General features: G+C 42.3%; 11 protein-coding genes across 30 annotated transcripts in view; 5 read left to right on the forward strand and 6 right to left on the reverse strand.

The window, feature by feature from the left end:
• Positions 1-1338: 1338 nt before the first annotated feature.
• On the reverse strand, positions 1339-72385 carry LOC131671909 (rap guanine nucleotide exchange factor-like). 3 transcript variants are annotated; one of them, XM_058948702.1, is made up of 6 exons: positions 72184-72385; positions 49061-49229; positions 46287-46414; positions 43755-43838; positions 12070-12145; positions 1339-1438 (listed from the first exon to the last, which is right to left on the reverse strand). In XM_058948702.1, exons 2-6 carry the CDS (start codon positions 49127-49129, stop codon positions 1346-1348), a joined length of 450 nt encoding a protein of 149 aa, XP_058804685.1. In that variant the 5' UTR covers positions 49130-49229; positions 72184-72385; the 3' UTR covers positions 1339-1345. The 3 variants fall into 3 exon arrangements, with proteins under 3 accessions (XP_058804685.1, XP_058804683.1, XP_058804684.1); XM_058948700.1 differs by lacking the exons at positions 43755-43838; positions 46287-46414; positions 49061-49229; positions 72184-72385 and adding exons at positions 12773-13150; positions 19436-19607; XM_058948701.1 differs by lacking the exons at positions 43755-43838; positions 46287-46414; positions 49061-49229; positions 72184-72385 and adding exons at positions 12773-13167; positions 19436-19607.
• LOC131671910 (uncharacterized) lies at positions 26269-27050 on the forward strand. Its single transcript, XM_058948703.1, has 2 exons — positions 26269-26511; positions 26632-27050. Exons 1-2 carry the CDS (start codon positions 26362-26364, stop codon positions 26872-26874), a joined length of 393 nt encoding a protein of 130 aa, XP_058804686.1. The 5' UTR covers positions 26269-26361; the 3' UTR covers positions 26875-27050.
• Positions 27076-28176, forward strand: LOC131671908 (kynurenine aminotransferase-like). Its single transcript, XM_058948699.1, has 4 exons — positions 27076-27195; positions 27414-27580; positions 27669-28019; positions 28087-28176. Exons 1-4 carry the CDS (start codon positions 27138-27140, stop codon positions 28144-28146), a joined length of 636 nt encoding a protein of 211 aa, XP_058804682.1. The 5' UTR covers positions 27076-27137; the 3' UTR covers positions 28147-28176.
• Positions 72386-72890: 505 nt separating the features above from the next.
• Positions 72891-75448, reverse strand: LOC131671915 (U4/U6.U5 tri-snRNP-associated protein 2). The gene is made up of 9 exons (XM_058948716.1): positions 75348-75448; positions 74934-75206; positions 74674-74849; positions 74378-74603; positions 73744-74030; positions 73534-73662; positions 73394-73455; positions 73106-73328; positions 72891-73020 (listed from the first exon to the last, which is right to left on the reverse strand). Exons 1-9 carry the CDS (start codon positions 75427-75429, stop codon positions 72964-72966), a joined length of 1515 nt encoding a protein of 504 aa, XP_058804699.1. The 5' UTR covers positions 75430-75448; the 3' UTR covers positions 72891-72963.
• A 505-nt stretch (positions 75449-75953) lies between these two features.
• On the forward strand, positions 75954-80223 carry LOC131671903 (zinc finger protein 260-like). Of its 7 annotated transcripts, none has more exons than XM_058948691.1 (8): positions 75954-76208; positions 76413-76477; positions 76536-76817; positions 76883-77281; positions 77536-77897; positions 77970-78276; positions 78347-78817; positions 78897-80223. In XM_058948691.1, exons 3-8 carry the CDS (start codon positions 76677-76679, stop codon positions 79305-79307), a joined length of 2091 nt encoding a protein of 696 aa, XP_058804674.1. In that variant the 5' UTR covers positions 75954-76208; positions 76413-76477; positions 76536-76676; the 3' UTR covers positions 79308-80223. The 7 variants fall into 7 exon arrangements, with proteins under 7 accessions (XP_058804674.1, XP_058804670.1, XP_058804675.1 ...); XM_058948687.1 differs by having other exon boundaries at positions 76548-76817; XM_058948692.1 differs by having other exon boundaries at positions 76557-76817.
• Positions 80224-80398: 175 nt separating this feature from the next.
• Positions 80399-83900, reverse strand: LOC131671904 (kynurenine aminotransferase-like). Of its 2 annotated transcripts, XR_009302585.1 has the most exons (9): positions 83764-83900; positions 83612-83691; positions 83386-83536; positions 82908-83144; positions 82594-82837; positions 82372-82538; positions 82137-82309; positions 80823-81082; positions 80399-80562 (listed from the first exon to the last, which is right to left on the reverse strand). XR_009302585.1 is itself a non-coding variant. In XM_058948695.1 (8 exons), exons 1-8 carry the CDS (start codon positions 83794-83796, stop codon positions 81803-81805), a joined length of 1338 nt encoding a protein of 445 aa, XP_058804678.1. In that variant the 5' UTR covers positions 83797-83900; the 3' UTR covers positions 81730-81802. The 2 variants fall into 2 exon arrangements, 1 of the variants encoding a protein (XP_058804678.1); XM_058948695.1 differs by lacking the exons at positions 80399-80562; positions 80823-81082 and adding an exon at positions 81730-81874 and having other exon boundaries at positions 81956-82309.
• Positions 83901-84478: 578 nt separating this feature from the next.
• On the reverse strand, positions 84479-96751 carry LOC131671911 (transmembrane and coiled-coil domains protein 2). Of its 6 annotated transcripts, none has more exons than XM_058948705.1 (10): positions 96669-96751; positions 95057-95258; positions 93292-93526; positions 92442-92613; positions 91954-92182; positions 91536-91580; positions 91217-91299; positions 89971-90353; positions 89500-89900; positions 84479-89085 (listed from the first exon to the last, which is right to left on the reverse strand). In XM_058948705.1, exons 2-10 carry the CDS (start codon positions 95194-95196, stop codon positions 88929-88931), a joined length of 1845 nt encoding a protein of 614 aa, XP_058804688.1. In that variant the 5' UTR covers positions 95197-95258; positions 96669-96751; the 3' UTR covers positions 84479-88928. The 6 variants fall into 6 exon arrangements, with proteins under 6 accessions (XP_058804688.1, XP_058804690.1, XP_058804689.1 ...); XM_058948707.1 differs by having other exon boundaries at positions 89971-90311; positions 96641-96748; XM_058948706.1 differs by having other exon boundaries at positions 84479-89055; positions 96641-96748.
• A 2643-nt stretch (positions 96752-99394) lies between these two features.
• LOC131671919 (GSK3-beta interaction protein) lies at positions 99395-122349 on the reverse strand. The gene is made up of 2 exons (XM_058948725.1): positions 122323-122349; positions 99395-99953 (listed from the first exon to the last, which is right to left on the reverse strand). Exons 1-2 carry the CDS (start codon positions 122332-122334, stop codon positions 99579-99581), a joined length of 387 nt encoding a protein of 128 aa, XP_058804708.1. The 5' UTR covers positions 122335-122349; the 3' UTR covers positions 99395-99578.
• Positions 107512-119779, forward strand: LOC131671917 (angiotensin-converting enzyme-like). 3 transcript variants are annotated; one of them, XM_058948723.1, is made up of 13 exons: positions 107512-107602; positions 108613-108666; positions 116002-116264; positions 116325-116480; positions 116551-116632; positions 116729-116869; positions 116934-117122; positions 117202-117296; positions 117372-117657; positions 117730-117976; positions 118041-118130; positions 118212-118319; positions 118387-119779. In XM_058948723.1, the coding sequence occupies exons 3-13, from the start codon at positions 116025-116027 to the stop codon at positions 118928-118930; spliced, it is 2178 nt and encodes a 725-aa protein (XP_058804706.1). In that variant the 5' UTR covers positions 107512-107602; positions 108613-108666; positions 116002-116024; the 3' UTR covers positions 118931-119779. The 3 variants fall into 3 exon arrangements, with proteins under 3 accessions (XP_058804706.1, XP_058804705.1, XP_058804707.1); XM_058948722.1 differs by having other exon boundaries at positions 107534-107670; XM_058948724.1 differs by having other exon boundaries at positions 107558-107670; positions 108616-108666.
• Positions 122350-122482: 133 nt separating the features above from the next.
• LOC131671916 (uncharacterized) lies at positions 122483-140357 on the forward strand. 4 transcript variants are annotated; one of them, XM_058948717.1, is made up of 15 exons: positions 122483-122829; positions 125149-125194; positions 131333-131477; positions 131615-131822; positions 132076-132171; positions 133252-133489; positions 133882-134210; positions 134636-135709; positions 135986-136361; positions 136534-136805; positions 136900-136984; positions 137065-137407; positions 137492-137964; positions 138041-138557; positions 139024-140357. In XM_058948717.1, exons 3-15 carry the CDS (start codon positions 131353-131355, stop codon positions 139193-139195), a joined length of 4308 nt encoding a protein of 1435 aa, XP_058804700.1. In that variant the 5' UTR covers positions 122483-122829; positions 125149-125194; positions 131333-131352; the 3' UTR covers positions 139196-140357. The 4 variants fall into 4 exon arrangements, with proteins under 4 accessions (XP_058804700.1, XP_058804702.1, XP_058804703.1 ...); XM_058948719.1 differs by having other exon boundaries at positions 133903-134210; XM_058948720.1 differs by lacking the exon at positions 132076-132171.
• Positions 140358-140701: 344 nt separating this feature from the next.
• The window catches only part of LOC131671905 (activin receptor type-2A), a 7943-nt gene continuing 6927 nt past the window's right edge, over positions 140702-141717 (reverse strand). Inside the window, exon 8 of the mRNA XM_058948696.1 lies at positions 140702-141717. This exon is cut by the window's right edge and continues 3225 nt beyond it. The gene's annotated coding sequence lies outside the window, so the exon portion shown is untranslated.

Raw genomic sequence — 141717 nt, forward strand, 5'->3', positions numbered from 1 at the left:
TTCGACACTTCACCTAATTGTAATTTTACAATTAAAGTCTTTGTTCACTGCTATACCGATCATAACGTTTTTATTTTGCGTGCGATTTTCACTGTAGTAAAAATAATGAAACAATGATGACATAGCTAATTTAAAAGTCGAACTGTTTATAACCCATAGCACATGTAAATATCTAAATCGTTCATTCGACAGTCGCAAATAAAAAAGGAGAATATACTCATAAACATTCAATATTCATTTACGTGCGAGTTTACGACAATATACGCACACGGGGACGGGCACACAGAAATACTTGGCTCTTTTTTACGATCCTTAAAAGAAATTTGATGGTTTCATTCTCGGTAAACGCGAGAAATGCAGCTGAGCATAAAAAGTAGCGACGAGTTGCACTTCAGTACACTTCGATTGCAAATCTTGCTTAGCTCTGGCAGAAATAATAGCGCGGACAAATCATGCGCAAGCTTTCTTCGTTTGACATTTACGCCGCGTGGAGTTGCGTCGTAAACTAAAGCGGAGGGGGAAATTGAGAGGAATGAAGACAAGAAGAGGGCGTACAAGGAAGTGCAATGTTGCCAACAGAGAGAGAGCAAGAGAGAGAGAGAGAGAGAGGAGAGAGAGAGAGAGAGAGCGAGAGACGAAGACTGGAATAGGTATAACTGGCAGGTCTGTGGTAAACAGTCGTTAAATTCCCTCGTAAAGAAGCACCTTTCGTTCAGGTAGCGTTTTCTTCTCCTTTCGTCTTTTCTTTTTTGTCCGAGCCTGTCTCCCCCGAAAATGGCGCAACCCTTTAAAGTGCAATCCTGACCTAAATTTGCCAGCATGTGTACTCGCGATGGCACGCGACCGTAGCACCTGTAGCCTCCGCAAGATTTTGTATCGGACGGTCATTCGATACAGACACCCCAAGTGTTATAAGATGGATATCGAATTCTTACCACAGGACAAGTAAGCACGCGACAAAAACAACAACCGTGCAATATTGATTGAATCATTGTGAAAACGGACGGTGACAATTCGTTCTGCCTTTTTGAATGAACTTTCAAAAAAGAACAAGTCCACGAAAAGAAAAGTTAACGAACTGCGTGATTTTGCGGAATAAAAAAAAAATACAATTTCCTCGCTTCTCGCTTTTCAACTCCTTCGATCGACCATTTGAACGCTTTTTCTCTAGCGCCACGATTCCTCGCTCTAATAAGCTTGTGGCTTGTATTTTGACTCGGTGAGAAGAGCAATAAGTTGAAAATTAAAAGGTTTTTGTATACAATAATTGACGACAGGTAGACCCTCTTGAAAATGCACAAAGTTCGAAAAGAGAAAGCTATGCTAATGTAAACTTACCGAGTCTTCAAACACCAGGTTGACCTGTCGATGGTCGCTGATCGGGATTAGGCTGCGGGGGTCGATGCATCCTGCCGCTGTGCACCTCGGGATAGTCGATCTGAAAGAACAAAAGAACGGCTTTTCGAAAAGACTATTCGTAACGGTTTACCTTTGCTGTTTAACGTCATCGACCTACTTATTATTTCATTGAAATGTGTTACACCCTCGCCGCGGGAAAATCAACGCTCTCGACTCGAGTGATTTTTCAATTTCCCATGCACAGCGACGCCTCTGTATAATTCCATCGGCACGCGAGTGACCAAACAATCATACTCATAAAACAATCATAAGTCTCTCTCACACAGGGGTCCTCCCTACGTCGAAATAAAAAGTCAATCATGCGCCATCCGGTCGCACGAGCCAATTTCGATGTAACGCGTGACAAAACATTTCGAGGGCCTGATTCACAAAGTGCACGCGTCTAATATGTAGGATTTATTTAGAAAAAAATAAAAAATGCTAGCAGTCGTTCGCAAGAGCAGAGGAGAGAGAGAGAGAGAATGAGAGAGAGAGAGAGACAGACAGATAGACAGAGAGAGAGGAAACTGTTATCGTCTCGTAATTTTTGATAACAATGGTAAGAATGATAACAGTTTTATCAAACACTTGCAGCTGTCGCACAAAGGAACAATAGAGAATCATGATTTTGTCTTTATTTGCGCTTTCCCGAGAAGACAAATTGTCTTATCCCGCTGGTACTCGAAGCCGACTCTCCCATTAATTTACGTAGAAAAAGTGCGGCTTCAGCTGTAGTGGAGATAACGCGTGGAGAGGAAAAGACGAGTGTGACGAGCTCCGGAACTCGTGGGCCGGACTTCCGGCTGATACACTGATTCAGAGGCACACGCACAGAGCTGGAAATTCGGAGAGAATGAGAACGGCAGAGCGTGTATGCCTTTTATTTAATGCTCTTTTTTTCCTGTTCATGGACATTGTGTACCAGCGCTTCATGGAAGAGAGGGAGTGAGGGAGAGAGAGAGAGAGAGAGAGAGAGAGAGAGAGAGAGAGAGAGAGGAGAGAGAGAGAGACGGATGAGAGAGAGAGTAGAGAGAGAGAGAGAGGAGAAGAGAGAGAGAGGAGAGGAGAGAGAGAGAGAGAGAATCGTTGGCCTACATCGATCGATTTGATCGAAGTTTCACTGTGTACTTGATTAGCTATCAATGTGAATGCTCTGTATGGATGACTTTTTTTATTGGAAATCGGATGGCGTTTCTGTTCGAATTTTATGAATAATCACTGACTTTACGACATTAGATTTTGTAAATACGAATAAAAAAAATCATCGTTTTTAAAGCGTAATTTTTTTTTCAAATCGAAAAGGAAACGCGAGCGACACGAAATGGATTGCAAAATGAGAGAAAAAAAACAAAAAGTTTAACGTATAGCGAGAGATAGTTTTTTTTTCAAACTGCAGTCATACTTCTTTTCAGCAGAAATTTTTTGATAGCGATTTTACATACAAAGCGCACGAGGTGCGACAAAACGTGACGATATTAAATTACGTTAGTAAGGACGCATATAGCAGTCAAGAGTGTTGTAACACCCAATATTATTTTCGTGGAGACTAAACACGAACATTACGGAAGTGATGAAAATTCTAACGAGTATCTTCATCAAATAGACGTCTGCAAAGTAACTTCTAGTCGAAAACGTAAATTGACGAAGTTCGAAGGAAAGTATTGTTTTTTTTTGTTCGTTGAAATTAGTTGACGAAGCGAAATGGAGTGCAAAATTTCGAGTGCGCGTACATACATGTAAACACATGTGGAATGACGCAACGTATAAATAAGCGCCGGCGAGACGACGACGACGACGACGACGAACGATGGCAACCAATCCGATTGTGCAACGTCTGAAATGTGATGCGAAAGATTGTTATTGTCGTCCTTGCCGCATGAATTTTTTTCGCGTGCGCACTATGTTTTTTTTTTTCCTTGCTACGAACTTTCTGTAATGATTCATGGGATGCTTTTCGTGAATTGTAACAATGCATTGCTTACTTTCGCACTTTCATTATTTTTCTGACAGGTAGAGAAAAATTGATGATTCTTTTTTAATTTCAAAATTGCGCAGAATTTGGCTGATACTTTATGCTTTTTTTTTATATGCCAATATTCAAAAGGAATAATAATCGATATTTCATACTTTGAATAAGAATATGTGCGAATATAAGGTTTGAATACAACGGACGGATTACCTTGAACTTCAAGACGCCATACGAAAAAAGAAAAAGGACAACTGTACGTCGATTTCTTATTTTTTTGCGAATTATACAAAAACCGAGTGTAAAAGTATTCACCGTTTCAATATTCTCCAGAGATAATGTTCTCCCAAGAGAGCCAAAAAAATGAACATTGGACCCTGGTCAGTACACTCTTTTTACATCCCCCTGAATCTTACCAATCAAGAAAGATTCTCGCGTATTTTTCTAATATCCTTTTGTCTTATAAAGATATAATCACTGGTCGATTGGGTTTATACAAATTCATACGCTAATTTCGTTTAATTCTCTTCAAATATTGCGCGCACCTTTAACGGTTTAGAAAAAATTTTTTACTAACATCTAGACTTCGATTCTTTAATTTTTTTTTATTGTTCTATATCGATTAAAAGAAAAATTTATATAACATCGATTTTACATGTAATCAAAATTCATAATCCTTGGACATTTTTCCCCGTTCCTTTCTCAATATAAACATTTCACTCAAGATAGAAATCTTCGACCATCCCTCCAATCACTGAAAAGGCTAACGATAACATCTAACGGCCAAGAGGAAGATCAGCATAATGTCCTTCTCCAACATACACATGCTCCACACATGGACAATAATATCAGCTTAAGTGAGATTCAGTGCCGTAATATATATTAATTACTTGATACGTTTACCTGATTTTTGTTTATTTTTTTTATATAGGATTGATTTAATTTGGATGTGAGCGTTTCAATTTGATCAGACACGAGAAATTGTCGTTGAGCTTTAGCGGACGTCGATTATGCTGAAGTATCATTGTCGCCGAATTAAGTTTGTGCAAATGGAAGATGTTTTCCTTTTTACGCGAGTTTCGAAACAACTGCATTTTTCGCTGTCTCTCTCTCTCTCTCTCTCTTGCGTCCAAGTGATCGAAAAATGTGTCATCATCGTACCGACAACAAAACTACTAGAAATTATTTGGTTTTGTTCAAAGACGCAACGAATGAACAGCAATGAATGCCCGAGCTATTAACTAATGTACGTCTATTCAGTATAATTACTCATAAAGGTTCTTAGAACCATTACAAAATTAAGAAAGTGTCTCTCTCGTGAACCCTGCTGAGTGCGTACGTGTGTGTGAAAATCGATGCCTCGTTAAAGTGTTATTACCCCCCTCCCCCCTCCTCACGCGCTCGCAAGGTTTTTTGTTAATGAGGCCAGCGATGCAAAAACTCAATGGTCTTTTGCAACGCTCCGCTTTGATTTCAGCGTTGGACTTGTTTTGTAAATCGCCGACTGCGATCATTTTTTCACGGAAAACTGTTATCGGACTATTTCATCGTGAACGGAATTTTCGGTGACGAGAAAACGTCGGACGCAACTCGCGCACAGCTGACGCCACGATAAAGTTAGACGAGCGATAAAAGCGCATTCTCGACGAACTAACGCGAGAAAAACGCACATGCAATCTAATCTTATCTGTTGAACTCTGACGAATATTGGTGTGGTCGACTTCGTCGACAAACCCGCAAAGCTATGTTGTTCCATAAAACTGTCTTCGATCTGAAGTTAAACATGCCGGGATGAGAACGACTATGAAGTTATTAAAAGAAAAAAATTTTGATATTTACACGCGCCTCGAGCGGGTTTTCCGACGACGATGATGCGCCACTTTTGAATAGTTTTTCCGCGAGAGCTGACAGTGCGAAACCGGTTGCTTTGCATAGCTTCTCCTCGCTTTCGATTCTACAAATGTTCGACATTCGAGGCGCCTTTCGACGATTTCGCCGGCGACAAGCGACCGAAAATCACATTACGTAAGATGCCCAGACTTCGATCGCGTCGTTCGCGTTAGACAATAAAGTGTACCTCGGAAGACGTGGTCGACACGACCGACAAAGTGCTCGGTGTGCAGGGCCAACTTCTCGAGACGGACCTGCCGCGTTTTTTCCTCCACGGCACATCTGGCAGCGGCGGCTGCGCGACAGCAGCGCGAGTTCGTCCCCTGCTGCTAGGGCCGACAGCCGCGGCCGTTCTTCGCGCATGCTTCAGCATCTTGTCGCCGCACCGCTCCTCATTGCCGCCTTGCTCTCACGGGCGCGCGCGCGCGCACACACACGGCCACACGCAACAACACCGAGAGAAGAGAGCGAGAGAGGTCACTCGCTGACGAACGACTCGTCGCGACTGCCGTCGCGATGCTCCGGCGACGCTGCATCGACGAGCCCTGAGCCGCGAAAGAGAGAGAGAGAGAAAACAAAGAGGGCCGCGCTGGTTCGCTCACGTGACATCCCCGACGGGAGCTCGACGAGCGCACGTGTTTTGTTCGATGACGAGACGGACAATTCGCTGCTGCGCGCTCCTCCTGGCTGCTCGTCTCGCCGCTGGCACGCGGGAGCTCCGGCCGAAATTGCGCTTCTCTCGTTGCCTTGCGAGCTTTCGCGCGCATCGCCAGACGAACGAGGCGGAGCCGGAGCCCGCGCGAGAGGAGAGTTTAGAGTGAGACAGCACAGCGACTGTCGTGAACGCGCGCAGCTCCCTCCAAAATTAAAACACATGTCCCGACGATGCGAAATATCCCACAAAGACTCAAACAACTCCAAGTTCACCGCCTCCCGCCGGAAAAAAAAAACAATCTCTCGGCCTCTCCCTATTTTCGTCGACTGCTTAGCGTGGCGCAGAGAAAAAGGAGTAAGCGGAATTTTCAAGGAAAAACTCGAGTAACGACGTGGAATAGGCGAACAAACAAAGCTCCATATTTTTCATACGTGTATTTTCGGGCTGCAGATGTGGAGGAGAAGACTATTGCCAGTCAATTTCAAGCTTCACGAATAATTGCATTGGCCTGAGTTCGAAGGGTGGGAGGCTTGTATGATTGAGTTTTTGAAGTTGACGCGTGCTACTAGAGGGGCGTTGATGCACGCGCGTGTACTTTTTCGGGCGAGGGGAAATTGTTTTTTAATTGTCTGAATAATCGATGAAGCTGTTATCGCGAGTTTTTTTTTTCTTTTTCACAAAATTCCGGAAAACGAATAGGGCAGCTTTATTTCACTCCGCGGCAGCGCTAGAGCAGTCCAGTCGAATGAGCCTTTTTTTTTGACTTTTTTTAATATCGGTGTCGCCCTGCTGCGCACACGCTATATCGGTTGATCGACGCACACACGTACACGTTGCATTTATGATTGTCACTTGAGAAGCTTCGCAACGTCTCTCTCGCGCATGCGCACGGTAGGCGAACAGTCGCGTTTGCTCGATGACATAAATACCGTGTGTGTGACCGCACGGCTGGTTTTCCGGATTTCGCTTGTCTTGGCACGCGTAGCCGATTCGTCACGGAGAGTGAGACGGCAGGTAGGATTGCACACGGAGTGAGAAAAGACAAAAGAGGTTGAACCTTTATCCCTAGCTCTCTACGGAAGAGGATTTACAAACAGACTTTGCTCATCTGCGTCGTTTATTTCCGCGTATCTGCCTTTTCAAGTCGCGATTTATTATGGTGTTTTTTTTTTTCGATGAAAATTTGTGGTTTTATTTGTCTGGAAAAAATGCGAACCTAGGTCATCTTTAAAGACGGGGACTCACCGGGCCTATACCTAGGGCCTTCACGCCCTAGGTATAAGTCTTGACAAATAACTATACATATATTTAATATTTTAAAAATGCAATTGGTTTTCAAAAATTAAATTACTTCTTGCACAGCTCGACCCTAACTATAACGTACTCTGATAATGGATAAGTAATATATAATAATTTTAATAATTTTATTAATATATTCAGATCTGTATGTTCTTCTTGGATACTTTTATGGCAGTTATTAATGCGCTCTAAAATATATCAAACAATAGTTAAAAAAATACTTTCAAATTTTTGCATATGCATGGCAAGGAAGTTTGCTTCATAACAAGTTGCATTTGCTTGCGTAGTATTAGTTTCTATACCAATGAGAGCATCGCGTATTTTAGGATAAAGCTTTATTCAAAGCAGACGACCCATCGCTTCGAGTATACTACTGAAAGATCTTTCAAATCCTTACGATCACATCCAACTGATGTAATTAATTTCCGCCACTTAAAAGTCAATGCTCTGAAGAATGTATATTTTATAATTTTTGTACATGAAAACAGCTATGACCAATGCAATGTCTTTAACAGTATTTGTGCCTACTAAATTAATCGTGGAGCGCGAAGATATAACTAGAAAGATTGTTTTTTTTAAAATCCAAATCCGTTCAATAGGCCTCCACACAGGCGGTCCAGGGCCTTTGAAAAGTTTTAGAGTCAGCCTAGCACAAACGATGTAACAACGAAGGGTTAGACGAATCACCGGGAACAACGGGATGCGTTAGTTTCGTAACGTATACATTACGTATTGATGTATCAGCTATCGAATGACAAGCAACCGCAGGTCGAGTAAAATGAGGTTTTTCGATTGAACGACGCAGAAAGAAAATAAGTAGAAAGACCTTGTTTTCATTATCGTGCCTACGTGGGGAGGGAGGGAGAGGAGAGAGAGAGAGAGAGAGAGAGAGAGAGAGAGAGAGAGAGAGAGAGAGAGAGAGAGAGAGAGAGAGAGAGAGAGAGAGAGAGAGAGACGGTCGTCCGGTGACCTGATAAATGCTCATAGGAAGCTGTTCATTCATGAAACTTAAACGAGCTAGGTTTTTTTAGAGTTTCAAAATACAAAGGGGAAGAGGATGTTCGTTGATGAATTTTTCCTCCAGGTTTGTGTGAATGAAACGTTGTTCGCGTCGACAAGTAGTGTCGCGACGAGAGAATAAATTTTAATGAAGCTTTACGATAAAATAATTTCACGATTGATATATTTCATGCATTGGGCGATAGTTAACAGATGTACAAGCGATAATTTTTTCCTTGAAAAATGCTTTAAAGGAGAGGATGCATCGTTCGTAAGTGAGGAAGTAGCTTTCGTCGATAAGGCAGAGCTCCGTTGTTGCTTATAAAAGATGCCTTTGCCTCTTTGCTCGAAACTTTGCCTACTTTATCGACCACAAGCAGTTACTCAGAATGTAAAATGTAAAATAGTACACGTAACCGATGCAAGCGAATTATTAAGAGATCATGATAGTATTAAAGATTTCTCGAGGTATTGAAAACGAATCAGATGCGACGCTATAATAACGGTTTATCAAACGAAATGTCTTATGTAAATTCCGTCCGAAAGCTCACTATACAAGAAAAATCCATGCATCAACCATGATGCAGGTCACAAAATTGTAATATGCCAAATTAGCACTATTGACGAAGATTTATTTACACGGACGATTATCATCGTGACCCCGAAAAGAGAGACGCCAGCGATGACAAGACCTGCCCTTATCTGGCTGCGGCGGCTTGACTTCTCATAGATGATTCACATGTATTCCCAATTTGCCTTTGCTCGCTCGTTTGCGGAGGGAATTAATGCTGCGTTACGTTTTTATGAATGAGTAGGTTGATATTTATAGAATCTACTGCGTGGGGGTTATGAAGAAAGCTGCTGCACGGGATTGTTTTGTCAATGACTGACCCAGACTCAGAGCTACCGAGATTTTTGTTTGGTGATCTGATGGATTTGTTTTTAGTGGATTCGAACGGTCGATAAATTTTGACAAATTATGGAAAGAAGTGGCAGAGTATGTTTATTATTATTGAATAAGGAAATCGATGTTGATTGCGAAAGTTACATAAGATCAATTACGCTCGTTGAAATGATAAAAAAAATGATTTTTTTTTTACGGACTCAATGAAAGTGTCTCCAGGGCAATCGTCTTAAAAAAATGTCACAATGACTTATATAAATGAAATCCGCGTAATAAAGCGTGGAAAGAAAAACAACTAAAACCAGCAATATGCCTTCTTCAAAATTAACAAACAAAAAATAGCATGTAGGGTATCCGCGAGCAAAATATTAGTACAAAAGAAAAGAGAACAAAGATCCCTGAAGGCATCGCAAAGAACACGTGAGTCGATCTCAAGAGACGAATATTTTACACCGAATGAAAAAAAAGATCGTCGAGTAGGCGTCGTCGTCACCTAAACTTTATTTCGGGGACTGAAATTTCCATTTTTACGTTATATTCTTTTTCGAGTAGCAGATTGAGAAGTGAGTCGCTGAAAGGGGCGGGGATCGAGAGGTTGGCGGTTCGAGACGCGCGATGTGTATCTTTTTCATCGGAATCGCAAACTGCACTGCGTTATTTCGAAATCGCGGATATATACGTCGCGCGGAGTCAAAGCGATTCATCCGCGGTGAATTGAAAAACGCACGCACCGAGGCCTGGCCAGTTAATCCTCGCGCGGCCGCTCGTACGAACTAGAGATAGGCTCTCTCGCGAGCGAGAGTGCATTTGTAACGGTTAGACACTTTTCTAGGTCACGGCGCGCGGCGCGAAACGTTCTCTCTCTTTCTCTCGTCGAGCTGTAACGACGAAAAATGTAATTTCCGAAAGGTAGCAAATTTATATTTCGCTTACTTTTGTGTGGCAACGCGACGAGCGAGCGCGAGCGATTCTAATTGCGTTTCCGCGAAATAGGATTGGCATTTGGGCAATACAACCGCTTGACGCGTGCCTGCACAGTTTCTTTTTTCGCGATTGTGCGCACGGCAATAAAGGAGTTACTTTTTCTCGTTGTCTTTTTATCGCTTTGTCCTGCATTTTGTCACCGCTCGGGGTGTACGCGCTTCCGACGACCGTTTGCAAAGTCAAGGCGCAATGTTTCTATTTTGCGTCGGCCGTCGTCGTAGCGGTGCCCTTCCGTAGGAAGCAAACGCAAGCTTCGCTTTGAATTCGGCACAGAGGGCAGTTGACTGCAAGGGAAAAGGAGAATCTTCTACGAAACGTCGCGCACGTGCGCGTTATATCAACATCGAGCGCATAATCGTGCTCATTAGCGGACAATGTGACGCGCGCGCCTTTGTTAATTCGCACTTAACAAGCGAGGCTCACGTGAACGCGTGCGTAATCGCGTTACACGCATTTTCAAGGGTCTACTTCGTTGTTTCTTCACGCCATTCACGTGTCGCGCACGCTAGAGGAGAAACAGATGGATTTGACGGTCGCGTGAACATTGCCGATTGAACCAGCCGGCAGGTTCGGATTGAGTTGTTTACCTTTTTCTCTTTGCTCGATTTCAAAATCCCTTTCTCTCTCTCTCTCTCTCTCTCTCTCTCTCTCTCTCTCTCTCTCTCTCTCTCTCTCTTTCGCTGTCGTAGAACTATGGAACAAATCAGTTATGAGATTTGGCAATTTTTTCCAAAGCAAATACGTACGAAGGAAATGTCCAACCAATTGGAAAGAGTTCGAAAGTTTACGCTGTTCCTTCGAACCGACACAATCTCCCAAAAAAAAACATCCAATCTCATCTTTTCAAGCACAGCTCGATTCTCTCATGAAGAAGAAAGCGAAAACAGGAGTAGAAGCCTAGCAAACTCATCACAATAGTAGCGAAGGAGCTACTTCCTGCTCTTCAGGGGAAAATCAGGACGGAGCGAAATCGATGCAGCACGCCAGCTACTACGCCGTCGGGGATTCGATCTAAAACGGAAAAGAAAGCCAGGAGACGCACTCGAATCCGGTGGCCGCGCGGTCAACTGTGCGACAAGACACACACACACACACACACACACACACACACACACACACACACACACACACACACACACACACACACACACACACACACACACACACACAGAGAGAGAGAGAGAGAGAGAGAGAGAGAGAGAGAGAGAGAGAGAGAGAGAGAGACTTTCGCGAAAAAGCGGGGCGCGCTCGCGTGGATAGCTCTCGCGTCCTATCGGAAATCCGAAGAGTCATTTCCAAACTGGATCACAGGCGGAATTAGATTTCCGCCAAACGAAAAGAAAAAGAGATTATTCGTCCGCGCGAAGAAAGCGCGGACACGCGGGGCGCGCAGTTCGGTGTAAGCGTATGTACGTAGCGAGGATAGACGCTCGGGCGCGCAGTGTGCACGTGAAACTTTCGCACTCCTCTCTTTCGCTCTCTCTCTATCTGGCTCGTACTGGCCACCTGAGGTTGCGCCCGCCAGAGGCCAGCAGCTACCAAACTCGGCGAAAATGTCCTTTCGCTGCCTGGAAGAGAACGAAAGGCGATCGATCGTCGAGTGCGCGCACGCACGCACAATGTCTCGCGTAGACGCATACGCGCGGCCGTTCTCTCTCTCTCTCTCTCTCTCTCTCTCGCGCGCGCGCGCGAGGGAAGCGGAAGGCGAGAAATATCGCACGGACGAGTACGGCGGCAGGAGGCGCGCACACACACACACACAGCGGGGATCGGGCTATCGATTAACCGTCACGCAGGTCACACGGGCGAAGGGACGAGGAGGAGGGACGGGGGGCAGTGTGCAGGAGCCGGTCTATGCGGGTTAATTGACGGGGGATTCCTTCCCCGCACCCGCCCCCGCGCGCAGGATGCGAGGGCGCCTCCTCGGCGAGCAATCGAGGCTTGCGGAAAAGCTTGCACCATATATATACTTACGGCTATCATCTCCGAGGGCTCCAGCACGAAGCACTCGTTCGGCCTCCTCGCGCTCCCGCCGGTCCTCTTGCCGAAGCTGCGGACAGTAAACAAACGTCGTCAGTGCCTGCCACACGACAGCGCCAACAGACGCAACATTTGAAATTCGTGTTACACGTATACATATGTATTACTCTTATTATCATTAAAAAGACGGGCGTTGCGTCGAGCGGTTTCTCGTCTTTCGCAATGTCTCGGGGAACTTTCAATCAGATATACACGCGGCGACAAGTGTGCGGACAGGAACCGTTTACTTTTCTTTTTTTCCCTTTCTTTCGCAGCGAGATCGCTGCTCTTTCCCTCGGCTTATTGCCCGAGAGAGCAGTTTCTGGCGCACAGCGCTGAGTGGCACGTTTAGATTAGAGAAAAAAAAGCTGCGGATAAGGGGGCAGGGCGGTAGGGTCGTGTTCTGCTCACTTCCCCTTTTCTCCAGTTTCATTATTTTTCCGACTATCCAGGTGGCACGCGCGTGCACGTCCGGAAGGATGCCACGCTTGCACGCGTGACGCACGCGAGTGGGATTCTCATCCACTTAGGAGCGCGTGTCCTTTTCATTATTGGCTCGGCAATGCAAAAGCAAGGGGTAGCCGTATATGCAAGAAAGAATAAGAAAATAGCTGTGGGCGAACTACGGCCAAGTATCTCTTGGAAACGGCAAGCTTACCAAACGGAAAATCGCCTGCGAGGGAAGGCGGGTGGCGGTGGAGGTTGCACTCTCGGCGGATGCGACCTGTCCACGCTCTCGCTCCTCAGCGCTTGCACGGCGCGTGGCAGTCGCGGCGCTCTCGACCCCAGGTAAGCCTCCTGGTACACGAGACCGGGCAACGACGATTGCACCACGTAATTACCGGCGCCACCGTGGAAACTGTTCCAACGGCGCACCGGTGCTCTTTGCTGCTGCTGCTGCTGCTGCTGTCGCATTTGGCCTGCTTGTGTATGCTTTTGCATTTTCGTTCGTCGCAGTGATTGACGATGGTGGGCATTGTATTCGGTCTGTTCTGGTTTAGACGAGCTTCATCACTCCCGGGCGCCGAGCTCGATACTGTTGGTAATTCTTAGCTTAAAAAGGAGGACTATTCACTTTCTGTGTACGTGCACTCGCGAGTTTATTGATTTCGTCCCTCCCCCCTTCCCAGACGTCGCCCGTTTTGACTTTTTTCCGTTCGTTCGGATTGACCTGGTTGCCACCACTGTGTTTGAATCGACGATTAAAATATTCACATTTTTCCTACTCCTCGATTCCGGCATAAAAGCTCTTCTCTATATATAAAATTAAAGAGTACACAAACGAAAAAAGCAAATTACATCTCGAGTTGTCTCTTCTCTTTCTTATCTCAAGTCTCGGCTCGCGGGCTTTAAGCTCGGAGCTAAAAAAATTCCTCTCATCCCTTTTTTCTTAGTCTCTTTTTTTCTACTATTCTTATCTTAGAAAAGAAAAAATGCACCTCGCGCCGCAAGACAATTTTATTGTTTTGCCGCCTCCCCGACATGTTTTCGCGAGCGAGGGGGGAAACAAAGGAGAAGCTGTATCTACGAAATTTTCGAGCGATTGACAGTTCAACCTTGCGTGCGATAATAACGGCAGAGCGCCGCGGCGGGCACGCGTGCGCGACAAAGGCCTGCCTAGAGAGACGCGCGTTACTCGAACTTCGGCTTTTATTACAACGCGAGCGTAGCGGCTTTATTATTCCGATCGCGATTGCCAGGCGGCTGTTGTCGCTCGCGTAGTTCTCGCATTTTCATTGATTGGTTGAGTTCGCGCGCGCACATTTCTGTCCCTGAAATCACGTACGGGTTTGTCAATGGCATAAAGACTTCGAGGAATGCACGGTGGAGCGACCGTGCGAACAGCCAAGTCGGCGTGAAGCGCGAGAAAAAGCTCTCTCGGTTGTCATTCGCGGCGTCCATTGGACTGTTAACGACGTCAGACGTCGGTAGGCGTAACAAAAGCTCTGGCGCGGAAGATATGAAAAGCGCACAGCTCTCTCTCTCTCTCTCTCTCTCTCTCGGCCAATTTTCCGCTGGCGCGCGGCGCAGGCGAAGGATAAAAGGCGCGACGAGTAACGAGGAAGGTGGAGTAGCTGCGCGGGGCCGAAGTTAAACGAGCGGAGAGACAACTCGAATGATCCTCGGGATTACGCGCTTTATTTATTATACACTCCGCTCCCCGTCGCCAATTTATTTCGCCAGCGGGATTATTTCGCTATCGCTCCGCGACCGATAAGATTTTTTTCCCCCCGAGTGTCGGGTCTCGGCTGACGCCCGAAAGTTCCTTTAATCTCGCGCGACTCTTTGTTTTCTTCCTTCCAGCGAACGCGCCACGCGTAAGCGACCACGCGACGACGAAAACGAAAGAAGAGGGAAAAATTCAATGTAACTTTTCTTATATGCTGGTCCCCTCTCCGCGCGCACGTATGTAAAAGCCCCCTTCCGCTCGTCTACGATTTCCATTTCAATTCGAGGAAAATCACGCGTGACAAAAGCTCGCGCATCACACGAGAGATTCGGCGACGATGCGCGCACGCGTGTGCGCTGATCCGAAGCTCTTTTTCAGCGCAACCGTTTGCCAGGATGATCGGGGAAGATTCGAACGCGACCGTTAAAAGTTAGAGGAAAAACGCACGCGATGTTTGCGAGTTTGCAGAGGAAAGAAAATCGATAGGAATGCGCGCCGCGCCCTAATTGAGGCACGTTCGCGCGCGAGATTTCTCTTCGTAAGCGAAAAATCACCGACCGACAGCTGTTGGCTGCTCATTCCGTGAAACGAGATGGGAGATTAAGCGACACGGCATACACGACGCGCGCTCTTATCTAACAGCAAGGGTCGCTTTTACTTTTCAATTAAACGAGAAGAATAATCAATTCGTTCGTTTCGGTCGTGGCATTTGTTGACTCTCCGAGTGAGCGACGCGAGATTATCCACATCCACGCTCGGCAGATTCCAAACAGAAGGCAATCATCTCTCGCGAGAAAGAGAACAATGCGGGGTGGGGATATTTTCAATTTGCCGAGCGAAGGAATCCGCTCTCTTGCGGTCTGCTGCTCGCAAGGAAGGCGAACGACAACGAGACGGCTATGGTAATGAGCGGTCATCGACGAGCGAGCTTCAATGTAGGCCGTCGGCTCATCTATTTTTCAATGCGCGACGCTTGTACATTTGGGGGATGAAAGTGGGCGCACATCGATACTCGCTTCTCGTTTGGACGCGCGGGAGCCGACGGTGTCCGACGACAATGGATTCTTATTGTGCGGTAAACGCTCGAACCGGAAACTTGTTTTGCGGACCCTCGGGGATTATTTATTTCGTCGTATCAATTTCTTTTTTCCGTTTTATAGCTCGTGGATCGGGATTGAACGATGCTTATTTGTTTATTTTTGCCACCCTCGTTTGCAAAATCCAACGTCATAACTTGGCTAAAATCGATCGGAATTTCACGTTAAAACGAAGCACTTGATCCTCCGCTCGTGAAAAATTATCACCGCGTCGCATTTGTCCTACGTTGCATCATCATCGGCCATTTGATCAACGATATCAAACCGATTAATCTTCCAAGTGAGACCTTTCGGATACTCGGAAATTGCGTTGGACGCCGCAACGAGACGTAAACGATGATACAGCTCGCGCGACGTAATTCTAAAAAGGAAAAAAATAGGCTAGCCTGCAACCCACTTGACCCCTTTTTTACCTTTTACCCCGTCTGCGGATTTTCCTCGCCTCGTGCGCCGCGAAAATTCATATCACGAGCACTCGACAAACTTGCCACTTAAGAGAAACCACCATACTCCGCGAGCTTCTCTTGCTTAGTTGACACTATATATATATATACACACACACACGTCTTCTCTCATCGAAAAAGCAATTTTCAAACTTTCCACGCGCGCGCAACTTTCAGAGAGAGAGAGAGAGAGAGTTGACCGAAACGACGAAGCATCAAAGAGAGAGATTCCGTTCGATATTTCGTACATTCATGAAAAAAAGAAAAAGGCGTACGTACGCGTCTCACCTACACTCTCTCACAAGGGAGCACAACTTTTTTAATAAAAATGTTGTCTGGCGCGCGAGTGTGACGTAACTCGCCGGCTAACCCGATTCGCGAAAAATTTTTTTTATATATCAATCGCGGTCGTGGGTTAACGGCGTGCACGGTCCGCGAATTTATCGCGCGAAGATGCGCGCGTAGCGTTCCGAGAAAGACGGTAACGAGCGCCGCTGGCGCGCTATTATGCGCAACTTTATTAAAGCCACGGTAAGAGTAACTTTTTTTTTTGTCGCTCGCTCTGCTTCGCGCAGTGTGCTATCGGCTTTCAAAAGTGGCGCTGTGATTCTCGCACCAAGGAGAATAAATGACGTTAGCCGCTCGCCTTTTTCCGCGCTGTAATTGCGCTCGGTTGGACGGGCCGAGGATTCAAAAGAGGCCGACTTTTCCTGAAATTCCAAGGCGAAGGGGGCAGGAAAAGAAGCGTCGTACCTGCCTCGTTACGTCGCGGACTGTCTGTCGAGCTCGAAAGAAAGAAAAGGGCTTTTTAGCCGCGGATTCGAAAGGCGGAGGCGAATGATCGGCCAGCTGGAAAATAGCGAGCCACTCGGAAAGCGATGATGCAGCTCGTTCGACATGTATGCGCGTAGACGATCTCGCTGGGTCGCCCCAACGACCAGTCGGTGCGCGAGATAAAAGGCGAGTGTCCAACGTCAGCGCGCGGCGGGACAGAGCGACGGGGCCTCGTCGCGCGAGAGGCGCGTGAAATATTCGCGACGATTGTCGATCGAGTCTCTCTCTCTCTCTCTCTCTCTCCTTGCCGTCGGCGGGCGAGCGCGACGCAACGGTCGATCCTCTTCTTGCTTGCGTCCCATCGTATCTCGCTTCCTCGTTTCGAAGCGTCGCCCCGCGGTTGTTAAACCGCCGCCGAGACACGGACTGTTTTTTCCACTTGCTCGCGGCCGCTCGATTGATTTTCTACGTGATTGCCCGGCGACTTGGCCGAGAGCGCAATTAGCTACTTCGCCTCTCCGATCGAAGCCAATTGCCCGTGGATTTTTTTATTTTTCAGAATGGAAGCTCGAGCGCGCGAACGCGAAAACGAGCGGCAAGTGAAAGTTCGGACGACAGAGAAAAGCTTTCGGACGAAAGGACTGCAGTCGAACACGTGAAAGCAGAAAAAAAAGAGAGCAGTCTTTTGTGTACGCGTGCTGTCAAAGCCTCGAGATAGCAATTAGACTTGATTGCAAGGGTGGCTTGCGCTTAAGGGGCGTTGCATCGCTCCCGCTGTGTGTCACGTATGCGATTATTGCCGCTTGGCAGATTATTCGGAATTATAGTAGCGTCGTCCGAGCGGTAAAAAAAAAATAAGTAGGTTGAGATCCGCAGCTGTACCGTAATAGAGCAAGGCAGAGATATAAAGGTGTACGCGTGTGGGAAACGAGCTAATTTATTTATTTCAATGATGTTTGCGTCACACACCGGCTCAACCGCGATCGCGTGCGGATGCAATCGAAGAGAAGCAGCGCAGCAAAAATTAAAAGGAAGCGCTCACGTATGAAAATCGATAATGTATTATTACACGTTCTCCCGCCCGCAGCAGCATCGCCAACGGTAATCGGAGATGATGGGCCGCGCAGTGCGGGCGGGCGCGCGGGAGGAGGGGGCGGAGGGCAAAAAAGACCGCGAGACGTTGCTCAAGAGGACGGGGGCGCGAGCGCGCAGGAATCGCTCGGCGTCGTTGCCTACTATAGACACCGACGAGACGGAATATTCCTCGGAGCTTCATTGGAAATGTTCGCTCTTTCTCGCCGCTCGCGCGACAGATCGGACGTGCGCGACCGCTTGAATTTCGGAGCGCGCGCGCAGCTCGCCACCTTTGCGCGATGGGCCTCTCTCTCTTTTCCATCGTTGTCTCGCACCCACGTACGACAAACCGTGTACAGCGAGGCGAAACGAAGTTACGATATGCACGAACGGTAAGGAAGCAAACTATGATTAACGCCCGCGCGTGCAACTCGCCGCAGGCTAAGTTTACCCAAAGTTCAACTTTGAAATCTCGCTGCTCTCTCCCTCTCTCGCATTAATCTCCATTTGCTCTCCGCGCACGGGCATCATAATGAATTTCAATTCTTTTGCGCGCTCGTGGATTTCTACTGTTTCCGGTTTTTCCTTTTTTTCTTTTTCTTTTCGTTTTTCTATGGTTGGCTCGCGAGCGATTAATCGGGCAATCAATTTCGACGGCATCGGAACAGACTGGAAAGTTGGACGAGGGAAGCGAGAGTTAATCAACGGATGACGTCGAGGGGGACACGGCGATAGTCAAGGTCTACCTACCATTTATGTATCCCCCTAACCAACCAAGGGGCTGCCCGACTTTTGTTTGCTCGCCGAATTATTTTTGCGAGTTTGCGGTTAGGGATGATGCTGCTGAAAACCCCTTGCGTTGCCCGTAATACGTTTTAATTAAATTGCCAGAGAGAAAGTGAAAGAGAATTTCGCTATTTCGTTAAGAAAAAGAGGTTCAATAACCACAGCACGCAAATTACTGATATATATATATATATATATATATATATATATATATATATATATATTATATATATATATACATAGTTGATCTTACCCCTGCACAGATCGATACGAGAAACTAGCATAACAAATTCGTTCGCAACGAGTGGGAGGAAAGAAAGAACCACAAGTCAGGTGGAAGTCGTAGGCGTATTATTGACACATACCATTGAGCTTCATTCTTGTATACTTCTTTTCGGTAAAAACGCACGCGAGAGCAAATGGCTCGGACACGATAATCTCAAGCTCACGCGGAAAACTCGCTCGTCTCTCAAAAATCGATGTCGCAAGGTCGTCCTGAAATCTTAAGGCTGCGCGTACTTTTTCGTTAATTAATTAAAATCGCTTCTCCTCCTTTTCCTTTTTTTCCCGTCGCTTCAGACAAAGTTGCCGCGCGGAGTCTCTCGCTTGCCCGTCTTCGATGTATCTCAAGCGCGCACGGGCTTATTATGTCATGTTTCTGCTTTTCTTTTCCTTCGACGTGGGTAATAACGAGGTTCTCCCCTCCTCTCCCCCTTGCGCTTATTTATTTATTTTTTTTTTCGTAACGGTGCTCTTTTTTTGCTTTTACGATACAAGGTGAATGGATGCATTGTTGCTTTCGGAAAGGCTAGCGAGTCGGTGAGATGCAAATTTTCAGAAAAATAACAACGAAAATCCTATCGGAGGATATCGCGGCATAAGAGACGCGCCCCCTTTCAAGTATATCAACCAGTCGAGAGACTACACGCGGGTTGATCGCATGGGGATCGTCGTCGCCGTCGTCGTCGAGCACTCACACGTGCAGCAGCTGCTTCCTTCGTCCGCCTCTCTTCCGCGAGCGAGAGAATGAAAAACTCACTCACACACGCGCACACGCGTGTAAAAAAAGAAGCAGCTTCGTCGACGCGATGCGGAAGACGAGGAAGAAACTCGGACGCGACACGAGGGCACTGTGGCGGCTGATCGCGACGCCGGCCGAGGGCGCACTGAAGTTTCTCTCGCCTCCTCTTTCGGCTGCGTTCCAAAGCGCGATCTGGCGGACGCTACGCGCAGGGAGCAAGAGAGAGAGAGAGAGAGAGAGGATTGAATTGAACTCTCTCTCTCCTCTCTCCATTCCTTGCACGTGTTGCTCCACTGCGCTTTTCGTCATTTCGTGCACAGTTTTTCGCAGCCACGCGAGCTTTCTCGCGCGCACCTATGACTTTTCGCAGAGAGCTCGGCGTCGGCTGACATAGGTGATCCAAAGCGGAACAAAGCTTCTTGTCGATGAACATCGCACGCGCGTGCACATCTTTTGTGAGAAGAGAGACCCGCAGCAGTAGCAGTAGCAGCAGCAGCAGCAGCAGCAGCAGCAGCAACAGCAGCGGCCGAGTGTAAATAAACTTTCGAAGGCTGTGTGTGTGCTTCATTACCGTCCGTCATGGCCGTCTGCCGACGCTGCTTTGTATATAACTGCGCCGTGAAAAAGCGCAGGAGCGGAGAGGGGAACGAGCGTGGAATTTAAAACGCTGCGCCTGGATTGTTTTTCTTATAATGAGGGTTGCTGAATGTCATCGAAGACGTTCGTTGATCTCCTTGGCGAGTCTATACGTGCGACACGAATTTCAAACTTACGTATCTCCTGGTGGTGCATCGGCGTGCGTCGCGGGCATCGTGTGTACGTACCTGCAACAGAAACAGAGACAAGGGATCGATCAGTTGAGCGATTTGCCTGATAGGCTTTGTGGCGTCGACGACAACGGCGCGCCCTTTTGCCTCGCGACGATAACGGCGCAATCGTCGTCGGGTCGACATAAGCTTCGCGCCGCTGGTCATCGACGCCGCGAGGAAACGGGGGGCTGGCGCACGGCAGCGCACGGCGAAAATGCCGCATCCTCGCCGCGCGAAAGGACGAGCAAGTCGGTTGGGCGCGCACAGCGACCAAGGCGCTGCAGATACGTATCCCGAGCGAGCGCGTATACACAAGCAGGCCGCGCTCGCTGCCAGCCTTGCTTCCGTTTCCGCTTCCTGCAGCTATCCGCGTGCGCGCGTATACGTACACCGCGCTTGGCTGCGCTTCTCGTTACGTCGCTAATTTTCACTTCTTCGCGTGCATCCTTCGGCGGAGAGCCGCGCACGAGAAGAGGAGAAAAAAAAAAGAACGAGGTGTGCCGTTAACAGTCGAAGCTCGTGAATATTCATGACCCACTTGGCGCTCTTCTGAGCACGGATGACCGCGGACGTGCAGCGAGTGCGCGCGCCGCCGTCGACGGTGACTGATTACCCATTAGCTAATAAAGCTCAATCGTATGCTCCTTTGCTTTTTTGCAGCTCGTGCATGTAACTGCTGCTACGCGAACCGCGGGATTATTTTTCTTTTGATTTAATTTTTTTGAACTACTTTCCCGTTATCCGTTCGAATGGTTCATACGCATAAGATGTAATTTTTGAATTGCCCTCCCCCCGCTCCCTGTATATTGGTATGGTTCTCTGGTTGATTCCTGAATACGTTACCCTTCTATAAATGCCTCATAAATGTTTGCTCAAGGGGGTGGTTTGCTGACTTACGCCAGCAGGCATTCGATACATGTTGCAATAATTCATCGGAAATACAGAGTTCAAGTTGAAGTAGCTTCATTCGCGTAGCTGCTGTACATACGTAGGTACATGCGAAACAGAGGGTTACAAAAAATTTGAAATATAAGGGTCGAGGACACGTGGCTGTATCATGGCAAACGTCGAGTGTCAACAAAAACTGGCGTCCAGTCACTAGAAAAGTACACGTCAGTTTCCCACGCCTTATGCTCGCGTACACCGGATGATCCAGTATAACTTCGTGCTAGATTGGCTATAAACTGCCGAAGGCGAAGAAGTTAAACTCCTGCAACTGCCGTGATTGAGCACGGACGGGCTTGAAGGTAAGGAATCAGGCACCACCTAAGTACCCTCCTGCTTTCTCTCACTCCCCTTCAAGTGCGCTCGGCCGTGCGATCGACAATTGCGGCGTGTGGCTACTTCTGCACGAATACGATTTGTTTGTTGAATATAAGCCTCAAATACGAACAACGACGGATGGAAGCGTAAAGGAACACAAAAGTCTTTGGCGGTACAAGCACATTCCAGGCAGCGTCAGACCGCCTAGAAATCCCGGGAAAAACTACGCGGAAAAATGCGTTCATCGATCGTTCAATACAAAATAAAAAAAAAAATAAATAAAAAAGAAGTTATTTTTAGCGAGAAGTCACGTATTGGATATCTCCTTTGCTTCCGTCGTGGCATGCTTGTCTCGTTCCCCAGGCGCATAACGATTAGGAATTAGAGCACTCCACTCGAGAAAGGAAGGAAGTTGTCTATAGGTTTTCGCGAAAAGGGAACCAACTCAGATATCGATCGCCACGACGACGACGAAGTGATATTAGGGTTGTCGGGCGTCCGAGAAATTTGACTTTTCATGTATACCCACTCGAAAGTTTTCCATAGCTGTCGGAAAGTTCAAAAGCGACCGCTTTAATTTGGAAAGGAAAAGAAGTTTCCTAAAAATGGTTCATTTTTTTTTGTGCCAGAGTAATGAAAAAGTAGAAAAGCTTTGATAAATATTTGCATTAGTTTTGTCGTAAGAGTATATGCAGCCCCTACAATGAAGGAAACTTAAGGATACATCGAATGGCAACAATGGACTGGTCAGTAATCATCTCCCCTTGTTATCGTCTTTTATCGAACTAAATTATCGCGCTAAAAATTGGCAGGAGCTTGAAAACAATATATAGGAAGCTCGCTATACAGTTATTTTTCAAAAAATTGATTTTAAAAAAAATTAGAATTTTTTACAATTTCTTCAATGTACAGGTATATAGAGAATATCAATAAAATGGATGTTTCTCCAAAATGTCAAGAATAAATGCTGAATGGACCGACTGCTTTTATTTTTTGAAAAATCGGCATAACAAAGATGTTTTGATAACATCTATTATTATTTAAAGGTTTCTTTCATTCTATCCATTAATCATCAACTGAAGTACTTTTCCTCTAAATAATAATAAAACATAAATGAAATACTAAATTATTTCATAATTTATGTACAAAAGTGATGCTCTGAATAACGAAATTTCTTTCGCGTAATAAATATGAAATGTTTTTGGGTTTACTCTTTTTCGAGGAATATAGACGATTCAGTTGACTGAAATAGATGACAGAAATCTTCAGACAATTATAAATTTAATTAAAATTTAAGAATATCAATAGCGTAGTACGCTTCGCGCACTTATTTTTCATTTATACTATTTAGTTTCACATGTTTCAATCTAATCAAAACTATTCATAGACGAAATTAAAAATCTTAAATATACCACATGCATAACACTATTTGATGCTTTAATATACTCAACGTCCATTGATGTTAATTGTTCAATAAAAATTCAATTAAGTTTATATTCGTAGCTTTAATTATGATTTCAAATTTAATAACAGCAGATTTTCAGAATTTAGATATGGATAATGGAAAACGCACTAAGATCGTTTTACCTTTTTCTTTTTCTAAATAAATCGAACCATCAGCAGTGCCTAACAATTTCATTTTCTTCGTTTTATTTACACGATTGTTTACGATTTAAAACTTTATGTATGATATTCCTATATAATAATACTTTTGTTAGCAAAAGTACTGGAAATCATTTTCGGCTAATTTGGTGCTGTGCTTTTCATAAACTAAATTTCTAAATATTCTCTTTCAGCAATCAACCTGCTATATTTCATCTATCCATTTGTTACATTATTTACTTTATATTTACATTTATAAATTTACTTTCAGAAAATTTTTTCAAGAAATCATAGAATCATATGAGCCGAAATCACTTCATAGTATTTAACGTGAAACAATAATTGATTTTCTTTTTTGTTGATTATATTTATTTAAAGCTAAATTTTGTAACATAGATATTTAATAAATTTATAAGTCCTGAGAATAAATATAATTTAAGCGCATTAAGATTCTTTTACCATATTATTTTAAGGTTAGGCCGTTCAGTGAATGTGGGATTTTATTGTTTCTTCAATGCCTACGAATTGTCTTACTTATTTTTTATTCACTTGCTTGATAATAAATCGATGTAAAATAAGTCGAACTATTTATTAGGACCGTTTTGCTACTTTTGATACTGATTTGCTTACATAAGCATGTATGTTGTTACAGTTAGTAAGCCAACCAGACCACGAATAAATTGACTTCACTTTCAAACCGATCTTCTCTTATATCAAAAAGGAGGGTTTTATCTCTTGCATATCAATCAGATCTTATCGGAAAAAAATTTTGGTTAGGTGAATAGTTTAGATTAAAATAAAGTAAAAATATAGTACAAGAATGGTATTAAAATCTGTATTTTCAAAATAATTCTTTAGTTTAACAATTATGAAATATTTTAGTATCTAATTTTTTTCTGTATTGAAGCAAAATACTTCAGTTGATCATTAATGGAAGAATTACTATATAGAAACTTATGTGTTCTTATGAATAGACACTTTCAAATTTTCATAAATTTAATTAAAAGTTAAGAATTGAGTATATACATATTTTACAAACACAATAATTTTAGGCTGCTATTTTTTTCTGAAGTGGTTAAAAAGTTTGTTGATGAAACATTTGCTTTTCTCATTTGCTTCCACTAATGAAGCACAGCGTCAATTAAAAAAAATCTCCTTGCGTCTTACCGACATTCTCTACATGACTGTACAGTTTCAGCCCAAATAATTCACTACTTCGTGAATAAAAAATTAACTTATCAAGAGATCGAAGAAAACCAAAAAATTTTTTTACGAACTTAATTTTTCGAAAAATAGCTGTATACCGAACTTATACAGTTTCAAGTCCTTATCAAGTAGCGCATAATAATTCAATGATTAGCGCAGGATAATTCAATGATTATTGATCGGTCAATTTTTGCTGTCTGACGTCGCCTTAAAACAACACTTCGTACAACTACAATTTTATTCACCGGGAATGAAAAACAGGAGAGAGAGAAAGAAAAATGAGAGCTTCTACTTGAAATGTCAGGCACGTATCGATCGCCGTGCTCCTGTGCGCAGGCGTGTGTGTACATAAATCCTAGTTAATAGAAGAAGGGAGGAAGAGAGAGAGAGAGAGAGAGAGAGAGAGAGAGAGAGAGAGAGAGAGAGAGAGAGAGAGAGAGAGAGAGAGAGAGAGAGAGAGAGAGAGAGAGAGAGAGAGAGAGAGAGAGAGAGAGAGAGAGAGAGAGAGAGAGAGAGACTGGAAAAATCGGCAATCGCAGCAGGTGGGCTGGGTTCGGGTTGAACTACGGCAGTGCCTTTTTCCTATTTTCTCTCGTCTCCTTCGTGAATTTGCCTTCTGCGAGGTATTTGCGCACGCTAGCAGAAAAAACGTAGATATCTTTCGAATAAATTTTTAAAAGATGCGAATAAGTATTTTTCTTTTTTTTTTTCTTGGAAAAGATGTCTTGTATACTCGTACTGAGATAAACATATATATTTAATTTTCGAATTTGTATTAATATTGATAAGTCTTATGTCACTGCTTTCTTCAGGTAATATAATTATGTAATATTATAATAATAATAATTTATTCTAGTTAAGTATACATCTTTTGCTTACATTACCATGCCATGTAATACAATCTTTTAACATTATGAAATTATGTAATATTATATTTTTCGATTATCATGATATTATGTTACTATTGAGTTAATGACAATGTCTTTAAATAAAATTTGATTCAATAATGTATTGCGATAAAGGCGAACCAATACTTATTCTTTTGTGAAACACTGAAAGTTATATGCGATTAACGGTACGAAACAATAGAACTATAGACCTCTTATGACATTATTTTACTGGTAAATATTTGACAAGTTAATCAAATCTTATTTTTTCAATACAATCACTCATCAGAGAAAGTCTACTAAAGATAAGCCATAACAGATGTTGAAGCATATATAAAAGTAAAAAACAACGTAATGGAATGATCATTTCATTTGAAATAGCGTACAAAGTACGGTGCCAGTTACTTCAATCTAAACTAAAATTTGATACGGTATGTTAATTAAAGATACATAATTTTTCTGTACGATAACAATTCAATAGTATAGTGATCACATTTCTAAAGGATCGCGTAATCAAGCTTTAATGATACAAATTAAAAAATATGCGTTATTTTATTAATTTACAAGATATTTTTTTATATAAAGCATTATTTTATTTTTGAAGAACGGGCTGCTTATACTGTATGCAATACCGAACATTGAAATAAAAATAAAGAGAAGCAAGGAATTTAAATTAAATTATTTATAAGATATATCTACTAATTTATAACTTTTTAAGATTATCACAAGATAAATCCAAATATTCCCAAAAAATATACCACCTTGAAACTAAGGGAGTACTTTACATACTTTTTTGTTTTACAGATCGGAGTTATTTGTTTTACGGAGTACTTGATAATAACTTTCTTTCAAAAAGGATATCTTTCGAAGATGAACACTTACGGCATTTTATTGTGCATTTTTTTGACACTGGTAATTGTTTAGAATTTTATTCGATTAAAAAAATTTATTTTTCATTTAATTAATTTTGTTTTCAAGATATCAAATACAATTCAAGCATCTGTCGTATCTGAATCCCCTATTGCAGAAAGTTTCCAAATAAATGGCTCAATTCTGTAAGTTAAGATAATAATTTATAATGATTTGAATGATTCACTAAATATTAACAAGTCTTTATGATTTTTAGTACTCAGATTGATGTCACACTTGAAAAGTCCAATGTACTTAATTTAGCATTTGGGTATCCCGATTACCGTCTCCTAAGTGAAACACAATTTGCTCTATTGGAAAACGCTTCTGCTCCAAGTCAATATTCCCCTGGTACCGTAAGTTCGCACTGTTAGAATAATATAAAATTTAATAGATAAATCCAGAGTTATATTATAAACAAAGTTATTAAATATACTGATTATTAATTTTACTATGACGTGTTTTTGTTTGTTTAGGATAGTCCAAGATTATTGGAGGCAATTTCAAAATTCTACTCAAAATTGTTAAACAAAACTTTAAATGTAGATGATAATATAATTATTACTTCTGGAGAAATTGAAGCTTTGTATCATGTATTTTCAACGCCTGTACAAAAGGGAAATGAATGGATTATCTTTGAGCCATGTGATAAATTTTATCTAAGTACAATTATGGCGGTTGAAGGAATTCCTAAGCCCATACAACTAAAGCCAGTATGATTTTTCTTAATTGTTTGAAATCAAAGTTCAAAAATATTGAAGTTATAAAAAGATTTTCTTATTTTTTATTAAAGAAATTTAACGAAACTCACAATCTTACATCAGCTGATTGGATCTTTGATAAGGACGAATTGTCAAAACTTTTTAATAACAATACAAAAGGCATTGTTATTAACAATCCGCACGATATATTTGGAAAAATGTTTACGCTAGATGAATTAACATTTATTGCTGACTTAGCAAAAAAATGGGGAACACTTGTAATGGTTAATGAAGTATATGAATTCTTTACTTTCGATAACAACGAACATATCAGGATTGGTATGACCTTTCAATAGTACTCTATCACACTCGTAAAAAATATATACTATACATACTACACTTTTCATATCAATAAGAGTCTTTCAATGAAATTTGAATTAACCAAAACATTTTATTAGTTGAAAATTGTACTTGTTATTACGTTGAGTTTTTATTAAATAGGTTTAGAATGTTTAATAAAAAATTATTTGTCATCTCATGTATTTTCAACCTTCCAGCGACTCTACCAGGAATATTTGAACAAGCAATCACAATCAGCTCTGTTAAAACAATGATTGCGACAACTGGTTTTAAAATTGGTTGGGCTTACGGAAGCAAAAAACTTATTTATAGTATTAAAGAAATCCAAAGTCAGATCCCTAGGAACCCCTCAAGATTTCTTCAGGTAATTTGTGACAATTAGGCCATTGCATTATATACGTTACATATACGTTAACAGCCTGTCATATGTCATTGAATATTCGTCGTTATAGGAAAGCGTTGCGGTTATACTAGAGCAAGAAACTAAGAATTTCGGCAAACCTTATTCAATTATTGAACGTTTGAAAAAACATGCTCAAGCAAACAGGGACTACTTGTATCGGAGTTTGATTAAGGTTGGAATGACTCCTATACTTCCTCAAGGTGGTTATAATATGATTGCTAATTGGACAACAATGAGAGACAGAATTTTGTTAGAATCCAAGAATGATGAATGTACAGATTTGAGATTTTCAAACTGGTTTATAAAGAATATTAACATATTGAGTTTACCATTATCACACTTCTACCATGATGAATACGAGTGTTCTAGAAAGGATTTTATTAGTATGACGATTATCAAGGTATTTCATATCACGCGTCATCTTAGTATTATGAGTATATTTAATTTTAATTTTTTTAATTTTACAGGGAAGTGATACGTACAAAAAAGCTGAAAAACTTTTATCAGAATGGCTTTCACGACAATAAATCGAATACCATAAATATTTTTCTCTAAACAGTGGCATTTTGCGATCTCTTTGTAATGTTTACTTAGGGAATCGATGATAAGTGAAATAAACTTATCTAAAAAAGAACAAATACAGCTTAATTATTATTCTATCGCGTAGAGCTTTAGAAAATCAAAGAGCTTCAAGAACTAAATGCATCTTTTGTGATGTCGGCAAGACAACAGGCAGCTGACGTTTTGCAGATAGTATCGTTTCCTTTCAATAGCCTATTGGCCTAGATTTTCATTCGTCAGGTAACAATAACGTTTATTGAATCGGAATTCAAGAGATGGAGACGCTTAAGTCTAATTCAATCTAGTTATTCGAGTCATTCTCAAGATGTAATGAATATATCGATCTTAGCATTGTCCTAACAATATTTCCTTTAATCTGAATCTTTCATTGCAGCCAACAAAAGAAAACCTCACAATGCAATAAGAATAAAATTCACTCGTTTTAAAATTCACTTGAATATATTGTGTTCTAATTCATTTATTCATTTTATGATAAACTGTTGTTAACATTTGGTTTGCAAAGCACCACAATCAGCAAATAATAATCTCATATTACTAAAAAAATTGCTACACGGAGCTAGGGCGAATAATACACCTGTCTGAAGTACCACTAAGTCTATCGTTTTCTTCTCAGCGCTTCGATGTTCATAAAGAATAAAAAAAAACGAAAGGCGTATGAAAGGCATCTTTTGTGTGCCTAGACCTGCCTCTTCGTCATCTCTTTTTTTTTTTTTTTTACTACGCGCAAGTTCTCGATGTTGAGATGCACGAGATGCGGCTAGACGCTCGTGCGCTTTTGATGAAAGCTTCCGCTTCGAGAGCGCAAGCAATGGCTTTATCTTGCAAATTTTGTAGATACTGGAGTGTGTATCGAGTGAAATCTGCGAAGCAAAGCTTCCGCTGTAGTGCTTTCTCAGTGTGGAAATTTTTGAAAAAAAAAATCGACACTTCATTCTACGAAATTTGATATTTGCTTTTTACGGGAAAATTGTTGATCGAGTTGTTAGAAGCTTTCTATATTCGCTCTTTTTTCACCAGAAAGCGTGTTATGTGATATTTGGTAGCACTCACGAACATAAATAAAGTCTGAGTCGGGACAAGAGACATAAAAGCTACCCTCTTTCTCGTAGTGTATCCTTGACCTGCCTGTCTTCTTGATCGAACGAACGACTTTTACTATTTTTCTAGAATAAGTGACATTTGTCTAACGAGTCTGCAGAAAAATGACAATCACTAATAATTAATTAATCATTGACTATAAAATTTTCAGCATTTCACTATGCTATTCCATGTATATGCCGTGACTATAATTTTACAGGCTCTGCATCAGAGCAAAGCTACTGTTGATCCTACAAGCCATGAACTATGGTCCCTATAATAATGCCTAGTAATATATCAGACCTATTGTTTATGCTGTTACGAATACGACGTAGATTATCATTTTTTTACTTTGAAATATTAATCTTGAATATAATTTAACTATAAAATAATACGAGAAGAGAAACGTCCCGGGAGTTTAATATATAATTTTGAAAATTATTTAAGTAGGTTATGCACATCTGCCGTTATAATTCGCATCTTTAAAATGCAGTAAAAAATTTACTGCGTCGTGTCATAAAATTAGTATTAACTTCATCATTATAGTTAATCATGCATCACTATAGTTTTTTTACTTTTATGAAAAATAACATTGTCACAACAGTAAATATTTTAACTGGGCCGCATAGTTACTCTTGGTCTTCATGCACTCGACCTACAATCCGCGGAACTCCAAATATTTAGCACAGGACGCGGAGATCTCTGGAAAATATTAAATAAGCTTTAACAGCAAAAGCAAAAGTAGGAACTGTCTGCCTTATCAATGTTTAGAAAGTATAGTATCAGATGCCACTGGAAAACTCCACTTTACCGACTCCAGATCAGGGAAAGCTTGAGACTTTTCCAGTTCGTTAGCCGTCGGTAAAGTAGAAAAACGTTTTTCAATTTGTTCTCGCTATATCAATAAGCATATCATTATCAATAACTCACGCTTTCGTTTTGTATACGTTGATGGCAGATACATACCTGAAACAAACAAAAGAAAATACATAAAAATTTATAATTTTACCTATTCAATACATATATTTTCATTGCATAACAAATTGGCAATTTTTGCAAGATTTTCATGCAAAGCTTCATAAATAGAGGAATGCGAGTGGAAAAAACTACTTATATAGAGCAAAATCGATGTCGCGGCACAAAAATAAAAGATGAATTTGCGATAATCCACCTAAGAGCTCATAGCAATGATTGAGAAAACATCCATGATGGATAACATTTCGCGGTTTTTCTCGAAAGATAGCGGGGAAAGTATCGAGGATAATACTTTTGAAACTTTCTCGCAGTGCGGGGACTTTTTTTTACGAAGGAGAAAGGTGAAAATGATTTGGAACATAAATGTCGCCGTCGTCTCGTGCGCATAATCTCAGCGCGCTCTACAGGAGGAACTAGTTAATTTAGCTTCCACCTTGGTCAACCGGACCGGTTATAGCATGCACTTTTCAAACTCGCTGTATGCTATACTTGTTGAATTCTCGTCGTAAATCAAGTTTTCACACAGGTGAAATGAGTTTAATCTGAAGAAAAAGGTGAACTCATTTTCTTTTTTCATAAAAAAAAGAAAGAAAAAATATGCTGTTTAACAGTGAAGCGAAATCGTATCCTCACGTATAGAACTTCTCGATATATACCGGAATAGTCGCGGTCCAGGACTCTCTTGCCGCTCGAGAGTCACAATACTTTCTAGCTCGAGGCTATACGACTCGATACATAAAGTGCAAACGGGCACACAACGTTCCTCGTCGTCGTCTTGGGTTTCGCACGAATTTCTATGCTCGCTGCCGCGCAACGATACACACACGTGTATATAAAATACAATCTCTGCCGCTGCAAATTCTCTCACGCTGTGGTCATACTTCGCACGGATGCACGTGTGTGTTTTCTCCCGCTTTGAAGGTACTCCCTGATTTCTCTCTCTCTCTCTCTCTCTCTCTCTCTCTCTCTCTCTCTCTCTCTCTCTCTCTCTCTCTTCTTTTCTCTTTGCATCTGATGAATGTTGATAACCAACCAAGTTCTTTAAGGTTTGAAATTCATGAAAAGTGATTATGTTTTTGACTATATATATATATACAGACATTATTTTTCTTTGTTTTCGTTTTTGTTTTTAAAGACAACCTCAATTCTTCATCTTGCCAATCGAAAATCTCAGTAGCTCTTTTTGTTGGATGTATTTCATTTTGAACGGACAATCCACCGCATGAAAAACTTGCGGTTCAGGCAACGCACGGCTTTAGAAATGATTAAGAAATTGTGCAATCGCAACTCGCCACTGCCAATCTCGCACTCTCATAATTAAAAACTCGGCCCAACGACACTTGTCCCAAAGACAACGCGCGGCTTCTTTCGCGGACAAGGCAGTCGCGCACATTTTCTTTCTTTCTCGCGTGTCGCGTAACCGTGAGAGAATTAATTGTGCTTCGATGCTAATTATACAGTACTTCTCTGCTGCAGCTCTCGCCGCGATGACAGTTATCTAACAGCACAACGATAAAAAAGAAACGTAACGAGATTTGCCCGTTCGTAGGGTATCCCTTATATAGATACGAAACGGCAGATTCGTGTACGGCGAAGGAGTTTCGCGCGAATGATGCTTCTTATTCTTATTGATCGGTATGATATACATTTCATTACCTAATAACAGATTTGTAAGCACGTAATGCTCCCTCGTGACTATCGATGGAGGCAGGTTTGTTTACGTAATGCAAGTTATCGCGTAGCTCGCCACCATTTCTGGTACATATATATCTTAACTCGTAAGGTATACCATTTCGTTGCACAAATTATCCCTCTTAGTGTTTATTTATCCGAGCGACGGATTCCAACTGCTTTTTCGATTCCAGCGTTCAGTTCTGTCAATAACACAATCTTAATTGAATTCGAGAGCTGCCCTCCGCAAGTCCCTTGCGCGCGTGCACTTGACAGATCGAAATAACTCGGATTCTCGCGCAGCCTCTAAATTAAAACTCAACGCGCGCGTATAGACGATATATTATTTCGAAATCCTCGCGCGGCGCGAACTTGCGTAAGCCTCGCTCCATTCCACGCATTTTCCCGCGCCGCCGAGACAGCAGCCCTTCTATTTATCGGGAGGGGCCGATAGGAAAAAGGAGGATTCGCCAATTACGCTGTTATTCCCATTTATCTTTGCGAGCTCGAACGAAATGGAATACAAAGATCCATTGAAAATAAATGACCTGGACTTTTTTCCACTGACTGAAAAATCTGGACGCGCTCTTTATTTATTCGCGCTAATCGATAAAATTGACAACGTCGTTTACGTTGCTACGGCGCATTCTATAAATATGGAAATCTATGTTACTGTTTTCACTAAAATGGAAATAATATCATAATTGCACGTTAACGAGCTTTCTTATCTTTTATAAACATATTAGTTGAGAATGCAATGGTGAAATAAATATCCATAACGTCTTATAGATACACTGATTTATTAGTTAATATTTAATGGTCATTTTTTTCTGAGAAACCATCATACTCAAGAAGTTTGACGATTAAAAAAAACCGTTAAGGACCCTACTAACGAAACATTTTATAGAGTAAAGTAAGCATTTGATATTTTTCAAAGTGTACAATGAATTATTCAAAACAGATATTATAGTGTATTAGAACAGATTACTCGGCAATTTGCATCCACCTCAGCACAGTTCAACACTCACAAGGTTAACTTTTACTCGCTTAGCCGTTCGCACCAATACTTATTCATCTTTTTAGCAATCGTAAAGTAAAAACCAAATAACGGATTTCGAATACACATTAAAAATATAGTCCAACCCCGCGAAAGCACGTAAATCAAAGCCCTGAATTCCACAGTCGATACAGCGTATCATAAGAAAAACAATGACCCGGCGGGACTCGGCGAAGGGAACAGAAACGACTTACACATGCACGCGGGTATTTACAGTTTCTAAGCGCAACTGTCGTCGTCGATGGTTGCACAAGTGCACCTGTGCCTTCTCCCCCCTCCCCCCTTTCGCTCTCTGTAGCCACTCGTTTCGTTGCACTTCACTGCGCTTTTGCACACACGTGTCAGCTTCATCTTTCGATGTCCGTTATCAGCGTATCAACTTTTCTTTTTTCAACGGCCCTCTTTTCCTCCCATCTCTCCTCGAAAGAAATATCGTCGCGCGAAAATAGTTTGGCGACGTCCCGCTTCGTCGTGCACGCCGACAAGCGGCTTTCGAAGCGAGGCGAAGAAAAGCTCAGAATCGTCACGGCGCCTCGGAGAAACGTCAGCGCTGCGGGAGAGCTTGACTTTTCATTTAATTGGATCTGCGCGGAACTTTCACTCCGAGCCACGAGCCCGACGAGAGCAAAGACGAGTCAATTTCGAAAAGCGCGCACGGAGCGCGGCTTTGTAAATTAAATTCTGCGAGTCTCCGCTGACTCGCTTTGCGCCGACGTTACGCTCCGTGCTTATTTTCGTTTCTCATAAAAATGCATTTGGATGAATTTTCGTTCGAAAGAGCTTTAGTCCCCCCTGGGAGGGGTGGGTGGGTAATAATGCTTCAGCGAGGAAAAGCTCGACTGTAGCTTAATGTTTGCACGACAAAAAGCAGCTTGATTTAATATCAAACGGGTATTTTACCCAGATAATACCGCAGTCCTTCGATTAGATTAAAATCCGTTGCGTTCGCTCCTTCTAACAAGCCATTTCTAACAAGCCATTTCTTTTGCGATATTACGTGATTTTCCGTTCGATCGTGCTTCTCTTTCGCACGCACTGCGACCATTATAAAGGAGGCTTGATTGAATCTCATTGTGTGCTCGCAGCACGAGGAAATCGTCAATTGATTATACTTCATTGTGTCGCTCGAGCGACGCTCGATTACCGGGTCAACTTGCCCGATCGTTGCTCTTTTTACTTGTCGCGCCCGATCAGTTATGCCAATTGCCCGTAATTTCGGTTGCGATGCTTTGCGAGGATACGTATTTCGATCAGGTCGTTCCGCTTGATGAAGCGTTTTCTTTCGAATATTTGCACTTGCAGTTGACGATACCGAGGCTTTGGCGCAGTGTCTTTCAAGCTTTCTCCGAGCCGAGCGACGAGTTGATTGTTTTCGCTCGTTGCCTTCGTATGCCGGCGATCGAAGCGACTACGAGCTCAATAATATAAAAGTCGCGATCATTGTGAGAATCTAATCAGCGACCCTTCCTCGAATACTCGATCGTATGGTAAACTACGGCAAGATGTTTAGGTTAACGAGTTCGGATGTGCGACTTGAAAAACACTCACCGTCAGTGTCCTGCGAATTCATTACACAAATCACCATCGATGCCATACATAACTTGTTTTACAGTGCTTTTTCCCTATTGTTGTGAGAGTCGCAACTGTTCATTCGAAAATTGATATATAGCGTGAGATGGCGAGCTTCGATATCGTCTTTGAGAGGTTTCGAGGCGAGGAGAACTATTTGTACGAGATTTTGACGAGTGTGGAACCGACATTACCGCAAGATGGTTATTTTACCGTTGCTGGTTGGACACCCTGATGATCGATCGTCCTTAACTCGACAGGGGAAACAGACAGATACATGAATTTTAGATTCGATAGACAGTTTATGATGAGTATTGGTCTCCGACTTGTCATTGTCGAATACTTATAGAGCACCGGTCTAACAGTTTTATTTGGCTTACAATGATTAAGAATAATTTCATTATGAGAAAAAAATTCAGAGACAAGGTTATACGAAATTTAAGGGGAGAGGGAAGTCGCGAGAGTTGAAAGCAAACGCAATTATCGAAAATCAAAGAAACACACGAACAAGAGAAGAAGAAATTGCTCATGAAGTGGGATATTACACGGAGCGACGTCGTTCCTCCTCCCACCCATCGCGACCATGATGTGCTGCAGCACGCGGAGGACGAGCAGAGACCGCAAAGAGAAGCGAGTCTCCGCCTAAAAGCGATACGCTTCTTTCTCGTCTCTTTGCCAAAGGCGAGATATCAAAGTGACTTGGCAATGTTCCTGAAGAGCGGCGATTTCCCTCGTAGCGTTTGCCAAAATGTGCCCTTCGTGTTGTCCGCATTACGAGCGCGCACCAAGAGTTTCCATATTCCCGGGGAATCGATGACCAAATAATGAATTGTCATTTCCAAGCTTTCGAACTCTGTCGCGCGCCGACGCAGACAGTCTCCAATTGACTGTCCACACGGCCACGCAAAGACTTATAAATAAAACACAGCGAAACGAAAGCGCAAAGGGGAAGAGCAAAATCCAAAGTGGAGAAGGAAATTTTCAATGCCACGGAGCGCGCGGCATTAATCAGCCCCGATTATCGATTATCAAGTCTCAACTCTCGGAATAAACTGCCCTCCATATAAATTAAAACAGAGGGAAAAAGCACTCGGAGCTGACGTCGCCGACGCAACGAAATCACTCGAAAGATACGTTGGTGTGTGCGCTTAACAAAGAGGACTTGCGCTAATTTCGCGCGACTGAAGAAATGGAGGACGAGGATGAAAAAAAAACGAAGAAGAAGAGTAATAACAGGCTTATCAGCATCGCATCGCGAAGAAAGGAGCTGACGAAGGAATGCGCCTCGATAGCCTTGGCTCTTTTCATTTTTTTTTTATATCCTCCTCCTTGTGCTTCCTTCGCCAGCGAATGTATGTGCATATACATGCTCGAAGCGAGTTTCCTTGGAGTTAATGATCGATTTCTGCGTGTTATGCTGTGTTGTGGGAATTTTTATTCAGAGACCGGTGGAAAACTTGATTTGAAATTGATTTGTTCCACTGCTGCTACGATTATCGCTGATGCGGATTTAATTGCGATGATTATTATTGGCGATTTCGTTTCGTCAGATTTGTTGGTTAAGTGTGTGTTACGAGGTAGATATCGAAGGTAGAGGGAATCATTGAAATAGAAAGTTTCGGTAGCTCTGTTATTTCGGTGTAACATAAAATTCAGCGCAAACGTTCAAAAATAGCCTTGCTAGTTGCGATTCCATTTTACAAATCGTAATTAACTACAAACCGCATCAATAAGACTATACTTTGTACTTCCAATCAGCACACATTGATTAAAAATGTTTACTCACTTGCCTTTCTCACGTCCAAAAAAACAGCATAATCAATTTAACGTCCTCCCCCTTTTTCGGCCTGTACCGCAAAACTTTTCAATTAAACTGCCCGGGGCAAATTAAACAAATGTCACTCGCAGACAATCCCATTGTGCGTACGTACACGCGAGACACGCTCGCAGATCAAAACGAGAAAATTGAGTCGCGGGTATCGGACTTTGATGTTCGTGGCAGTACTGTAACTCTACCGGCGATGATGAAAAAGAAAAAAACCCGAGTCGCGAGGAATGAAATGAATCTCCATTTCTTTTTCCACCAGTCTCGTGTAGTCGAATCGGCCACACGTGCGCTACTTGACGTGCGAATTTTCCACCGCGAGAGAGAGAGAGAGAGAGAGAGAGAGAGAGAGAGAGAGAGAGAGAGAGAGAGAGAGAGAGAGAGAGAGAGAGAGAGAGAGAGAGAGAGAGAGAGAGAGAGAGAGAGAGAGAGAGAAATGCGACGCACGCACGTGCGCGTCGTGCGCGCGCGAGCAATTTGAATGGCAAATGTGGACGGGAGTCGTCACGTTCCGCGCGCACGTGCTCTAGTCGTGTGCTCCCCGCGGCTAGCTTCGTCGCTTTCCCCGATGTATAACGGCCCGGTCGCCCGATCTGTCGGGGATTCGGCGGTACCATACCGGGAGGTGCGCAAATTACAACACGACAGTTTCGTTCGCCGTGGCCGAAGGTCGATTATCCTCGCGCGGGAAGGTCACGAATTCGAATTGGAGACGTTCCAGCGAGCTCGACGTGCAATTTTTCAATGGTTTCTTCCGCACGTATACAAAAGCGCAAGCTAGCGTCGATCGCTGGATCGTGCTGGGGGCGTACGCGCGGCGACCGAAGCTTTTCTCGGAAATCAAACGTGACGCTGCTCGATCGCGTCTGCGTAGTATTAAATCGATCAAGCTCAATAGATTTAACATCGTGTCCAAGTTTGAGACTCGAAATTGATCAACTAAAGGCTTCCTTCCTTGAAAGCTCTCGCCGCGGTTTCACGTACAATGCGCTGAACTTTCGCTCACGCATATGGCTTCGACTTTGCCGTTTGCCCGTGCGCTCCTTATTTTACAACTTTTCGCTGTTTATTGTATCTCGCGAACAATCACATGAGGCTACACTTCACGAGCTTCGCAAATGCCAATACTCGGCGACTTGACACTTAATTAACGATATATCAGGGATAACTTTAGCAAATTAGACATCATTAATCGACGAGTTGTAAGTTTGTCAGGCGAACAATGTTCGCATACCGTCGTCCATCTCATTACTCATGTACAACGTGCATTATCCAGATGCCACTCGCGGAAAATCTATAGGTCGACGCGGAGTCGTAATCAATGCGCTGCTTTTAATTGAATATCGAGCGCTTCGGTGGACGAGCTCCAATGGAATTGACGTGTACGCAACATCGCTGCTCGGCAAATCGAGCGCTGCAAAAGTCAACTCGATCCCCTTTCTTGCCAAAAGAAAAAAAAAGAAAAAAAAAAAAAAGGAAAAAAAAAACAAGAGAACGCGCGTGGCAATCCCGTCGAGAGATTAGCACTCGTCGCTTCGCGGCGTGGAAGGCAAAAGCCGATTGGCCACCGTCGTGAATTTCGGCGCGAGGGGTGATTCACTGCGGATATGCAGAGCTGCGCGTGCTGGCAAAGGAGCAACTCGATTATAATTTGCGTGAGAGTACAATTAATTGGGCGCGCGTGCTGAAGCTTCGCAAACCAAGCAGCTTACATTCTAATACGGAATTTACCGATGACGAGCTTGCGGGATATAACGAGTTTCTATACGCCGTTCATTATCGCACACACCCACGTCAGCCTTTTTCGAGTAATTTCATTACACGAACTGGAAAATTGAACTGCCTACAACGTACGAGAAGCAGCAGAGGGAATGAATAAAAAGCCAACGAGGAGAGACTCGCATTTCGCCTCTGCTGTGAATTCACAAAGGAGTCGGAGAGGGGAAAAAAACGAAAGAAGTCCTGCTACCACCGCCGACACTCGATTTTCTCACTCTCTAATAGGACAGCAAAGGCTTTCGTAAAAACACACAAGGTGCACTCATGCAAAATACGATGAGGACGGGGGTGCAGCGCGGTGCTACTAATAACGCGTTGAAAAATCTATAAGAGAGAGAAACGGGAAAATGCATGCAACCTCGGCTATCGACGCGCGAGCGCTCGATTCATAGAGGCCTTTAGAAAGAAATGCACGGCGGATGATCGCGATATTTGTGAGTCGTTTTATTTGCAAAACTTATTCGCGCTGGCGTTGAAAAAAGCAGATAAACAAAAAAATAATCGTCATGCGACTTTCTGGAGCGCGCCCCGTCTGATTCATTTTCATCGCGCTCCTCATCCTCGAGGGAGCGACGAATCCTCGTCGAAAGCAGACGTCCGCGAGGCGACACTGCCGAGGCGGCGACGCGTGGGCGCGGAGGAGGCGTTCGCAAGCGCGTACGTGGACGGGCGGCGACGAGGCCTGGGTGTTGCGCTACCCTCGACGCGCGCGTGCCAATTGATGACGCGAGCGCAGCCGATGGGCGAGCAAAGCGTCTCGTGCGCCGATTTGGCGAGCCGGGTGGAGAAAAGAGAGTACCCGTCGTGTTCTCACCGGTCGTCCTGAGTGACAGTGATGTCGGGCGGCGGCGGCGGCGGCGGCGGCGGCGCAGCCAACGGGGCACCGTCGGTCGCATCCAGTTTGCCGGCTGTGTGCTCTGTTCTGCAATTCACTCGCGCGCACGCACACTCACTCACTGGCACTCGCGCCGCGCTTTCTAAAGCAGCAAATCGGGTGAAAGCGCGCGCGCGCCGATCGACGTATCGCCGAAGCTATCCTTCGGCGCGGCGACCTGCTGCCAGTCGCAACGCGGCCGAGCTATTTTTTTTCCTCTCAGTCTTCTTCTTTGTTTGGGTGCGTTGCGTGCGTACCACGGGACAAAGCGACGTTGTGCTCGTGCGGCTCGCGGCGCGTAACTGTGACTTCGAGGCTTGGCTTCCGACGGCTCCCCCTCTCCAGCGACGGCCGCGGCGACCTCTCATTTACCCTTTCTCTCCGCTGCGCCGAGCTATGCACGCGCGCAGTCTTCGCTGTCGCCGCCGCCGCTGCGGTGAATGGAATTTTATACGTCGCCGTACGCGCTCGTGTGCGTGCAAAGAATTATTGCGACGCTGCGTGCGTCGGCCGCGAGAGATGATTTCGTGCGACGTTTCGTCGATGCCACTCGGTTTCTCGCTTCTTTCCCGGCTGCTCTTGCGATTCGCGGAACTGGAAAGTGTCTCCAGAGCTCCATTAATGTTTAATCGTGACAAATTCATGTCGAACCGCAAAACCGGCACCGCTGCAAGTGTTTTCTTTTTTTTCTTTGTTTTTTCGAAGTGCCGGAGAAAAAAAAAAGACAATGTAACGCCCACGCGCGAGCGCTCGATTCATAAAGGCCTTTAGAAAGAAGTGCACGGCGGATGATCGCGATATTTGTGAGTCGTTTTATTTGCATAATTGCCGTAACTTCGCCACCGGCGGGGGAAGGGAATTAAGCTTTTTTTTTTATTGACTCTGCATGTGCGCGAAAATAAAAAAAGAACTACGTCAGGCCGAAATTTAGACGAGAGGAAGAACAACGCACTAATTAAAACACTGATAAGATTGCGTAACGAGCAAAGCGTCAATCTGCGCGAATTATTTTATCAGCCCTGATTTTAATCATTCGACGAGTCAATTTGATAATTGAACTTCCGGAATGCACGACTGATAGTTTCAGACAGAGATATCTTTTTAAATGCTATTATATCGTCGGATAGCTTTTATCCGCCACGTAAGCTTTTTAGTTATCTACTTCGCATTGCCGGAAATTCACGGGAGCTGCTTTTCACTAGGGCTGCTGCGTGGATCGAGAGAGGCTTTATTCAAAAGTTTTGCGAATGGGATTTTTTTTCCACGAACGTCCGTGCGAGTAAAAATTTTTACACGTTGCTTTTGAATGTTGAAAGGATGCACGTATGTAGGGCACAGTTTTAAAATTGAGGGTGCGTGGTGGGATGAAAGTTTTTCATGAAAAGTAACAGCAGACTTTTGTCATTATTCATTTTTAAAAGTCTGCGATGAAAGCGATTAAAAAAAGCCGAATATCGTCTCTAGTAGTATTAAATGTTTCATCAAAAAGCAGGAAAAGAAAGAAAGGCAATGATATAGGAGATTCATTGCGAGCTATGCAACGACAAAGAAGACAAAAAGAAATTGTTAGTCCGCGCGCATCTAAATGTAGCCGCGAATCATGCAAGGGCCGAAAAATAAAAGAGAGAAAAGAGAGAGGGAAGGAGAGAGAGAGAGAACAATTCGCGGTGTGTGTACGCGGTTCCGTGATTCGTTACTACGATGTGGACGCGGAAAGACTTTTTTCAATGACTGGGAGGTACACCAACAATGAACGGGTTTGTTCTCACAAATTAAATCCACTTTTTCCTTTCGGGCGTTTCTCGTGATTTCTCAATAATGATGATGAACGCACAACCTTTTATCGCTCAAAATGCCATTTCTGTCGTAATGATAGATTCCGACGTTTAATTCTTGGCTGTCAAATGTAATTGACACACGATGAATCTGGACAGGATGAAATTTTTCATTGAAACTAGGCTGCTCCACAAATTGACCATGCGCACATTTCAACATGATACGTGAAAATTTGCGGATGTACATTTCGATTGTATTCAACCATGTGGAATCAGTTCTCATAAAATTCGAACCTACGATTTTATCTCCGCAAATTGAACATTATTTACACTTGGCGCATAGTGTTCGAATTTGAAAACTACTTGCACAAATCGCTCAAAAGCAAAGCAATTCCTGCCCGTCCGATCTTTCCAAAGCAAAGAAAGAGAAGAATAAAACGGTGGCAGTAAAAAAACAGAAAGTCAGGATTTTCTAACAGATTATAATGCAAAGTCGCGCGAGAGTGCACTGGAATGAAAATACACGACGATGGCGACCTTCGATGTGACAATCGATTACAGTCGACGCGTGAAATTTTCCAATATCCCGGAGAAGGAACGTCTCGCAGGCTCGCGGGACGTCACTTACTAATTTATCACGCTCATTACCCTCTCGCCTCACGCGTTCAGGAGTGAGCAATCCCCTCGCAACAGAGGCTTTGAAATATGGCGCGAGATGAATTCTGCTGTTTCTCGAGAGCCCGAGCAAAGCCTGAAAGCATCGCGGAGAACTCGGGCGAGACCAAAAGCTTTTAGCGCTTAGCATACGCCTCTCGCGTGAAATATCCAAGACGTTTGATAGGCAGATTTCCGATTCAAGCCAGCTAATCCCAGCGAGAGCATTCAACCAAACCATTATCAAATGAAGCCGCCGAAATTGAACGCAAAGCCAAATCAAAATTCGCCCACTGTGCGCGAAGCCCTCGTACACCAATTATCAGTGTATTGAGCGCAAAAAAAAACGCGGGAAAAGCTCTCGGCGAGCTTCGAAAAGCAGCCATAGAGAGCGACGTCAGTGGCTGCGACTCACGCACGCTAAAATTCAAACGTCGCCATATAACGTTTCGTCTCGTTGGGCCAATCATCGAAAAGCGATAATCCTGCCTTGAGCTTGACCTATAGCTGCTGCTTTGCTTCATCTTCGGCTATTCGCTTTACAGACGCGAATTCCGACGGGCTGCTTTCGTGCATTGACGAACATCCTTCTCTTTTCCGAGGAAAGCTTTGTCGTTTGATCCGAGTTGTTTGATGATTGTTTGCGCGAGTGAATTGGGCGTCTCTCGAATTAACATTACTTTTTTTATTTTATTAAACGCACTCGACAGGTCTCCTTTGGATTTTGTCTTTAAACAAAGAAAATCGATAACCTTCGTCAAATGTCCGCCCAAGCAATATCTAACATCAACGACCTCTTCTTTTCGGACACTAACCCGTGATTGTTAATTCCAAGTTCCCGAAAAAAAAAAAGAAATCATACGACATTCGCATTCGCATACAAGGCTCTCTGTCGTACGCGCATATCGAGCGACCCATTTATCAGCGAGGGACAGACCTAAAATAGATATAGCTAAACGATATATAGTATAAATTGCAGCTCGCGCACAGGGTTTGTTTAAGTTTGCCGCCTGCGTTTCCATCATCAAACTCGCCATACACACGCGGAGTGAAAAGCACTTGCCAATTGGAATAGTTTATGCGCGACTGCCTCCTCTCGGGAAGTGTTTCAGATCGCTCGGTGTGTTTGTCTGCTCTGATTGTTTATGTGTTCTGCGACTTCGCGAGCGATTAATTATGCATGCGCAGATACTCCGATTGGAAAGATACACGTGTAAAATGAGATTTTTCGAGAGCGAAACAAACAAGACTTTCTATTGCGCGCGAGGACCCCTTCGAAAAGTCGGGCCCTCGGTTTCTCTCCGTCTTTCGCGCTTCGGGCTTTGCGAAAATTTTTCACGGAAAGTCGTCGCGAGAGCCAGTCTCGAAAATCCTGCTACGAGCACAAACGTTAGAAAACTTTACAATCACGCGGCAGTGAATTCCACGCGGCGCGCAAAAACCAGTCAATGATAATTTGCCCGCGAAGCGATAAAGTACGTAACGCGTCTAAAACTTTACGAGCCGCAAGCCGTAACAACCGAAATCACTGGAGTGGCGTATGCGCGCGCGCGTGTGTGTATGAAAAAACCCTCGTGTATACGTACACCAACCATCGATTTCAAACGCTCATCGAGGCAGCAACGTAAAAAAAAAGAGAAAAAAACCAGCGGCGGTCATTATCCGGTAGCCCTCGTAAAAAAGTCTCCAGTTGCATTCTTGCAAGAAGAGAGTCCCTTTAACGATCTCTCTCGTGGCGCGGGTGCAATGGCTTCTTCTTCTTCTTCTTCTTCTTCTTGCGCACGAGTGGAAAAGTCTTCCGGATTGTCGGGATGAGACTATTTACCAATGAACACGCGACTTTTTCATTGTTCGTTTTTCCTGCGCTAGGACAAATATTTTGAAAGAATGATCTTTTTCTTCGGGATGGAGAGGAGAAAAATCGGTAAATCGCCTTACGGTTACTCTCTTACTGGAAAGTGCATGTGAAAAAAAAGTAAACAAAGTGAGACCGCATTACGTAAGTTCTGGTGAGTATACGTCGATCTCGTAATAATAATTCTTCGAACGTTTCATCGACTCAATTTCCCGCAAAGAAGAGGGCACAATTTCGCCAATCACTCGAATAACGACCGGCGCGGATTAGTTCGGTCGAGAATGGCGACCAAGCATTCGTCAAAAGTGATGCATTACACGCGACTTGAGCATTGGTATTATAAGACGTGATGGCAGTTTATGCGATACCGAAACTCGGGTGAGCGGCCGCGTATCAGTCCCTCCAATGTCGCCACGTACGTATAACATCAGAAGATCCTCACCTTGATCTGGGCAGGAACATGGATCCGTCGATGAACACCGAGCCCGACAGCAGGATGTACCAGCTGGTCGCCAATTCGCCGGTACTGTGAATGACAAAGTAGGTATTAGTCACTTCCTTATCCGTCCGAGTCAAAACTCTCTTCTTTCTCTTACTTTTTACGAAAGAAAAAGAGAGAGAGAGAATCTGAATGCTCATTTCTTTTTTATAGTTATTGACGACTGGCTTGAAAACTGAGTTATATGTAAACGGGAAGACGAGTTTTGAATTTTACAATAGGAAAAATCGAGCTAGAGAGAGGCACGAATTCTTGTGACTGTTGATCTAACCGATCTTGGCTTTCTTATCCGAACCGGGTTGGTTAGATCGGCAAGTTTCTATTCTAGAGCAGGCTAATGCCGATACTGTTACAATGTAGCTGCTAATTACTATCCACTACGCATTATCACGAACGACAACAAATAAAAAATAGCAGATTTCTGATGCACCCTTGAAGACTAAAAAGTCGAAAACTGGAACTCTCCGTCCGCAACTTCCTCGAGACTTTCGGATTTCCGAATCGCGGTGACGTCGGTGCTCGAGAATTCCATCCTTGCATTAGCGCGTTTTCCACGTAAAGGAGGTGCTGTTCCGTTATTACAGTCAGAGTGAGAGAGACAGAAAGAGAGGGAGATGCTCGCTCGCGGCCGGAAGCTCGAGCTGCTCTTTCTTCGACGACCGACTGACTCTGCAGTCATCACTATTTTTTTCTGTATCTTTTCCGAGAGTTTAAGGAGTGTTAGTACGAAAAAGAAATGCTGATAATCTTTTTCAAGTTCGTGTCTGACGTGACTGTAGCGGCAAAGTGTGCGCATAATATACATCGTACACTGAGATTTCCAACATATATTTTCTTTATTGATCATGAATATAGGATATTTGGAATGTCTCGATGAAAGCACTCGATAAAATGTTTTTTAGCTTTATTTTTACAACATTCTTTAATAAGATTTGGGTAATTGTGTCATTGATAAAAAATTGCCGTTAACGTTCGCGAATAGAATTGAGAATGTAAATCACTTAGTGTTCTGACCTTCATGAAGTTTAATTATATAAGCAAACGCAGGTATTGGTTTTTTGCAAAAGTAGAATAATTAACTAATCGTAGAGAATCACAAATAATGCACATTATTCTCAGAGAAAAAGGAAAATATCGATCAAATTTTTCCAAAAATGAAGCTCATTTTTTTTGACACGCATCGAAAGTTCGATTATTCCAAATTAAGAAACGAACGCTTCATTATTTACAATGACTGTGTTATATTTTTTTTATTTTTGAGAGACACATAGGATTGACTCATTTTTCAGGAATCCTCATTCACTTCGAGATACTCGAGCTGTCGTAATCGAAGCTTGATGGGCATTTAATGGATGACAAAATATAAGATATGTATTTGTTGGATTGAATATCTACGACACCTGACGTTGGAATGCAATTCATACAGGTGTTTTGTCGGTAAGGTAGGAAAAATGGATCATTCGGTAATGAATCGACTCGATACTGCTGCAAACTCAAAGTTTGTAACTCTAATCTACATAATAAATCAAGTTTTTCTATTGATTTTGATCTAGTATATGCTTATTCACATTGCGAAGCGATGATCTCAAAACTATTTGACAATCCATCACACGGTAACTTCCCGACATCATTCAGTCGGTAAGGCAGCAATCCACCTTTCTCCTCGCTACCGTCATACATCGAAAATTCTATCTTACCATTATCAGTCTATGTAGCGTACGTACGTGTGCCGCAACACATTTTACGCCAACTGCCATAACCACGTGTTTCTCATTTTGATCGATTGTTTGTTTACATTCGCGGTTACCCACTTGAAAACAGAAAAACTGATAGAGACACTTATCGGGCGTTCGTGTTAATTGGTCCCGCGATTCACTAATTGCCATGTACACGAGATATATTGTTAAGCTTAACAACATCACGAAACGGGAAAACTCTGACGTCGCGTAAACCGTCGACAACGAGGATGCACCGTGAAATTCCATTTCCGGTCTCTCTCATTTCTATACGCACGCGACATAGAGAGAGAAAGAGAGAGATATATCTGTGTTACGTAAACCCATATAATCGCGCGCGTGCTGCGACTGTCATGAGAACATTGGTTAAAACAGAAACGGCGAAGAAGCGTATGGGAGAACTAGGCAGTCTTTCCACGGTTTGAGTGTACGCATAACGTTGCTGAAATCTTCTTTATATTGACGCGTACATGACGGCAACTCTACGCTTGAGTTTATATAATGTCGAAATTTTCTTTTCTTTTGATACGCTGTGTTGCTTGGACTGAGCATATTAATTTTACGGCGTATCATTCGACATAATATTTAAGCGTTAAAACATAAATTAGTGTTAAAAATCATGAATCGAAAGTAAAAAGGCAAAAAGTAGTAGCGTGCTTATGAAATCGATATTCCTCAATCACTCAATGATAAAAAAGGATTAGAAGAGGGCTGATATTAAGATGAACAATGTACTCACTAGTAAAGAACATGGTTGGCGTGATGTCTCTCGTAACGCACAGTTTTGCAAAGCTGCCGTAGCACCGAGTCTCTGCAGGGCCGCAATGCTTCAAGTCCGAGTAGTCCATAGTATATGAATTGGAGATCCTGCAAAGAGAGAGAAAAAACAATCATATTTTTCCTTTCTTCATTGTCTCTCAGAGTCCGAGAAAGTTCACGCGAAACAATTGTGAAAATTTTTCCCGCCGAGGTGAAATTTTTTATGCTTTTCAAAGTCTCACGCGCAAAATGGCATCGTCGAAAACTATACTAAGCGACCGCGTGGACAAAGGGTAGGAGGAGGAGAAGAAGAAGAAGAAGAAGAAGAAGGAAAAAGGGAGAGGAAGGTAGATACGCTTTACGTGTGCATGTGTATATGTATATATGTATAATGATGATGCGTCACGCAACGTCGCGTGTGAAAAACCACCGCCGTCGTCGATCGAAGGCAAAGTGCACTGCTGACGATTATAGTCCGTCTAACGGCCGCGTCGACGACGAGCTACTTTTTATCACTGCCGAAGATGAGTTTATATGTTCTTTGGTGTTTTCAAAATAGCTTTATTGGGCAACGAAGGATCCATCGTGTTTCGAGACTCTGTCGTAATGTTTACATTTTTGCCAAATTTATAATCAGTTTCTTCTTTCTCCTTTTACTCGATACGATTAAACTTGGCTCGGCTGCTTCGGACAACTTGAATATCCAACGCTTAACGGATTCAGATGATTAACTCCCAGTGGAAACCTCAAAGCCCACAAACGTTATTGACTCTGTCCGGTAACGTGGTGCGCCCGCAGCAACCGAAAACCGAAATTAGTCTTGTCTCAAACTGAGTCGATTCAGATCTATGATACGAAATTGTTATCTGCCCATTGTATCATTGATAGTTTCATTTCGCAGTTATTTATGTTCCATGTAACATTCTAACCGAGAAAAACCAATTTTTCAATTATTTTTGAATGGCTGGCAGCGCCGAGAAGAAAAGTTCTTCTACACAAAGACCAATTGATAGTGATAGCAAAGAGTTAAACAATTTTCCAGCAACCATAAGTTTCGCATGGAATGTCCCGGTAAGAATATTCCGAGACAGACAGTACAATACAAACGTGATTGATTTAATCAATCAAACTTCAACTAATATTAAAACAAAATAAAACATCGATAAGCAAAAGTAGCTTCCTCAGCCTTCACAATCATCTCTTTACATACACCAAACAAAAAAAAAAAGCGATTTCTTGTAATCCTCATCACGAGCATCCAGAAGCGACCGTAGTTTTTAGTGTCTCGCCAATTACCGCGAAAACAGGCGGCGAACGAGCGAACGAACACCGATTCTCTTCGATCCATTAAAAAAGTGGAAAAAGAACCGCTCCGCGAGAAGAGCCTTTCTCTTCCGGCAGTAGCTCTTTTCGGCGATAAAATCGCGGTACACGTGCCTTTGTTTCTCTACGCTTTTCGCGCGCGATATCGCGAGAAGACAAAAAAAGAAAATAATAAAATGAAAAAGAGAGCGGGCAGCATCATGGCTACTGGACGACCTTGAGGTCGTTGTAAAACGCAAAAACTGGTCGCGTGCGACTAAAATCCACTTCAAGGCAACGATGCCGCGGGACGTTAATAACGCCGCGGATGTTTCGACGAACCGGAAGCATCTTCGCAAGCAAACATTCCTGAACTCGAACTATTGCAAATGAGCCGACGCGAGGATTTTTATTGTTCTGCGGCCCTTAAAAATTACCGTGGAACGCGTCGCGTCCGCTCGAGCACGAGCGCTGCGCGAACTCTCTCTACTCGTAGATTTACGCGCGCTCGATTTGCATTTAGATATGATTGCTTGCATACGCGTTATACGCCTTTTTACTCCGTTTTAAAACTCACCGAGCGATCCGAGACGTGTCACTTTGCGCGCAAAACTCCACCGGCAATCGAAAGAAGTGCTCGCAACTAAGGCCTTCATCAGTGACTTCATCGAAAACAACTTCACTCTACACTTCCTACGCTTGAAAAACAATACGAAAGTTTCGCCGCTTGGAAGTTGCGTCGTCGAATTTATACGTCTGGATCAACGGGCTCACGCTTAGCCGGAGGCGCTGTACCGCTCGAGGAATTTCTGCGTGACCGTCTTTTCTCACGTCCCCGTGTGTGCTCCCTTTTTTCGTCCCTACACCTCTCACTCTCTCGCGATATTTTTCACCTGTCGCGCTCGTAATCAAAAACTCCAGCATACAGGCTTTTTCGTCACGGATGGAGGAATGATAAAATGGGGGGAGGGAGGTGGATTGGTCAATAAATACTCGAATGAATGCCATTTGTAATACATTACGGTTGATAGTGAAAGTTGAGAAATTCGTTTGTCTTGATGATTTTTCAATAGGTTTTTACATAACATTCATAGTACTCTTATAAGAATTAAGTGGTTGAAGGTAATCTTTCTCTTAATGATTTTAATCTAACCGATTGTCGATTATCAACCACTTTAATTTCTTAATATATTTATGCTTGCAAAACGTTCCTACTGTCGAAACGTATGAAACAGGCGACACTTGCAATTACGAACTTCACTTTAGAAACAATTAGCGAAACCCAAAAATTCTACCCGAGATATAAAAACGACTAACGCACACGCATCTCTACGGAGCGAAACTTCCGCATCGCAAAGGAAAAAAAAAGTCCGCGCGACAGATTTCATTCACATCCTCTGCTCGTGCAGCTTTCACTTCTCAACCCACATGTATACACACAGACACACTCACCTGAAGCGTGCGCCTCTCTGGATCCCGACAAAGCGCCCGAATAAAATGCGGATCCAGATACTCCGTCATAATGCTGCAATTGCTGCAACTGCTGCTGCGCCGCTCAGTTTTTCTCGTCCATATTGCTCACTTCACATCGTGCGCGCCGACGGAAAACACACACGATCGCCTGCAAAATGAGAAAGGATAAAATGAAGCTTTTTTTCAGAGGGTTCGTCGCTCGTTAGACGAGAGTAGTTGAAAGAGGGAAGGGCTTTTGTCCCTTTGCTTTCTCTCTCTCGCTCTTTCTCTCGTCGGGCTTTTAATGAAACAGAAAGGCTAATTTATCGAGACATTTTGGAGATTTCGCTTTGTCAAAAGCCTGCAACATCGGATCAATTTTGTTTTTTCATGCAAAAGTCCATTCTTCCCGTGGAAGGTTCCATTTATCGGCATAATTTTACAATTTTACAATGGAAAGTTTTATTGCAGTGTAAACCAAACGAGAATGCGTTGGATTTATCCGACCAAAGGCTTATCAAAGCAAACAAGACGGTATATACGTAAGACGCCCATCGAAAAGTGCAACGACGCGGGACGCACGCCGCGACTGTAAACAAATAAAAAAGCCGCAGGCGCAATAAAGTACCGAAAGCGCGATGATTTCGCTGAATTCTTCCGACAGGCAACGCCGACGAATTTTCATGCGCGAGCTTTCGCGCGCGAGAAATAAAAAAGGGCATCGCGACCGCGCAACGCAAAAATCGAAGTTTAAGAAAAAAGCAAGGAGTTCATCAGTCGACCTTGAATGGGGTGACGTCAGTCGGTGGTATGCGCCGCGAAACGTACAGTCGCGCGCGCATAGCGGGCTGCAGAGCGGAATTCTGAAAGAAAAGCCGAGGGTAAATGCCTGCGCGTGGCAAGCGAAACTGCCTGGATCGCATTGGCGGCGATCGCTTGGCGCTCGCGCGAAGCCGATCGGGCTAACCGAGGCGAACGTGTACGTTGGCCCGGTTTTCAGGAAGTTTTTCAGGAAGATGGACGAAGCGCACCTGGGCGATTTGCCGTCGTTGGCTCTCGGGCGAGGAGAACGAGAACGCATCGCGCGCTTTCCGAGCACAGATTTTGCCGACCGAACGGGCGCTACTATAGCGATGGAGCTCGATGCCGGCACTCGCGCCGCCGACACGCGTTACGACGCGCGCAACATTTCCTCTCCGCAATAAAATGGATCGCAAGAAAGGCTGCAATCTTCCACGCAACGAAAAAGCCGAGCGTCAGTAGCAATAAACACACGCTCGGATCAACGTACATCCGCTCGCGCGGGCTGGACGCCTCGCACGGCAGCGCTGCACTTCCTCGCTGGGCGCGTGTCTCCAGTTTGATTGATCGCTCGCCTTATCAACAATCAGCGGAGAGACTAGCGCATACACGGGATTACGCACTGTATAAAGCTGTAGTGATGGACAAATGGCCCATTCTTTACTCTCCAAGCCGCTACTAGGTTTGCTTTGATAAACATGGGATTGGCTTTGTTTGCAGTTTTTCTCTGTCCAGAGATAGGGCGGCCTTTCGTCCGCGAGTAATAACGTCTGGCACGCTTCAATAGAAAAAAAAAAGAAAAAATAAAAGCGAACGTTGACCGACGACGATCGATTCAGAATGAAACTCACAAAGAAAGCTTTGTTATCGTTATCGACGCAATCGAACGACACACTTTTCTCGCTGGGATGAACGAGGCGTAGTCGCTAATCGAGCATTTCAATCGGTGTTCCCCTAGCGAAATTGCCGCGAAGCGACGGGGATAAACTGCCCTCGTCGATACGTCGGAATGGGCCGCGGCTATTATTAACCGAAGGCCGTTTCACTTACCGCCGCCACCCGTCGACTCTTGTTCGCGCGCGAAAACGCGGTCAAGTTTACTAATCGTCACGACGCTCTTTCCCCGCTCCGTTGACTCGCGTAGCTTTCTTTCCGTCGCCGCGGCGAGCGACGGGAGAGAAGCTTCCCGCGGACGTTGACCTTCTGCTCGCAAGCACAGGCGAGACGCGCACGCCACCCTCAATAATAATACTTGTAATCGAGTTGGGCGATAGCACGTGCGCTCAGTTTTGTTGCGATATTGCGAGCAATTGTCGTTGTCGCGCGGCGACTTGTCGTGTCGAGTTTACGACGACTAATTGTACGATTTTTTTATTGGTTGAGCGCCATTTTGATTAATCGCTACTGATCACGCTCGCCTCGGCGAGTTTCGGCCGACGCGTTACATCTGCTTTAATTGAAACGTCAAATCTGATTTTTATTGTTGCAATAAAATAACGCCGATTATGTTTCTTTCAATTACAAACTCACGACCACTAGGTGAGGCCTCGATAAAGTTATTTGATAAGCGATCGAGGCACTGCACATTCCGGGAGCAATTACTGCAATAAATTCAATTTCAGGCATTTCAAGCATGATAAATTCCGATTCGATCAAACTTCGATACTAACTGAATTTCGTTCGTATGCTTTTATTATTACAGAGTGGATAAATCATGCAAGTAAACGAAATATGTTGACACCGTGGAGAATTCACGCAGAGTATAAATGAGACACATCGAACAAAACAATTTCAAGAATAACTGAAACTTGTTTACGTTACTAAAATCTTGGCAGAAACAAAAAAAAGTATAATTTTTTGACGATCTGAACGCGTAAATAAGAGAGATGTCAAAATTTTTTCTGATTTTTTATAAAATGAATAATGTATTAGCATCAAACTAACTAGCAAAAAACAACGCTGATGTTTTACCCAGCGAAATCGAATAAAAAAGGCTGAAAACACAAATCCTCGCATAGTCAATCGGAATCCATCGGCTCAGAGCTCGCCAATCGAAAATCGCGCATCGAACTTTAACACAGCCTATCTCTCTCTCTCTCTCTCTCTCTCTCTCGCCGTAGATATAATCGAGCGGCTTCTCTCTGGTAATTCGTGCAGCGGCTATTTGTGGCGTTGCGGACGTCGACTCGAGTTTTGCGTAATCGATATATATATATATATATATGGGGAAGGATGGATGGATGCTGCTGTGGATGGCGAGTGCATGAATTATGAAGCGACCGAAAGCGATCGATTCGCAGTTGGAACATTATTTTTCGAGAAGACCGTATAGGTGCACCTCCCTCGTCAGAAGAAAGACGATTTTTCCTCACTTTGACCGCCATCCCGATCGGCATTCTGTCATTTGTCGAAGTATTATCGACAGGCTTTCGGTGCAACGAGCATTCACGATTGTTTCACTCTTAGCCGCTTTAAGTGATCAGCGCAGCGAGCTGTTCATCGAGCTTCGTGATTACAGCCGCCAAATGAGAAGACGATAAGCATCGTTCGACCTGTTCGAGTCGAATGTGGTTTCGCGCGCATATTTCAGCAAGGTGTGTAGCTTTGGTGATGCAAGTATTTCGTTGCCGCTGATAGCGATCGTAACAACTAGCGCGTAGTCGGAATAACACAAGTCGACGAGCGAAGTTTAAAAATACCCAGGAGCAAGCGGGCAGCTACTCGAGAGCATATCACGCGCCGAGTCAATCGTAATTATAAAAGCCAGACAAAATGAATAATGCGCACAACGCGTAACGGGCGAACAATAATCCGGACGGGCTGCTCTCCTCGAAACCTCGAAATTGTTTAAACCGTGGCGTCGTCGTCGGCGTCGATCGCTATAAATAAATGAGCTTGCAAAAGCACCTCTCTCTCTCGCAAAATTTATACAGCCTCGTCTATTTCTGTTAGGCAAACAGGGAAGAAGTAGGAGGCTACATAATTAACGAAGCCTCGACCTCCTCGCGCTAGGTTTTCTTTTTCTCCCAGGTGCAAAGTCGCCGGTGGCCCGTTTTTTCTTCCTCTACACCTTCAATGTCAACGGCTGTGCTTTTCCCTGGAGGATATTTCGCGTGTTTACGTTTTCTAGAACATTGCGGGTTAGTGATTTCTTATTTTCGGGGAGGGTCACGGCCTTGGCTCGCCTTTTTTGCGTAGAGCTTTTCGGGACATGTTTGCAGAATGACTTTAGTTTTTGGGTTTCTACGCGGAGGTTTTCGGGGTTACGATGTTTCTAGGTGAAGGCGAGTTCATTTCCGAGATAATCTTGATATCGCAACTACACGCGAATGGTTTATTGTACTGATGAAAAAGAATCGTTAATACTCAGCGACGCTAATAGAAAAACGTATACGCAGAATGAATAATTGAAGAGCTAAAAAATGCTGACACGCGCGACACGCAGAAATAGTTTTTCCCCCGCTATCGGAATCTGACAACGACCAAACATCCCGCTGATCGGACACCAACGAAGCCGTGTAAAAGTGAAAATATATCAAAAGTCACTGCAATGATGACTCAACTCGAACCCATCTGTTAATCACACGTTCGAGTAATTACAAATTATAAAATATTTTAATCACGCTAGTGGCATCCGGAAATTCTCGACATTCCTGGTCGCAAATACACGGGCATATTCAGATGAGTAGGTTCAGAAAAAAAGAAGGTATCGTTGTTCTTGATATCATTAATTTGGCATTGCGTGTCGCCCTAGATGAGTAATTTAGCTGTCAGGGCTGTTTGCACGCGCGCGTCTTCGTTTCGAATGCTTTTCAGTTAAAAAGGAAAATAAACAAGGCGATCGATGACAGAACAAACTTTTACGATAATCCGCGTTGCAACGAGTTCCGTTAAAAAACCGTAAGGCGCACGCATTTGCGCGCTAGCCAGACCGTACCAAATTGTCTCGCAATTAGGACTTAATTTCACACTAGCCAAGCTCGTAAAACCAAGTATACTCAGCCTGGTCGAGCTTGGGAATCGAACATTTAACGAACTTTTGTGTGCGATTTGCATTGTTTTTGCGGCAGAAGTTCGGCCTCGAAAGAAAAAAAAACAAGCAAGAGAGAGCGAGAGCGAGAGAGAGAGAGAGAGAGAGAGAGAGAGAGAGAGAGAGAGAGAGAGAGAGAGAGAGAGAGAGAGAGAGAGAGAGAGAGAGGAGCGGTTTAGAAACGCACGGCTGACTGTGTTGCACGGAGAAAAGGAGTGCTGCGAAGGCATTTAATAGAGTCTACAGCGCGGAACAGGAACTAACGGATTACGGGATTACGCGACAGCAACGGCGGCGCATTGTCTCCTCTCGATTAGTTCAAGGATTCTTTTAATTGGCTAATCGCACGCGAGACCATGGCGAGAGAGATGAAAACGTCGTTGCGTAAAGTCGCGTGTGGATTGACATTTTTCGACAACCACGGTAAAACGCGGCTCCTCAACTTGCTTCCCTTTTATTTTATTTTTGCCGACTTCCAAAAGGGGGAGATTCCGTATTCGATCTCAATTCTTTTATGTATGTTTATGCGATCTTAATGGAGAGGGGAGGAGGAAGGGGCGGACTCACTTGAAAGGGTATATATTTCCGAGATGGTCCCGTTTTATGATTGACTTGATTGAATCATAACTTTGCTAATAATTGAAAAAATCTTTAAGTCGGCATTTTTACGATAAATTTTATTGAAAATAGATGGTGTAATCCGAAATGGTCCTGTAAATAATATACTACATTTACGAGTTTTAAGCTGCTAGTATATGAAAATTTATACGTTGCGTATGAAAGTAAATTTGTATGTCTGGTCGTGACCGAAATACCTATATATTTTTGTCGATGATTTATTTTAAAAATAATGTCTACACTGACTGTATTATGATTGTTACATAATAAAAGCCAACAAAATATATTCAAAATGAGTTATATGTTATTCACGCTGAACACACCTTCTTTTTAGCAAACTTGCTCGATTCAATTTTCCTTTAATCAACTTTAGTTCAACTTCATTTACGTCGTCTTGCGATGCAGCCACCAAAAGAAAGTAACAAAAAAAAAACAAAAAAACTCTGGCTTACTGAACGAGCCGAGATATGGACAGGCGAAACAGCAGAAACGAGCTTAAATTGAAAGCGGCAAGAATGAGCAGCAAAGCTTGTGGAAGCGCGCGCACGTGTAAAGCAAAGCCACTCCAAACCGGAATCGAATCAAAGCGCGCTCGAGCGCAAGATGATCAATATTGGAGTCGTTTGCAGTCGACTGCACATCCTCATTAAAAACCATGCGCGATCCGCGCTCTCTCCCCGATGCTTCCCCTTCCTTTTTCTGCCGCTCTGCTTTTCCCTCGGCCAATGGCGACATTGTCGACGCGCAGACCGACTTATTTATCGATAAAAATCTGTACTTGCGAGTTACCGCGGCTTATCTGCAATCGACGAGAATTGCTTCTAGTGGCACTTGCGTCGGAAGGAATCTGCTCTCGTTCGGGGGGGGGGGGGGGGGGGAGGGGGGGGATTTTACTTCGAAGACGAACGGAGTTCGTTGACTTTGTCGGAGCGTAAAGTCGCTGATATTTGCGCGTTGTTATTGGCTTTTCCGTCCCGCCGCAGTACAGTGACACTTCGCGCGCACTCCAGTTCTGATATGACACGACGGTTTAGAAAGCGCCGACATGCACGCCGGGTATCTTCGCAATCTGGGGAGAGAGTATATTGGAGCAGAGGCGCGCCTCTCGCGCAACCTTTAATCGCGAGCAGCAACACGACGACACGTCGCCTTCTTACTTCGTGCGTTCAGCCCTTGACTTACGACATCGCGAGCGCGATTTGCATTGATCCAAGCCACGTTTCCGCATTCATATTTGAAGAGCTCTTGGTCACGGCGTAAACGTCTCGCAAGACTTTCAATGGAGAGCGGAGAGGTGTAATCAAAAGAGAGAAGGGTGAAAGCTCTCCCTTTTCACCCGTAGCCGCTATCAGCAGTTCCGCCGTCGTCGTCGTCGTCGTCTCGCAAGCAAAAAAGGGCGCGACACTCTTTTTCACTCTTCGCCGGTCCCCCTGAAGAAGACAAAACTGAAGGGAATGCAAATAGCCCAGGTTAATTAATATCGCGGTCTTTTCATCCTTTCTTTAAGAAAGTGAATTAGACAGTCTACGTCGTTAATTACATGCTTTGGAACGCATGTGGGAGGATGTACACGCTCTGAACATTTTTTTTCGCAGCCGATATTTCGGTCGAAAGTGAAAAAAAACGCGTGTGGCGACACCGTGCCAGTTGCTACTTCGCTATTTCGCGAAGAAAAGTGCCTTAGCGGTTGCATTTGAATCGACGCCAAGTGTTGGCCTCGACACACGCGTTATTTCGTAAATTTATCGACGCAGTCGTGGCACGACTGCTTTGCCTTCATTGGTGCACTCGCCAAACGACCGTAAAAAAAAGCTAAGCTATCGCACGTACGTTACATTTTGTTCTGCTGTCTTCTGCGAAAAAGTTCACAAACTCGCCTGGTTGTTCGTAATACGTTGAACTCCAACTCCAGCTGTACCATAACGAACTCGGACTGTTGCGCGTGGCATACCGATCCGATCAACGTTTTCTTTCATCAACGCATTAATTGACTTGCGTCGCTATTGCGACGCCTCGTAGCAATAACTTCCTCGAGAAAACATTCGCGATGAGAGCAAGAACAAAAGGAACACAGCGCGAGATGCAGCCGTCGAAGGCGGCCGTAATGTCGCAACAGCCGCCGCGGAAGAAATAATTAAGACTATATCTGGGGCTATAGGCCACGCGGAGAGAAAAACGTGGGATAGTTCTCATAGATATAAGCGTTCCAGATGTGTGATGTACCTTGTATATTTAATTATAGAAAGTTTTTCGCCCGCGCAACTTGCCGGGCGCGCGCAAGTGCCTTTGTCGTTGTGCGCGGCTGAAAGTTCTCGCGACGGAGGAAAACTTACAAGTCCCTCTCCCTTCTCGCTCATTTTCGTCTTTTCGAAGCTGGCAAACGGAGAAGTTGCGAGAGTTATTCGAATAATAAAAAACCAAAATACGGAAAAATGTTTGTCGATGTATTGTAAGTGGGAAAGTCGAAAAATTTTCTCATCTGTCACCTTCCAGAAGGTGGGCGGCAAACGATGATGAGAGATTGAAATTAATTAGCAGCAATTAGCCGCACCTGTGTAAAATAACGAATTCGTGATAATACAGAAATGTTCATCAAAGAGTAATACAATGGCGGTACTCAGTTGGAGAAGACAATTGTATACATACATTGATAAAGTTGATCGATAGTCACAACAATCACTTTTTCATGCAATCATTCATTATGAAATACAATGACGTACTGAAAAAGCTATATGGGTGTGATTGCGTATTAAACCCGCGAATGTTAGAAAATAGCCCCGGACACAATGGGGTCGAGCTTAAGAGAGTGCATTGCCGAGCTTTTGATTATTGTTTCACCGTGGTGATTGTAAATCATGGGATTGGACGGCTGTCTAGGAAATTGACTGACTAGTATATTTTAGAACGAAGGAGAGTGTTTTTGTTACAGATCACCATTGATTTGGTTATCTAAGAGTACGAAAACCATTTCCAGTGAACTTGTCGCTTTATTCTGAAAAATAAGGTAGTACTTGTGTTGTCTAAAATTTGGATTTGGATGAATTAAATGGAAGTTAGATATAGAAAACGTTGAGTTTGAATTGACAATATTGCAATCAAGATAAAACGAATAATTCACCAAATCAAATATTAAAGAAACAATGAAAAAATATTTTTCATCATCCCAAATCGAATGTCAATCGATTAGCGACTCACGTCTGTCCAACCAACCAAAAAATGACAAGCTACCAAACAAAAAAGTAATCGACAAGTTGTCGAGAGACAACAACGGCCAAGTGGAAATTCCGGATGAGACGAAGCGCGAGCGAATTGAAAAAAAAGGGAGACGGAAAAAAAATAAGGGAGGCCCACAGCGATCGATACGACAGGTAGCAGCACAGCAGCAGCAGCAGCAGCAGGTTTATGCGTGCAAAGCAGCCTAGTATAAACTCTCCGACAATCGACACACGGCGACAGCTGTAAAGCTTCACGGGTGTCGAATGTTCGACGTGTGCCACACGCACGCGTTGTCCGGTTTTGCCGACTATCAACTTGTTTCTTTCGCGCGCCAGATGCGAGTGAAATGTAAAAAAGCCGCGCGGCGTTCGATCGGCAATCGAGGCTGCGCGGGAGAAAATCCCGCGTACCTGCGACACGATTGCGAAAAGCTTTGATTAGAAAGAGAGAGAAATTACGGAGAACATCTTTCGTACAATGGAAAATCGAGTCTATTGCTGCACGGCTACACGCACTGTCTCAACGTCGACTGATATCGATTTGCATATGAATAATGGAAGTGGATGTAAGTAAATAAGCGGAAAGCGAGCGATGGCGTAGGAGCAGGATACCCGTCGATATTGCCCCCGAAATGCACCCAAAGATAGAACTATCGACCAAACAAAGGCCGTTTCCTTGGCGTGCGTGTATCGGCGATGCGAGTTACGCGCGATTAAAAGCCATCGTTCGTCTCGTGCAAATGGTAATGCCAGAAATTCTCTTTGACCGGTGTCGGCGCACTGGCTCTCGAGCTTCCAACCGCAACATCCCCCAAATTGTGCAACGAGGATGCGGAGGAGGAAACGCCACGTGCTGCCGCGAAGCTTGTAAGGCATTCATTTGCGTGCGTACACAAGAGTGGAGTGAGGCTCAGAGGAGGCAGCAGGCAGTGGCAGCAGTCGGCGGCGCCTGTGCATACAGCGGCAGAAGCAGCGACGTCGACGCCGCAGCACGCGACTCTTTGTGGCGAGACGAGCGCCGTGCACCGACGGTGACACACGCGTCTTGTTTCATATTGAAAGAATATCCCCCCCCCTCCTCTTTCAGAATGGATCAAGGTTGCAAGCGGAAGAAGAATCGACGATAAAGCTTTGCTGTTTCGACTAACAGGGGGAGAAAAGCTCGATGAAGTCGCGAAGACGAAAACAAACGTATAAATTTGATAAACTCGATGAAAAGGAAGAGAATCCCGTTAAGCTTCCACCGTACAGGCTGAAGCGATTAACCCCGATCTACATAGCAGGCGGTTTTGGCAAAGCGCGTAACATTCCATCTGCATACATGAGCGTCAGACAGCAACCGTCTGGCGCGCTCTCGTGCACAACGCAAGGCTTCGCACACACAGCCGATTGTTGGTAAGAAAACAATAACGCTTCCCTCCCTTTCGGCAGGAGAGATAGGGAGAAAGAGAGAGAAAGAGAGAGTCAGAGAGCGAGCGAAGTCGATAATATTTTTTTCCTTACGCCTCATGGGAAAAACTATCTTCTTTTTCTGTCTAGCGTTCGTTCGCCCATGTACGTGCGACTCTACTTTTTATTTTTAAGCTGAAGCCTCTTTGTTCGAAGGTTCATGGAGTGTGGACAATGAACTATCGGAGGTCTCTCTGCTGTTCTTTTTTTTAGAATAACGCATATGGTGTTGAGGTTGCATCGATTCAAATTATTCGATACCCATTGCAAAAATTATAATTTTTAATAAATAATAGCTGTTTTATACGAGAAAAAAAAGTGTCATGCAAAGCTGACATAAACATTCGAGTGAGTATACTTATTTGAAATCGAAAACTGGCACGCGTTATTCGGAGATTTTAATTAACTACCTCCGTCGCGCGAATGGCAAATTAATCGAAAGCAATATTGTAAAATCACGCCGAACCAGAATTATATCTAATAGTGCGCACGTTCATCTTAATGAGATAACTACTGAAAAAACTAACCTATAAGCGTAATCCTGAAGTATTTTTATTGAAAAGTTGAATAAACGGTGACAAAATCGAATGAAGAAAAGTTGATGTTAATTAAATGAGGTATGTGCTTGTTCACGTTGAATTTGCATCATGTTCACTTTCAAGGCAAGGAATAGACTAAGACGTGTTCTTTAGAATTCCGATACTCTATTACATACCTAACACAGTATCGGATGATATCATTGGTAACTGTATAGATTTATGTACTGATTTCTATTTTATTGAAGGCATTCATATGTTAACAAAAACATAATGTAACCGAAGCTCAAGCAAAATAATGCAACAGTAAAAAGATCTTTCGAAGGCAACATCGTTGAAAGGCTAGTTTTGAATTAAGATTAATTTGTAAACCAAGATTATGTAGTAATTTTATCATACATACAACAAGTGACGGTTTCTACGACGAAGTGTTTTATTCATATATAAAAATTCGTATTTTACATTACAACAATTAGGAAATGAATATTTCAGAAAATGAACTTTATATTACAAAGTTATGGAGCGAATCATCGAAATTTGGACTAATTTTGCCATATTCGGGTACGTCAATCGAAATGATCACTATTCGACATTCGCCTTGAACAATGTTACATTATAATTCACAGAAGGTTAGCTATCGAAACTTTCGAATTGACTTACGATGGAAACCAATTTCAAATGGCATTTTCATTCGTTATTTAAATGTAGACGAAGACATAACTAAGAAATTTTGTATTAACGTTGATCGTAAATCATTGTCCACTAAAAGTATTAATGTTTGATTATAATATCCATAAATTATAACATTTAGCGATCTACTGTGATTTCAACTGTGCTTTAGAAAAATAGGAAGAGCAGTTCCATGAACAGCGAACTCGTTCAATTAACAATGATGTTTTTTAGTGTAGTTCTCTGTTTAAAAGGTTCAGTTTTAAATGAGTTTTTGATTTTAAGGAATAAAATGTACCATATTGCACAATAGTGCCGTAAACGTTCGAGTGAGGTTGACATTTGTAATCGATCTTCATTCGAAAGTGATTCATCATTCGAATTTTAATCGACTGTTGGTTACGTAAACAAGTTAATAGAAAGCAATATTTCAAAATAATGTGGAATGGGCATTACATTCATCCACATAAAAAATTAACAAAATTAACACATGCACATCTGACAACAATCCTTGACAAATTGGAAAAATTGGATCAAGGGCAATCAAATCTAATCAAAAAGCCGTATTACACAAAGTTACTCGCGATTCGATTTTGCAACTTGCATACATGCTATATTTGTCAGCGTTTTATTAGATACCAATGTCTCACTCGGATATTTTTCTCTACCGCGAGTATATATCGCTTTTTTATTCTTTGTCTATTGCGTCGTTCGCGCGTTCTCTTAATGAAGGCGATAGGCAAAATCTGCTTCCAACGAGCTCGTCGTGATAACACTTGAATAACCCTAAAATCTATGTGATTTTCTTTTCTACTATTTCATGCATTTCAAAAGAATGACGGGGAAATGTCTCATTAGCGCTTGACTAATTGTTTTGATAAGAGTCAATTAATTATCATTAAATGACGAACATATTTTTTCGCTTGACTGTATTTGAAATACATAAGATTGTATCGCAAATAGGAGTTTGAATATGGCTAAGCCGTATAAAAATCACGTTACGTGCACGAGGAAAGGTCAAGCAGATATAGATGGTGGCTGGTCTATTTGGGGTCAGGCTTTTAATTTGCGTCCTGGCTTCAACGTCGTGAGTTATAAGGGAATTTCATTTAGCACGAATTAACGGTAAGAGGAGGTGGCAAAGAAAAGTTGACTTAATATTAATTAATTGGAGGTGTCTGGAATAGCATGTTGGTGAGGATTGTACACGTCGGTGCTGAATGACAAAAAGAACAATTTATTTTCGGCGACTCCCCATTTTCGAGCCACTCTGATATCGGAAACGCGATCAAATCATTGATTATAGACCGCGAGAGATAACGAAGCTTGATTACAGTTGTCCAGTTCCAACATCTATATTTTAGTAAAATAGCAGTCCTTTGTGAAAGAAGCTGGATTTTTCGGAAAATAAAATTGAAATAAATTTAATTTTTGAAGTTTCGTCTGATTTTGATGTCTACTCTTGGATTAAATTTATATTTTAGATCTTTTACATCCCCCCCCCCCCCCAAATAATATTTGTAATAGCGACTTAAATGTCGTCAGTTAATCCAAAAGCTTTCAATTAAAAAAATTTTTTCCCAAATATTCAAAGCTCAAGACTCAGTGCAGCTTATTAAAGCTCTTAAAAAAACAAGATATTTTATCATACATCAGAGATGAAACAAAAAAGAAAAAAAGCTTCATTATAGAAAACTTGAACAAAGCTCAAGATAATTAATGTTGCAAGCCTTTGGCCCAAATGTCAACGAGTAATCCCATCAAGCTGATGAGATAATCGATCGCGTCGTCGATGAAAATCGCTCTATCCTTTCCAAACTGTGCAAAGATCTTTCATTTTTACGCCCTGTCACTCTCTGAATGCAAAGTATCGCTCCTTTGCGTTCATCTAATCCACCGAGTATACTAATTCGATTGGATTCGCTCTCTCTTTCCGTTCGTTTCTTTGTCACGATGCTAAATTAGAAATACGAATGACGGCATGAAGAATTGGATCGGCCTTGTGATTCATCCAAGCCATAAATGTATTGAACCTTTGATCTCGCCTTATCTGAGCAGCGCGGGCACTATCATTATCAGCAGCACGAAACACTTGTAATTAGTTCGAGATCTAATAGCGCATTGATGACTGAATTATGTGCATGCGCTTTGTAAGAGATTGAAATTTTATTTAACTCTCATGTTTCGCTGACATCTTTGATAGAAAAGAGTTTCAGGCTCTCTTCTATGATTGGAATCAGTTAGGGATATGTCGATATATTTCTGCGGGCACAATGCACCCCGCGACGAGAATGCAGCCTGGTTTCGCTCGACGCGGCAAACACTTCTACGAATAGGAATTGTTGCTTGTCTTATTATTTATACTGGTATCGGCCCGTGTAAGATTTAATTGTGCTCGTCGAGTTGCGAGTCGCGGCGAAAGTTCGCGAGCGAGCTCGAATTCTCCTTTGCAAGTCAGACCCACACGTCGCGCGTACAGCTGTCAAATCAGCACGGCGGAGCAAGCCAACACGACGAATAATTGCACATAGTCGCGGCACAGGCGCTTTCGTCGAAATACCGCAAGTGCGTCAAACGCAGAAAGCTCGAAGGCGAAAGCTCGAAGGCAAATGCTCGAGCACGCGTGGAAAGTTCCATCGGCAATTAATATTATTCGCGTCGGCGACGTCTACGAGGCTCTATGAAGGCGAGCGTGTGCGCGCATAAATTGCCGTTGGCTTCCGGTTCCTCTTCCGAGCGAGACTTGCCGTGCCAAGTGTCGAACTGCTTGATTTGCATTTCCCCAGATTTGCTATCTAATTGACGCAACGCGACTGTGCGCCTCTAAACGTGTCCACGGAGATTTTCGAAATCAAAGTAACAAGGGTGGCTCTTTGCTCGTTATACCGACGGGTCGTTCACTTCTTCAGCACGGTGTTTTCCAATTTCCTAATGCGATTGGATGGTTTCATTGTGTATGATCGATCGGCGTCATACTGCTCGCTGGTTATCCGTGACGAGTCAATGTCCGTCGGATGCAAATGTTGCTGTAAATGAAGCGCTTCGATTTTATTGTTTCCAATTGATTATTCAATTTGTATTGATTGGCGCGTTCACGCAAAATACTTTCTCAAGGCAAAATAAATTTATAATTATAGATTTGAGTTCTACCCCATCTTGACTTTTATCTTGCCGACATCACTTTTATGATAATCGAGGTCAGAATAAAAAGTTGACGATACACTTTCCAATCTTATAACCTCGTCGAATCACGAAAAATGACTTGGCAAAAGGAAAAAATAAGAAGACGAGGGCAAGCCCCACCCATTTCCACGCAAACTCAATATGAAGAAAAGCACATTTGAATCTCATCAGACATCCTTCACGGACCCTCTCATATAGTTTGCGCCAAGCTCAACTTGTATACTTTGCAATGCCCTCGGGACGTCATTTAATTCAATGCAATGTTCACATCGAAAAGTGCCATTTCACCGCGGCGTCCAGCTTATCGCTCGAAAAACAAAAAGACCGCTTGGATTGCGCGGACCGTCGTGAAAAAAAGTGAGAAAAGAGAGCATCACCCTTTGCCATCATCAGACACGTAATCATCATTCGCTGCAGCCCCCTCCTCCCTTCCTCTCGCACGAGAAAACCATAGCGTGTAACGAGGTACGGAAGCGATCGCCCGTCAATTTTCCTCCCAAGTCTCTTGTCGCAGCGAAGGCTCGAGGCGTCGAAGAGTGCACGCGGTACATCTATCTGACGCGCGTGCTACGGCGATTTCTTCCAATCAGGAAATTGCCGTGAAATTGCCGAGGAGCCGGCAGCGTCGGCAAGGGATTTCCAGTGTAAAGTTTACTCGTGCGTGAGCGACTGGAGCCCCCCACTTTGCTGATATTGCCCTTTCGTTTGTGTTTTTTTTTCCTTTTCGGCTCGCGGCTACTGGCGGGCGCTTTGATTGGATTTTGATGTCGTCGCGGAATTTCGGAGTCGAGATTGATGATGTATTAATGAGCGTCGTTCGCGGCGGGAAGTGCTTTTGCTTTTGCGTTACGCTTGATGGCCAATTAAACATCGTTCTTGTGCAGTGCCTGACGTCTCGTCGTTAACCAACTATGAAAAGCAACGATCTCTGTGATAAAATCGTCGCACAATACCGTGACTTCGAGATAACCTAGTTCTCACGCAAATTTATCAATTTTCAGCCGTTACTCCATGCTGTTTTTGCACGATAAAAGAGTTATACCTGTAATAGTTGCAGGCACGATCGATCAATTTCCAGGATACCGAAGACAAATCGCGACCCTGTTCTCCAAGTCCGAAAGGGGCAGTAGCAGGACGAGCAGGTGAGCGACGGGTAAGAGCAAGAAGCACTCGAGCCGTATCTCTCGAATTGAATCGGAGAGTATCGCCGGCAGTTATCATTTCCACTCCTGCAGCCGTCGAACTTCATAATTCACCGAACAAAGTTAATCCGAGAAAGGGAAGAAAAATGCTCGTTCTCGTCTCGGCGAAACGTCCATCGAGACGTTGCATCATCGATCGCGCTGCTCTTAAGGGTGTGGCAACGACCGGGAAATGAAAATTGACGCAGGCAAGGGGATAAATTATTCGGTGTCCGAGTCATTGTTCGAAAAAGGAAAAAAGAAAGAACAAAAAGGAGCGGGGAGGTAGATTGGGAAAGGCGGTTTTTTCTTCGCGCTTCGTGGATTTTTCGGGTCTAACTGAGGCGCCGCTGTCTGGCTCATTGTTCCTTTGCATTGTTTCCGAATACAAGGGGCAATTCGAATAATACTCGTCATCTTCTTGGCCCGAAGATGGATGGAAGAGTCTCGCAGATGTTTGTCTCGTAGACCGCGATCGGCCGATTTCTCACTCGAGCCACGCGTTTGAAAATGGCAACGCGCGAAGCGAACTCGTTCAGCGCCTCCATGCGAGCAGTCGCTTACCGTCAGACGCACGCGCCGCACACTGGGCACGACACGATAAAACGCGCGCACGACCGGATGCAAGGGGAAGAGGCGCGCGCGCGCGAGAGAGAGAGAAGGGCATTTTACGCGCGATAGCGAGACTCTTACGAAAGAACATTAAGAGATTCGCTCGCCGCAGGCTCGTCGGGCGGAACGGTTGCGCGAGAGGTGGCTAGCCCGCGCCCATTGTTTTCGGCGCTGCTCCTCTTCGCGCGCCGGCGATAAGAAAATAAGCACGTGCGTCGCGTACGCGCGCGACAGACAAAGGAAACATGCCTTTCGTTTTCTGTTTTTTTCTTTTTTTTTTCTTTATTGCCGCTGCTTCTGAGCACTGGGGTTTTCAGTTTTTGACGTAGACTCTGCAACGGGCGACGATGACTTTATTATTATATAGACTTTTCTGCTCAGCGTGGATATACTTTAACGGCTGACGAGGGCCAGGAGAAGCAGGGTGTACAAGCGCCTTTTGAAAGTTATTACTTTATCATGTGCATAGTTGGGATACTATGAGGTATAAGCGTGAACTGGTTGACTGCTGTCAAAGTTTAAATTGTCCTGCTTAATAATAACCTTAGACAGAAATTCGTTCAAGGTGAGAAGTGATGAATGTTGAATTTTTGAAAAACTCGTGCGAGTGATTTTCTCAATCGTCAATAATTCGGATGAGGCATTTAGAATTCAGGTGTCAAATGCAATTAAATCATTTTATAAATGCATTTACTTAAACAAAAAACAACAAACAATAAAAAATATGCTTAACTAAAATATTTCTTTTTATTTTACTTTTCAAGTATTTTCTGTCTTCCGACTGTCTAAAAAGGTTTTGGCATTCTCAGAAATGCGCACCCTGACTCCAAAGGCAACGTCAGCAATGCAGTTATCTCTCCCACAAAATAAAAGCAAAAGCAAAGAGTCCCGGTGCTTGGCGCAAGACTATCCAAAATCGAGAGACGAAAACGGAAAAGACATTATTATCCGCATTCGCGATTGTCGCGAATTATCATACCAATCGATCGCGAGCCATTAACTCGAAAGAAAAGAAATCACCGAGAGCGCCGTTGAGCGTTACAAAGGTTAGACGGAAGAAGGGGGCATTCGTAATGAGTTTTCGGGAACGTTCAAGGATAAGGATATGCACCTTGCTCGCGGCTCTGCCTTTTTAATAGGCAATTAACGCGCGCGAGGCAGTTGGATGTGTAACGCGGAAAGTGGGATAAATATGCCGCGCGCGCAGACGATGCTTATCTGGACGCGTTCAGCGCAGCGGTGGCGAAGACCGCGGCACAAGATTTTGCGCCTCGACGATTTCGACGATGTCGGGCGCGCGTTTCCGCCTGCTGATTAACAGGCTACGGATGGAGCGCGTTTTGCCGGGCTTTTTCGTACTCGAAGGCGAGCGGTGAAAACGACTCGTTTTGCGTTTCGCAACGACGACGCGCACAGGTATCAACTCTCAACCCTCGCGTCAACTGTGCTTCAAAGAAAACACCGAGCATGTATTTTGCAAACAAACTAGCCTGGCCGCCGGGGCTCGTCACTGCCACGTTGGCGGAAAGCACGCGCGCGCACCCAGCTGCAGTTGGCACTCTATCGCGGGCTCATCCTCGCTGCATTTTCTTTGCGCGAGCCCGGAGGCGTGCACAGACCAAGGGGTCGCACGAGCGAAATAAAGCAGCAGCAACAACGCTACGGCAATTGTCGCGGAGAGGGGAAAGGCGCCGACTCTCGTTCACCTTTCTCGAACGCGAAGAGACCAGACTACGAGGCGCAGAGCGTCTGTTTTCGACAGCGCAATCGCGCTGCACTGCTGAAAGAGAGAGAAAGAGAGGGAGGATTCTTACGCGCGACGTCGTTGGAATTTCTCGTCTGCTTGGTTCGCGCAAGAGGCAGGGGAAAATTTTTCTCCGTCTCTCGCTTGTAAAAACATCGTCGACCGAAGTGCGCTTTATACCGTGTTTCGCGCGCGCATTCACGCGATGAGCCAGTGAATCTGTTGTTAAGAGGAGCCTTAGAATGCAATTCCCCCGCGCTTTCGACGTCGATCAACCTCTCGGAAAATATATGAAGAAAGCACGGGACGAGCAGTCGATTGGCAGCGAGGAAGAGAGGTCACCGGAGAAGAGTCGGCGTAATTAATCGTCTCTACCAATGAAGACCTCCCGGAGAGCGAAGCATAAAAGAAATTCAAAACCGACTTTAGGTATATAATGCACATATAGGCAGTGCGCGGAGCACCTGCCGCTACACTAACCCTATTCTCAGTCCCCTCCTCTCTCCTTCTTCCGGAGTTTCACCAACCGACGACGCAGGATAAAATTCTTCCTTTGCGTGCGTAGCCTTGAGAAGTACGCTCGGCTTTTGTCCTCCATACAAAGGTATTCTTTTTTACATCGCGCCGCCGCGCCAATTAATCATTCAATTAGAGCAGCAGAAATTTCGCTGAAAAATCGACACGACGCAATGTAGCAGTGCTACAGACGAAGCCAAGTCCTCTTCGAATCATACCGTTACACGCCGCAGCTATATGTTCCGATGACTATGGTCATACAAATAGCTTTTAACCGTTGTGACTTGTCATCATTTGCGCGTAGAAAAAAAAAACAAAGAAAAACCAACGTTCGCGAACGTCTCGTCCAGAGCTTACTTACGCAGCTCGTCAAGTTGATTCGATTATTTCCAATCGGAACCACAAAATCATCATCCGATATCAATATGTGCAGCTCGTAATCCCCGGCAATGCAAACTCAATTACGTGCGCTTTTGCGTTAATTCGTCCATTACACAAATCAAACTGATGAATATCCCAAGCAGGCTCGAAAGAATTTATCAGCGATCGCGCATTTTTTACAACTATTATTACAACGGCGAGGCAGTTGAACGACCTCTCGCGCACGTTTTAAAGAGGTGAGAAAAAAAGAGAAAAAAAAAATGGCCAGCGAGAGCGCTTCATTGGAATTTTATCGATATTATAAGCCTGTATCCGAGCCATGGAGCAGCTTGTGTGAAAAGCTTCGCGCGCTTACGAGCCGCCACTGAGGCAAAGCACTGATCGATTTTTATTTCCCGATCGACGCTGCTGCTGCTTTGTACTCATTACAGTTTCAAAGCTTGGCTTTTTATCTTCTCTCTTTTTACTCGACGGCCGAGTTCTTGGATTAGATGAAGCTAATTTATTGGTCGATCAAGGAAGATTAACGTAGTTCGTAAACTCTCATTTTTTTCGTACGGTGTTGTCGAACACAACAAATAGATTTTTCGAGCGCATAAATAATAAAATATATAGTATTCGTTGTTATCTAGCCAACAACATTTATTTGCACTTATTTTATAGCGTTTCGCTGATCAATAAAATTTATTGGCCTCTTTCAGCCATTAATGAGATAAGCTGAAATTTAATAAAATAACTTCCACCGTTATTAAAATTCAAATACTATTTTTTTTTTAGAAAAATACCAGCCGCTCGATCGGGCGTATTATCGATACCGCGAACTTAAAAAACACCACAGCATTTTAGCGGTCATCACATACGAGCAATTTTTTAAAAAATGTCAAGTCTCGTGGATGAGTCAGGGCGCAAGCACGAAAGGAAAAAGTCGTCCCTTGAAAGAAAAAACATAGAAACGGAATACCGAAGTCGGCGCACAAATCGTCGCATCAGTTATAGCGCGCGACGAACATCACAAGCTAAAAGAATCAGAGGACAAGTCGTAAAGCCGTCAGCCACGCGACTCATCTCACTTATCTATCAGTGTCGCGCCGAAAACTGGTTTTCTGTTTTCACTCTGCCGACCATTTTCACTATACCTCTACCGCCACCGTCGGCGCCTTCCTCTCTCCGCGTTAATCTCACGAGTTAAATGCCACTTGGACCTCGGAGGAAAGAAATTCCGGCCCTACGGAAATGCTTTTCGTGGTTGCCTTAAGGAGAAAAAAAATAGGATAGACGACGACTCCTCGGCATTCCTGAATTGTCCGCATGAGCGTTTAGAAAGTTGAAGATTTGTGTTTTTATATTCGGTAGATTGCGAGATCGCACGTGCGCGGTGAACAGCGACAACAGCTTCATCGAAATATTGCGAAGCAATGCGTGTTGCCTTTATAATGACGATGTTAATTCCTCTGAGACATCTTGAATGTTACGCGCTTGAGCGTCTCCAATTCATCACGCGCGCTCATCATCAGAAAGAAAACAACGCAATTCTAATCGACAACGCGTTGCGTATGAAAGAAAGCGCGCACGATAGCGTGCTGTATTTCATCGCGAAAAAAGAACGCAACCAAAAATAGTCATCTCCCACGCACGCGCAGTTTTTCGCGAGGCAGCTTTTTTCCCCCTCCCGGGCTGTCCGTCTGGCCGTGAGAGAAAAAAAAAGCACCGGAGAGCTATATAGCTGCGTGTAATTATTGCGGGAGGGTAGACTTGCGCGAGCGTGACGTTTAGTTGAGAGTTCACGACACAGAAGTGTACGTACGAGATGCAAGCCGTTCCTTTTTAGGGTCGTTCAATGCAGATTTGAATAAAAAATTGTACACGACATACTGAATATTCATTACAATTCTTTGCGCTTTTACGACTAGGGATATTAGTGATGGACTGATTTTAATTAAATAGCGTTTGGTTGAATTGGAATGCGAATTACACGATCGTTAACCGAATTGGTATACTGAAACTTTTATCATTCACTCGAATAATCTTCATACTGGAAATAGAGAATTCTCAGAATCGAACAAATCTGATTATAGACCATGATAAATGTATTGTGATTTTACTTTTTGTTAGCAATATAACGTGGTGCTTACGGTTTATAACATCTGCGAAAAAATTTGATTTCTCAAACATTATGCTTGCAAATTTTGAATTCAGGAAAAATAGTTACAAAACGAATTAAAAAAACTGACCTTTGCCTAGTAATAGGAATTCCCATTATCATTTATTTATACTGCTTCAATAAATCTTATGAAACTAAAAAAAAATGATTTATCCGAATATCCCAGAGAATCTTGACACAAAGACCAGCATCTTAATCATACTTAGTATCGTAAACTCGGTTATTTATATGCTTATTTATATGCAGCTCAAAAGAAACATTCGACTAGTAAAAAAAACCTTTGAGGTACGATACAGTCAAGGTTCGAAGGTCTGCTGTCTTGTAAGATAATGTCGTGAATTACAGACGTTTCATTTGCACTAAAAATCAAATCATCAATCTCTTCCAAGCGCGCTTGATACATTAAAATACACTGCAAGTTGATAACGAGATACAACGAAGTTCTGAGAAAGTATGGCGAAGAATTAATAATGATTTGCTTCGCCATCTGTAAAGCGCAAATGCGTGCTCAAGCATCAATAACAGAGAAAGCAATGATCATCACCTCAACAACGTGTGTATTATTCAGCCGTTAAACTTTAGAAATTGAACGATGATGATTCATTGCTTCTGAACGCGAAAGAAAATCATGGGTTGAATTTAAAATAAAAGGCTAAAAAACCATAATGAAATAGCGACTGTTCGTCTAAAAATGGAGAACTCATTATGCATTCGCGATGAAGTTTTTCTAGTAAGGTATATATACACATTGAATGAACTTTCCAAGAAACACTTTTAATCAACCCTCACAACTTCAGATTGAGAGCTTTTTAAATTACAACTGTACAGTGTGCTATTAATTGATCCTACAATGTACAGTAGTTTTTTTCGGAATAAACGAAAGTACTCTTCAATATTATATCTGTTTAACGTATTTTAAAAACTAAATAGGAGTCATCAAAAACTAAAATAACTTCGTGAACCATCAACATAAAAGCCATCAATTCATCGCAAATCATTGAACTCAACATAAGTAGTCCATTACAAAAACTTCTACACCGTGCACTACCAAGAAATCGCGTCGTATTACGCGAATCAGCAGCAGGTAAGCGCAGCATAGTTTGCGCGAAAAAAATGAAAACGAGAAATTGGTCTTTTCGCAGGATTTCGAGGTGTCGCGTTACTCCGATTCTGAAAAATCTTAATTAATCCGGCTAAAATGGATATACGAGTTTAGCACATGCAATAATACTAGTTTAAGCTTACAGATAGAGGTGTAGAGTATACCACCAACACTCGTTCGTCTGAACGCATTGCACGTAGTGCACTCAGATATAACAGTTAATTAATCAAACCCGAAGCTAGATTTACGGGGTACTGACGAGTTACTCCGTTTTTTTCCTCTCGTTGACAAGTTAGCAAAGTGTATGTTGCGATCGTGTAATTTTTCAGAACTGCTCCGTCTTTCATTACTCGCGCATTACTTTCGAAGTTATCCGGTTTGTGAGAACGACTAATGTTGAATGTCTAAGATTATTATACATTCTTCAAATTTGTTTGAGTTTCAATTCACGTAGTGTTATGAATTCTCGCAAACGAGTGAATGAAATTGGTATCCATGTGTTTTCATTGTTTTGATTAAACAAAAAGTGATAAAGAGTAAAAGTCGATCTATAGACAAGAGTGAAACAGTGAGCAAAAACAAAAGAATTTCTCGAAAAGCATTGAAACTCGCTCTCGCAAAGAAGAGGGAACAGGTTTTCCCTCAGCCGATTGTTTGCAACCTGTTCTCCCTCTCTCATACTGCAGCTACTGTCACCACCGAGCGAGCAGCAACGCGGCGTCGCGTCTCTAACCTCTTGGTTGCCAAGTAAAAAAAAAACAAGAAGCCCCAAAATAAGTATCTTCGCGATGCACATGCAACGGTCGCATGTGCGTGAAGGTTAGCCATACATATCGGCGGACCGTTAAACGCCAGCAGGCAAGTGCGCGACCTTCGCCACACTGTCTTTCTCTCTTTCTCTTGCTTCTTTTCTCGAAAGACTCACCGTTGACGACGACGATGAACACGATTATGTTCTTGTTCTTTTAATATTTCCGAGACTTTTAAATTCTTGCAATATAACACTGTTCACGTTTTCAATTCCTTTTTGAGAATTTTGCACTGCACTATCTTTACGTTTACTATCCGGTTTTTCCTCGATCGTCGCCCCACTAGCTCTTATACAACATACAGTACCGCGCGAACTAAGCAACGCGAGTCGACTGAAGAAAGGCCGCCCGCCGCGCGGAATTCCGAATTTCATAGACGGTTCGTTGGGTTGCCGATAGACGGCGCTTCGGGGAACGCGTGCGCGTTTTCTCGAGTTTTTTAACGTCAGCGTATATGTATATGCATTGTGTATATTATAATGAATTTTACTTAATCTTGAATCTTGAACATTAATTTATTAATAATAAGCATCAATTCAAAAATTAATCGAAATTTATTTTGTTTTAGTGTCTTTAAAATTAGTTGACGCACATGCATGCACAATTTTATTTTTTTATGTATCCTTAATCAAGTGAAAAAAAACTTAATTATTACTAAAAGGCCTAGATCTATAATAATTTTAATAAAATTGAGTTGCTGAATTTTTGGAGTAAAATATTTTCTAAAATCATCTGATTGATCTAAAATCAATCAGATATTCTCTAATATCTGATTTACAGCTGAAATTTTATAGATCTGAAAAATACAAGAAAAATTATCAGTCTGCTTAAAATTAATTTTATTCAAATATTTACAAATTGTAAATCCAGACAATAAACAATTAAGCATTTTCTGGTCATTGAGTTTTTCCATTTTCCCCATCAGTTGTTTCTTCTTTTTTTAATTCATATATCTGGAAACGATAAAAACGGGTTACATCTACATTGCTTCATTACTTAATGAGTCAATATTTTATAAACAACAATTTAAAAACTTACTTGAATATAAGCCTCTGTAAGAGTGATCATCTGCGGCAGTATTTGTGTGACGTGTAGATCTTGAAGTTCATACCACTGTCCAGTAGCTTTGTGTAAAATGTGCACTCTGTAAGTACCATGACTTGGCTCACCATCATGGACGATGTTAGCAATCAAATCATAAGATGTATGAGGGTGCATGGCTTTCACCTCTGGTGTCAAAATATCTCCAAGATCAACATTCCTGTAAAGTAAAAATTAATTAGTTTTGCTTTGAAAAACACTTAACAAAATGGTCATTATACTCACTTAACGGGAAAGTTTACGATTGTTGGATTTTTCTCAACGAAAAATGTATTTTTTGTAAATCTCTAAAAACACATAATATTATTAGTATTACTGAATCTTGAATCAAGAAATTATAATAAGAACTGATGAAATTTTGTTACCTTAATGTACAAAATCAAGAAAGGTGGTAGCTCCCTTATTTCAAACCTTTTCATGAAATTTTCCTTATAAGTTTTGTACTCCTTTTCTGATTGCGAGTTAAATTTACTCAATAGAGTATATAAATTGACCTGTAAAAATAACTCAATTTAATTGATATTGAGTTATGATATTAAATGCTACAAATGATTAATGATTAATGATAATATCACCTGTGGAATTATATTTTCTGCAAACTGATCTTTAAAAAGTGGTGGAGGCGGTAAATCACATGTTAAAAATAGGAAAGGACTTTCTGTTACAGTCTCCTTGTACTCCTCTGTATTTAACAATTCACTTCTCTGTTTTTCCTCCAATTCGAGAGGTGGAATCTTACGCGTATAAATTCGCAAATGTCCTAAGAATGTCTTGTAAATTATACTAGAATCTTTTTTCTTTGTTCCATTCAATGCCATATGAAGTTCATTCAAGAACCAAGATAAAAAATCAATAGGATCGCCTATGAAAACAATAAAATATATATAACAATAAAATACATAGTTTATTTTTCTGTAAGTGTAGAATTTGTGTAATAAATTGACAAAAAGCTTTTGAATTTGATGAATATGAGAAAATATTTTGTTTTCTATATTCTGTGCATGGTGACTTAACTTTATGTACGCTTGAGAAATCGAGCATGATTAAAATCTCACCCCACACACGTCGTATCGAAAAATAAAGTTAGATGTATGCGCGAAAAAGTGATTTCATACTCGTGTTGCCTCCTCATTCTGGCTTAGCTCAGGCACAAACATCTATACAAGATTCAAATCATTTCCTCGCACAATTATCGAAATTTACTATTACCTTGCTCAGTAAATTGGAATTTTTTTTTACTCCATAGTACAACAGCTTGCAACATTTCATGTGGACTAACATGTGCTTTAAAATTACGAGGATTCCACAATTTTCTCATCAATTCCCCAAACCTCTGTACAAGAAGATAATGTGAATCTCCAGGTGGCCTCTTAACTTTAGCATAATTGCTTTCCCTTAAAAAGTAATCTCGCAGTGGAGTGACATGAGATAATGACTGAAAAATTTTATACTTTACATTGAAATTTGTCCTAATTGATTGCATGAAATAAATATTGTATATTTACCTGTAAAATAACATTACAGTAATCATTGGCTTTAATGTTGTTCATACCAACTATACCAGGTGAATACAAGGAACCATCAATAGCCCTTGACATCTTATCATTGTTATCCAACTTTGCAATTTGATTCTTACCAAAGGTCGGATTGAGAACATACTTGATATCATCTAAAGATGAGTCTGTAAATTATCAACATTATTAGAATAATAGATTTTCATTTAAAAATTTAACAGTGCTTGTAAAAAATTAACTGGCATATCTACCTATAATCTGATAGTTATCGGGTAAGCAATAAAACTTTAGTGTCTGCAAATTCAAAAATACATGATGACCCTCTCCAACGCTATGTGTATAAGCGTGAGTATTTGTTCCTCTCCCTTGAAAATACTTGCCACATACTAAACAAGCGTACACATTTATTCTTGAGAGTGACACAGAACATAACTTTTCGAAATCAAAATCCAGAAATTGTCTGTTAATGGTATCTAAATATGGACATAATCTTGGTTCATTTGATTTTGCTTGTTTGGAATTATCTACAAATATAATAAATATCGATAAACATATATTTTTCATTCATACATCCTAACCTCAAAAACAAAAAACTCTTTGAGCACACATAAAATCTCAGTGATGATCAAGATCATTGTTTAAAATATAATGCAAAGATAACGTACCATCTTCGTCACTCGAATAATCTTCAATATGTTTTCGTTTCAAATTGTAATGTACATTATGCCTACCGGTAGCAGCCATCATATAACAAACGTGTAAACAAACTGTGAAACTGTACCTCTATAATGTAAGTGCCGCATACTGACGTCATTTAACGCAGTATCCGTTATCTTGTTGAGTTTGCGCAATTTTAAATCGATGCATTAAAATATAAAAATAAACTTACTCCGATATGCAGTTATTATTTTTAAATATCAATTTATTACAATTGAGCAGGAAATCCATACAAATAGATTTTTAAGGATTAATATGTATTGGAGTATATAATTAAGTCAGCTCAACATATAATATTTCCGAACAATTAGGATTAGGTAGTAATTAAAAAAGCAGCGAATTTACTAAAGTCAATTTAAAAATTCAAATGGAGTATAAGGATCGAAAGGCTGGCAAGATTTGACTTGTCTTATTCAAACTGATCGTCACCGAACCATAAGAAAGCAATAAACCAGAAATGATGTATATAGGTATTCCAACCAAGAAGAAAAGAGAGAGAGGGAGAGATACCTATACAAGTAGACAGTTATTAGAATTGCCTTCAAGGAAAAGAATCAGCCGCGGAGACATAACTACACAGTACACACGAGATGAGAGAATAAAGACAACTTTATCTTCGTGCCTTCATACATCAACCCTTAGTGAGATCATTTTTTATCGTTGTATAGCATCAACTGAATGGAATATTGGTGCATTGAACGACAATTTTTATCCTTTCAACAATCATATGCAACTTGGCGTCTCCCTTTTCTAACCTGTTTGCGAAAAGATTTGGAAGTAACAGCGTGCCGATAAACTCCAAGTAGATTGTAAGGAAGATTTAAAGTTTATTATACTTTATTTTTATGTTTCGACTGATATTTATAAATATTAAACTTTGAAAAATATTTTAAGCATGACCCTTAAAAAGAATGAATTCATAATATTTTTTGTATTATTGAACTAAACTTGCTTTATAATGAGATGAAAATTGAAAATTTTACTAAATAAAAATTATTCAATACATATTCCAGATAATTTTTTTAGTGACTGTTGCAATTATTACAAATGCTTTTGTTGTTAGACACTTATTTGTCAGGTATTAGTTTATATTGCATATATTTGTGATTATGTTTACAAATATTATTTATTTATAGAAATTTCTTAAGGGTTTTCAGACAATAAGTATTAACAATGGCAACGCAATCAGTGCATTTTTGAAGATGTTTAACGTTCCTACCTAAGGTTATTGTTATTTAAGATAAATTTTTCCTTGTGGGCCTTGTATAGTTGTAAAAATGTCTGAGATGGAAGACCTTGATTATTTATGCCGATTATGTGCCACAAAAATAAATCTTCTTATGGGTCTACCCATTTTTGAAGAGAATGATCATGTGAGGAATTTACATAAAAAAATTGCTGCTTGCTTACCTGTTCAGGTATATCATTCACATTCTTATTAGATTTTATACAACAACAAATCTTATATCAATATATCTTGTAGATTTCAATGACAGATCAATTACCAAAAGTGATTTGTCAAGAATGTTTTTCGAAAGTAGAAGAACTATTTGACTTTCGTGAAAAAGTTTTGCAGACTGAAGGAATGTTTATGCAGATGCTCAAAGCAATTGCAAAAGTTGATCATGATATTAATAATGTTACAATGGATGATATTCAGAGTATAAGTAACATCAACAGTATACAAAATTCCAGTGTTGCAAGGCATAGTGTAAGAAATGTTATTCATAGCATACCAGTCATAGATAATATTAATAGTATGTCTAGTAGAGAACAAGATGAAAATCAAGATGATTTAAGCCAAGAAGAGACTGATCTAGAAGTGACTGCTTTTCATTTAGATGGAGAAACAGTGAGGATGGTGAATGAGCAAATAACAGAGGTACAAATACTTCAATTTTTTCTAATATTTACAAAAATTGTTTTCTAATATTAAAAATTTCCAATATTTACAACAATTGTTTCCCATGATGGTTATATCCTTGCTCGCAAATTGTCAGTGACGACAACTTTGGCCGCTCCAGCTTAAGCCTGTGGCTTGCTGGATCGCTGAGGAAACACTTTCCAAATACTTGTTAAAACTAACACGTTTCAAATTATGATTATTCCTACACAACGAAAATTTTTTTATTTAAGGTTTCCAACCAAGAGATAGCAATGCATTTAGACAGTGACATGGCTGTAACAGTAGAAAATTTGACAGCAGCTGGTCATCATTTGAGTCACTTGGGTATCGAATACGTGACGACTCTAGGTATACAACCCAATCCTCGCAAGTCACACCCGCAACAAAGTAGTTTTCCTTCTTCGCGAGCTGAGAGCGATGTCGACGATCCTTTGAACGTCGATGTCAATGCTCATCAAACGTTTACCTTACCGTCGACAAGCCATAGTAACACTACGCATGCAATTTTACTGCAATATACAAAAGAAACAAAAGATGCTCTGCTAACGAGCGCGCTCAGCAATCTTACTGCTGATGAAACTGATGCTCAATGGTGAGTTGTGCAATATTATCCTGGACGATAAGTTTTTTTTATACAAATTCATAACTTAAACTAAAATTTCAGGTACATATGTCCATTTTGCAACGATGGTATTTCCGAGCCAAATAACTTTGCGGTTCATTTTGAGCAGCACTTCTGCAGCTGTCCACACTGTGATGCTTATTTTACAAGTCTGGATGTGTTGAATCTTCATAGACAAGAGTGCGTCGAAGGTAAGCACAAAGTCGACGTTGATAGAAGCTCAGATGATACTGCGCAAAATTTACTGGCTGATGATGCAAAGCAACAACAACAAGGAAACAGACCCAAGTGGACGCCTAAAGTTTGTTCACATTGTGGCAAAGAATATAGAACGAATTATAAGCTACAGGTACGTTTTCATTTGAGCATAACAAATTTCATATAAAGTACACGCCAATGACATTTTTATGGCATCGTAGGAACATATGCGAAGACATACCGGTGAAAAGCCATTTCAGTGCGAATTGTGCGAAAAGGCGTTTCGCAGTAAAATTGGTTTAGCTCAACATACGGCAACACATACCGGCCAATTTGATTACAATTGCTCGACTTGCGGTAAAGGCTTCCAATGTAAGAGTTACCTTATCGTACATCAACGCGTTCATTCAGATGTTAAGCCATATTCGTGTTCCACCTGTGGTCAAAATTTCAAGACAAAACAGTCACTACTCGATCACGAGAATCGCCATATGGGTGTGAAACCGTACAAATGTGAAATTTGCGGAAGAGGTTTTATCACTAAAGGACTTTGCAAAAGTCATCAGAGAATACATTCTGGCACTGATAATAGACAGTATCCTTGCGTTGTATGTAACAAGATGTTTGTTAGCAAGAGTTATCTCAATACTCATATGAGGATTCACACTGGTGAGAAACCGTATCTTTGCGAGGTAAGTTTTGATGAATATATAATGCAATGCAACTACTGTAATAACCATGTGGATAGATTTTTTACGTCTTTCATTTTAGGTTTGCGGTAAAGGTTTCCTAACAAGGGTCGATTTGAAAATTCATTCTACCATGCATACCGGTGAGAAAAGCTTCAAATGCGATCTATGCGGCAAAGTTTTCGCGAGGCGTTCAGCATTACGTTGCCACAGACGATCGCACACTGGCGAACGACCTTATAGGTGCGAGATTTGTGGCAAAACGTTTACTCAGTTCAGTCCAATGGCCATACACAAAAGGTTGCATACTGGTGAACGACCTTATGAGTGTGATCTTTGCGGCAAATCATTCGTATCGAGATCAACAATGATGTCTCACAGAAAAAAACATAATTCTAGCGAGCCACCGCCGCCGGATAAGAACGCAAAAGATAATTTAACAGAGCAGAAAAAAAATGGCCTTTTGAAATCTCAAACTTCTACTGCGGAATAGATCAAACATTTTCAATGCAAATCGAAATGAGATTTAGATATACTTTTCAAATAATGAATTTAATGTTACTTTACATTTCTTTTAATGTACGTAATAATCGAATTTTCAAGGTACAAGATAAAGTCTAAGGTTTTTGATTAATTTTAATTTAGCCTTATGATATTCGAGGTAACGTCGAAACGATCTTTAATTATCCTTTTTTTTCATTCGAGTAAAGAATTAAAAAATGCACCTCTGCAAAAATATTGCTAAATCGTAGAAAGAACAAAAAAAATGTTTTTTTTAGGCATTTTATACTTATTACTGCGAATAGATGAGAGAGAGAGAGAGAAAGAGAAAATATGTTTTGCAAAATGATAATAAATATACAGATATTTTTTATATTTAATATATAGATAGCTGTAAATAAACTATTTCTTTTTTCAATGAAATAATTGTAGTATAAGATACTCTTTGCTGGCAAAAAAATACGATCAGATATTGCATTGTTGTAGACTGTATATAATTAGAAACGCACAATTTGTTTCGTGATTTACAGTGTATATTTTTTCAGCATAGATATTAAGCGTGTTTTTCCAATATGGTTTTCATTGCAAGCGGAATAGTACATTACGATACAAGTACGGAAAAGTAGATCTCTTCTCGCTTCGCTCGGGCGTAAACGCCACACGAGACGAGAAACTCTTTCCCGAACATGTGCCGTACCGTATTTTTTGATACGACGTGTGGAAAGAGTGATTTTCAACGCACGTTTTCTACCGAGCGTGCGGGAAAGACGTACTTTGCGCATGGAGTATCGAAATAGTTAATTAATGTCATGTAATACCTACTCAATGTTCTATAATTTTATCAAAGACTTGATTCATGAAAACTTAAATAATAAACGTATGTAAACCAAACTCTACATACTAAATAAACATGTAGTATATTTGCATAGTAAAATGGTAAGCAGTTAATTTAAATGATTTTTAATCTATGTGTTTTGAATTGTACATGGCAACAAATGCTTTTAACTTTGAATGATAAAATTTGAAATATTTTCAACGAAAAACAGTGGATAATCTATATTTAGTAATAATTTGAAGAAATCGAACTTTACTCACTCTTAAAATCTATTAACAAATTTAATCTTCATAAATATAATTACTATGGAAATGAGACCAGAACTACTATTAGAATGAAGCATATAATAAGAAAAATTGGTAAGAGTTTAGCATGATGAACAATCAATCCGATTCCCAGTCCGAGGAGGAACCTAAAAGAAAGATACAAATTAATGATTGTATATTATATTAAAATTAAATTCTTTTACAATCAAAATTATAAGCGGTTGTAACTTTCTTAATAAACGCTTCGAACTTTGACGGTAAAAGTATTTAACGCAAAATAGCTAAATAAAAATTGCAATTTACTAAAAATCGTTTATATGACCAAAAAATGTCGAAATCTGGTTGCGATAATAAGACTGCACACGATTTTAGTTTAAAAAGAAACTTTGTTTAACAGTGCAATTACCATAATAACAAACTAAGATAGCCGGAATTGCGAGGATTGAAGTAGTGCGTAAGAGCTGCTAAAGAGCGCTCTCCAAGAAAACACTCGTCCGTTGAATTACGAGCTCCAATCAAGCGTAGCTCTTCAGCTCGATCAGCAATTATGTCATCTAATGCTTCGGCTACATCCTCCTCAATGAGCCGCACAAACACATCGTAGCTTACGGCTACGGCCATGAGTCGCGCATGCACGAATCATTCGCTAATTTTCTTGTTTATCATCTGCAACGCGATTAAATGTCTTTTGAATGAAAATATACTTTTTCAACATATGTCAAGCACACGGAGATATTAGCTTAATGCTCAAACAAGTTTCCCGTAACGATTATTCGCAAAGTATATCGTTGCATGTATAACTCAAGCCTACGCGATTTGCAAAATACCTTATCAAACCGAACGCAAAAGGTCAGCGAACACGACTCGAAGCGAGAGTGGGCACGTCAACGTGGAGAAGAAGCCCGCGCTGGTACATTTTAATTACGGCAATATCTTGACATTGCTATATACGACGGAGTCGCACGAGCTCGCTCAGCGGGAGAAGAGCGAGCAGCGCGATTTTTAGCTGTGCAGCTTTTTATAGCTCTAAACTAAAAGTTGCCGCTGATGACTCTTCGTCGGTGCATATTTTTTTTTCTGCTTTTCGCGTGCCCGACACTCGCGTCTGAATCAGCCATGGAATGGAAATAGCATACGACGCATAAAATTCCGAAATTCGACGCGCCGCCGCGATGCTTCTCTAGAATATTTTGAAATATATTTTTTTGCAAGAGTATTGGCAACTATGCCGTACTGTTTTATTGATGTCATTCAAATAAAAGAATACTCGAATTGCACATTGTTAATTAAGAAAAGATGTGATAATAGATTTTCCGTGAACTCCAAGTAAGAATCAGCTGAGATCTCGCCGATTACACCAACATTTTATAAAACTAGGAAAACTAGTTATTGTTTTAACGATCTTCGTGATTTCCACTTTTTCAGTAGTCTATCTAGTTGGCCAAGCGTTTCCCACTTCTGAAATTTCCAAAATACCATTATTCTAGCGAACAATGATAATAACAATATCGAGTGTCTTGCGCAAAGAACAGACTAAACCTTAATCATGGTGAAACGAATGTAATGTTCTTCTACGTGCGAGTCGATGTCAGATGTATAAAACCGGGACAGTGGATTCGCAAATACACTGACATTTTTTATTAGCCATCTGACGAACGAGTAGTCCGCAGGTTCGTCGGACTTTCTATGCAGTTGAAAAGTATTGACCATAGTATTCCACCTTGCAATGATGAAATAACCGCTTTCTGCGAAAACCGGCGTCATTCCGGCGTCGCTTAAAATCTTGTACATGAAATTTCTCTTTTTCTCCGACTCTCTCCTCAGTTGTTCGATATACGATTCGGGCTTGCCGTAATTGTCGTCTTCCTCTTCGATGGCGACTGCGACAGCTTCCTACAATTCGTCGCGACTTTTACTCTATTACTGGCATTTTCGTCTCCGAAATTCGCATCTACCTGGATTGGCGTTGGCGCACTCATGACAGCGAAACCATTGACTAGTTTTACGTTATTAATGAGATCCTTGGGTCCGTATGCCCAACCAATTCTGTAACCCGTGGCACTGAACATTTTGCCGCCGGACCCAACTGTAATCGTACGCTCGAACATTCCCGGGAAAGTCGCTGCAAGCATTAATACAATCAAAATCGCACCGCGATTAAGTGCGCGAAATGAAACCTAGTCTCAGGTGTTGTTGGTTTCCGTAGTTCAAAAACTGATAGACCTCGTCGAGGATAACGATGGAATCCCACTTTTTAGCTAAGTTGGCGATGTACGCGAGTTCTTCATAGTCGAACACCTTTCCCGTCGGATTGTGCGGCGTGTTTACTAGTATACCTTTAGTCTTATGGTTGAACAAACTCGCTAAGTCCTTTTTGTCGAATTTGAAATCGGACGACGTGATATTCCCCGTAGTCTTGCTCTAGAAAAATTCGAATGAAATTGTTTGAAGCTTCCATAAAAGAAAACAAGAAAGAGTGCTCGTAATTTACCGACACTAAGGGTATGTATTTTGGTACTCCATAAGCTGCTTTGATAATGGGATCGAAATAGGAAAAATAGGGTGAAAATACAATCCATTCGTCGCCTGTAGTTGTGTGTGCTTGTAAAATTCCATGTATAGCTTCTTGCGCTCCAACAGCTATTACAACGTTTTCGTCTGGATTCAATGTTCGATTTAAAAGTTTGGAAAAGAAAGCAGCCACGGCTTTCAGCAGCCTTGGGTGGCCCTGTCAACGTCGAACAGAAGCATCGAATGATGCTCCGAATTAATTGGTAATTATGTAAATTTTTAAATAAATTTATCAGCGTTCACGATCAACTATCATCCATCCCGAAGTGTAATATGAATTTAATAGACTTCTTCCTCCCGAGTTACATCGATTATTCAGATTCCTCGACATTTAGAACTTTTCCGACGTTCTCTTGGTATTCGGATTGTATATAGATTCGAAAATGTCATATACTTACCCTGCTCGAGGCATATTGGTTCAATTCGTAATCGTCGCTTACTGCAGCTCTTGCCAGAGCTTTTTGTAAAATTTTAGGAGGATTGAAGTCTGGATATCCCATTCCAAAACTCAGCGGATTATGTTTTGCTTTTAAATCTTGAAACTCAAGCCTGAATCGAACAAATAATAAGCACATATTCTCGTAGCTCGGATGATTAAGTATAATTAAGTAAAAGGTATATTACAACAATACGGGATCGTTTTTGTTGAAATTGCTGGTCAATCTTTTTGAACTGAGAGTGCCGATTACGATTGGCAGGTGAATCTTAAACGAAGATGAAAGAATAAATTCATTATTTTCCCTTGTGTCGATAATGAAAGCATTAAAAAGTTTTACCAAAATTGCTAAACTGACTGGAAATGGCCTCATGTTGAACAAGAATGCAATGAACTTCAAATGCACTCGCAGATGGTTTTATATATATCTTAATTTTTATGAATTTTATCTTTATGCTACATGATTAACGTTTGTCAGTCATAAATGTACAAATTTAGAATTTCTCAACAGCTCCAATATATACCATCGTCAATACTCTGCTCCGGTAAGTCAAAGCATACGACTTTTAAGGTAAGCTTGTGCAGTTCCATTGTTCGAAGTTTATGCAAATATTACATTACTGTGACGAATTATGAAAATGCACCTCGCTTTTTCTCTGTTGAGGTTACGCTTATTGATTCATTTTTATTTGCCGACTTTGTCGATGACAAAATACACGTATAAATATTCTGTTTGGATCGTATTATTTCAGGATCGTTATATTAGCACACGTGTAATTAATTGTGTGCAAATTATATCACTTTTTAAATACGGATATGAATTCGGGTCAACATAGAACTTTAGAAAAAGGTCAATATTCAAAGTCAAAGATTAAATCAAGTCTCAAGATATTCTTGAATAATACGACGTAAAGTTGTTCAAGAATCGTAACATAAATTTCCAGATAAATGTCATTATTATAAAATTTTCCTCTTGTTTTTTAAAAAATCAAAATGTTTCTGTGGTAATAAGCTACATAAGATAAGGGTTGTGCTAAATAAATGAAAAATATCCATAATTTCTAAAAACTCGCTTTTTATTTGAGACAATATTGAATCGGGTATAACATATGTATATATGCGACATTTGCTTGGAACCCGGACGTCAGAGAAACGTGCGCATATATATCTATCTGAAACTCATATATATATAGTTCATCAGCGATGGGGCAGTAAACAAATCTGCCATTATTCCTTAAATTTCTTTATCATGAAAATCAAATATTAATTGCGCTCGCAACCTTTATGAATACTTCTGCGCGTTTACTTGGCTAAAATACTCTCCTCATCAAACGATGAGATTTTTGCAACGTTGCCCGCGCAAAAAATTCTAATAATAAACTCTACCTACTAACTACGATTATTGGTTTTTTGTTTTTTTTTCTACAGTGCAGGGCCCCAAATATTGTTTTCACTACTACATTTTTTATGTAAGCACTCCTGCGTGCTTCGAGCGTTTGTATCCTAATCGTATCTATACACACATTTGTTGATTTTGATAAATATTATTGGAAACTAAAGCAATCAACTCCAGATGAATTATACATATGTAAAGTACGAAACAAATCTTTGTTGTCGTTGTCATCGAAGATCTTGTTATTATTTTTGCGACCGCTACGTATGTTTGCGGTTCATTTTGTAACCTATGTATTTCAATACGTAACTATTGTTATTGTTTCGACGATCAGTGAATATAATAACAAATAATTAATATAATTTTCTAATCTCTTTTTTCTCATAAAATTCGAACGGCACGTATAAATTTGAAGCACCAATTTTTTCAAAATCGTTTTGTAATAAAGGCTCAAAAAGTACACTCATACAATTTGTATTTATGCAAGAGTTCTGGAATGAAAAATTTTGTTTTAAATCTATCAAAAATTGTACACCAGAATATATCACATAAGCGTGCGGATGTAATAATATAGCTACATAATAGGGGAGATGGGACCCCGTCTTCAGCGCTCACATCACCAATAAAGCACCGTGTGTGTGTGGTGTGTGTATGAGGATATCGCCAGTCAGTATATGCGCGTGTAAGTAATTGTGTGTGTGCACTTGCTTGCATCTATAATTGCAGATACAGTAGTGTGAATTGGCTACTTGAAATTCGTCGACACTGCTATTAGCTTCAAAACATTTTTGTTCGCAAGTTATTACAACTCTCGTCGATTTCATAAAAATTAAATTACAGTTTATTTCATTTTAGTCGAATCACATTGCGTGATAGCAGCTCGACGCGGCATCTTTCGAATTTCTTTATAAATTCTCCGTACAATAATATTACCCTTCCTTCCCATCATAATGCCTCGCCTCGAAACCTACATATGTATTTACATATAATTTTACGCGCACGCGCGGATATAAAATTTTTTCATCTATTTACATTCAATGTTCATCTAGTGTTCACTTTTTTTTCATTCTATACGTACTAAACTAAACAAACGCGCTTGCGATATATATATCGGCAAATTGTTGCTTTTGTTTGTCTGAGCGCTTCTTTTTTTTCTTCTTGGACTTTTCGACTTTGAATTGCAAGAATCAATTGGATTTCCGGACATGCAATTCCTTCAATTTGTAATTTTACTGGAACTTGTTTGAAAAATTAATGGATCTTTGTTTTATTTCCATAATTTGGAAATGAGAGAGTAAATGTAAAATAGTTAGAAAAATAATCTAAAAACCGCTCAACACTGCTTTTATTGTACAGTTCACCAGCTAATATTTCACGGATTGCTTTATTTTTCGTTAGAAATAGTCGCGAGCCATACAGGTAAAATCTATTATTTCTCATTATTACAGGGAGAGAATGCGAGTAATTGGCAGATAATAGACAAATTACATACACATGGTACATATAAATTACGGATTGATCCCAAAAAATGATGCTTGTTTACGCACATTACAGCTCACTATGAATGAAAAATTTTTTTATTTTGCGATTTGAATACATAAAAAAATGAATAGATGATCCTCTCAATTTTAAAGTTTGTATGATTCGTGTAAAAGTTATATAATACAATATTCTTATAACAATTGACAGCATTAATAAGAATTTCAATATTTATAAACGGCATTATATTTAAACACTTCGTCAAAAAGTAAATAACAACATTTGTTTTTTTCGAAAAACAAATACGTCGAAAAAATTTAAATCAATATTTGAGAGGATCATCTCATTTTGGTGAGTTACCAGAACAAGAGAGACAAAGACAGAGAGCACGATATACATTAGTTTTCGTCTCGCATTATTAAACTTACTAGGAACAAATATTCGTTTTTATTTCCGGAACCAAAAATATTTTTTTCGTTCGATTCTCGATTTCCGTTATACATATATAAAAGAGGAAAAAAACATTGACAAATGGTGCAAGCTCAAAATAACCGCATTTTTTTTCAATGCACGCCTCCGTGCGATTCGAGTAAAATGTATCTTCCAGAGAACGTGTTAAAATTTTTTTGCTGTAAGATTTATTCTCGATATCACTTAGAATTAATTGCAAGAGTATGGATCAGTGTTGGTAGTACAATTAGAAACTTTGCTGCGATCTAAATTTTTCAAGACAATCTATCACATTTAATAATCACGAAGTCATTGATAGTGAATAAATTTTGAAAAACTGTTAATAATAGAGATAATAAATATCTACATCACAAAGCATTAAAGGAATATACATAGACAGATTCCATTCGCAAAAAACAAATGATAGAAACGCCATGTAATCTACTATCTAGCGTCGATTTCCAACACTGAATCATTTATTCAACTTGATTTCGAATTTTATATTTTTTTAATTGTCTGCTGTGGCTTAAAATATAGAAAATTTCTTATTGACATTCTGTCGCAAAATGCGTTCATGCATATGTAGAATTTTTTGGCTTTTATAAACGTAGAAAATTACTTTGACTGGGAGGCGTATTTATCTGCGATTTTGCCTGTTTTCCATTAATTATTCCTTCGCTAGAAAAGTAGTGGGAATGTTTGAACTATTACACGTGCCAAAAAATGCACTCCTCGTCGTGATTTTTTTATTACGTTGCAAACGAAAGATCAGAATAGAAAGAAAAGACAGAAAGAAGAGAACAGTCCTATTTTAAGATCGTCAACCAGATGATCAGTCTTTATCTCGTTTTGTTTTTATTATTGTTTTCATTGTCTCTGCCTTTTCCGTACGCAGTAAACGAGAATTACATTACATAAGCAACTAAAATTATTTCTTTCGATTAATCAATCGTTTAATTATTGTCGCAAGTAGAGAAAAAATTTTTCAAAACGAATGAATCAGTCAAAAAACGATCTTTGTTATAAGTTGCGTGGTTTACTGCATACTGAATTCAGTATGTACGTATATATAATGTCCTCCTCGATAGTGGGCGAGCGAATGAAAAGCTACATGATGGTATTTGTGCGCTATAATAATATATAACGACGACAGACAAAAATCTATATAATTCTTCGCTACGTATTTCGTTATATTTATATAATTATGTATATATCTTACACATTGGTGAGAAGAAACTAGCGTGCAAGTGTAGCGTGCTTAATTTTTTTTTCTTTTCTAATTACACTATTTTTCATCTATAATGAATTTACGCTGCTTTTGTCTTATGCGCTAGGTACTTGGACGATTAGCAACACTTTTCCAAAGTTCACGTGATTTTCTATTTGTTTAATTAAGTTTTGATGGATATGGATAGAATTGTTCCTTACTTTTTCTCGTTTTATTACGTTGTTGGAGGGACATGTTCACATCTCGACCGAGTTTTTGTAATTTTTTTACAGTTAGATAAAATTGTATTTTTCGCAATCACATTCCTAATTAAAATATACAGATTAGATGGAAAATAACGTAAGACTTTGCTTTTTTTGTCGCTAGCAAAGAGGAAAAATATAAGGCGTACACGGAATTTTTTCTCACCGTGATTTCGTAAGCTATTAAAGCGACATTCATAGAAAAATATACGTATAAACGCTCGTCTCGAAAGCGTCGACAAAATGATAAATAAAAAAAGAAGACAATGTTTTACAGCGAAGAAAATGATGAATTACACGCACTAAATATAAAAATCATTAAAGATACACAATGATTTAAGAATAAAAAAAAGAAAAAAGAAAGAGAACAGAACTCAAGTACATTTCAATTATTCTTTCGAGCAGTATATTTAACCACGACCGACCTAATCACTCGGAAAGCTCACTTTAATCAAGAGAATAAACGAGTTTCCTTGACATATTTAACAAAGCTCTCTTTCTTGTCCTTTTTTGTTTGACCCTCGAAAACTCGTCCCAGCTATCATCATACATACATATGTATGTAGAAAGATTATAATCACGTATAGCAGAAAGAAAAGAAAATTAGAATCAAGGAGGAAATCTAAACATTTAGATAATCTCGGTGTCAATGCGCAGTGAAGCTTAACGACAACGACGATGATAACGAGGATGTGATGGCCGAAGAAGGAATGCTACTTGACAGCGAGAGTCTGTTTGAGATGGCGCATCAAGTGACTACCAACGTCGTGAACTTCAGGCCATTGCTTCAACACGAACACTATTCCCAACACGACGAATGTCGTGGTTAGTATGCGCACCCTGCACATGAAACAATGTGGCTTAGTACAGCTGAAACAGAACGCGAAAACACACCCCGCACGCATAGGCGGGAGGAAAACAAAATAAAACAGATGAGATATGCCAGCAAATAATAAAACGTTCTTAGGCGTAGGTAAAGATGACAAAATGGCAGCGATCGTTGTGCATAAAAAGTTTGTGCGACAAAGACTGATGGTGTACAAGAAAAACTTATGCTTGTTTTCTTTTATCGTCTCTGATACTTGTGTGAATTTCAAATGTGATTGCGTTCTTAAATATACAAGCAACTTTTTAAGTGTACATTAATACACACACTGAAATTCACATTGTCATCAGCGTAATTGTACAAGGAAAGTTGTTAATTCATCAACAATAATCAAATGTGACAATGAAATTGTTAATGAAGAGCAGAGAAGAACGGAAGAAAGCTGTACAAGTACTCACCTCGTCCGAAGGAACGGCATCATGATACCAGCACCAGTAGCAACGAGCAGTAGTATAACTTGTAGTACGGTAAGCACGACGTTTATAAGTTTAACAACGAGAGCACGGGCATTACTGTTATCCAAGCCTTCGAGTGTGACATACTGCTGATGCTGCTGCTGCTGATGCTCCATTTTCCATATTTTCGTCTGGCAGCTTTCCAACATCTCATGTATGTCTCGTAATCGATCTTCGCTTTGATACTGAACCTTCTCCTCCATATCGGTAATGGTTTGCTTGAGGTTTTCCACTTCATTCTGATGCAATTCCGTCAAGTCGTTTATTTGCTCTTCTAGCCGCTCGCAGCGGAAACGCTCTTCTTGTAGTGCTTGCGATAGATAACTCACTTCTTGCTGTACCGTCTAGAATTTAACATTGTTATTATTATGGTGCAGTAAGATTGATTGATGGAAAAATGTCGCTGAAACTCACCTTCAATGCTTCGAGTTTCTCTCTAAACCTATCGAAGCTTTCTCGGTGCTCCTGAAGTTCAGTAAAAATAGTCTTCAAGCTGCAAATCCTGTTACCATCGTGAGCTCCACAAGTGTGTCCTTGTCCACGACTACCGGGTCCACTCTCACTGGTCACGCTTGAACATTCGGAGCCTTCCTCCGAGGGAAATTTGACACCACCTGCACCTGTTTGACCACTAGTTCCCACAGCTCCGGCTCCGCTATTATTTGAACCGAGACTACAACCACCTGGCAATGTTGCCGATCCGTGGTGTGCCTTGTTACCCTCGTCCTCGGCACTTCCGCTGTCGGCGTTATTACCTGTTGCATGGGTCGTATCGTTTACATAAAAGGTCGAGCCATCTGCGGTCAGAGAGCACAGAGCACAACAAACATGTTTGGCTGTTAGTTGTAATTTATTTCTCATTGTCACTTATCCAATACATTTATATGGGTGGCTTGAACACCGAGATTGATCAGTTTTTTTTTTGATGAGATGATGCACTGAGAAAAGAAATCGTGTTGCCGAAATGTAATTTTTATTTTTAATTTAAGAAAGTTAAGCAAAAAATTTTGAGTAATTTCTTTTCGGTATAGTGGTTCGACGCAGCAGTCTCGCATTTTATTCACTGAATGGTTATCGGTTTAAAAGATGATTGTTTATTTGAGTGATTTGAGTGAAAAATTTGGACAAAAAAAAATATTAGAAATCTTTTGGTAATCGAATGTAACACTTGCATCGAAAAAACTTCGCTTTCAATCGACGACTATAATAAAAAATGTATATTATCTTTTCAAGCCATTTAACCAATCAACTAATCAGTAGTATTGGATAAGATAAACAGAACGAGATTCTGTAAACTCTGAACAACCTCGACGAATGTAAGTTTGTACAAGTGCGTCATGTCAAGTAGTGAGAAAAATAGAAAGTGAAGTCTTTTCAACTGTAACACTGTTTTGCTTTCTACCACAAGATCAAGCAAAAACAGCCAGAGCTAGTGTTAAATTGCACTTTATGCCAATTCAGCGATTGCGGATGTGGACAGTGGTGATTTAATTACGAGTGAATTTGTAGTTTCTTACTTTGAATTGAGTGAAAGTGTTTTTAAAAGCGTGAGTTTTAATTTTGTATGCGAGTCACGTTGCGACGATACAATGATCATAATGTTTATTAAAATATATGCGCAATACATTACTACGTTATAATATGGTTGGTTTTAACTTACGTGATATACTATTTATGTTATCGGCACTGCCAAATTTATTTTTTATCAAGTGGGCGAATTCTCGCGGTTTGGACATAACACTTCTGTAATTAGAAAGATTATTTATTATTAATTATGTATCATTTGTTTATGATCTTTAGATTATAGAATCACAAAAATTACGAAAATAAGTGAATATTGAAATATTAGGCTAAAGATACAAGCTGAAAGATCGATTTTATAAAGTTGCTAGTGAAGTAAAAGTATACATAACTTATTTTTTGCTATGATTAAATATAGTAATGTCAGTTTTATTCGTGGTAAACATGCTTGAACTTACCCCGAGAATCCAGTGATTCCATCACGAATATTACCACCTACATTTCTAAATGAACAACAGAAGCAGTTAAAAATAAATCAATTAACTCATGTTTTTTTGAAACTCGCATGAAATAACTTGGGTTAATATTGAATGTAGCCGTTTTCAAAACAATTTTTCATTAAAAACAATCAGTTAATTATTATGAAATATTTATTGACGTGTTTTGTAGAATAATGAATAGCTAAAACAAAATTAAGTAACTTGAAACACGAATGGTCTCGTGCGTTTTGGTCACTAAGTTCTATTAAAGAAACATGATATGATCACTAAATCTAATCGAACTACCAAATTTCACTCCGTTTGCTCGTAAATTTAGCTAACTAAGAAAGACATTTCATGCAAAGCTTCAATTAAATATTGCATATGACAAACATACTTCAAGCCTTGACCCATGTCCCTCAGAACTTCGCGTGGCTGTCGATGGGAAATGTGGGCACCGTTCTGCTCGTAATGCTTTAATTTCTTTTGGTAGCTGTCGAGTTTCTTCTGCAGCTGAAGAATATTATGCGCCGACTTTTGATTCTTCTTCTCAAAGACTGTCTTTATTCGCGTGCGTTGCTGCTTGTCAGCGTTTGCCGCAAGTTTCAGATATTCATTTACGTTCTCTACAACAGTCAACGGTAAACGACAATAGTGATTGAGTGTAAAAAAACATACGATATATTGATAATATGCACTTTAGAAAAGTCATATTCGACGAAAAAGCTTTAATAAGTATTTGCCTAAGACCACACGTGTCAACAAACTGCTAACTCGGTAATTATATAATAAGTGGGTTTAGACACTACCATATTTACTTTAGAAACTTATTAGCATAGCAAATGAAACTTCTTCCTCACTTTCTAAACTTCTATATCTACTAACCATCTCTCGTCGTCTGTTCAGTCCTAATGAGTTCGCGCGTCTTTGCAATTTTGTTTTGGATATGTTCAATTGCCTGTCGAGCTCTGCTGTCGACGTCTTCTGCACCCAATAATTCCGACGAACCATTAGACATGAGCGATTGCTGACCTCCGTGGCCGTATGATGTATCCACCTGGAATATATCATCAATGAATGTTTATGTTGTGTCGACAAAGTACGATGACTTTAATTACTTATGAGAAAACAAACGTTTTTCTTAGTTTTTAAAACAATATTCAATCGCTTAAGTCATTAATCTACCGATGACAACAAGGGCAATTTCTGTGTGTTACACGCTATTTAAGCAATTCTTGTTATCATCCTACTAACAAAACTGTCATATAGTTCAATTCTCTTTGCACGAAAATTTCCATGTGATTTTTATCGATACCCAAAGAACGACATAAAATTTTTTCACGGTATAAATGTCGTCATTGATCCATTTATAACAAAGCTCGCGAACACAAAAGTTTAATTCCTTATGCAACTCACGACCTTATCTCCTAAGAAACGCATGATTATTTTTAGATATTACACATTTATTTTTTAATATTTATTTCCTTAATTTAAATAACCTCATTATTATTCTGATCTTATTCTTAACTTATATTTTATTAGATCGTTTTCTATACTACCGCGACCTATAAAGTAAAAACCGCGTGATCAAACATAATTTCAAGCTTGTTTCGCTTTTTCTCTTGAATTGTAAACGAAAACTTTCCAATTGATGCGACGAGCACGAAAGTTCATTTCGGCGAAAGTAGAAGTTCACGGCCATCGTGACTCACAAATCCTAAAAAAAGAAACTCACAGCCGCAGCAGCATCGTCGTCGATAGATGGATGAAAATCCTCAACGTCGCCCGAGAGATAAGACACATTGGCTACTGAGTCGTCGAGGGTAGAATCATTTGCTACTGCCGCTGCAGCCGTTGCTCGTGCCATCGCACCTGGTGACCTTTGCCTCGTACTGCCACCACCGCTGCTTTTCATCGCGGCTTCAGCTTCACCTGATGCTCCTGTTGTTGTCGTCGTCGTCGCTTGTTGACTGTGCAGTATAAAAATACTTAGAATGCTCCCGATAATCTTTAAGTACTAAATGTATTGTTTGATTAAAAATTTTGAGGACACCTCTTGTCGATGATTGATTCGTTCAATATGTAATCTATATATTACGCTTAACGACGTGTAGAATGTAACATCAAGTGTGGAATTCAATCCAATTTGAGAGTGTTAATTGAAGCGTGAATGACGGTGTTGTAAAGAAGCCTTATTTTCCTAATATCGAGTTTTGTAAATAAAAAAAAGTACAAATCAGTATTTCAATTTTTAACAATGAACCAAAAATAATGCATAATATATAGCTTTATAGAATTTTATATCGATCATTTAAATGGACATTTATTGGAACTCTCGCATATGAAACCGTTTCAAGGAAAAAAGAATATATGAATCATCAATAAAAGTAAATTTAATGCCTCATTAAGAGAATTTGTATATATTCCAGCATTCCACATTCCATTTCAATTAGCACGTATTAAACATCTATTGTCGTGAGCGTACATACATTAACTTTTGAGAAGCATGTTATAAAGCTTTCAAGAACAAGTGACATAACGAAGAAGGCTGTAATATTAGGTTTTGTCTTTGTTTTCGGATGTTATTACTTCAATCTGACTTTTCCATTAGCATATTACTACTACTACGTTCAATCGAATTAAGCAGTGATATTTTTTTCGATGACTCACATGCACACACACAAACTCTCTCTCTCTCTCTCTCTCTCTCTCTCTCTCTCTCTCTCTCTCTCTCTCTCTCTCTCTCTCTCTCTCTCTCTCTCTCTCTCTCTCTCTATTAGTTCCAATCAAATTCATATCAATCCGTCTTCTCGTTTTCTACCACCCTCGATATTAATCGAGCAAGACAAACAGATATACCTCGATATTGCACGTTCGCTCGTAGCTTGTCGCGTTTTCTATATGCGTGTGCTGTGATGATGTATGTTTGTGCCTTTGTGTAGTGGTGGTGACGGTGCAGCCGGTAGGTTCTGTCGGAACAGAGTGCAAATTTATATTGTTTTCAATATTACCGCGGAGTTCCTGCACTTTGCTTGGGACTGCCATAATTTATCAGTTTTTTTCCGGTCACGCGATGACCCTGTGATAGCTCCGTTCGCTCGCACTACTGTTAATTATTTCCAATAAAACATTAATATCGACTAGGTTTTTCTTTCTTTCTTAAAGCGTGCACGTGTTGCAATCTCTATCAATTGTTCGCTTGATTGGATGTCGATTTCATTTGCTTCCTACGCATGTGTCTCAATTGAGCAAATATTCCACGATGATGAGAAAAAAAAACACACGATAATTCAAGCAGAATGACTAAACTCATTTGTTTTTCTTGCTCATGGCATATCATTCGAAATGGTGCAACTATCGATCAGATTTACTTGAAAAATATTAATCACATAGGGAAAAAATTAACATAGAACGTTGCGTGTATTTTTTTTTCTGAAGAATTCTGTACAATTTGTAGTCTATATCATCAATAAGAGTCAATAATAATGGAAAAAACTCACGTCGCGCTAGCATTCCGCGACTTAGGTGTGTGATCTGAGTTGCTGCTGGTGACCTGTTGCTGACCAGGATGGTTAGCTCTGTTTGGCGATGCACTTCTTGAGCTGTTTTTGCTTGAGGTTGTCACAGTCAAGCTAGCCATACCTTCCCAATTGGAAAATGGTGCTAATGTTGTTTAACATCTGTCTAGCCTTTTTCATAAATCTGCAAAAAGGAAAAAAATAGTACTAAGAACTTTTTTTATCGTTACACTAGTTCCAACTTTTTTATGTTTCTCTCTCGAAGCACGAACGATTGATAACGTTGAACTTGTTTTATTCTAGGTTTCCTTTTTTGTGTTATCATTTGTGAACAAGAAGGATAAGTCAGAGTTATTGTAGTTTGATAGTACCGTTGAAGTTGAATAATTATGTTTTACTTTTTTTGTTATTGTAATATCTTATCTATAAGTTCCTAAAACTATAAATGGAGAGTTATCACAACCAAGAAATATTCCCATTTATGATCAGTTAAAATAAATGCATTTATATAATCCTATAATCATGTTGGAACATAAATGGTATAGTTGTAATATTTCTTAGTTAAAGTTAACATCATAGAGTTGTTGAGCTTCATTAGTTATGCTTAAACAAATGAGTTGTTCATTCCCCTTGAAGATTCCATTGAAGATTACTGACTAAGATTGTAATATGTGACTCATTCCAAATAGCTTTGACGCATATGTCAATGAAAGCAGTTCATAAGAAAACTGTCTAGAAGCTAACAGTCTTAAAAGGAACTTTTGATAAATTGAAAGCATCAAAAATATTTTACACAAAATTTATTTTATGTGACTTAAGTTATCTTTATAAAAATATTACTGAAATTAGTGTATAAAATTTATATTTGAGTAACTACACAATAGTTTACTTTATTTCAATTGAGTCATCATTATGATATTTAAATGTACTATTCATTAATAAAATTTTCATTACAAATGTTCAATTAATTAATTGTTTTTCTTCACTTTAATAGTAATAAAAAAAAGCTGTTACGAATTAAATTGTCAAATAGATAGTACTATTATATTAAATTCAAATTGCACAACAGTTAATGTACAAATCAAGCTCAGTAATAGGTCAAAAAATCATACATGTCATTGAAAAAAATATAAAAGTAGGTATCTCAATCGTTATCATTAACCAAAAGCCCTCATACGTTTGATGATTCAATCAACAGTAGCCTCCAACTTTTCGTCATCAATGTGTAAAAAACACGCTTAACAGTGGCGGCAGTACTCTTAATAAGAAAGGTACTTTTACACAGCAAACCACAATCACAATTAGTTATAACCTTATTACATTACAAACAGTAACAAACATAAGTAACACAGAAAAAACATTTTTTTCGCAGCAGCCCTCACGGTGAAAACTGCAGTAACACGCACTTGTCGCAGAGATGACAGATGACCACATTAAATCCCTAATCGTCCGCACTTTCACACATATCATAGGCACATACTCTCATACACAGCATTGTATGTGCAGCGATGTGTTGGAAAGTGCGGAGCTTCTTTTCTCTCATACAACAAAACAAAAGTGTCTCACAATACACTTTAGAGTCAATGACACCCACCTCCGGGTGTGTCCTGGCGCTGCACCTTTGCGAATCGTGATTTTATCGTTCTGCTCTTTGCTGCTGCTAACGGTGACGAGCACTCGACTACTACTGACACAACGCCGCGGGGAGTATCTATAATGGCGTCTCTCTCTCTTTCTCTCGCGCACGCAGCACGCAAGTCCCCACGTATGTTACGTACGACTGATTCAGGTAGATTACGTACCCGCGAGGAAAAGAAGGATCGAAGAATGCGCGAGTGTTTTTTTTTTGCTGCTCGCTGCTGGGCGTAGTAGATGGGTTGTTTTATATAGCTACTATAAATATCGTGGATTTTTCATTCGACAATTATAAACGTAACGTCACAATCAAGTACTTATTTCAATTTGGTTTTCACGGCACTTTTTAAAATTCGTTTTCTTTTAGCGGTCTGTCAACTTATTGTCGAAACATTTCTAAATATATCCATGACCTTACGCGCCTTTGAAATATGTATTGCAAAACAATAGCAAAGGGTTACAAAACAATCGATTGATGTTGGATTAACATGTCGTATCGTTGCCATCGACGTTGTCGGATAACACGCTTGCCGAAGTGAAAATTAAATTGTCGCGCGCACGGAATCGCAGGGAATCGTGCGCACGGGGAGAAAGTTACGGAAATAGTATTCCGCGACACCGCAAAAACGCAAGATGCGTACATATATATATACATACATATGTGTATGTGTGTGTACTTTTTTTCTCGAACTATTCATCAACTCCGCCGTATAGATTACAAATAAGAATTTTTGTATTTACGATTACGCGTACTTTCCGCTATATTTTTTGCCACGCGAAATATCACGAATTCAGCTAATCTTAATTAGCTTGGTATCACTTCTTTATTTTTTGTTTTATCATCGAACGATATTTTCATATTATCATCGCACATTACTAATTATATAAACTACGCTTCGGAAATATTTCACGCTTAGGACGGTTTATATACAAATTCAATAAGTGATGCAATCGGCGTATTGTTTTATCAGCTTCGGAAACTTGGTCGGTTTCGTATTGCCACGTTAACATCTCACTCGTACTCAAAACTCGACAGATAGAAATATCAAGCGCAGCATCCTCAAGGCCTTGGCTGAACGGCGAAATTCATATGTTTTCATTGCATAATCATCGTGATGAAAATACTTGCGCGCACGAAGCGCCGGTCACGTGCAACTTTTCCATCGAAAGGTGAAGGCGAGGCGAAAACAGCCGATTTTCTAAAAGCCACGCGCAATACTTCAATGAGAATTCGCGATTATAAGGCGTGCGAGAGAGAGAGAGAGAGAGAGAGAGAGAGAGAGAGATAAGTCACAGAGATATGTAATAAGATAGTGAAAAAGTCTGACAATCGAGGAGATATTCGAAATCGTTATTACGCGGGTATCAACACATTCCTGTACGGTTCACGTGCATGACAAAATTTGTCTTCTTGCGAACGATGAAAAAATGAAGAAAATAATATACGATGTTTTGCGTGTGTGCGATAACACGCTGCTTAATTACGCACGATTCATTGAGGAAAAAAAAATTGTAATAAAAGAATTGACGTAGAAAGCTGTGTATATATACATACGCGTATTAAAGAGATGGGTGCTCGAAATTTTGATGCATATGAGTCATAGATGCAAATGCCAATCATCCTATCTCGGTGCGGCATCCGAGATAGAGAGAGAGAAAGAGAGAGAGGGAGAGAGAGATGGACGTAAAACATTCCACTCCAAATATAAACGAATCGGCAGCGAGTGCACGTACACGCGAGAGTTATCGTCGAAGATTAAGCTCTTTCTTTTTGAATGGGCGATCGCGTCACGATGCGACGGCGGTACGTGAATTTTTCTTGTTCTTTCTAGCGCGTAACAGATCGCCTGAAATTCACGTGCTGCTGCAGTGCGCGCTGCGTCAAACGAAGCTCTTTGGCCGCGTCGATTTTCAATCGCGCGAGGGAGTGAACGAGCGCCAGAAAGCTCACGTTTCCTTGTTTATCGGCCAAAAAGAAAATCGGCCGTCTTTTGCCAGATACAAACAATGTCGTCGGTATATACAGACTTGACAAGGATATAGCGATTTCTCGCGACGCCATGCCTCGTTCGCGTAGCGAGAATTACGATCGAGCACTCCACCAAGAGATCTAAGGACACAGAGCTATGCAACAATTCTCCTTTCGAATTTTCATATGGAGCTTTGGCCTTCGACGCTCGTTGCGCTTTGAAATGCTCAACGCGTACTTTGTTTGCGTATGCATATACTATACTTCAGCGATGATTTTACACGATGATTCGTCAGCAGTCGCCTTGTTTGCGTTGACAACGAAATATGTAGCCATAATAATTGATAAACGCATGATGTAGATGCATTTATTAAGTAATATTCACTAACGTTATGTCACACGTTGCAAGAAGCAAAGTTCTATTATGTAAATGAACAACAAACATTCGTTTTTGGGAAATTTCGCTTAATCTTGTTGCTTTTGAAATGTTTTGAAAATTCCATCCGGTGGAATTTCCATAAGATCAACTATTTTATTGAAGGCCTTTCCGGCAGAAATGATATAGCCCATTCCTGTAGTTATCTTCGTCGCCAGTTATTTCCCCGCTGATGAAATGGGGATCAAGCAGTGAAAAGGGTGAATCTAAACCGTGATTTTAAGTTCTAAGATTACTAGAGGTTGTGGTCGAGTGCCGATAGAAAACGGAAGCCACAATATACTCAATTTCTTATTTTATTACAATAATATATATTACAAAATTCGTCGTAATAAATACGGTTGTACCTCCAATCTTATACGTGTGGTGTCTTAAACATAAAACAGATCACCGACAATCAATCACAGCTTTCACACACGCACAATTTCATCAACAAATATCCATAAAAAAAAACTCTGCCATCATCACGTCTGGCTATTACTCAACTGCTGGAGCCTGTCCAGCAGGCTGTTTCCAAAGGAATTCCTGTATTGCGGACTGATTGAATCCAGAAGACCATAAATGGATTCAAAATACTGGAGATTATCAGCATCGGCATTGGTCATGCAGTCGTGTTTATTGCCAATTATGCTGAAACCTTTAGGCGACAATCTCACACAAAATTCCAAACCTTCGAGAGTCGTCAAGTTCAAGTGTATTGCCCGGTTACTGCTACGTAGTGCTGGCTCATTGCTGATTTGCAGCCCTCGTACGTGCTGACGTACGTCGTCGATAATTGCTTGAGCTTCCACGCGCCATTGATCTGCGTCCAGCACTTTGTCTTTCACGTACATTTTCGCCTGGAACAATAATTTAATTTCTCTTTTGAGTGCATTGTAAATTTTGTTTTTCTATAATAATAACAATGGTCATCTTATAATTATATTCTCTAACTCTAATTTATACTTCATTTGTCATATTATTTAATACTGTTTGAAAGCACTTTTTTATTTTGAAGAGATAAATTTTGCTATGAATACGTCATATCTCAGCATTTATTAAAGTTATCTGAACAGTAGAGTGAACGAAGATCGTTTTTGAAGAGCTCATTTTCTTCGTTAGAATCTATACTCTGGATCTAACAGAGCTATTTTTCTCAAAAATTATTTTGTCATGTTTTGAAATAAATTAATTTTTCTAAAATATTTAATTTATTTTTTAATAGAAAAGTGATTTTCAAAGGAGATAAAAAAATTTTTCTTAATTAAACGGCTCGGTTCGGACCAAAATACAGATTCCATTGAAGAAAATAAGCTATCGAAACTGTCATTCACTCTGACGTTAAGAAAAACATGTCAAACTAAATTTATTATAAAAGAAGATATTGTAACATAATAGGTCTTGTAATTGTGAAGCTTTTAATAAGGCTATGTGTCTAGGCGTTTTTGGAGTTAAATAAATTGATAATTTATTTATTTAAGAAATTATGCAATTCTAGTAATAGTTAAATTGAAAAACACCAAAATTCTAATTCAAATAATTAAAAGATAATAGAATATAACTGGCAGTGTTGTTAATGTTTGTTTAAAAATAGTTTTTGGTTAATAGAAAGAGATTATATTCTATGTTCTTCAAAAATAAATATGATCAATTGTGAAATTCGCTGATCCATTTGCTATTATAATAAATAGATTTACACTTTTATGAATATTCACATATAACTGTAACTTTACAATTAATAGCGAGTATTTTTTACGCACTAATTTTATTCTATTATTGTACGCGAAACATTAGATTTTGCGCGCGCGATACGCGTGCTTATATACTTCTAGTATTTCTAAATTATACCATTCGGTATTAAAAAATTAAAAACATTACCCTTCTAGTATCTCTAAATTATACCATTCAATATTTAAATATTAAAAACATTATAGTTCTGATGAGATATGTTGGTATAATCATCTCATTCGTTGCTTACAGTCAGTGTATTCGCATGTCGTTTATTTTGGCAATGAGACAAATTTAAAAGTATTAGTATTACATCTTAAAATGTAACATATGAATTAATTTCTAACAATACTATATTTTTGTTTAAGAAAATTTCAAATTCAAAAAAGGATTGCATGTCATAAAATTATTAATTATGACTAGACTAACTATAAACTTTTAATAGTATCACTGAATCAAGAAAAGAACGATGTAATAATATTACTTCTGAATAATGTTTGCAGAGTAGAGGATGTGTTCAAAAATAATTTTAAAGAATCACGTTTTCATTGTGCATCTTTAAACCAAATGAAGATATCTTAAAACTATATTATTGAAACAAATATTGCTCACAAGATTGTTTACAAAAGTGAAAATACATTCGAATCTATGACAAAGATTAGTCATGAAAAAATTTAATTAATTCGTAATTGTAAATTTGGTAAAATAGTTTCTCAATTTTGATTGTAATCTAGTCTGTTGTATACATGTTTACATAGACTACTTTGCTAGCTAGTCCATTCTGTATTTTGCAGTTGAAACCAGATGTATGAAACAGTTGAATCAGTTTTGAAAGTTTGTAGTAATATTATGGTTAAAGATTTAATAGACCAATCTCCATTTTGTTTGGCATGCAAGAAGTAAATTGGACCTATCATAGACTTATTCATAAAAGCATACAGCCAAAAAGATGTATTAAAGCTGAAGCATTTGCTGTGTTGTACATAAAATTGATGTTAAAAGATTTGTCTTCATGTATCAAATCCCTAGAGGTGGTTTGTGAATAAGCTAAACATTGTTGCACTTGAAACAGATCAAAAGCACAATTAGTTAAGATTTTACAAGGAAATTCTGACAATACACTAATAAATGTAACAGATAAATGTAGGTTTACACTATTACATATGGTCTGCCAATGTAGTTTTAAAAAATCACTTAAAATCCTGACACTTGTAGAGTTACCCTACTACAAGTCAAAAAAAATTAAGAAGAGCAAATCAGTAAAAAGTTGAAATAGTTGAAATGATTCTTACGAATGAGCATAATGAAAATGCAAGAGGTAACTATGACAGAACACTATGGTTTTATATACTGAAAACATTTAAGTGTTTAGACCCAAGTAGAATAGGTCAAATAACTAGACCAAATTCATGTGTTTACAATTAATTAAAGTATTTCTAGATCAACTAAAAAGTAGACCTATCTGATAAAGATGATATGACTATTGCAGCACTTATCCAACAGGAACTTGATATTTTACAAGAACAGCGAAATAAAGTTAGCTTAGCAATTGTTATCAGTGGGTGCAGACATCAATGCTAACACCAGCAGAAATGTAATACCACTGTTCTTATCCATGTGCAACAAGTTGACTGACCTAAGCAAGCTGTACATCAACTCGATCGATTGTAGATCAAATGGCAACAACACTACTGAACTACAAAGCAAATGAAAATGTATTGGATAGATACCGACAGACTCCACTTCACATGACGTGTCTAAATCGTTACAATAAAGGTATTATTGTACTCCTGAACTATGGTGCAGATATCAATGTCAAAGACAAATTCAGTCAAACTCCTCTCAATTATGATGGCTATCAAATTAAGCAAGAATCCAGTGCCTTGTTTTTCTGAACCAACAGATATTACGTGCACAACTTGAAATTCATCGGCTGCCATGTGAGTTTGTCTGCAGGAGTTGAAAAAATGTTACTTACATCGATTTAAAATTCCAAAGATTAACGAGTTTCTCGGGCTGTACGCCAAGGTAGTTATCAAAATGAAGAATCTGAAATTCAACGATTACATGACCATGTACGATATTCTATTTGAGCGTTAACGACGTGACAAGACACATAAAGAACGACGAGTTTGTTGAAATTCTGAGGATCAAGCGTTACTAGGTTAACTTTAAAATCCATGGCTACTTGTTGCATCTGCCGTATCAGCGATGATTAAAAGACAAACTGACGGAACCAGTGCAGACATCTCTGAAAGCTCTAAGTGACTCCGAACTACCCGACACTTTCATCAAGATTATTTTCAGCAATGTAGATCTGCAGTCTCATTGATGCTTAGTAGCAAAAAATGTAGGTTGTTTTTCAGATATACGAAAGTTACTGCATGTAAATTAATGATGCTGTCCACAGTAGAATTTTAAATAGCTTGATATTAATTTTTATAGTAGTGATCTTTTACTTTTTAAAACCATAACCTCTTTTTATGAATCATATTTTGTATGCAAAGAGAGTTTTCAAAGAGTACGACAAACCTTCGGATGACCTGCAAAACGTAAAATTTCCACTGTAATATTCAGGGTTGTATACCAAGATTAGTGCTCTAGTCGTGCTCTTATATAAGGACGTACATCTTCGAGTACATGTGATACGCTTACGTAGCTGTTTCCCTCATTTTTCTTTTTTTTTCTTAATGTACTTCAAGCACGTGTTTTATACGTAATAACTGAGTGAATTACAACTTGACTCTCTTGCGAAAGTTTAATACTTTGTGCGGCTTACGACGATAATCAAGTTGTTTTTGAGATGTTTTTTTCTGGAGAGTTTCGCTCAGCTGTGCAAGGCGGGTAGATGGTGCTGCTCCTGTTGATAAAATAGAAGATTTCTTTGTTTTGTTGTGTCGATAACCAAGAAACTGTCAGTTTTTAAAATTTTCAAATGACGAAAATCGCGTATATTTAAAAATTATCTCTTTTAGATATTTAGTAAATTAGTTCAAAAGATAATACGTTACAAACAAAAATGAGCTGCCTCATTTATCACTGCAGATTATTCGAAATTCATTAGACTTTCATCGCGTGCTAGTTTTACAAGGTCGGGCACATTCGCGGATTAATTATTAATATCCTCAGATTACTCAAGTATGCACGAAATCGATAGTAATTGACAGCTGCCGCTGGCGGCGCTATGTAAGTGCGCAATTTCACGCTGAAAAAGCGATTCACCTACTCGACACTTCCGAAAGAATGTTCATAATGATGCGCGCGCTGTTGCGAAACGTCTCGTTGTTGAAAAATGCATTATCGACTAAACATTAACTTGCGCAACGCGATCGATCAAGAAAGTTTATTTCTCCCTCGACTTTCCTGTCTCTCTCGCAGATACGTTGGTAATGTATATCGTGAGAAACTGATAAAAGAAAGGGAAGTATGAATGCTGCCCTTCAGCGATGGAAGTGAAGCAGGGAGAGGAAAAGTAACTCGCCTCAAACACACGAGCCATCAAGGCAAACGCCCTAATAATAATCGACCGTGAATATACAGTATGTACCGGCTGGCGCTGCTTCCGATTCTGTACGCAAATGTTCGTATCTTTCTTTTTTTTTTGTTTTTTTAATTAACCGTGACGAGCGAACCATGCGCGCGCGTAGATTGTGCACATTGTGCGGTGCTTGCGGACTGGAGAGGGAAGATTCGCGTTCGAAGAGTTTGATTAGGTGTGTGCGCACGGCGACGTCGGTACACTGCATCGGATATCTTTGTCTCTTCTGTCTGAAGCAAAAGATGAATGAACGCTCGGCAGTTAGAGGCGCAGAGCGCGACAAAGAGACAAAGAAAGCGCAGTCGACGTCGCGCGAGCTGAATAAAGGGAGAAGAGCGCCGGCAAAAGTGACGGCGATCGACAGATCGTAAAAGCGCGCAGGAAGAAAACTTGACTTTATAACAATTCTCGCGCGCCCGTATATCTGGGAGAAATCAAAGCGCCGCGCGCACGGACGCGAGGAAGCTATAAAAGGCCAAGAGTGAGAGAGGAGATCGGAGTCGCCGGGGTTAAGCGATAAAACGAGCGCTCGTAAACACCCCGGTACGTAAGGATTCCCGCGAGGGCTCTCTCCGAAGAACGGACATCTGCCGCGCCCGGCTCGCGGGGACACGTCGCATGCACGTCGCAGGCCAGTCTCACTCTCTCGTTAAAAAGCCTCTGCCCCGAGGCTGCAGCTCCTTATTAGTCGCTGCATTGTGCGCCTCCGCGAGCCTCGGCGTTTCTCCGTTTTGCGCCCTTTTCCTCGCCGGCCGGAGTTTCACTTTGACTTCGTTACGGGGCCACCCTCTGGAGCTCTTGACGCGCATAAATAAAGTATGTTAACGGAGCGAGACACGAGGGTGCAAGGCAAAGAGAGACATTCGAGAGGCATAATTTCGCTTGGATTCTCGCGAGCGAGGGCGGATAAAGAGCTCGCGGTGATTATCGCGGCGCGATTGTTTCCCGGTTTTTGCTTTGTCGTCCCGTCGACCAACTTTTCGAGCTTCGCGCGCCTCGACCTGCATCCTCGTTATCTATTCAAACAGCTCACCCCTCGCTTTGCAAAGCCGTGTAATAATCTCGACGTAAAGACTCAATCAAGAGCGAGAGAGAGAATAAGCGACGCTGCCTTCATATTTTAATCCGGAAAAATGACGTTTATAGCCGGGGGTCTGTATCGTGTCCCTCATAAATCAGTAACAACCCTCATACTCGCACTATCTCGACAAAAAAACCATGAAAAAGCGAAACTCATCATCATCCGATGTGTACGTGGAAAAACAACAGAGAGAAAGATGGCGGGCGGAGGAGGGCTCGCGGAATTTTCTTATTATTCAGCGCGTGCAAAAGTAATCGATTTTTGCACTCGAGCCAACTAGAAAAGGAAGCAAAGCGCGCGCGGATGTGCTGGGGTGCGAGAGAGAGATAAGGCGATAACGAGCCGTCGGCCCTTTTTCGGATCGAGATATAGTTCCTCGGCAAGGCTCCCTTTTTCTTACCTACTTTTTCGCCGGCATCCGTGCACTCGCGCGCGCCGAAGGGTTTTTGCGCGCAAGGACGCGACGAGCGAGGGTGCAAGCTTAATGGACGCTCTTCATAAATGTTTCAGCGTATATGTACCCGCGCGTCTCTGCGTCGCTCTCTCGGCGGCGACGCTTCCGAATTTGATTTCGATCGAAAGAAAAAAAAAAACAATTCCATTTGCAAGCCTTTGAAGAAAGAGGATGAGGAGGAGAAGGAGGCAGTCGAGCGCGTTATTAGCCGCTGTCGAGCGGCGGTCGGTCATTACTGGTAATTGTTCGTTGAGAATCTTTCGCAGAAGTGATCGGTGCCTCTCTCTCTCTCTCTGTCTCTTTGCGCCCAGGAAATAAGCAACCTTTTCTTTTCTCTCGACTTTTGCAGCTCTCGATTCGTTCGTTGACTCGTTGGCGAGAGAGAGTGAGGGAGGGGGGGCCAATATCCGCGCGGCAATTATCGCTCGCACGTTACCGGGAAAATGGTTAATTATTTCGGCGCGCGCTCGGTCGCGAGCGTATGGGGGTTGTTGCGGGTTAATTAGCGATCTGGACGCGCGTTGTTGCGTCCACGGCGAGAACGCGAAGTGAAATCCAATTCCGCGACGATCGAAGAGACGAGACTGCTCGCGAGGACGCGCGCGGCTTTCATGCCGTTCGACCAATTAGACCCGAAACGCCAGTCGGCCGGCTCCGATTCAGCGCAGGAGGCGATTCGGACCGAGCGCGCGGATTCTGCTCGTCTAATAACCGTGATTACCGCGCGCCCACGGGGCAGCCCGCAAGAAGGAATTCTCGGGGTCGAGGGGGTGCGGCTGAGAAAAATCGAAGGAAGCCGATCTCGGTTATCGCGCGGATTGCTGCTGCTCGCGATCGACATGGAAAAAGAGCCGAGAAAGCTCGCGCGTTCCCGATTAGCGTATGCGACGCTCGTAGCCGGTCGTGCTGCGCGCGGCTAAAGCTCCTTATATCCGCGGTAACGGCACCTTGCGCCGTCGATATCGGAGCGCGGTCTCGTTCGTTTTGCCTTATCTCGCGAGCTCCGCGAGCGCCACTTTGTCCACCGTATATTGGCTTCTTTACTTTGCTCACCGGGACGTCGACAGGTGCGGCCACTCTCTTTCGTCCGGATTCCAAATTGTGAATTTTCATTGCGAATTTCAATTGGTCGACCGCGGATGATTCACTTAGAAATGACAAAAAGGAGAAACCCAGGGCACTCGACCGAAATTCACCGTGTCGACACGTCGATTCCATCAATTTATCGGCAGATTATCACTCCCAAAATTCAAGCAGGTTCGCCGCAGCATCTCCCGTGAATGGAGTCGCGTGGCCCTTTTTCAGAATATTATTTTCAAGGGGCACAGCGAGGAGGGAGGGGGACGTCACGGCGAGTCGGACGAAACGAGCCTCCGCCGCGTCGTCGTCCAACATAGAGAGAGAGAGAGAGAGAGAGAGAGAGATCACGCCACCGCCGAGGAATCGAGGTGAGCGACGAATCGGCGCTCGCCACTCTGCCTCTATCTCACTCGCGCTAACGTTTGATTCAACGCGCGCGCGTTCTCTATCTCTCTCTCTTTCTCTCTCGCTCTGTCTCTCTCCCCCCCCACCCCCTGCCGCCACAGACATAGAACAGCGAAGTGCGCGCGGCTTTTTCGCCTGCCGCCGCAGTCGCGTGCTTGCTTTGCTCTCCGGCGTTACGGCTGCGTAGCCTCTGTACGAGGCCAAATACGAGACTGCGCATCCAGTTGGTTTCTCTCCTCTTACCTCCTTTTGCCAGGCTTCGCATCAGTTTCGACTTTTCGCATTAGCACGGTACGGTTTTCAGTGATGACCGGTCCCGAGAACCGGCGCGAGTTTCCGCTTTCGTCGCGCCGAAGCCGCGGTGAAATCGACTTCGGGCCTCCCGGCTTGGCCGGCCGTCGCGCGATCATTGCGGAGGTTCTCCGCGGCGCCGGGCCCGTCGTCTCTCGCCGAGTGGCGTCTCGACGCACATGCCGCGGGACTCCGAGCGAACCGTCCCGCCGCGGTGCGGATCCACGTGTGCGACGCGTCGATCGGTTATCGATCCTCGCTGTCGTCGACGCCTCGCGGCTCTGCGAGCAACGCGTCGAAAGCCATCCGAGCCAACGATATTTCGCGATTCGTCGCGGAAACTAGCCGCTTCTCATTCAACAATCGGGAAGCGCGAGCGCGGCCGCGCGAACCCAGCAGCGATGCTCCGTACGTGTCCTCGTGCACCTTGCGGACTCGCTGGCGTAGTGGCGTGATCAGTGAAAGTATCGGTGTTGCGGTTTCGGTTGCAGTCGCGTCGAGGAAGTTATCCTTTTTTTCTTTCTATTTTTCTTTTTGGACGCGCAATCGGCAATCGCGCCTACCTGACCGGGCGCGGAAAAACGGGTTTCCGCGTCGAGCCGATCCCAACGAGAAGTCGTTATCGCGAGAGCTCCGAACGATGCATCGTAATGATTCACATTTTGGCGATGGACGAGCACGTCAGACTTTAGACTTTAGACCGTCGTGACTTGGCAGAGAGCACGTGCTCTTTGGCTTTGAGCTCCGAGTCTTCTTATCTTATCGAAGCCACGAACAAGCTAGTGATGATTCAATTGTTTCAAGTGCACTTATCTACCGAATACGAGTGCGCAAATAAACACTGTTCTAGGCAATCGCTCGCTTGATCGTTCCCAAAGAGAGGCAAGTGTAATCAGTGTGGTTTTCATCTAAAGTGTCGCTCTTTTCTCTGTCGATCCACAGCAGCAGCCGAAAGCCGAATCGCATCGATCCGCTTCAGCAGCACCAAAAAGAAAGGTTGGTTTGCATGTGCCTTTTAGAAGACGACGCGCGCGAGAGAGAGAGAGAGAGATTATTGCGGGCCAACAACCGGTTTCTCCTCCGACCGCCAGTCGGCCATTCTTGGTACTCCGAGGAGTCCGCAGCTGCCCCGAAAATTTCGATTTCGGCCGCCTGCTTGGTACACAAACGCGAGGCCTTGCCCGACCGCGCGATTGTTCTCGATTGCCGCGACCAAAGACGTTAAGCGAAGCCGCACACCAATAACGTGCATCGTTTGAAAGCGAAAACGCCGATGCGCGAGCGCGCGTCGTGAAAAAGGAAAAGAAAAAGAAACGGGACGTCGATCGACGAGCCCCACAATGCGCCGCGGGAAAAGTTTGCACGCGGGCACGGAGCTTTGCGCTCGCGAAACACGCCAAGGCTCGTCCGATCGCTCGCGTGTAATTCGGAAACTCCGTTTGCCAGCGACGCGCGCGCAACAAACATCGCGAATTGAACTGTTGACAGTGAGTTCAATCGATCGCCAATCTAAATGACGCAGCCGCGACGGCGGCGAACGAGCGAAACTTTCGTGCTCGCGCGCGACAAAGCAACGAGCGTACGTTCGATACTTCCAGCGGCGACGTAGGTGGACGCGCATAATAAAAGCCGCGCCGCTCGGACCGACAATGGCGTCGTTAAAGCTGTTCTTCGAGCCGACGATGAAAGGCTTGACCGCGTGTCATTCGACGTGCGCGCGCGCGCGGCGATGACATTCGAATCGCGCGCGACGCGGCTTATGTAAATCGATGTTCGTCGCGCCCGCGACGCGCCGAGTGGCGTTCCTTCTTCGCTTGGCTTCCGATCGCGGAAAAGTTGCCTCTCGCCGGCGTGCGCGCGCTGCGATTATTTATTTTCGAGCCGTCGTCGCGGCCACCGTTGTCGCCGGGCGGCCACCGAGCAATCCTCCTTGTCGTACGCGTACACGCGCGTATTTTCGGACGGTCTTGCCTCGTTAGGCTCACTCGCGCAGTTTCCATCGAAGGACAAGGAATCGCGTAAAACTCGAGAGAGAAAACGGACCGCACGGTCGCTACCGACGATGAAGAGCAATTGTCCGCCCGGAAATGGCAAGAAAAGTCCTCTTTTCCAGCGAAACATCCTTTACGGAATCCGACACCCTGCTGACCGCCGCGTCGCCTCGAGAGCCGCAATGCAATTTTACCTACGCGCTCTGCGGCTATTTCAAAAAGAAACACGCGGCCTTTTCTTCTGAAAAATCTCACACCTGGTCGGTTCGCCACGCGCAACGAATGCCCATCCCCCGTGTCGTTCACGCCGCCGCCGCGAAAAAGAAGAACCGGCCGACACTTGGCCACAGGAGGGCGATCAAAATATTGCGATTGCGCCACGATGTTGCATTGGAAGAGTTACGGAACGCTCGCACGGCTGCGCAACTCTCAAGAGCTTATTTTTTCCACGCCAAAGGTTAACGCAACTTTTACCAGCGAGCTATCGCGGTCGCGTAACATTGACCTTCGCGCGACAACACTCCGCCGAGAAGCCGCGAGAGAGATCGCGCGGCCGATTAGAGGCGCATCGGCGCGCGAGGAGCGATCGAACGTGCGCGCGAGCGCCAGACAAAGAGACGCGCGTCGAAAATCCCATTACGCGTGTCTGGCGCACTGGTCATTATCGTCGTCGCAGTCGTCGCGGCCGGGCAAAAAGGAAAACTGCCCCTTCCGGCCCATTCATGCAAATGGCGCGCAAATTGACCCGCCCGCCTCTCTCCCTCGCCTCTCTCTCAACTGCGAAAAGGGTCGCCTGGTTTGCATAATCGCGCCGCGCTCTCGCTGAAAAATTTACGAAGCGACGCTCGCGCGCCAAAGGCTTGTTCTCCTTCGTAAACAAGCCGAGCTTTCATAGTTGCAGCCAAGAGAGAGAGAGAGAGAGAGAGAGAGAGTAGATGATATAAATTGCGCAGAGGAAAGACGCGCTCGGCGAATTCCCTTTTTCTTGCGAGTTTCGTGCCAAAAAATTTGCTCCACGCGTGCAAAAAGAGCGAGAGAGAGAGAGAGAGAGAGAGAGAGAGAGAGAGAGAGAGAGAGAGAGAGAGAAAACGAGCTACGCGAATGCAAGGCTTTAGCGCGCGTTTGTCGCGCCCTACCGCGAGGCACTGAATCATTGGCGCTTTCCGCCGCCCAGACAATTCAATTTTTAACGGAGAGCCGACCGCTCGAGAATCGATCGAATCGCTCGGCGTCCGTCGCGCGAATTTAAAGCTTTTACTTGGCCGTAGCTCCGTGGCATGCGTAAAATCGCGGTAAGTAAAAGAGAGAGAGAGAGAGAAAGAGAGAGAGAAGCAATGTCCGTGACCCGGGACAGGAGGAGTAACAATCGTGTTTAACCCAAATCTGAGAGCGACGGTCGATTATCGCATTATTTCTCATGAGTCGCGGTGCGACTTATCTTCGGCGAAGGGGAACGGATTGATTCCCCGCGTCTATTTTTGCACGTAGCCAACCAGGAGGATTGGCTCGTTAAATGGTCCAGAGACCAGAAGAACAGATAAGTCGCTCTCTCGACGCTCCGAAGAAGTTTTATCGCTCGTCGTGCCGCGCTATCGCCCCGGCCACGCGTCACATATTCGCGCGCGAGCTACCGGCATTTTCGTCCGTCTTTACGAATCCGCGTGACGCAATCGTTCGCCGGGCTCTAGTACAAATTATCGAGTGTGATTGCTGTTTACCGAGCTGCAGCGGAGAGAGAAAAAAGCGGCGACGTTATTTTTTTCGCTGACTAGTTCAAGGTCTGTTTTTATGGCGCGGAATGAGTGGACGAGACATATCTGTCGTGGATTTATGAATTTCAAATAGTTTCTTAATGTATGTTGATTTTCTAGATTGGAAATGTTAGGGCGCAGTTGTTGGCAGCGAACAGATTGCTTTGCCAACCAATGAAAATTACGCAAAAACAATCAAAGTGTAACGAAAGAAACACAAAAATCTACTGTGACCATACGTGAACGACAGGGTTGTTACGTTTGTTGATTCTGAGCATTGGACGTTAAAAGAGACCATGGATATCTAGCAATACATTTTTCTTGCATTGGTCAAAAAATACTAGGCGAAAAAATCTAAGAAAGCAATACTACAAAGAGAAAGAAAGTACGAACAGACGAAAATTTGTATGAGCGATTAATCGAAAATAGCTCAAATCGTGTTTGCTTTAGATAATAAACAACCAAAGAATCGATCTTATCTTTGGGTGCTTTGCCATCGAGTAGATAACCTAAATACCGAAAGGTGTTCAAACTTGGATTTTTTTTCTGTTCGACATCCCGCCAACAATTTTTCGATGATAATTTCTTAGACGAGTATCCGGTAATACCAATCAAGTATGATTTCACCCAACGAAAATTTCTTCAAAATTAACATTTTATTTTAACTGTGCAAAGTGACAATCGTAAAAATGATATTCTTAATGAAGCAATCGCAAGATCATTATTTACTTAGCTTAAAATAGTCATTACTCGAAATCAAAAACACGCATAAAATTAAACGAACATCAAAGCTTCGCGAGTAAAACCCATCGTGCAGCAGGATCGATTTCAGTGCGAATTTTTGTTCCCCTAATGCCGAAAAAAAAATCGTACAATATTTTCCATCAGCAGCAACGATCTATTCTGCAACGCACTTGGACATCATTAATAATAAAGCAACGTCTCGCGCATAACAATTACAAAAACTCCTCGCACGCACAATGTGATCTCGCGACGAACAAGACCATGTAATCAAGCAACATAATCGTCTTTATGTACGTAACTCATGCACGAGCTTTCTCTTTCATCGCGCGCAGTTGTTATTTTTCGCGTATAATTGTACGCCTTTAGCGGCGGTAATGCTTAAAAATGTATATTTGTAAACGTCGGTAAACGTGGTACTGATGCCGAAAAACATTGGCCAAGAAAAAAGACCCGGCGACTTTTGTATTACACGTGGAAGCATTGCGTTCGCGAGGCGCTTTACGGATTGCGTTTTACGTGGCATGTGGGAAAAACGTGTGTTACTCGGCTATTATATTTCTATGATTGCGAGTATGCATTGACGTGAATTTTCGGAAAAGTAATTTTTTTGGAATTGTCAATTTTTAAATTAACGTTTTGTCTAGTATGCTTGAAAATATTAATGCGTAATTTTTAATAAAATAATTCCGGAACCCGATTTGCTTGTGAAAAACGAAGAAAAATACTTTCCTGAAGAATACAAAGTTCCGGCTGGATTTATTGCTTTGGCAGTAAAATTAAAAAAACGCGCAATCATCGTGTAATTGCATTATTCAAACTGCACTCGTTCAAGTGAGCGTAAAACTGCTCGATCTCTGCATATCAAATCGAATGGAGCGTTGATGTCACCATTTTTTAATTTCATCCCGGCCAAAGCATACAAAACAAGCGTCGAAATTTCATCCCGACCAAGGCATACAAAACAAGCATCGAAATAATAAGTAGAAGGAAAACCTCCAAAGTGTAGCGTTACAATGCAAACTTGGCATGAAACCTTGTCCTTTACGTCACGATTACTATACACATGTCACGCTCAAACCATGAAAACGAGAAAAAACACATTAAATTTCCATCGCGCCATTACACGTATGCGACTTTCAGAATTTTTGGCACACTAACCAAATGTTGCAACTCCGTTTTCCTTCAATCTTCTGCTACTTGACCGTGTAATTTTGCAATTTTAACGTCTTTCTTGCGAAATTCCCTTTTTTTTTTTGATTGCTTCTGCGAATTCTCCTTGTCGTATCTTTTCTTTACGGGAGAAGTGCAAGAGGATTTACGACGGTTGTTTTCGAGCAAAAGACGGCATAAATATTTTATCGGATCAAGCCTTTGTAGCAAATACCGATGAATCAACAAATTAATATGCGTCATACGCGTCACATTTGTAATTGTTAATGCGTCTATATACAAAAGCTTAACGCGGCAAAAAATAGCCACTTGAATCGATCGTTTATCACTATAAATACTCCGATTGGTGATTTACATGAAAAGCAGTTGACGCCTCTGTTACAAGAAAGTTGCGACCTCACTTGTCTTTACACACTGGAAAAATCGCGTGCATTTTCTTACTGCGCAAACAACTAAATTGAGAACAAAGTACATAGCTTGAAGTCGAACGATTAGTCAAAACGAAAAAAAACTTGCTGCACGCAAACCGTCACGTTATTAATCGACTAATCCAAATCTTTAAACTCTTTCTCGACTCTTGCTATCTACAGCGCGGCCGAGTTTTTGCGCCCCGTAAACTGGTTTTCGTCGATTCTCGAACTTTTGTACAAGAATAGAGCGCATTTCCGCGAACGAATCCACGCAGGTTTTTCCTGCTCTCGCCAAATCCAACTATAATCGCTGCAAGAAAAAGAAGAAAAATCAAGCCCTGCGATACAAAAGCGCCCCTCGAGCGGTCAACACATAATTGAGCCGTGCGTTACAAGAGAAAAACGGTGTCACAGTCCCATTGACGCGCGCGCTCCATTGTACACACCGTGGTAACGAGAAAGAAAATTGCAAGGACGTGATTCGCCCTTACGGCGTACGGCAGATGCACACAGCAGGGGGGGGGGGGGGGGTCGGAAAAGTTTCGTCGGAAAAGGTATTAATTACAAAAACGATTTTTCCACGCGTACCGAGTGTCCGGCGGTAAATCACTTGTAACTAAATATAAAAGCCGCTGATAAACGATAGCGTGCGCTCGATGAGAGAGAGAGAGAGAGAGAGAGAGAGAGAGAGAGAGAAAAGAAACGACTGTCAGCCTTGAGAGAAACCAGTTTTGCTCGCGCTCGCGTTGATGAATTAGATAGTTAAGCCGAATTGACACAAACTCTCAAGTGCGGTCGAGCCTACATCGATCGGCTGAGATTTACTTTCTATCATCACTACTTGGCCACACAGTTACAATACATCTCTCGCTGTACCTCGCGCAAGGCAGACAATATCGGCTGCTTTATTTGTTTAGTACGCCTCGCGAGTCACACTGCGGGCCTTCAAAAATCGCGTTCACCCGCGAGGGGACAACAGTAGCACTCAGCTCAAATTTCGTCTCGTCGTTCGAGTTGCTAGCTGATAAACCGAACGAATCGCCGCTTCTTCCCGCCCGAGGAACAAATCCCCGTCGCAATTAGCATTGCTCGCGCGCGATTCTCTCCCTTCCGCGTTGCCGTCTTTTGTATTAGATTATGCGCAACGCGTGGCGCGAGCGGACGAAATTTATCCCCCGAACGCGGGATGTGCGCGCGACCAAACACGCGGAAAAAAAAAACGCGCGCGCACGCGTGGCGTGAATAGATTATGTCGTGGCTTGCCTCACTCCTTTTTTTCGCAAAGGTTTTCGCGAGTAAGGTCGTCGCTTGTTCGCGCTCAGTCGCCTGGAAATCTCCGATCCCGGCGCGCGCGCATGCTTATTGTGCGTGTGCACGCGTGCCGCCGATTTTTTTTTATCTAATGGCTTGTAAGACTTCATTTTTGGGAGGGGGCGAAACCACGGAGTTGATAATGCTCTGCAATCCGATCGTATGCAAGCTTGCGCGCTCCGAATTCGAGGTTACGGAGATAACGCTTTGAAACCCTGCGCTCGCAATTTTTCATTCGAGGAATTCGTCGATTCGACGCTCTCGAAGCCCGACGAATTATCATCCAAAATTTCCACGAGCTACGAAATACATATAATCGCTGATCCAAATGCTCTCGACACTTCATAAATTAAACATTATTTATATCCGGTCGTCGATAGCTTTATCGTACAGTGATAAGTGTAATCTTTATTTAAGAAGCCATCAAGAAAGAAAACTGTCAGAAACACGCCAAATATACACGGAAAACAATCAGCATCTGGATGTACCTCGTGAATAACAAGTAATTACACGTCTCTCTCTCTCTCTCCCTGCCGCGACGTCCCACGATCATCGACATCCCGGCCGATCCGGAAATCCCTTCCTCGACGCGAGAAGAAAATCCCTGGCGAAAGTCCGCCCCTCGGTAAATTGAAAGCTCGGCTTCTCACGGCAATGAGACGCACGTATGTGCCTCGCGAACGGAGCGACAGCGATATAACGAGTCTCAATTGGATTGACAATTTCGACACGCGCTTGATGTTATTGATTGCCGTGGGCCGAGCGCGACGTCGGTTGATTCGTCTCGTCGCTACGACGACGCACCGCAAAAGGAAGGCTTCGCGGTACGCGCGCAAGTCGAGCATGCACCTGCAAAATCTCCGTTCGAGAGCTTCGCGTGCGCCGCAATCTCAGCGAAGGTCGTCTGGCTTCCAACGTCGTGCGTCAAAAGAGCACTTGGTTGGCTCGTTACAGGTGAAAAACGAGAGTATCGAGGAATGGTTCGAAGGTGTTTGCTACAAGCCATCCTCGGCATCGCGCTGCTGCTGTCGGCCAAACTCGGCGCGTCGCTCGCTGCCGCCTCCGGCCTCGAGGGGTACGGCGTCGTGGGCGACTTCAACTTGGATCGCGGAACTGAGATATACGAGCTCGAGTACGAGGACTTTTGTCAGCCGTTCGCCGATGCCGACTGGAGTCTGCTAAATAATCCCGCCAATCCAGCTGCAATCAAGAAATGGGTACGTAAGAATGACGTTTGCCGAGAGCCGGAGAGCTTGAAAGTGGCGTGTGACCGGCAGCTGGATGCAACGCTGTCCTTCGCGAAGAGCAGAAAGTCGGAGAGCACGGACGCGTCGGTGCTGAACGCGACGCAGGACAACACGCCATCGGGCTACAAGCTGTCGGTGATGAGGTATCCAGGTGACGCCGCGCTCGACGAGGATGACTTCGGCAAGGTAAAGCGAGCTTGATAACGCGCGACATCGGCGCACTTCGTAACGCCATCGATTTGACCTCTGCACACAGTTGGCTACGTTCGTCACCGAAAACCGAGCACTGCAAGCCACCGCCAGATACGACGACGGCGCGCGAAATCTCAGCCGTGAAGGTAAATCATTCGTGCGCCTCTTATCGCGTCGCGTTGTCAGTCTTGACCCCGAAAAATAAAAGAGAAATACCAAGAAAGCTTGTGTTTCGCTCGCAGAAGTGGATTATCTACTGTCGCACAATGCCAAAGCGGAAGAGAAGCTGAGAGCATGGACGTCTTGGCACGGGCAGTTCAGCTCTCAGCTCGACGACTACTTGAGCGTACTTCAGCTTGTTCAAAAGGCTGCTTCGGCGAACGGTACGCGAGAGACTCTGGCTTTCGGCCCCGATCGCCAACTCTAATTGCAATGTTTACGCGGCAGATCGACCGAACGCGAGGAGCTACTGGGAGATGCTTACCGGCGAGCCGGACGCCTACAAGGACTTCGCCTACGGGATGGGTCGCGTGAATGAGCTGCGCACGAGGATGGTGGACTTCGCGAGGAAACGATTAGCCGAGAAATACGACTCGGCGGGCATCAGTAACGACAGCATACCTGCGCATCTGCTCGGTGGGTGTACGCGAGCCGCGAACGCGTCCCTTTCGTACGTATGAGCGAGGCCTGCTTACTGACGTTGATCAATTTGAAGGTTCGCTAGTAGGCAGCGATTGGACACACCTGGCCCTGGATGTAGTACCGCATCCCGATGTCGTCTTCGGGATTCGCGAGAATCTCTGGAAGAACGTAAGTCCGCTCGTCGAATAGTCGCTGGCCGAATCGCACCGGACGACGACACGATCACGTTGCGCTATGTTACAGAGGCTCATGGGCAAGTTGCTGTACAAGCCGGCCTCCGATCTGGGCAAGAAGTTCCTCGGCAAGAAGATCGGCAACCCGGAGAGTGGATTCTGGTCGGACAGCAACTTTCGCGGCGAGTGCCCGGCGCGCCTGGTCAAGTTCTGTTTGGCGAGTAAAATCCGCGTGTCGACCTGCAACGAGCCGTCGCTGTCCAATTACCTGACGGCGCACAAGCACGTCGCCAAGATACTCATGAAGGAGATGTCGTCCGTCAATCCGATCCTCAATGATTTCAATCGATACTCGGGTAAGGCATATATTCTCATCGCGAGCCAATTTTCGCGCACGCGCCGTTCCAACGTTTACGCGCCTGTCGCAGTCCTCGAAGAAGCCGTGTCGGAATTCTTCTCCCTTCTGGCCGCGAGTCCGGCTTGGCTGAGACAAATGGGACTGATCAACGAGACGATTGGCAAGGAGGAAGCTAAAATAACCTCGCTGGCGATTACTGCACTCGACGTGCTTCCACGATTAGCTTATTACTACTCGGCGGATAAATGGAGGCTCGATGCTATCGAGAGAAACGAGTCGGATTCCAAGGCGTTGCTGTCTGACTGGTGGAAAAATAGGTAGGTGTATTGTGCCGTCGACGGGACGATGGATGAGGTAACGGACTCCACTTGGTTTTTTCAGACTGCAAAACGAATGTGTGACTTCTAGTACCAATAATTTACCTACGTTCTTAAGCGACGATCACATTGTTAGCAACAAGCCCTACCTCTCGTAAGTTCTCCTCCTTTATTTTCGCCTGATGGCAGATGGGTCGCTAGCCGAGAAGTGACCTTGTGACGTTTGTTTCGACAGGAAAGTACTTGGAATTGCGATGGCCTTCCAATTCTACGAGAATATTTTCGGTAATACCAATGTGAGGGAAACTCCCTTCGGCAAAAGTTCCTTGAACAAAGACCTCATGTAAGTTTCGCCATTCTTCTTGTCAACTTTTCAAAGCTACAAGTGCATGGATATTTGGCTGTTACAGAAACATGGTGCAAAATCACTCCAACGACTGGAAAGTGTTGGTGGAAAAGTACATGGACATTCGGTCCATCACTTTAGATTCGCTGGAGAATTACTTCTTCGAGCTGGATCAGTTCTTCCAGAGTTACGAAGAACCAAGCGAAACGCGCGATTACAACGCCAAAGAAGTCGAATTAGAACAGCTCGAGAAGAAGTATCGCAAAGTTATCAACGCGCCAACGACGACGACGACGACGACGACGACCACCACCACCACCACCACCACCACCACCACGACCACGACCACCACGACCACGCAACGGCCGATAGTCAAAATCATACCGAAAGAGTCGCTGCATAAGCTTCAACCGACTGGAGCGACGGAAGTCGACACGGGTTTCGCTGACGATTACGACGACGAGCAAAATCGAAAGCCAAAGATCAACACTAGTAAAGCCGTCTGGGCTGTCGCTGCCGTTCTCGTGGCTACCCTTACTATTTGCATTATCGCGATTTTCGGCAAACGGAGGTGCAAGAAGACACCAAAGAATCGACGATACGTTTAAAATACTTCCTTATACGCTTCTAACATTCCATGCGGTGGTGAATCGCGTTTTCACTCGTCGACTGTCCTTGTTTTTGTTCTTTCTATTACCTTGTTTTTTTTTTGTTTTTCTTTCTCTTTGTAATATTTAAACATTTGCACTTCGAAATCCAAGTGCCAAAACGCACAACTGCCAATTCAGCACTCGATATCCCGCCGATTGTAGTTTGACTGTCGAAGAAAAAAAACGCTGTACTCTTTCGTCTACGCGCCGCGCACACGCGCGAGCGCAGCGTCGATGTTGTTCTATTGAGAGGAAGCAATCGTAACAGTATTCAAAACGTACTGTGAAGTCCTGAAGAAGATGCGTAGCGCGTTCGCACTCATCTTCGAAAGGTATATAAGCACGCGATCGTCGTCGCGCGCAATGTGAATTTAGTTTAGGTATGTAATACTATTAGAGAAAAAGAAAAAGGGAAGGAACCGCGGAGTAACGTTCCTGCTTATTTTTTTTTTGCCGTGTGCAACCCGGTGACGTTTTTTTTCTTTCCTTTTTTGTAAATATATACAAAGATTTTTCTGCGTTAGGTTACTTTTATCCTCTTTCGAACATGAAATTTTTATGTAAGCGAGAAAGGTTTGTTTCTGTTTTTTTTTCATCGCTGACGACGTAACAACTATTTTTCTCTAGTAAAGTCCTCTATGTTATTTGTGAAATTTTAGGCTCGCGCTTTGCGTTTGCCGCAGGCTGACTATATCATTACTTCGACTGCTAAATAATGAGGCTTTTATTTTTTATAAAATTATTTATTTTGTATCCGAATATTCAATTTTTTAGCGATGAAAGCAATAAATTCCTATAATTAAGGTACAAGGATATGACCTGCGAAATTATGTTTTTTGAAAATCCTGTTCCTTGATCTCACTAACATGCAACGAAAATCTGCATTTGCATTCCATTACAAAATGTCGCTCGTACAGGGGAAAAAAATCGAGTCAAAATAGTTATATAATTGAACTTGATTGATTCAGACAAGAGTATTCGAACGCTGCATGTAAATGATCATCGACCATTGTCGTTTTAATCAACTGTTTTAATTGCATTGATCCGCTTGACCCTGAATTCAAAATACGGCTGCTCTGAATTCGTAATTTCAGTTGAGTTGAATTCTTGATATCACATTGGCAATTTACTGTTTTTTCGTATTTCGGTTTGGAAATTGTTGATAAAAAGACATCTCGCGCAAAGAATTGCAGCGTTATTGATGAGTGGTAAGAGTCAACGTAGTTACCGGCAGAGTAAGATCGAGCTGTATTAGTCTCGCGTTCTCGCGCTAGATCTCACGACGAGGCAGCCAACCGAGTGCTCATCGAATGTAATTTCTAAGGAGAAATCGCATTTCCTCGCTCAACGGATCACGGGCCGTTTATCGGATCATTGATCCCGCTTACTGTTCAACCCGATTTCCAAACCAAACTCACGTTGACTTTCTACGCGATTTGCGATGCCAACAATCGACTTATATCCATCGGCGATCACGCTTATACACCGGTATCATTCATTAAGCAATGAAAAGCAGATAGCCAAGATATGCCCCTCTACGTCGATCGAAGCTTGAACGAGCACTCGTGCCAACGCGCTCTTCTCTCGCGCCCCTTTAATATTCATTGCGCTCGTACGCACTGCGAAAACCTCGGCTAATTGACGGCTCTCCTCGGTAAGCTCTCGCTCGCGTCCAATTTCGCGACGTCAAAATCGACGAATTGCGCAATGCTCTCCGTCGAGGTCGGAATACACGCAGTCGCGAGTTCAGCGGAGGAGAGGAGGGATTTTCCGCTGACGCCCGCGGGAAAGGGAAAGCCTCCCTCGGAAAGTTGGGCAATAAAATTCGGGCGTTCGCACCGGGGCGGGATTTCAGTCAGTCCAAGCACGATCGCTCGATCGCGCCCTTACGGGCTCGCGAGCTTTTTCGCGTGTGCGCGTCGAGGTGAAAAATCAATAACACGAGCCTCGCGCCGACGCGCGGCTTCGGTTCGCGCGCGCGCACGCTGCGACGCTCGTCGGCCGCCGGGAATTCCGAATCCCGCACGGCGCGTTCGCGAGAGCTTCGCTCGGTCCTTCCGTCGTTGCGCTCCTCGCGGCTGGCGGGGAGGAGAGACGTCCGCCCAATGCACTCCGGCCTATCGTAGAGCCGACAGCTCAACTCGGCTCTCGGGGAGAAATTCCATGGCGATCCTTTCTCAAATTCACTGCCCCGTTATGCACACAGCCGTCGCGCGGCATCCCGTTTCTCGCTTCTTTTTCCCAAAACAAAAAAGGAAAAGGCCGAGCAGCGAGGAAACGAGTTTTTAACGACTCGCGCGCGCGCTCATCCCGGTAGGCAGCGCCGAGGTGATTTGCCTTCGAATCCGCGAGCATCGTTCCCCTGCGGCGCCAAGACACTCGACCGGAAAGCCACGCGTACCTACGGAGACATTTTATCATTATAGCGGAGAGACAGTCGCCGCCGCGCGTGGAATTACGCTTAGTTTTGCATAAATGTAAATGTAGCTGCACAATAGAATTGCTGTGTGTGTGTCTGCATTGCATTATACGTCGCGGGTAGGTTGCTTTACTCGCAGCGAAATCTTAAAGAGAGGGGAAGCTCGACAAAGTACAGGTCGCCGACTTCTCGGACGAAATCGATGCTATTTTTTTGTCTTTCTTTCGCACGCTTGTCTTCTTTTTCGTCTCTCTTTTTGTTTCTTACTCGCCAAGTGGGTCGCGATTTCCGTTTTCATTTTCATTCTTTCCACATGTATGCGTTATATAGATACGAAAATACTTCGTTGCGGCAACACACGTATGCAGGCCTATCACAACAGGCGGGGATTCCGCGTTCGAAAACGAAGAGATTGTGTCGCGTGCTGATCAATTTTTTAATGGTCATTTATGGCCGACGTTCGAGAGAGAAATCTCCGCAAACGCTCATCCGCGACTTTCTTCGAGCTCTTCAAGAAAGCGTTGATAATCTAATTTTTCTCGAAGATTTCCATTGTTCAGTTGCGCAAGAGAGAAAGAAAAAGAGAACAAGATAGAGGAAGACATTCATCTTTGCAAGAGATGCTCGCGTTCGCCGACAAATATCTGCGTCACATGCATTTATTTGTCGACTCGAGGCTTCGAAGGAATCTCGTTATGTTTCGGGCTGTTTTTTGGCAAGTAAACTCAAACGAGCCCACATTAATTTTATCCATCCGCGTAATTATCAGCCCGCAGGACGAAGAAAATGGGCCACATCTTTCACCCCTGAAAGGCGAACCCTTGAAGCACATCTTCTATAGCCTGGGCAAACAAAAGCTCGCAATCAACACCTTCCTCTCTCTCGCCCACACGCACGCACGCACGCACACAGTGCAAAAGGCGAGAAATACCTTCGACTGCATTGCTCTCCGGAGAAGAAGAAGAAAAAAGGGGGTCGGCCCCTTTGGCGACCCGGACGAGCGAGAAGCCGCAGGGGGTGGCTGGCGGCGCTCGCGCGACGACGCATGCGCTCGAGGCAGGGCAGGGAGGAGGGGGTGGGTTGCTCGTTCAGCGCACGTACACACCGCGCAGTGCGTCGACGACGGCAACGTCAGCCTCGGACGGATTCTCCGTCGAAGAAGCTCCATTCCCGTTGTTCGCCAGTGCGGACTTGTCGTCGGTCGCCAGTCGAAGAAGAACGCGGTCAGTGTCTGTGCCTTTTGTGCGCGAGTGCAGCGAGTCATCGTCGTCGTCGTCGTCGTCGTCGTCGTCGTCGTCGTCGTCGTCGTCGTCGTCGTTGTCGTTGTCGGCGGCGCGGGCGAGCGAGCGACGAGAGCGCGACTGCGCCTCGCGTTCCGCGATGGCCTCGTTTGCCGAGTCTGCTGCCTGAAGCAGGCTTCCCGCAGCTCTCGTGCCTGGTACGTATGCACCGCGCTTCTGCCCTCGGTCGTACGCCGAGGAACGAGCCGAAGGAAACGAGAGTAACAAGAGAACTCGGCGCGCGAAACCGTCGCGTTCAGTGATCGCACGGAGAAGAAAACTCTGGCCTTGGCGCGATTCTTTTACCCTCCCGCGCTCGCGGATCGATACGGTGCGGTTCCTCCCGATACGCGCAGCCTTCAGCTGTGTGCCGCAAACAATTGCGCCGAAGAGGAGAAACAACGAAACGATCTCCGTCGCTCGAGCCGTGCGTGCGTGTCGTATTGATCGTCCTCGCCAAGGGAAAATCCAATATAAATGCCGTCGCCGCGCGGTAGGCGAGGGTCGTCGGGGAACGCGTACGCGGTTACGCGACACTTGTCAGTGAGTTTCGCGGAGCACATCCGTGAGAGTAATATCTGTTGCTTCCTGGCACTGCCGAGCAGCTTTTCCCCCGATCAATAAAACTCAGAAGGGAAAAGCTTGCGCGCTCGCATCGCTTTTGCACGCAACTCCAAGGATCGTTCTTTCTTTCGGTTTTCTCGTAGCGGAGGCGATTCCGCGCGGAAAATGCGCCTCGGCTGAAAATTGGCGAAAGCAGTCGCCGAGAGAGGCACTCTACCGGGCCTCGGACTCGCGCGCGCATCGCAGTATCGCCAGCCGCGCTGCACATTTTTCGTCGTCCGCGCAGGTATCCGCGATCGCGGCAACGTTCGTGCGACCATTTCCAAACTCAATGCGCACGTTGTCCATTGCCACGCACGAAAGCACACTGCAGCACACGGCAAATTTTCTTCTTGCAGCGGTGGGAGAGAGAGAGAGAGAGAGAGAGAGAGAGAGCAAGCGCAAAGCATGCGCTGAGACAGAAGCCTCCTTGGCGGAAGAGGGTTGACTCACAGCAGTGTGGGGAGGAACTCTAACATGGCATAATTCTTCGAATATCGACCAGAGAGCTTTTGCCGTTTCCTCGAAGTGTATATACGGCCGTGCGTGTGCCGCAACCAACCCCTCTTCAGTCATGAACGTGAGTATCTTGTGGATCTGTTTGCTCGTCCTATCCTGCATGCGAAATGCGGAGAGGGTGGCTCGAAACGTAGTCGCTTTCTGCGCTACCAAAAGCCGAAAGAAAAAGGCATCGTGCTCTCTCTCTCTCTCTTCTCGAGCTACGGTGCTGTAGCTTTTATCGCTCGGCGCGAGCTTCGTTCGTCGGGACGACTCGAAGCGCGCATGTTCCTCCACACGAACCCGGAGCTATTTGCAACGCGGATAATGAACTTCGGCCCGTCGTTGTCCGTCCCGCGACCGTATAACGAACGCCGTGCCCGAGCTTATAAGCATCGTTCTCCATCTTTCACGCGATGAACATGTTAGCCTGTTATTCTAGTCCCGTCTATCTTTCGTGTGTTGTGCTGAGACGAGGATCGAGCGTATGCCGAATTAGTGTATTCGACAATTAAGGACAGCGCAATCGTAATCGACATTAACCTACATAGCGACGGCAGTCGAATCAATGAGGCTGATCGACCTCGATTCGTTCCATAGGTGCATACCTTTTGTTCTATCCTGCGTAAATAAACTGTTGGATGAAGTTGTTGGTGAATTAATCACTCGTACATGTGGTCCATTCGAGTAGAAGATTTCTCCAAGTGTATGGGTATCAGCAACCGATTAGGTTACGTGTAAATGATTTGTCGATTTTTCCTTTTGCCACAGACGAATTTAGTACTGTTTAGTACATGACAAAAAAGAAAGCTTTTTAGTTGGGTGAATCGAGTTGCCGCTCTCGTTATAAATCCATCGATCGTGTCAGTATGTTGCAGGAACGACAGGCAATCAAGTGAAAAAGATGGAAAAAAAATTGAACAGCTAGAACGAGAGTCGCACATGCTCGCAGAAGAAAGCCCATTATGATGGCGATTATAATGAAGTCCCTTGCGCCCTTTTCTCGAGTGCGTCCTCCCTCGTCGTGGTTGCACTTCTCCATACGGCTCCGGCCGTGTGACTCACGAAAACATCTTTTGATAGGCGTGCGCTCTCCGCGCGGTGCGCTCGGGTAGCATGCCTCTCCGAAAATATCCAAAGTTTGGAATTCGTCGGGCTGGGCGTACTTTGGAAATTTCGGAGGGGCACGGCGCGGCGCTCTGACTCGCTCGATTTTTAGCGAAGGCCGGAGGAGGAAATTCGTATTTTTGGACTTTCGGGCGAACGAAGGGACGGCAACTCCAAAAAATCTGTCTTCCCGGCAACTCTGCGCGTTCAACGATTGTACATATATAAACATATATCCATATGTATGTGTACGTGTGTATTTTTTGCAGGCGCTCGCGGCAGCCGAGGTGATCCGCGCTGGGAACGATCGAAACGGTAAGTAAAACCACACGGCCAGCAAGTCGAGCATCGAGAGACATAACGCCAGTGCCATTTGATCGCGGCGTACCCACATTGGCCGTGCACAAAGAACGAAATTAGCTCGCTCGCGGTTGCGTATCGAGGCGCCTCGCATTGTCCCATTGTCGTGGCGCGAATCTACGAATCGGAGGCGGAAGCGCGCGCACCGAGGAGGCCGAAAGGAGGACTCCTCGGCCGAGGCGCGAATCGAGGAGGCGAGGGACTCTGCGATTGATCCAGGTATACGAGCGACGAGCACCGCGCAACGCGAGGCTGTTCGAATCGCGGACGAAAGTGACGATGCGCCCTTAGCAACTGAAATAAAGCCCTTGCGACGTGGTCTTTACCGAAAGTACACAGCTGTGCGCGCAAGGCGCTGCGGGCTAAAGGCGAGGATTAAAATTAGAATGGCTTACTGCAGAGAAGTAAAGAGAGAAACCGTGTAAGAGAGACAGAGGGCTAATATTCCGTGTGTTTACGTTGGAACGTATCCGGGGATACTACTTACATACTGGCCTCAATGACTTGCGTAGCGATACGTAGGCCGTTTAATAGGGAGGGGAGGACTCCGGTCGAAATTTTTTTTTCGAGCGACACCATGTCCTCTGCGTCGTCGTTCAGCGAGGATCCCGATCAGATGCGGGTGGCCGTCGCGATGTCGAGCAGCTAATCGCCGCGCCACCGGCTCGGGTGCGTAAAACGCTCGGGCGGCGCGCGCGGAGGAGGATGAACCGCGCAAAACAGGCGCGGAGAGAGATCTAAATAGACGTATGCAGTTTCGACCGAGCCTCTCTAGCCGCTCCATGTGAGAGAGAGAGAGAGAGAGAGAGAGAGAGACAAAGAGTAAAGCGAGCCACGGATGCGCCTGCGGAGGGCCCCAGTCAAGAGAGGCCGTGAGCATTTATTAATAGAGATTAAGCTCTCGCGCGCGCGGGGAGCGTCGTGTCGGGTCGTGCGCAGCAACGCGCTGCGGCCGGCCAGTCGGTTTTCAGCTACGTGCGCGTCGCGTGTGTGCTTTGTACCGAGCGGCACCGATCGCCGCGCGTCTCTCGTCGGGGGTTCCTGGTCATGTGCGCCGAGTAACGTCGGGAGTCAGCGCCACGGACGTACTTGCTCGCGCGAGAGGCACCCGGGTGGCAGGATTGAATTGCAGTGCGAGAGGTGTGCCGGCGACTCCGCCGTGAGAGCTGGTGCGCGAACGTGGCCGCTCGCCTCGACGGCCGGGCGCCATCGCCCGAGCGCTGCCTCGGCGATGACGGCTCTCCTGAGTTCCCCCTAGCGCCCGACTTCTCCCGAGGACGCGCGTCATCGAGCGATAACGCGTTAATCAACGCGAATCAAGCCGAATTGCTTTCTCCTCTGCTTCTTTGTTCGCTGCGCAGCCTCCCGCGCCTGAATCACACTTGCTCCGGTCACATGACTTCCCTCCCGCGCTCGGTGGAATCCGCTGTGTGTGTGTGTGTGTGTGTGTGTGTGTGTGTGTGTGTGCGTGCGCGCGCGCGCGGGCCCGTGTCCTCGCTAAATTTAATGATTGCGAGTTTTAACCCGGATTATTTTCAGACTGCGCGAGTATCGAATTTTCGAAAAATGCCCGCGGATGAGGCGAAATCTTGCGTGCACAGTCGTGGCGTCTGTCTTCGCTCGGCGCACACTTACAACGGATCCAACCATTTTTACATCGCCGCGACTCGTGCACACACTGGGTTCCCCTCTTTGAATCTCCGTATCGCGGGGTCGGTCGGCGACATCCTACACGCGCCACTCGTGCGCGCCTGGACGGCTGATAGGAAGCTTGCGGTGCGAGCAACCTTCGTTGCGTTTGATTCGCGCGCGTCCGCGCAGTGACGCAATCGCGTCTCCTCTACGTCTCTCGCGCTGCACTTAAGCAATTTTTTTCGGTCGTCGAGTGAGCGTCGGAGAATGTTAGCCGAGTGGCGCCACTCACACATTTTTGGCAGTCGAAAGAAAAAAAAAAGAATCAGTCGACGACTCTCTCTGTTTGGTAAATTGAACGTCGCGAGATTAATCGCACAGCCGTGGGCTGTATCGAAGCAACAAGCTGGCACGCAGCGAGCGAGGGCGAGGGGAGGGGGGAAGGGACTACGCGCATCGCTATAATCTCCCGCAAGAGGGATCTCTCTTATCTCCTCGCTGCACGACATTCGTACCGGAGAGAGCGTCCGCCGTTCGTCCGACTCTTGTTCGCACGCACGCCTGGCCTGCAGCTAAAGGTCTCGGAGCTATGTGCGCGGGCGGCGCGAACGAGCCACACGACGCGCCGCTGCGACGAGAATTTGCGCGTGCGATCCTCGGCTCACCTACCCGGAAATTGTCGCACCAGAGATTCGCCGGTTATCGGCGTAACGGGACACGATCGCGTCGTTGCGCGAAACTTAATTCCGAGTCTCGCTTTTTGTTTTTGTTTTTCGTTATCGCCAACCGTCGAGACAGCTTCATCGACGGATGCATCCAGCATCGACAAGCCGCTCTCCGAATCGCGTCCCCACGCGACGACGAATTTTTCATTCTTGCACGATCGTAGAACTGGCGGTCCGTGTGCGGTCGCGACACTTTTATTCTTAGCTCTAATCGTCCAGTCGCTTTGCGATCACGCCACTTTTCCTGCCAACTTATTGTGTTCGCGCGCTATACGCAAAAGTTACGCAAATCGTTGGCTATTTTAATATTCAAATCGACTTTTGTCGTCGATTCTTTTCTGCTCCGTTATTGCACAGCACGTTCAAGCATTGTGTGCGAGTGGGTAATTTTTATGGTGCGACTCTCGAGACCGCTTACATTACGGTTGTTTTTATTGGAATCCTACTCTGAAATCTTTCAATTAGCTTTGTACCGGGGGCTTGTCATTGATGCGAAAAGCGCCTGTGGGCACGAAAAGTTGCGCGAGAGATTTACATCCCGTATGAAAGTATCAAAGAACAATAAGCAATGCAATTCAATCTGTTACCTTCGATCCAGAGAACCTATACGCAGCATCGATCGCAAATACTTGCTAAGAAATACGTTTTCCATCTAAAAGAAAAAGTAAGAAAAAACGATTATATGGACGTCCTCATGTGACGCGTGCTTTGCGGAAAAAATAGACAGTGTTGCAAGAGTGGTGTAGGGGGTAGACAATACCTTCCTTGCCGCCCGCAAGATCGACGACATGATGCTAATGTTGCTGATGTGCGTCATCATGAAAATCGCTGAGGAGTTGACTGTCGTCGACAGATCCGACGACGATAAAAGGCGCGTTGTTGCCGAGAACGCGAGGACCCGACCGCAGCGTCGCTACAGACGCAGATGCAGGAAACGTAAGGCTGCTTTCTTCTTCGTTGTCTTGTTGCTCGCTGAAAAACAACAATCGTTTCATCGTTGAGAAATAATTACGAGAGTATAATATGAATGCCTCCCTTTCATGGCGCGAATAATACGCCCACGTATACACGCCGAAGTCGCGCGCGTATCTGATGCAATGCTTCTGCTCGGCGGATGTGTAATAGACCGTTGCATTAAAATTTTCATAAAGAATTTGATGAATATAGATTATACGAAGTGCGCGCTCGACCGTCGAACTTATCACTTTATTCCTCGAAGGCTCTTGAGTCACAATAAAAGTCAGATAAAAGATAAGTACTCCAGGTATTTTTTGTTATTCGATATAAACAACTAGCTGCTCGCATCTAAAGGCACGATCAAACATTTGGAGCGCAGGCTTTGCACGCACAATTAACAACATCCACGCACGAGCTCACCACGGAAGGAAGAACGATTATTAATGCGTCGGAGAAACGCGCTATCGCTTTCGGTCGACAGCGAAAAATGCGTTAACAAGGTCACCTACACTGGAAAACCTGTGGTTCGTCTCTCGAGGAGCTCTCTGGATCGTCCCGTACTTCATGCATACCTCTCATTCCTGCCTGAACTCGCTAATTAAGTGCAATTATCTTCCGCGTAATTCTCAAGTTCATCGCCGACGGATGACCGACGTGTTTTTCTTTATGACCAAGGCTTCTTTGTTATTACAGCCTGCAATTTTTATTGATTCGCGTAAAAGAAAGCCATATTACCGAAAAAAGATTACGCGGTCAAGGAACAAAACTACCGTAAAACGGTTAGTGTTTACCGTTGGCATGGAAATTCACCAACTCCAAGCACGTCCATCGTGTAGACACTATTACAAAGAGTAGAAATGAGAATTCCGATTATACTTGTGCATTCAGCGGGAATCGGTACACGCGACAGACTATAAAGTGACTGAATTCGTTGATCGGTTGGCACGTGTTGTACTCCTACCCTTTGCAATGTGAAAAAATTCTTAGTCACACGGCACACATTGCGCGTGATCATATGTAGCCATACAAAGCGAATAAAGTTTAGTGTTCGAAGATACTCTAAGCTTTTCTGTACAACTATAATAAGTATTAAAGTAATCAGATAATAGCAATTCATTTTCAAACGGCATTCCAAAATTCCCGAGTTAATGGATGCGTGTGTGCAAAAAAATATAATCGTAGAGTAGTTGTGCATTATGCACAGCAGCTGCCACCAGTCAATTTTCGCAACGATTACCTCTCACAGCACACACATAATATACCTACCTTGAATTCGCATTAATAATTCGAACGCGTTCGAAAATTAATACAATTCATCACAAAGAAATTTCAATCCCCAAGAGCATATCAAATTTCTTGGAATGAGAGTAGATTCCAGAATAATGCTCTATATAGCGTATTCCATATAAATGATCAACTCGCGAAATACTCTGCGAATCAGCATTGAAAGCCAATATATTTTTCAATCACACCTATCTATATTAACCTCCGGTATATCGAAATCAAATCTAACAACATGTAAGTCTATGCCAGCAGCAGCTACCTCTCCTCTTTTTCTCTCTCTCTCTCTTTCCACTGCTGCGCTCTGTCACAGTTTACCCTCACTCCTCGCGTTTTTGCCTCCTCGATATCGCTCTAGCAGTAGTCAGTGACGGCTCGCCGAGCGGAGCAGAGCTCAGTGTAGTTCTTCAATTTTGTACGAGTCGCGACTCGTGCGTGTATGGGTGTGTGTGTGTGTGTATGTGTGTGTGTGTTATGAAAGTGCGTGACTCCCCGTGTTTTTAATTTAAATCAATTTTTCTTTTAAAAACACGTAGAAGGAAGTCATAGCAGCAGAGCAATGATCATCTAACAGAGATGCTGTATAGCCACAAAAGGTTAGACAACACCGAAACATTTTATAAGGCAATTGGAATGAGGCTCTCCTTGCACACTCTCGCGCGCGAGAAAATCGAAAGTACTACTCTATTTGGAAAGTCTAAGAGCCAACAGCTGCGTGTTTTAGAACGAAAAATCTGTGGCGCGAGTTTCGAAACAACAATATATCAAACGAGGGCTTTCTATATTCTCCTGTATTGGCACGATTCGCATATGTAGATCGCGCCGCAGCACAATTTTTTTCTTCTTTCGTTTGTTAACAGTGGGTGTTTGCTTATGTGCTTTGTTGTAAAAGCTGACGTCAGGATTTGTGCGTGAGGAACGACCGCCCACATGGTGCTAATCATACGGGAGATCCGATTTATAATTCTATTATGTACGATGGAATGTTCTGCTTAAGAAAGAAGAGATAGGATGTATTGCTTTTTTTATGTGCTTTCTACATTAGACTTTTAATGCCTCAGATGCTGTTTAGGATTTAAAAATACAACGAATCCGGCAGCTGCTTTTGTAAATAAGCTTCATCGGGAAATCTCACCGCGGCTATTTGAAAGAATGATATCATTTTCAAACACTCGATTAATTTTTAAACGCTAGCACTTGGTTACTCTGTGCGATTACCTACACTTTTTCCATGGTAGCAAAATGAAAGTAACAATTGCTGCAATCTTTTCATTTTGGGAAAAAATTTTTTTCTTTTTAGTAGCCGATTATATGATAACAGCCCGTCTATTTGAAACGAATTTTCGTACGGTTTTTCATACCGAAAATCATAATATTTTGATTGCTCAGTTAAGGACAGTGAATTGTTGTCATGGGTGTTCATATAATTTCAAAATTCCAAGCTTTTACAATTAATCACTGCTGTTTTTAATATTCTTTGTGAATTTTTATTTTATAGGGGCTAGTAAAACAACATCAATGATGGAGGATCCACAAACTCCAGGCTCTGATTGCAATTCTAATCCAGCAAATGAGCCACTAGACTTGGTTGGCTCAGAGTTCATTCAAGACAACATGGACTACCAATGGTTCATTGACTACAGGTAGTTACAAATGTTCACTTTCACATAAAATTAGCATACACACATGGACACACAGGCACTTGTGCTTACATCAATCTACTTCATTGTTATTTCTGATCCAAGGTGCTTTGACAATATGCCTATTGCATGATTTACAGAGATGGAGGCTTACACGTACATCCTAGCGTACTGTCGTCTCTATCTGCTTCCTATACTAAAGATGACTTAGGTTACTACGATGACCTGGCTCGCAATATTGATGCCAATCTTGCTGAGGTCGACATGGAAAGCTTCAGAACTGCAGATATTCACACACTACTGACTGCTCTACCTGTTATGTGTACTGATCCCGTACAACACTCTGAAGTGAGTTTGTAGCTTTTAAGATTATTATTTTGTGAATGATTATCATATCTATTAGTTTGCAACCTTAATAGTGGATATAAAGCACATAAAAACTTCTAAGAATCTGTATGTTAAACTGCAAATAAAATTGTATAGCAAAAGTGAATATCCAATCAATGTTGCACTTTGTAAATTTGGGAAAGAAAAGAAAAAAAAACAATTAAAAATTGGCTGTTTGATAAGGACTCTAATGAATTTATCCCACTCATGGCAGTTTAACTACCAGCGTGAAAGATATGCCAGTATATCTGGCTCGGTGATGGAAAAACTCGACATCAGTTCGTCCATAAGTCCTCGAGCTAGCAGCCAGGTACGAGATCGTTCCGAACGTCACACACACACACGCACATATATACACACACGCATTCTTTCTCTCTATTTGAAAGCTATATGCGCAAACCGATTATTGTTTCGCACACATGCTGCTTCCTGAGTTTTTTTCTTTTTCATGTTTCTATATCGTTGTTCTCGTATTGGCTTATATCTCAGGATTACAATTGATGTATAACATTACATGTATATACTAAAAATACGGAGGTACACGTTAGCCGTTGTTGCCCTTTTGCGTTGGCAAAGAGTCACACGTCGCACTCTCTTACTTGATGGTTTGGCTTTTCTTGCCCTTTTGTTCGATGTCGTCGACGAAATATTTCACTATATTTATTTATAGAGACTCAAGCGCGCGCGCGCACACACACACACATACGTACATACACTCTGCATGCCTCTTCCTGGAAGCTTTACAAACTATCTTCTATATATATTATTGTGTGCGTGCGATATGTTCTCCTTTTTAAGAATGTGGGGTTCTTCCAGAAGCTTGCATTAAAATTAGCTTCAAGATATATTTTCGATAAATTCTTATTTGTAATTGATAAACCACATTTTTGCAGTAACAATCGTGCCGAGGAACCAGTGTAAATGTATATTTGTAAAAAAGCGCATGGCTGTAATTTTAATCGAAGCGAGTGCAGTTTCATACGAAAGAAGTTCAGCAAGGTCAACAAGCAACAGCAAAAAATCACAATATATCTCGATATCATATGTCTTAAAGATTGAATAGCGCATCGCCTATCGATATTGTCATTTTATTTTCACGTGTATACCTAGTTTCTCAACACAGCCAAGTTCAATGTATTGCGAAGCTTCACAAGAAAGAAATTCATGTTTTGTTTTTCTGCGAAACATGTCACGCCAAAGCTGCTCTACACGCGTTAATGTTTCGTCTCGCTCCTCTCGCAGAAGCATGGCTGAAAATAAAAATCCCAAAGGGCAGAGTTCAGACGACGAAAGACTGAAAATACAAAATGAATAAAAAAAATGCGCTTTCTACTTAACCGCGCGCCAGCGTCGACGTGGTCATTTTTTCACGCTTTCTTTCTTTCTGCAGGGTGAAGACTCGGCATGCTCGACAGCCGACACCATATCCATCTGCAAGTCTTCATTGCTGTTTTCACCAGTGAAGGAGATGCCGGTATTGCCACCAGGAGGCAGTTATAGCGTTGATTCACTCGATTGCGAAGACATGCTTATCACGTGCCAGACAAATAATAAGAATAATTATACCATTGCTTTCGAGGGTAGCATCGCTATGTATTCCGATGGCTCACAGGATTTTGATAATCAAGGTGTGTATTTATCTTAAGGCCTATTTTACGAAATAATCATGTGAGATCGGATTCGAATCTAATTACTGACAGATTCGCGATTAATTGATTCAGGTAAAAACTTCCTGCTTATCATTGAAATTTCAGCGATCGACTATAATAATTTTCAGTTCGTTATTTAAACGCGTGAAGGCAAATAATTATATACAACCGACGACGGCAACTGCTTACGCAACTACGCGCTCAATCTTATTAACAATAACGTTCATTACCTGCCGAGGCTTACGTAAATGGAAGCTCAAGTTGGAAAATATCGAATTCGTTAAACTTGGAATTTTATAATTTGCGAAGTAATAGAAGTAAATTTTGCGTTTGCACACAATCAAACGTAATTGTCAATGCCCATCATTCAGGCATAGGACAACTGTTTCCAGACAAGCAAAAAAACTACGAGACGCCATCGTCCTATTATGATAAAACGACGCTCAACTTCAAAAATATGTTGGACATGGCATGCTCGGATTCGAAAATTTACACAACCTGGAGTAACTTGAAGAATTCATCGGTGGGCAAAACGATGACTCGTCATCCATCTGGCAACAATAATACAACACCAAATTTCCTTCAGTCTAATGTTTCGACTAACAATACTCTTATCGTTAATAAGAGCAAAAGTCAAAGCTTGCCGGACCTCAATCATGCGAGAGAACTTGAACGCGTCGAGATGCCTCTCAACTTTTCGGTAAGTGCAGCTGCGTTACGAAATTCGTTCTTAGCAAGGGAATTCCAGATAAGCACGGCGTGTGTTTGTTGTCTGGGTAAGTCTGCCTGGAGATGGGAATTCTGAAGCTTTAGGTCGTTACGGTATGTTTGTATGTATAGAACTTTTGGATTATGCAGATAAATATATTTGTCGAGCTAAAATCATTTATGTTTTTTTATTGTTAATTGTTTTTAATTGAACTAATGTGTTTAAGCTTGATAAACGAAATCTATGTGATCCATTTCAAAAATTATAATTTATTTAAAATAAATCAATAACTGTAGAATTCATGATTGAACGAATAAATTGTCTTTGAATAATCACGCGTAGCAGCACAGAGCGATAAGATAACCCACACTCAATGACTTTATATTCCTAATAAATAATAAAAGTTTATTTCACAGGTCGACTCAGGTGAGACAACAAGCCGAAGTGGTCGTTTTCAAAGCTCGGGTTCGATGATGAGCCGTTCGATGAACGATGAAGAAAGCTCAGACAGCGTGGGAAACACATTATCATCCAACAAAAAACTTCAAAATATGAGCCTTGTTCGTTTGTTCATGAAGCAAAAGAGTATGAGTACCGAGGGTATGAGTCTAACATTCGACTCAGCGAGTGAGAATGGTTGGCCTATCAGCAGCAACAGCGAGAGTGCCACGAATAACACTCAGATACATCGGCAATTGCAGCAGCAGCCTGCAAACTTGCCAGATAACGATTTGGCCATTAAGTGGGTTAAGACCGACGATATGCCAAAGAAGATGTCGAATTGTTCGACATCGATGGAGGATTTACTAAATACATCGAGGTCTGCGTCATCAATCGACAAAAGTACTAGTCTTAAAGGAAAAAAAGAGATGATAAACGCTACAACTACTACTGGTGTCCAGGCGATGACTGAAGTAGAAGACAACAGCGTGCAAACCTCTCTGGCTTATCCATCGCCAAGCAGTAGCTCGGGCAATGGTTTCCCATTTCATGAAACGATGGTTAATAAACGTCCAGTTTACGTTGTTTATCCTAACTATACTTTACCAGATTTGTCATTCCTCAACACATCGGAAACGCGTTTCGATAGTGTCTCACTCAAACCACAAAACTACGGCAAACGAATTAACAAGCCGAGCAGACCATTCTCTTGCAACGATATTGATGCACTAAAACAAAAAGGATTCTCACACGTAAAAGATTGGGAGTCATTGACGTTTTTGTTACCCACGGAATACAGGAAGGTGCTTAATGATGTACCAGAAATATCGAGGCAAGTGAAGATTATTGGCGAAGAAGTGAAAAAACCATTATTCTGTCTCTCGCCACCCATGAGACACAGGAAGAAAACCTTGGGCGATATAATTCCGAATACCATAGTATCGTCGAGTAGCAGCACTGCTACCCAGCCGTCGTCTGGTTACAGAGGCTCGTCTACCATCTTGAGTGACTCGTCGTCTAATCAGCAAAACTCTGAAAATGGTGCTTTGGTGAGTTTCTTTGTACCTACTGGGTGTAATGATAATGTTTAAATCTTTACGTCGGTTAATAAAATAAACTACCTTCAATGAACTCTTTTACAAATGATAATATTTGTTAATTGTATATGCATTGAAACGCGACAGTTTTCATCCGCGAAAGATAAAAAAATGTGCAGATAGCAAACACAGATTCCATTAAGTTATATATGTGCAAGCGAAAAAGATATCCAATGGAAGAGTAATTAAAAAAGTATTCTCATCAATAAGCATAATTTTATTCCACAGGGCAACAACCCACTCTATCTCTATCGTTACGATAGCGTTAGTTCCGAAGCTTCCCTTCACGGTCAAGAAAAGATGCACTCGGCTCGTCAAATTCTACGTCCTAACGCTTCAGTCCTTCCCAAACGTTCCATTTCCTTACCGCAGGGTGCCGATGCCGCACCACCACGTCCTCCACTTCCCCGCAGTATTCTGCGTAAGAATCGAGCGAAACGTTGCAGTATGTTTGAGATGGGTCAGCTCACGGAGGTAGAAGCTATCAGTCAAGAAAACAAACGGATGTCACTGCAAGAACCATATTACATGAACAATGATCTGCAGTTGTTGAGGATGGACTCGGAGAAGGACATCGATGAAGCTGAAGAGAGACAGCGATTCGGTATGTTATTTTTTTTTAATGAACAGATGGTATTGGAAGAGAAATGAGATTGTTGATTATTTTTAGACTTTTGTTTCAGTTTTATACGGAAAGGTCAATATCGAGTTTGATAAATCGAACAGATTTTTATTTTTGTAAGAAAAATAATGGAATGTTTGTTTTGCGATTGTAGACAGATCGCAAGGAATGGATAATAACGAGCTTGAGAGCAGCAACGAAGATGTCAAACAGCTGGAGGAATTTCTGAGGCGCAGCGGGTTGTCATCGCACAGCAGCGACGGCGATAGTGATCATGATGCGGATATGAAACTGCGCTCTTGCGTAAGGAGGTTCCTCGCGCTCAAGATGAATCAGGACATGGCTAAGATGATTGACATGGCTGATTCACAGAAAAAGACTGTTAGTTTCGCTGTCAATGGACAGAAAAAATATACGGACGATAAGGTATGTAGACATACATATCTATCTCTTGACATTATTCATTAATTCAACAAATGGTAAATTATTTAATTAATACGTGTACGATCCCTTTTTTTAGACTTTGATGGGAGAGAAGGATCGCTTGAACGTGAGCGAATCTGAAAATATGGAGCTAAGGCCTCTAGATTTAGAAGAGAAAAAAAGTAATGAAAGCTTTCTTTGTTTACCGAAATAAATTGTAATAAAACTAAAATATTAATGTTGTTATGTTCTATATTTTCAGAAATGATATGGTCAGTAAACAAGGCGGTGGACGCATTATTGAAATTCTGGCATAGCGAGCCAGTGCGTAGCCGACAAGGCTACAATGATAAAAATGAGTGCTCACAATTGTGTTTGAGTGCACTTTGCCCAGCTTTATATGCCGTGATGTCTGACGGATTAAAACCACATCTCAACTCAACTTTCGGTCCAATTGCCAATAGCGTTTGGCAAGTAGTCGAAGCTTCATCACAACAAGGCCCGTTGACCAAAACTCTGAACGATCTGGTACAAAAGATCAACGGCGAAGATTTCATAACCGAGGGTATGCTGAAATTTCACGCTTTCGTATTTGGACTGCTCAAGTGAGTATTGAGAAGTGTGTCACTGAAATCGATATACGTACATAATTAATTCATAACGTCTCTCTCTCTTTTTGTCATTTTTAGTCTGCGAGCTCTCGATGCTTGGTTCGCCTACTTGTGCACCCGCGAGTCGATTCTTCGCAAGCACTATAGTAACAATAGTCTATTCATCGGTGCTCTTAGCTGCGTAAACAGTCGCGAAGTTGTAGATGCTTTTCTTAACATTCTTCAACCGCTCGCTTTCTGTCCGTTTCAATTGGACTTACTCTATCAGTACAGACAACTGCACAACAGTTTCGGTCAGGGTAGCGGACTAAATATGGAAGCAAAGAAGCTTGCAAGGCCTAGGTCTTGCGTGTTGTATGATAGAGAAGAAAAGAGGAACGAGGAAGAGGCTAAGAGGCGATGGAGTCACATACCACCAAGTGCGAAATATGTTTTTGATAGACTTGATGATTCGGACGATTACACTGACAGTCTCGAGCATTCGCCGCTAAATCGAGCTAGTCCCAAAAGAACTGCTACGAAGCAGCAGTCTAAACTCGCAGATAACAAAGGTAGGTTCTATTTCGTATTACTTTATTTCCTAATAAAAACGAACTTGAAGTAATATTCGGCGATGTTTCTATGTAGATTCACGAAGAGACGAGGACAATCAGACAACCGGTGACTCCAAGTTTCGTAAGCTCCAAGAAAAATGGGAGCATTTAGGCCGCGACGAGAACGCCCAGTCTGCGACCACTCCGTCTCCATCCTCTCCTACACGTAATCCTCCCTGCTTAAATAAATCAAAAATCCCACGACTCCTTACTTCTCCCGTAAAGACAATTTCTAATCTTCCTATTCCAATTAAATCCACCAAATCTCCATCGGGAATTCCATCCCTTAAGAAACCCATGGGCATCGCCGCTAAACCTGCAAAAAAGATTCCGGAACCAAAGGATTCGCCAAGACGAACAAGTCGAATGGATCAAGAAAATATAGGTGTACCTCGAACTATAATAAGACCTAGCTCGTTGCCATACAAAACCTACGGTACCAGTACCAAGGATCGGAATGCCGTGTCGCCGCATAGAAGGGCTGCGTCTACTTCACTCCCAAGGCCGCATTCCATTGCCGCGCCGCCGAAACCGCCTAAGCAGACTGCTAAGTAAGATTAGTTCAAGGTTTTAATTGAGTCGAAATATTTACAAACAACTGTGGCTATGATAAAAGTTTTTTAAATTGAAAGTTGAGTTTTGCTTAGTATTTTTCTAATTTTATTTCTAATGTTCCTTCTTAATTTTTGCTTGACTATAGTTTTAAAGTTATACTAGCAAATTAGAACTTTTTACTTATGGCGTCCAAACATTAAGTTACAGAGTAATTTTTTACATTTTTCGATCAGCATAACTCATCCTTTTCCACACAAGTATTATGAATATTGATGGAGCGTGCTATGTTAATGATATCATAAAATATTTTTTGAATGGTTAAGGTAGCAAGCAGTATACGTTGTGTACTTTTGTTGTCAATATTAATTTTAAAGTTTGTAAATATTGTTTATTCATCAACATTTTTAAAACAATCAACGTGAATAACTTTGAAAATATTGCATGTTTTCCGTGTGATTGCAGAACTGTACGTACTTTGACAAGTAAACCACAATCCGAGGACGGCCACTTATCATTTGGAGAGGGTGAGAAGTTGAAGGTAATTTTGGAGGTAGACAACAAATGGCTATTGTGCTCGAGAGGTGAACGCAAGGGACTCGTACCTCGTAACTGCGTTCGACCGCTTCAAACTTAGCAGAGTACAACAAACATCTTTAGCGGTATCCCCAGAGCAGTGTGTAAATATTGATTTGGCGGCGCATGTATTTTAAAAGTGGCTTGGGGATGATGAAAAAAAGCTCGAGGTCCAAAAAAAGTATCACTGTTATCACGAGAGAAAGATTGACGCTTCGTTTATATATAAATGACTAATTGAATCGAGTCAGCAGATTTAATAGCTGTAAGATTTCGATGTTATTATGTATCATTATGATGACGATAATGATAATGATGATTATGATTATTATTATTATTATTATTATTATTATTATTATTATTATTATTATTATTATTATTATTATTATAAGAGATATAATGACTAAGGTATTATATAAAAGAAAAAAAGAAATTAGAAAACGAATTACTATAAAGTGAGTATAGTGGCTAGTCACTTGTAAGCTTTTGAAGAAAAAAACCAGAATGTATTTAATAATACGAGCATACAGCTATTTATAACCATGATGTACATATATACAGAGAGAAAAAGGAGGCAGTATAAGGAGATGAAATAGCAGTTGAAGATTATTATTATGATTAGTGCTGACAAAACGAGTAATAACTTATATAATGTATTATTATATTATGTATAAATGTAACTGTGATGATAGCTTGTAGACATTTCCGGCGGAGAAAAACTCGAGAGAGAAAAAGAGAGCAGGAATATTTGCGTTTTCCCTATCCTCTACTTTTTCATATTCCTCGACTCATTTTTAAAAGCACATGACCAGTGCGCGTCTCTCGATACATAAAAGAGTATTTTATCTCCGGTTGGATATTTTACTCTTCATTCATATGTATTGTCATTTTTTTTCTATCTTATAATTTTTTTCTCTTTTGTTATACACGCTCCTTATTTATCCGCGGCGCACAAGTGATTGATATTATTATGTGACTTTCTTATTATTTGTACCTTTTTTCCTTTTTTAGGCTATTTTTGAATGATTTGTTTTTATTGATGATGATCATGACAAATTTTGAGGCATAATAGTATTATAAAAATAAATAAAAGCAGCTTCAGCGCCTAAAAGATTACAACTCGATTACTGGGCGTCTGGTGTTTTTTACTCGCTTTGTGTATTCCTCGGCATGTGGCAGAAGTAAGGAGTAATAAGCTAATAAAATTCATCTCAAACATTAAATCTGGTACTTTTCTTCTATCATTCCTCGTTAAAATTACTTACTCCTTTTACCGTTTTCTTTAAACAAAATATTGATTATAAATCCTTTATTACAATGAATAAAATATTTATACTATAATTTTTAGTTTTAAAAACAATATCAAACTTGAAAGAGAAGAATTATTTCAGTTAATGTTTTATCAATTGTTATAATAAATGAAATTTGAATGTTTGGTTACAGATAACATTTTTAATTCAAGAATCTGAATATTTAAAAGAATCTTAATACAAATAATGTATAATCAGTTATTGTACGCAGGTATTGAGAGGGTAAAAGAGATAATCTAAATTTGTATCTTAAATTTTATTTACAGTCAACCTACATTCGACTAGGTGCGGACAAAAAACCATTCATCCGATCATCAAAGTCTTTGCATCATTATACCACATTGGTAAAGGATACACGCTAAAAAAATGGTCTTTTTTTATTTGTTTAATCTTCTTATCTCCGATACACGACGTATATTCATATGTATATATATGTATGTGTATATATATATATGTATGTATATATATATATATACACACACGTATATTCATATGTATATGTGTGTATATATATGTGTATATATATAGCAGATAATTTTTTGCAATCATTTTACCTTGTATTTTTAATTTATTTTGTATTCATAAAAAATAACTATTAAACAAATTGCTCAATGATAGTTCGCTTAATTTACCTAAGATTAACAACAAGTTTTTCTTTTCGACCGTCGTTCGCAGTTATACGTTATAGATAATATGTGTATGCATGCGTAATGTATATATTACGATAGGATAAAAATCATAAAGATAGTTTTGAAGAGAAGAATAAAAAGAGAAAAATCTAATTAATTGATGAGTGTTCAGTTCCGTAAACTCGACTCAAGCCAAGTCTCGCAATATTAAAAAAATCAACTCCATACACAACTCCGCACCAGAGATGGATCCGACCGAGTAATCACGCGCGCGCGGCTAACGTTTAATTAACTTCGGATTTTATTTTTAGTTAAATCGATCACGAGTAGAACCTTCCGTGTACACTATCCCGTTCCCTACATATTCTTATTTTTTCTTTTCATTCGTGGACAAAGCGCGTTTATTTTTTCTTTTTATAAAACGATATAGTGTTTGGCTTCCTTTCTTCAATGTATAAAAATTGTCCCTTTAAAAATTGTACTCTGGCTTGAGAATTTCATCACAGACAAGTTTCATTCCGCTCGGTGAAAAAAAATAATTGGACATTTACGTGACGATTTACGATTTGACGTTTGTCGCGAACGGAAAAGTTTTAACGGAGGCTCCATCCACTATACACGCGCACGCGGTATGAACATACATT

This window comes from Phymastichus coffea, unplaced genomic scaffold (assembly GCF_024137745.1).
Source record: "Phymastichus coffea isolate CEN01 unplaced genomic scaffold, Cenicafe_Pcof_1.1 PCOF00138, whole genome shotgun sequence".
Taxonomy (NCBI): domain Eukaryota; kingdom Metazoa; phylum Arthropoda; class Insecta; order Hymenoptera; family Eulophidae; genus Phymastichus; species Phymastichus coffea.

Coding starts and splice junctions, on each gene's coding strand:
- LOC131671909 (XM_058948700.1), bottom strand. CDS start 13,056: ATGCAAAAGCATACACAAGCAGGCCAAATGCGACAGCAGCAGCAGCAG. Junction 12,146..12,772: donor CGCAGGCGATTTTCCGTTTG/GTAAGCTTGCCG, acceptor TACTGTCCGCAG/CTTCGGCAAGAGGACCGGCG. Junction 1,439..12,069: donor AGCCCTCGGAGATGATAGCC/GTAAGTATATAT, acceptor TTGTTCTTTCAG/ATCGACTATCCCGAGGTGCA.
- LOC131671910 (XM_058948703.1), top strand. CDS start 26,362: ATGATTTTTAGTACTCAGATTGATGTCACACTTGAAAAGTCCAATGTA. Junction 26,512..26,631: donor GTCAATATTCCCCTGGTACC/GTAAGTTCGCAC, acceptor TTGTTTGTTTAG/GATAGTCCAAGATTATTGGA.
- LOC131671908 (XM_058948699.1), top strand. CDS start 27,138: ATGGTTAATGAAGTATATGAATTCTTTACTTTCGATAACAACGAACAT. Junction 27,581..27,668: donor ACCCCTCAAGATTTCTTCAG/GTAATTTGTGAC, acceptor TCGTCGTTATAG/GAAAGCGTTGCGGTTATACT. Junction 28,020..28,086: donor TTAGTATGACGATTATCAAG/GTATTTCATATC, acceptor TTAATTTTACAG/GGAAGTGATACGTACAAAAA.
- LOC131671915 (XM_058948716.1), bottom strand. CDS start 75,429: ATGATGGCTGCTACCGGTAGGCATAATGTACATTACAATTTGAAACGA. Junction 74,031..74,377: donor ATTCCAATTTACTGAGCAAG/GTAATAGTAAAT, acceptor TTGTTTTCATAG/GCGATCCTATTGATTTTTTA. Junction 73,329..73,393: donor ATCGTAAACTTTCCCGTTAA/GTGAGTATAATG, acceptor TTTACTTTACAG/GAATGTTGATCTTGGAGATA.
- LOC131671903 (XM_058948691.1), top strand. CDS start 76,677: ATGTCTGAGATGGAAGACCTTGATTATTTATGCCGATTATGTGCCACA. Junction 77,282..77,535: donor TGAATGAGCAAATAACAGAG/GTACAAATACTT, acceptor TTTTTATTTAAG/GTTTCCAACCAAGAGATAGC. Junction 77,898..77,969: donor GATGAAACTGATGCTCAATG/GTGAGTTGTGCA, acceptor CTAAAATTTCAG/GTACATATGTCCATTTTGCA.
- LOC131671904 (XM_058948695.1), bottom strand. CDS start 83,796: ATGAGGCCATTTCCAGTCAGTTTAGCAATTTTG. Junction 82,539..82,593: donor CCAACAACACCTGAGACTAG/GTTTCATTTCGC, acceptor TAATGCTTGCAG/CGACTTTCCCGGGAATGTTC. Junction 82,310..82,371: donor GTGCGCCAACGCCAATCCAG/GTAGATGCGAAT, acceptor GACGAATTGTAG/GAAGCTGTCGCAGTCGCCAT.
- LOC131671911 (XM_058948705.1), bottom strand. CDS start 95,196: ATGGCTAGCTTGACTGTGACAACCTCAAGCAAAAACAGCTCAAGAAGT. Junction 91,581..91,953: donor GACATGGGTCAAGGCTTGAA/GTATGTTTGTCA, acceptor TTGTTCATTTAG/AAATGTAGGTGGTAATATTC. Junction 90,354..91,216: donor TAACATAAATAGTATATCAC/GTAAGTTAAAAC, acceptor CTCTGACCGCAG/ATGGCTCGACCTTTTATGTA.
- LOC131671917 (XM_058948723.1), top strand. CDS start 116,025: ATGGTTCGAAGGTGTTTGCTACAAGCCATCCTCGGCATCGCGCTGCTG. Junction 117,123..117,201: donor CATACCTGCGCATCTGCTCG/GTGGGTGTACGC, acceptor ATCAATTTGAAG/GTTCGCTAGTAGGCAGCGAT. Junction 117,977..118,040: donor TCTGACTGGTGGAAAAATAG/GTAGGTGTATTG, acceptor TGGTTTTTTCAG/ACTGCAAAACGAATGTGTGA.
- LOC131671916 (XM_058948717.1), top strand. CDS start 131,353: ATGATGGAGGATCCACAAACTCCAGGCTCTGATTGCAATTCTAATCCA. Junction 131,478..131,614: donor CAATGGTTCATTGACTACAG/GTAGTTACAAAT, acceptor CATGATTTACAG/AGATGGAGGCTTACACGTAC. Junction 134,211..134,635: donor AGATGCCTCTCAACTTTTCG/GTAAGTGCAGCT, acceptor TTTATTTCACAG/GTCGACTCAGGTGAGACAAC.